At 40.8% G+C, this 144179-nt stretch overlaps 2 long non-coding RNA genes across 2 annotated transcripts in view; one reads left to right on the top strand and one right to left on the bottom strand.

Moving 5' to 3' along the window:
- Window positions 1-55758: 55758 nt before the first annotated feature.
- Window positions 55759-106421, bottom strand: LOC120402314. The gene is made up of 5 exons (XR_005597135.1): window positions 106302-106421; window positions 103775-103848; window positions 68432-68470; window positions 57129-57222; window positions 55759-55889 (listed from the first exon to the last, which is right to left on the bottom strand). It is a non-coding gene; the product is annotated as an uncharacterized LOC120402314 (long non-coding RNA).
- Window positions 106422-139489: 33068 nt separating this feature from the next.
- LOC120400143 overlaps window positions 139490-144179 on the top strand; it is a 12170-nt gene continuing 7480 nt past the window's right edge. Inside the window, exon 1 of the long non-coding RNA XR_005595561.1 lies at window positions 139490-139744. This is a non-coding gene — a long non-coding RNA (uncharacterized LOC120400143). The remainder of the gene's footprint in view (window positions 139745-144179) is intronic.

The raw sequence follows: 144179 nt of genomic DNA, 5'->3' as shown, positions 1-144179 counted from the left end.
CCCACAATAGATAGGCCTACCCTAGAGGACATGAACCCTGCACTCGCTGATAATCCTGATCCAATTACGAGTGATGTGTCCATGACTGACTGTTGGACTCAAGTGGGTGGACCAACACGGAAACCTGCATGGATGGCAGACTGCCTGGATTCCTAGGAGTTACTGTTTATTTAACGAGCAGGGAAAGTTGGAATGTTTAGTGTAGATGGCACTTACAGCAGCAGATGGTATTATATCTTTATTTTAGTATTAAGTTGTTATTGTTTTGACCTGGGGGGTTAGCAGAAGTTCATTCCTGCCTGTGTGTACTGGAGTTGGTACTTGCAGTGTCCAAGAAATCTCTGTGATTCTATAAGTTAATATTACAATATTTTACTTCATGAGAGTGGATACTATTATATAGTCTAGATTTTGTTAGTGATCATTTTTGTGGGTTAGAAAGGTTTGCTTTCTTTTTGAAGATAACTAACTATTAATTTCCCAGCACACACAAGTATGCTGGGCACTTCAGAGAAGGCACTGGAAGACATAGTTCCCATCCAAAGCAGCTTACTGTATACATATTAGACGTGTCACAATTAGAAATGCTGACAAACAATAGAGGGGGAACAGGATGCGGAAGTATGAGTTATAGCAGTGCAATGACATGGATGGTCAGCTTACACAGGTGCATATCTTGGGCTGCATCTGCACTATGAGCTGGGATGTGATTCCCCTACGTGTGTACACATACTCAGGCTAGCTCTCTTAGAGCTAGTGTGAGTATAAATAGCAGTATAGCTGTGGTAGCATGGTTAGGAGAGGAATTGCTGAGCTGCACTGAGTAAATACCCACTGGTTTCAGGCAGCTCAGCTGTGCCTCCACTGCTATTGCCCGTGATATCATGGCTACACTGCTATTTACACTCATGCCAGTTCGATGAGAGCTAGCGCAAGTATGCGTACATTAGAAGGGAATCATACCCCTAGCTTGTAGTGTAGACATTGCCTTAGTAGTTCATCATGATTTTCCTCTCTTCCTTCTTCTAGTGTTAAAAATAAAGATGATAAAGATATTAACAGAAAAACACAATTTTCTTCATAGCAGGTCTTTGCCAAGCAGAGTTTAGAGTTGTACTAAATTTGCATTTGAGATCTGGAAACAAGCTTTAATTTTAAAAGCTGGTACACTAAATGAATCTTTTATTGTGCAGTCTCTTGCCCCTTAAATCACAATATTCACTAATGGCATTTTCAGTCAGATAATGCCAGGAAAAGAAAAACTGAGAGATTAGCAAGTATTCAGTATGTAATGCTGTGCATATTCAGTTAAATGCAACTTGCTAAGAGAGGTTGTGACTAAAATGCATAAGTCTTACAAAGTTTTATTGTACTTTCCCTTTTCTTTCTCTTTTTAAAACAGCTATTGCTTAGAGAGTAGAGCTGTCTAACTCATTTGTGGTGAGTAATATTAAATGGAGCATGTCTTTTGTGTTCATGAACTGTTCCTGATTTCTGAAAAATGTATTCATTATTTGTATCTATTCACAGCATAGATTGCTTAAGCAATTTTGACTTATATATTGCTTGCCAATCATGCAATATGTCTATGTTATTAGTTATTTATGGCATGGAACTGGTTACCTAAGCCTGACACAGTTCTGCTTTCCGGATTGGATAACTGAGATTTTTAAAAGAATTCCAAACAATGAATAGTCTTGTTCATGCACAACTAAAGGCACAAATAGAACAACCAATAGGTCTTTAAAGTTTCAGTGGAAAACTTTAGAAAACCAGAAAAGTTTGAAAAAAATATTTTCACCAAAAATTCCCATGTTTTAAACAAGCTCATTTATGGATGAACAGATTGTTTTGTTCCAAATCATTTTGATTAGCTCCCGTTGGCAACTGTCTGATCCTGTGAGGCACTGAGCACGTTGCAATCCCATGGTAGTCAATGGAGGGGAAGGTACTCAGCAACTCCAGGATCAGGTATTAAAACAATTATGCCTAGTCTGCAACACATTTATAAACAAACTGAACATGAACTGTAGAAGAAGTAAGGGTCAAATCTAGTCTAGAACATCATCTAACCTATTAAAAGTTTCAGAGAGGGAATTACAGTACCCCATAACATGTTCTGTACAATGGGTTATGCCCAGTCAACACTGGACATGTTACTGGGGGGACTTTGCTAGCCAGTGCCCTCTTGTGGCTGTACACAGTGTCACCGCAATTCTGCTTTACTTTCCCCACACAATACTAACAGTTGTTGGGTCCTGTGCCTGACAGCTTCCCCTTATGACTCCAGCCAGGTAATTTATAGTATTTCCCCAGAAGGTGAGAGGAGTCTGATAGACTCTGAGTCCAATGATCTCAGCAAAAGATCAATAATCCCAGGCCCTGCAGAGTCCTGATCCCTTTTGCTTTAAGGGGTTTGACCATCCGCTTTGCTCTCTCTGGGTTCCAGCCAAGGGACCCTGCATTAAGCAGCCGGGACCAGTTCCTCACAATCCTTTCTGCTTCCCTGTGCAGCTTCCCATCTCACCTCCCTTGTAGGCCTTTTCCATACTCACATTCTCTGATTCTTCCTCTATGGAAATCCAGCTTCCTGGATAGTTTCCTACCAGTTGGCTGCTGAAGGAGTCCCCACTCTGTAGTCTCTCTGATGGCCACCCTCTCCTCTGTTCTGCAGTCTTCTTATACCCCAGCCATTAGTTGCAGCTGAGGAGATAGTGAGTCTAATCATTAACCCCTTAGTGGCTGTGGTACGATGGGTGCTATATACCCCATAACGACATGTACACTCTGTTAACAGCAGTTCAACCTACATGTTTTTCTTGTTAGTGTAGACTATTGCCCTCTCCATTCCTCTCCTTTGCACTCTTCCCTTCTTCATCTTCCCTTGTTCATTTTGAAGATACAGTACTCATTAAGAAGCTGATTGTACAAGGTGCCGAGTTCCTCAGGCCTTACTTAAGCCATTGGGAGTTAAGAACAATATTTATTTAAGCCTTAACAAACTGACAAGCATTTCCTAATGGTGGGAGTTCTTAAGTCAGGGAGAGAAAGGGAAACATATCTCAGAAATTACTGTCACGCTATTTCTAAATGCATTCATCCGTTCACCCATTCATCTATAGGTTCTTCTTCTACTGCACTATTATCATGCAGTCTGAGAGCAGTGTTTGTTGTAGTCCCATAACTGTACTAAACTACAGACTCTGGCACTTCTTTCGGAAGTATGAATTCAAAGTTAGAGAGTCATCTTATCTACTGTCAACTTTACCTGTAAGTATGAAATAATTATTTATTTTCAAGGATAATGTAAGGCCCGATCTGAAGTCTAGAAAAGCCTTAAAATCCAATATGTATTTTCCATGAACCTCTGTTTTCTGTTTGGTAGAGTTAAAACATATTAGGAGCCAAATTCTACTTTTAGCTATATTGGTATAAATTCTGAGTAACTCCACTGAAGTCACTGACCTAAGTGTCCTACTGTTGTAACACTAGGATGTACACAGTTCACCATTTGTCCATGCAAATGAATTATTTGTCTCTGCTTGCACACATTTTGTATGTACAAAAACCCACTGAAAACAGAGGCCAGATTGCATATTGCTGTCATTAATGAATTAGGATTAGTGTCACATAAAGGATGAAAGTAGGTTCTGTAATAAAATTTTCCTTTTTCCTTTATGAAAGCCACCTGGGGAAGCTGGCTGAAAAATTGTTCAACCGCATGATCACATTTCTGCTGAGGAAGACAAAAGAGTGGGAGGTTGTTTGTCAGCTTTCCATGGGCAGAATTGTAGCATTCTGGAATATTTCCGCTGATCACAGTGTTTTAATAACAACAAACACAGGTGCATCTGGTTTTTAGCTTTATCTTCTTGTTTTGCCTAAACTAATGCTCAAATTTCAATACAGTTAATCAAATAAGCAGCTCCCCTAATCATAAGAAATCTCATGAAAGTAGCAATCTTACCCAATTGTCATAGAATTTTTTGATTATTAAAAATAGCATTTTTATTTCCCTTTTATCCCCACTCACTTTATGATGCAGTGCTCCTGTTTATGTACTTTACCATCTAAAAATCCCAAAGACTGTGAACATTATTCCTACTACTGTTATTTGTATTACACCAGCTGAGATTGGGGCCCCATTGTGCTAGGGACATTGTAAGAGACAGTCACTGTTCTAAAATCCTTACAATCTAAACAGACAAGACAAACAAAGGATAGCAGGGGAAATACAGCCACAAAGAGGTGACATGACCTGTTCATGGACAATGCAGTTTAGTGGAGCCAGGAATAGAACACAGCTCTGAGTCCCAGCCGAATGTCTTGTCCACAGATCATGTTGCTTCTGAAATTTCATTTGTTATCAGGAAGCAACTAATAGATTGTGTTTTAAGTAGATCTGTACAACTAGAATGAAAAGTTATCCATGAGCACTCAGTGAAATTCAAGGTAAGCATGTCTTGCAATGACAACATGGGTATTCACCATGAAAATGCTCACATGGCCAAATTAGTTTTATCTTTGTAGGTCTGGGAGTAAAAATATTAGTTAGCAGAGATTTACAAGAGGAGGGGGATAGGCTGGGGAAGGGTTTTACATCCAGTGACATTTTTGCTCACTTTGCCGCAAAAGAGTATTGTGTAAGGTGTCTGGATGTAGCAACTTATAGAGGAGAAGGAATCAACAGCTGTTGAGCTGGACAGTTTCCTATATACTTATGGGATTTATACTGTCTCCCATCAACACAGAATCTGAGGGCCTTCCACAAAAAAATCAACACCAACTGCAAAGTCCCTAGTGTATTTCATGGCATCTTTAGCACTTCTCCCTTTTCAGGGTAAAACCTCTCCTTGGGATAGGGTTTTGGAGGTTTTAAATGTTATTAATTTATTTTTTGCTAAGGTTGACTTGTTTCAGGGTTATTCTGTTGTTGGTTTTAGTTGGGGATTTGGGATAGAAGAAGAGGTCATTCTTGTGGTGAAATCTTATGGCTACCCTGCTGCTGTGTCAGATCCTGTTCCTGCTGTTGAGTAGGATGGGGTGGCACTCAGACTAAATATGAACCCAGCAGCAAAACACTGGATACCTATGGTTTAGTGTGTGTGAAATCTGGATCTAGAGTAGAGCTTGTTGGAACATTTTCACTGATTTCACTTTAGTGAAATATGCTGTTTCATCCAAGATAAAATGTTTCACTGAAGGTTTTTTGCACCAGTGGAGACAGAGAGTGAAGCTCTGACTCTATATTATGGTGGTTAGGAGGCTGGGCTGGGAGTGACCCCCAGGCAGCTCCTTGCTCTGCCTCATTTGAAGTGATGCTGGATGCAAATCTCTGCTCTGAATGAGTCTCCCAGGCCAGTGCTGTAACCCCACTCCTCTCTTGACATAATTATGTCCCAACAAAACCCTTAGAAAGAATTTTGTTTTGTTCCAATGTGGAATGAGAAAAAATTCTGAAACCTCAGAAGTTGCTGCAAAATGGAATTGTCATTCTCTGGTCAACTCTAATCAAGACCCCAATTTTTGTGGCTGATGAGAGAGAGAGCTCTGATTTGAAACCAGTTATGTATCCTACCCTGTGTTTTGTAATAATACCATGACAATTGCAGTGATTTTTATCAGGTTATATTGGTGATTTGCTTTTTATAAAAACTATCACCATAAACACATCCTTAGTGCTTCTAACCATTGGATTTTGCATCTTAAAAATCTGACATGGTATATTTAGTTTTCTTGTAACATTTATTTTATAGTATCAGAGGGGTAGCTGTGTTAGTCTGGATCTGTAAAAACAAAGAGTCCTGTGGCACCTGATAGACTAACAGAATTATTGGAGCATGGGCTTTCATGGGTGAATACCCACTTTGTCAGACACATCAACGACGATGAAGTGGGTATTCACCCACGAAAGTTTATGCTCCAATACTTCTGTTAGTCTATAAGGTGCCACAGGACTCTTTGTCATTCATTTTATACATCATCAATACAGTTAATCAAATAAGTAGCTCCCCTTATTGTAAGAAATCTCATGAAAGTAGTTATCTTACCCAATTGTCATAGAATTTTTTGATTATTAAAAATAGCACTCTCCTTTATTTCCAAATTCAGTGCTGGCTTGCCCATCTAAATGGGACTGAACAGTGCAATGACAGAATTTGTCCCATAATTTAATATTCATCCTACTTAGCTGATTGAAAATTCACATTGGAAAATAGGAACTCTAGAATGAAATGTTTAGAGAAAAACTCAGAGTCCACTGAACATGGAAAGATTGAGTGAGGTGACTTTTTTTTAGTTTTAAAGGAATGGATAAAAACTGGAAATATAAAATCATGTTACATTCACCGGAACTTAAAAGACAAAACTGAAATAAGATTCACTAAAGTTTATAGTTCTTAAGCTCTCAGAACCATTGCAACTATTGCAGGCTTACAACCTGACTCCAGCTTTAAATAAATCTTTTTTTAGTGCTAAAATGATGGAAACTTCACATCTTTGCAAGGTCCACATGATACTATGTAAAACTGAATAGTCATGAATGAGGGGCAGATGTGGTTGGAGACAGCAGGAGTTGAGTGGATTAAGCATAGGAATGGGAGGCAGAGGACTGTTTTCTAATTCCAACTTTGTCAATGACCTTGTGGTGTGATTTCAGACAAGTCACTTACTCAATAGTTACCCATCTGTAAAATATAAATTATAATACCTTAGAGAGGCATATTAGAGCTATGGAAGCAAGTGCTAAATATTATAACGAACTGAGTTCACTAGAACCTGAAAATCAAAGCTCAGGAAATGTGAACCCCCAGAGAAGGAATTTAAAAAAAACAACATTTTTGCATCTACGTCAAACCAACAAGTCTTACAGAACTTTACTCCCAAATCATTATCCAGTTTAGCTTGTATATCACATAGGCTGGCTCAGAATGAGTTGCACATGATTTTCCCTTCTCTCCAGTTTTTATTCCACTGCACTGTGTAATGCTTTGAATTAAATTTGCTAGTAGAAGAAGCTATGTACACAGGAACTCACTTCAAAAGTCATTTAAGTTGAAAAAAAAATGATTGCAACCCACTCAATAGCCTAATGATTAGAGAAAGAGATTATATAAATACATAACTCCACCATCCAGAAAAGGCACTTGTAGTTGCTTGATTGCCATCCACTACCCTGGCTGGCTTTCTCTCTCTCTTTCTTTTTAATATTCACTTAAGTTCGGTTGAACCTTTAAAGCACAGCTCTGAGTAAGAGATGCCATGGAGCTGCACCATACCAGAAGGAGTAATGGGAGGCATTTTGCCTCAAGTTTGTCCTGGAGCTTCCCAGCAATAGTAGGAGTAAACACACTACTAGACCCCTTTAGGGGGTGCACGTTTCTTTCTGGTGTTGCTTCAAGTTCCACTCTGCAGGCTGGTGTTTCCATACCTTGTCCTTCTCAGCTCCTTTCCTTGTACAGCCTGTGCCCCTAACATAGCAGTGAAAGATCAGTCCATACTGCCTGTATCTTGAGTGTACCAGGAAAGGGGTGGGGTGTGAAGGCTTCACCTGACCTCCCCCACCCACTATGTCTCTGGACAAGGGCTTCTTAGAATCTAGCCCTTTGTTTTGTTGTTTCAAGTACTAAAAAATGTTGTTTATAGCATTTAAAGAAAAGGTCTCTTGTCTATATTCTATACATGAGCAATCATGCTCAATCAAGTCCTGGAAGTCTTACATGTTTTAATTAGAGAAATGGGTAGAACTGGTTTGGCAAATGTAAGGCAGCTACAAACTTGGGAAGTTTGGGATGCTTTCGTATCTGGCCTTCAAATCCATCTGCAAAGCACAGATCCTGAATGGTATAATTCACCACACTAGAACCATGTATCTACCTGCTGTTCAGTATGGCTCCCAACAATGTAGCATCTGCTTTAGTCAGCTATGTACAATCATGTTTCAGTCTAGTGTTGAGTATTTGAAGAAAATCTGTATTACAGTCCAGATCACTTTTAAATTCATTTTTAAATTAATCAGATCATAAAGTTAACATATTAGTCATCAGATCAGATCTAAATTCCCATCTTAATATCTGCTGATGGATAAACATATAGATTTTCATCTATAAAACATTTTAAAATGCTCCAGGAAAACTATATGAACTGTATTTTCATGCAGAGTCTGTCCCGATTGTTTTCCCATAACTTACCTACTTTTTAGGGGTGTTGGAAGGTTTCATTAATTAATGTTTCTAAAGAGTTTTGAAATTCTCTGATGAAAGGTTGTATAGAAAGCCAATATTATTATAATATAATGTCATTGCTCTCATTAGGGAACACAGATTAGAATGGAAAATATGGCAGTCTCTCTGCTCTTTAATCTAGTGAATATGACAATAATGCATTTTTCTTCATGTTGCACAGTGCTACCCATTTATTAACATATTAGCAACAACTATCTTGGATATATGAATATACTCACTGTATTTTTTTACCTATTTTTCACATGTATGCAAAACAAGGAATATATCATAGGGAAACAAACAGAAGGTGCAATATCTAGGAACAATATCAAGGCACCTACAGAATGGGAGACTATAGCCTATAAAGCAGTGACTCTGAAAAGGATTTAAGAGTCATAAGGGAAAAACCTTTCAACATGAGTTCCATATGCTGTGCTGTGGCAAAAAGGATTAAGGTGATCCTTGGATGTATAAACAGAGAACTTGTAGATAAGAGTAGGAAGGCAATTTTACCTCCATATATGGCATTGGTGAGATTTAAATTGGAATATTGCATCTTGTCCCGGTGTCCTTTAAAAAGGTTGAAATGTTTTGCCTTGATTTCAACTTTTATTTTTTACACTTTTGTACTATAAATTAACTTAAATTTCAAAAAGAAAAACTTTTCTGAACAAAAAAAATTGAACTTTTCATTTAAAAAATTGAACATTTTGACAATTTCTAAAGTTTTGGCCAAAAATTTGGAAATGAGAAATGTATTGAAATGGAACCTTTCCCATGAAAAATTGGGATTTTGATTAATTGAAAAAATCCTGACCCACTGAAATATACAGTGACTAGTAAATTGGAGCCCCAATCCCTAAATAGGGCCCCAAGGAAGAAATGTCCAGTGGTTAAGATGCTAGCCTAGGATTCAGTACATCCAGGTTTAACACTCTTCTTGGCCACAGATTTACTTTGTAACCTTGGACAAGTCACTTAGTTGCCTAATACCTGGCCCTAAAGATGCAAATAGATACCTATTACGATTTACAAGAGTGTTTAGGTTCCTAATTTCCATTGATTTCAACTTTGAAAATCCCACTAGGTGCCTATCTGCATCTTTAGGTGTCTAAATAAGTTTGAAAATCTGGGCTTTAGTTCCTCTGTTCCCATCTGTAGAATAACACTACTACTTCTCTACCTCACAGGAGCATTGTGAGGATAAACATTAAAGATTGTGATGGGCTCAGATTCCACAGTAATGGAGGCCATAAAATTAACTATACCAGGTACTACGTAAATACAAATTGTAACAACAGCAATGGGTTTTTTTTAAAAAAAAGATTCCTGATAGAGATATCAGAAGATTTACAGATTAAAAAATAATCTCATTTTTTTGCCTAAACAAATCTTCCTTCAAAATATGTTGGGCAATAAAGAAACTGGTAAAAGAGAAAAATAAGGATAGTTGCAGAGGTTAAAAGAGGCAGATCACAAGAAGTTGTGTACAGTCTCAGGCTTAATGGCTTTTCATGTTTGCCTGGCATAGCCAGAGCTATGAAGATTATATGACTGTCACTGCAAGGCAGTTGATAGCAGAGTCTGTTTTATGAACACACAGTATGGAAACTGCATGTCATGTGGCAAGAAAAGAAGGTAACATAGCAGAGGAGATGGGCTGACATTGCTTTTTTTTGGCAAAGATGCTTGGTTTTACATCTGTAGTAGGTTGATTTGTGATGGAGAAGTACTAACATTCTGCCACATGTTGTCTTTGATGTGGACATAGAAAGAAGGAGATAGCAACACTGTAATATACTTAAGTGAGAAGTATGCTGTGATAAATGAAGTGGGGGGTAGCTCCTTTTTATGGACATCCAGCCAGCCAGTTATCTATAAAGTCCATCTTGGTGGCTGCTTTCTTTACTTGTAAAGGGTTAAAAAGTCCCCCAGGTAAAGAAAAGAGAGTGGGCACCTGACCAAAAGAGCCATTGGGAAGGCTAGAACTTTTTAAAATGTCCCTTTGTGTTCTGTGTTGCTCTCTGGAGAGAGGGGAACAGAGCAAATTCAGGGCTATGACTATGCTTTAAAAAACTTTTTGCCAGGTATGGAAATCATCGGATTATACCTAGAACTGCCCAAATATGTAAGTAGATTAGGAAATGTCTAGAAAGATGCGATTAGGTTTATTTATTTTATTTTCTGTAAGGCTTGTGGACTCCTCTGGCTAACCCCAGATGCTTTTGTTTTCTTGTAACCTTTAAGGTGAACCCCCAAGAAAGCTATTTTGGGTGCTTAATTTTTGGAATTCCTCTTTTAAAATCTAGCAATAGCCTAAGTTCTAGATGTATTTTCTTTCTTTTTGGTTTTAATAAAATTTACCTTTTTTAACAACAGGATTGGATTTTTGATGTCCTAAGAGGTTTGTGCATATATTGTTAAATTAGCTGGTGGCAAGAGCTAATTTCCTTTGTTTTCTTTCTCAGCTTCCCCAAGGGAGGGGTGGAAAAGCCAAGAGACCTCAGGGAAAACTTCCCAAGTGAGTCTTTCCAGGATTTGCAAGAGGCAGTTTTTCACTTGGGTGGTGGCAGCGTTTACCAAGCCAAGATCAGAGAAAAGCTGCAACCTGCAGAGTTTAATACCAGCCTGGCGCGGCCAGTATTAATTTTTAGAATCCTTGCGGGCCCCACCTTCTGCACTCGAAGTGCCAGAGTGGGGAATCAGCTTTGACATAGGCATGCCGAAATGCCCAGCAGGGTTGTTCCAATGCAGATCTCAATAAGCACTGGTGGCACTAGAATACCCCTTCTACACCCTCAGGCTTGCCAAAGAACCCTGCCTGGAAGTCAGAGTATTGAACTGCTCCCCTCCTCCACACTAGAGATAGGAGAGAGAAAGGATGAGAAGAACCACAAGCTACATGAGACACAGAGTCAAACCCCTCTCCATGTCATATGAGTGCCCAAAACTGTTGCCCAAGCAGCCCACTGCATTACTGGGATCTCAGTTGGACTCTTTCTAATGAATGCACCAACTACACTGGAACCCACCAAAGCTGTGATAATTGTAATTTAAACCATTAGACCAGACCTCCGGTGTTCTGGGTGGAAGCTGAAAAAACCCACAAAGCAGTTTGCAAATTTTGCCTTATGGAAAAAATCCCTTTCAGATCCCCAAACTAGTCATCAGGCAAGTCCCTGGTATTACTAGAGATCCAGCAACTAGAAAAATAGTGTGGAGGGTGGGACTGAAATAGGGAACCCCATTGGCTACCCTGTCTAGCCAACAAACTGCATCAACGCTCCTCATGCTCCACTACCAACAAGTGGGAGCCAATCATCCAGCCCCATCACCACCCTCAGCACACAAAGGCAGCAGTGTTGGGTGATTCAGGCCCCAGAGTCCAGGCCCAGATGCAGAATGTGACCCCGACCTTCTCCTACCCACACCCCTCCCACGCAGCATGAGGAAGGAAGAGGAAAGAGAGAAGAAGGTGGTTCCACTTGCTAAAGGCAAAAGAGGGAGGGAAGGAAAGGAGAGAAGCCAATTAAAACACAGCATCACCTGCTCCCAATGGAGAGCTCTCCCCTCCCCGCTTTGCCCCAGGAGGTGTTTCCACTGTTCCCAGCCCCATCAAAGCTGCATCCTGGTTAGCATCATGAGCATTTGTAAATTCTAAATACATTAGATCACATTTTTTAACTCTCAAACTCCTTAATAATGTCTTCCATCCTAAAAAAAATTGATAAAAATGCAAAATTAAGAACAAATTAAAATATAATAAGAGAAAATCCATTAAAATAACTGACTTGTAGAGAAACATTCTGTTCAAATGTAAAAGGGTTAGGTAAGGATATAATTGGAGGAGTAATTGCTATTTTAATAAGCATTAGAAATACTTTGTATGTACTGCATCACATGGCAGATTGCTATGGTAATTACCAAGCAATTTTCTAGAAGTGAGTATACAGTGGATGTCATTCTTAAATAGCCATGTAATTAGTACAACAACTTCTCATTCATGTATGCTCTGTGCAGCTACACCTAACCATTTTTCTTCACCTCAAATAATAAAATGCAATTTTATTTTTTGGAATGTGTCTTTTCACTCCAATTTGGTGTCATTCTTTTTGGGGTCTGTGATGCATTGAATTCATGATGGAGAAATAACCATTTGCAAGACACATGTAATTGCAATGACTTTAAGTCACATATAGCTTAACTGAAAATTGGGCATGCCCCACTTCCTTTGAATAAAGAGTGCGAAAACCCCATTTAACAAATGTATAATTTTTAACGAAGTGGGCTCAATGCTGTTTCAGGTTAGTTCCCCCAATGAATGGTGTTCGGGCAATCAGTTGAGGCAGAAAATGAATATTTGAATTAATGTGGTTACAAATTTGCAGTGTGGTTTAAATAGGTGACTTTCTCATTAGTTTTTGGCCTAATTTTAGCATAGCTATTTGCAAAGAAATTCAACAGTAAAGTACACTTACATTTTCATTTGTGGTGGTGACAAGCAATGGGTACTGCATATATTGCTTGGTACCTTAATAAATGGATGGAATGACCCTCTGTCTGAAGTTATTTAATATTAATCATTCCGTCTTCTACAGCAATGGATACAGCACCTGGCATTTTCAGACATTTTCTTTTCACTGTCTCAAACTAGTAACTACTGAAATATTAAATATTTACATAAACATATACAGGGAAATTTATTAGACATACTATGTGTGCACATTCATTAATCAGACTGACATGCATGACACTTTTGGGACCTATTCAGGAAAGCACTTAAGCATGTGCTTAACTTTAACTGCATGTCTCAGTCCCACTGGCTTCCTGAATTGAGGCTTGTGTGTGTTCATGTTCTACTCCTGAGAGTCTTTCTGAAGTCAAGCCACTGCAGATCCCAAGTAGGTCTTGCTCCAGTTAAGTTCTGTAAAAGTTCATTTTGCAGAAGATTCAGGCCTGTGCAGAATCTGCTGCAGTTTTTTCTTCACCAGAATTTCTAGTGGTGATGAAGGTACAGTATGTATCATTTTAGCATTTATAACCCCCTTTTCAGTTCCAAGTAATCAGAATGATATATTTTATCCATAAATATATTTTGAAAGCTCTACCTTTCCTTTCAATTCACCCCCACAAGGATTGCTATCTGATTTGGTGATACAGAGAAATCCAAGTTTCTGGATAATACTTATCAGGTGTATTATTTTTCAGTCATACCTCAGGCTGCAAATCAGGGATCAAGACCCCATTGTGCTAGGCACTGTATTAACATTCAACAAAAAGATGATGCCTGCTCCAAAGAATGTATAATCTAAGACTGATGGCTGTTCTTGGTGCAATCTCTCTAGGGGCCCCAACTTTCTCCTAACTGGTCTCCTTCAATTCACCTACAGTTAGACCACATTTCTTAACCTAAATTGAGTCTATCAGCCCTTAAACACAAGACCTTGCAGTCTTCTTTTATCTCCTTGTCAGTTTCTTAGCATTAGCCTAACACAGGTACGTTGCCTCTCTGCTATCTCATGCTTCTCCCTTCTTCCTTATAGCTAGGTTTGTTTAATTTATTGGCCACAGCTGCGGGTGCACACCTCCATGATTGGCACTTCTGACAGCTCTATGGAGAGTGATCAGCCTGATTGCTTGTAATCAAGGAAGACACTCCTCTTTCTTCTGCTCCTATACTCAGTATGGGGTTTGTAAACCCCATTACAGACACACAACCAGTGGCTACAACAAACAAATGAAGCGGGAGCACAGGGTAACAAAGACTAGTATAATATCAAGCACAAGTATAATATCAAGTACTTAACCTCAAAAAGTTTTCTGGAGGTTGGTTAGAGTGCAAGATAAATTCTGTGAAGACATTTTTTCAACAGTCCCATTAATGTTCAGCATGCATTTTATAAGCATATTTTGAATTTGAGTTTTGGATCATGTATGTTCTGATCTACCCCCTCCTAATCAAGGGAAGAAAGTACTGAGCACAGTTAGTTTACACAGTACTGTGCATTTAAAGGAACGCTGCATATAACCACTAGATATATGAATGTTATTGCACCTTACCCTGCAAGTAGTGGCCTTGACTTAAATGGGATCACTCATGTGAGTAAACGTTATAGGACTGGGCTGTAATTACACTGAAAGGTATTTGTTCCATTCATCACCACCATTTTGCATTATCTCAAAAGCTGTCTAAGGAAAACATATAAAAAATAGTCCTGAACTCAGAACCTTCTTCTCAACAGTAGTCTGATAATACCTTTTCCCAGCAAAATGTATTGTAGGGTTTTCCCCACTTACTATACCTTATACTGCACAGAGATTTCCCAGTAACCACCTTCCGTTTGGAAAACATTTTTGATAAGCCAAAGTGAGTAAGACTTCAGTTTAAAGTGTGTCATGTCACAGAAGAGAGCTGCCTAGCCATCTCCATTGCATACACTGAGCGCCGCTATCACTGGCAGCTGTGAGAGGAATTCCCCCACCAAAGAGCTGCAGCACTAGAATTGTTTCCAGCCCTGAACAAATACAGATACTAGCCCTTTTTCTCATCCTGGTGTAAATCCTGCATTTGTCCTTTCAGCTTCACTGCTGGTTAATAAAAAAGTCATTCAATTTCCCATTCTACTTTTTAGTTTTAATTAAATCCTCCTCCGCCAGCTTATCTCGCTCTTTTGCTTCATTTCAAGAGATATGTTCATTATGTGTCTCCAGAAAATAGAGACCATCTTTCTTATTTTAATATCTCTCCTTTCTAGTTTTCCTCCACTTGCATTGCTTGAATAAACATCTCCAACTGGAGAGGATGATAAACATTGATAAAGAAGACAAAAAAGCCAATTGCATCCCACCCAGAACATAATAGCGCTAATGATCTCTACTGCTATCCACCTGATTTATAGGTGCGAAAAAACCTGCAGAAGGGGTTGTTTATGCCTAGAAGCTACTAAATCATGGCTTGCTTTTTTTGTTTGTTTGTTTGTTTGTTTTTCCCTCTGAGCATTTATTATTCAAAAAGCCACAGAGGGAAGGTATTACAATATACAACATGAAAATTGAGTATCCTGATGGGCATAAAGTGAGTGAATATGTTACATGGGAATTGTATGGATTGTACTGTAAAATATATTCAGCATTAGTAAGTGCCTTGCCCAGCTGGAAAGCACATCATGAGCAGGGATACAAAGGAGACAGTGGAATGAATAGGCAACAATGTACAGTGTGTATGACATAAGTGATATCTGTCCTGTTCACAAACAAGACAACCCAGATTGTGTCATCATGGAACAGGCCTTCATTCTGGATGGTGCAGAGTTACCCTGCCTCAGGGAGGCACTGTGCCTCTTGGAGCTCCGTTGCATGCGCCCCTTGGAGGGATGCAGCATAGGCTCACCTCTATGGCTGGGAGCAGCACTATGGGTGAGTAAAATGTGGGGCCATGGTCAAGTCTTTTAGCCACTCTCTTTGAGTGGTGTCTAGCAGGAATATTTCCAGGTTTGAGACTATGGCCTGCTCACTGTGTTTGGGCTCCTTGACCCACACCTCATCATAGATCTGCATAAGGGGCAGGCACATTTCTGCCTTCAGAAAGGTGCATAGTGAAGAAAGAATCTCAGAAGTCTGTCCAGAAAGGTACAAATGTCCCCTCCAAAGCCCTTTCCTCCTCTCACAGCCAGTGTCCAGAGAAGAGCTCTGCCAAACCTTGGCTAAACCACAAGGGGACATTATATTAAAGCTTTTCTAACTGGGGATGGTGGAGCTAAATCCTAAAACTGTATCTGCCTCAGTAGTGAGTTATGGCTAAAATCTGTCATTAGGTCTATCTTTCTTTATGCCTAGTGAGAGATACCCTTTGTGAGTACTACTGGTCATCAGTGGAAGGGATTTTGAAGTTACATATGCCTGGCATGCATTAGAGAAATCAGACTGTGGCACACGCATGATTTCAACCCCCTAATATCTCATCTCATGCCAATTACTGGACATTTCCTGATTGAAACTTGTCCCTGTTTTGCAGTTAGTCTAATGAGTATCAAGTCCTGCAAGTTATTACCAACTGTTTTCCAAATCTTAGTTTACTGAAATAGTCTTCTGTCTAAAATGTTTCCATATTATTAAGGTTTACAGCTAGATTTTTAATTCCCCTTCTTTTTCCAATTAAAGTATCACACAGGCTAAAATCAGCCAGGGATTGAAAAGTAGGCTCTAACTAAATGAAGGCCAAATGGAATAGATTACTAACTGGAGTGCAGTCAGAGCTTCCAGTATAAAACTGACACACTTAGAACCTATGAATAGACTCTATTTAATATCTGAAAGAATGAATAAACTAGGAATCAGAGCTGCAAGCTCATGGTACTGTTTCTCTGGATATGAAGGATTACATCTTCTGATTTGGTCCTGCAAGAATATTAAAACGTTCTGGAATGATGTGCTGAACAGAATGAGTCTAACTTTGCAGTCTAATATCATCTCGTTGAAATCCCTGTGTTTTCTTTGGTTTGGTACAATCTTCTAGAAGTAAGACAAAAAACTGGATTTGAACAGACAAAGAAAATAATGCTTTGCCACCACATGAAGATATGGGGTGGGTGTAGAGTTCTGAATCCTTTAAAGTAAGACTGAAGACTGAAGACTTTAAAATAAGGATGGTATAAAATGCAGGAACAAAAATGAAATACCAAACAAAGACAGCTATAAGAAATGGTTTTCTTTTACAAAGGCTGAAGACCACCACCTCAACAGTCTCACTGAGAACTTCCCACCACACAAGAGTCACCTTAGGATGAACCTCCCTTGACTCAGTAGGTTTGTTTTTTTATAGTATGTGTAGATGTCCACTCCTATCACAAGATTAGATGCACACAGAGGACTACAGGGAACTACTTCCTGGTAATGCCATTCATTTCAACTCATCTATAACATTCTCCACCCTTTTGCAAAACTAAATGTAACAACTGGCTAAAGTGAAATATATTCACCCGAGATGAGGAAGCAAACCCATCTCTATATGAATTTTTCTGACTGCTGAATGTGCAAGAATTGGAAAACAAGAAATAAAACAATAAAAGTTTGATAACCAGCAATTAGAATAAGAGTGCAGTCTATTAAGAGAATAAGGAGCATAATCTTTACATTGACCTGAAAACTCATGTGAAAACTACAAACCGCCTTGTCTTCAGATTTCACTTCAAGTTAGTTCACTTGAGTTAAGAATACACTTTTTTTCATAGTGAAGATAAGGCTTAAGAAATAGAAGATAATGTCATACTGACACAGCAGGCCAGTTTGATATTGCTCTTATAGGAGCTTAAAGAGGTATAAAAAATAAAGGACGCAGATAGACCCACCTTGGAATCGTGGGTACAGAAAGGAAAAAATAAATCTTGCCCCTTTTATAAAGTTAACCCCCTGCTGAACTGATCAGTCACCCAGCCACTATAGTATCTTTATTATGAACAGAATGGTGTCAAAAGAAATTCTGTATTATGAGCAGAACTATGTACAGAATAAAGTTGCAAACTTTCTACTGCTCTGCGTATCTGCAGCCTGTGACTACCCTGTCCTGGGCTTCTTTGTGTCTACCCAGCAGGAAGGGTGTTATAAGAAACGAAAGACTGCAGCTAGAGTATACAGGAAATGTGGTTATTGCTACCTTTCCTTGAGGACTTACTATATAGAACATCTTCCCTTTTTTAGATTCCTTTACTGAACTAAACACTATTAAATTAAACTAAGTAATTATAACAAAAAATATCTGATTTAATAACCCTTGAGGTTGCGTAAACAAAACATTAAGGTGACTTATTAAGTTTTAAGGTTATTAGCTCTCCCAATCTGCAGTATTGTCCTCAATTGTTCCTGATGTTAAGTGTCAGCGCTGCCCCAAACTATTACATCATCAATGTACACTTTCATGTGTGCTGGACCCCTCTAGTGATGGGCTCTCTGTATGGTGAACTAGTTCTGGAGTCACACATATTCTGAAAGGCAGTCTTAGGAAGCAGTTTCTGCCAAAGGGTGTGTTGAAAGATCTTGGAGGTCTCAGTGTCCAAGGGAATCTACCAATATTCCTCCAAAGCATCTAATTTGCTGGAGAATTTGACTCCTGCCATCTCAGACAATAGCTCACTTCTTGTGGGCAAATGAAAATATTCTCTTTTTATGTTTTTGTTCAGCTCATTAGTCTTTATACACAACTGTAGTCCCCCACCCTTTTTTCTCTACAATTAGTAAGGAGTGAACCAGTTCTTAATTTGTGCCAGGCTTGCCAGGGTTGAGCTTGCTAGGCTTGGCAACCTCTGGACTTGCTGCATCAGTTACGAAAGTAAAAACATTGCTTGAGCCCTGGCACCTCTTTTATTACAAATTAAGCACTGGAGCGACTCCAATCTCTTGGTCTTCTATTCTTCAAAAGATACTTTTGCGGTCACATTTTGAAGTTCTTCTTCAAGCCTCTTTCTTAAGTCTTGTGGAACTTTTTGTATAGCATGTACCACAGGTGGGGTTGCCAGGCGTTCAGTTTTCGACTGGAACACCTGGTTCAAGAGGGACCCTGGTGGCTCTGATCAGCACTGCTGACCAGGCTGTTCAAAGTCTGGTTGGCAGCACAGTGGGGGCCCAGGGCTAGGGCAGGTTCCCTGCCTGCCCTAGCACTGAGTGGCTGCTGGAAGTGGCCACCAGGTCCCTAGGTGCATGGGCAGCCAGGGAGGCTCTGCACGCTACCCCTGCCCCAAGTGCTGGCTCTGCAGCTCCCATTGGCCAGCAACTGTGACCAATGGAAGCTGCGGGGGCGGTGCCTGCGGGGGCGAGGGGACCTGGTGGCCATTTCCTGGGAGTTGTGGTAAGCGCTGCCAGGACCCGTACCCCAAAACCTGTCCCACACCCCAACCCCTTGCCCCAGCCTGGAGTCCCCTCCCACACCTAAACTCCCTCCTGCACCACCACCCCACATCCCAGCCTCCTTGGCCCCAGCCCAGAGCCCCCTTCTGCACCCCAACCCCCTCATCCCCACTCCCCCAGAGCCTGCACCCCCCAGCTCAGAGCCATTCCTCCCCCCAATCCCAACCCTCTGCCCCAGCCCAGAGCCCTCTCCACACCCCATACCCCTTATCCCCAGCCCTACCCCAGAGCCTGCATCCCCAGCCAGAGCCCTCACCCCCTTCTGCACCCCAACCCCCTGCCCCAGCCCAGAGAAAGTGAGGGAGGGTGGGGGAGAGCGAGCAATGGAGGGAGGGGGGATGGAGCAAGTGAGTGTGGAGCCTTGGAGAAGGGGTGGGGCTGGAGTGGGGTCTCAGGAAGGGGTGGGGCAGGTGGTGGGACAGGGGTGTTTGGTTTTGTGCGATTAGAAATTTGGCAACCCTAACCACAGGTTCCGTGTCTTCTCTTAACCATATTTTATATGTTACTGGGTAGCTCTTTCCTTCATATGATGCTATTAATACTTTCATATCTGATTCTGTGGTGTCTTTCTGTCTCTATCTCTATGGCATACTCCCTCTTAACAAGAGCAAGAAGCTCATGTAGCTGTAGCACCAAGACTGGTTGCTTGCCTGTGGTACTATCAGAAACACTTGTTTTATCATTTCCCCTTTGTGTTTAGGTGTCAGCGTGCACTCCATCAACACACCAATAGTTCCTTCTAGTCTTTCATCTGACTGTTACACTTGTATGTGCTCCTTACATCTTTCATTTGCAGTTTCTGTTATTACATTTACTTATGCCCCAGTATCAGAAGTGCCATTTGTGCACATTTTAATTAGCCAGTCTTTTGGGTTCTCAGCCTCTCCATTATTGTGCTTAAAAACAGCTCTTCCTCTTCACTTGAGGAATCCCTTTCTACACTTAATACATGTACTTTCTTGCTTTTTTTGCCGATTTTAACATAAAGGTTGTATTTATTACAGTATCTACACATTTGCCGGAATACTGGGCATTTCCTATACTCATGCAAGTTGCCACATCACTGGCATTGTTTCCTGCTTTCTGTGTTTGTGTCCTTGGCTAATTTAATTTCTGTGAACATTTTCTCTGATGGTTTAGCTATGGTTCTCACAGTCATGTGCTGTGTGACTTTCTCTAGGCTTTTTATTTGTGTTTGTTCTGCTGCTTGGTATATACATATTACTCTTTCTAGTGTCAGATCCATCTCCCTTAGTAATAATTAACTTACTGGACAAGCTGGTCTTTTAGTATTTCATAATCATTGGACTGACTTTTAAGTTTTACATCTGCAACAAACCCTTCTATTGTTTCCCCTTCATTCTTTGTTCTCATCCTAAACATATCTCTTTCATAAGTAACATTTTTTTCTATGGGCACAATGATTCTGAAACATTTTCATTTATTTCTGCAAAATTTTCCTCTCCACCCCCCATCCCCATCTATATGGAATACATTGTAGACATCTAGGGCTTATATGCCTGCCATTGTTAAGAACAGAGCAATCTTTTGCTTACCCTCCATTTTATTTGGAGGCAATGGCTTTTCATTTACTGCTCAAATTGCTGTTTGAACCTTTCTCCAGCAATAGACAGCATATCCCCTTATTTTCAGGGCAGCTGGGGAGTTACTTGAAGTTTCAAGGCTCAGTAGCAGCCATTTCAATGTTCTCTCACACTGGGTCTTCCAGCACATTACGACTCCCTCCCCCAACCCCTTCCATGCTCCTGGTAATATGTAGTATCTTACTGATGCACAGACTGCTGTAAATATAAACCTTTATTACAAACAGAGCTATGTACAGAAATGAAGTAACAAAACTGTCTACTGCTACATGTAGCTGCAGCCTGCAACCGCCCTGTCCTGGGTTTCTTGATTTCTTCCCAGCAGGAAGTATGTCATTGTGGAAACCAAAGACTGCATCTAGAGTGTACAAGATGTGTGGCATTTCTACACTTCCTGGAAGACTTACTCTATAGCACAACCACAGCCAGGCTATCACATCCCCATCCAGCAATGAAGAAGAAAGCATGTTCTCTTGTTCAGTAATCCATATTCCAGTCCCAAATATCAAAAGATTATCAGCATTTTTATGTTGGCTCCCAAGCCAGTGCTTCATACTAAACATGAATGCTTGCAGGGTCAGAATCCATTGAGTACATTGAACATTTCTGTCCTTCATTTCGGTTATCTAATTATCTAATCTGATCATTAATAACAACTGTGGAAAATAACAAAGGGTTTTAAATGCTAGCTATTCCTTTTCAATGGTTTCAAATTCATCCCCCCCTGGAAATTGCTCCCTCTTGATTAACAGAACAACCTGCTCTGCACCATGTGAGAACAGGCCTATAACTATCTAAGACTACAGTACAGTAGACATTTTGTTGAAGTTGGGGCTTCACGATAGAAAAACTCACAGTTTAATTTTAAGAGTTCTGGAAGTTTTTAGTCTTCCTAGTGAGATCACAAAGAGAAGCTGGAATCAATCTTATTATATTCAATATAAACTTTTTAATAATCTTCTAGCCTTAAAAATAAAAGATATTATTTTTCGCGGTATGAGCAAGTGACTCCAAAATTGCCTTTAGGTTTCAATTACCAATTCCAGGTTTCATATTTCACTTAGGGTATACCTTGAGAAAAGAGTAGGTCAATGGAAGTTTTGTCATTGACTTTGGGGAGACGAGGCAGAATTTCTTGGTTTGCTGTAGCATGTTTCTTGGAGAGGCTAATGTTGCTGTCAGTCCTAAATTAACTAGAATGGAGCTATGGATTTTATTTTAAGATTAACCTTCCAAAATATTTCAACAGCTGAAACCAAATTTCATAATCAGAGCTGACAGGCTCTGGGGTGAAATCCTGGGCCCACTGGCAAAATTTCCATTAGCTCCAATGAGGCTTTGATTTCACCTCTACTTTCTAAAAGTATCTAATGTAGCAGGCTCCCATCTCACTCAGCCCATTTGCTGATAATCTTGCACCACTGATTAGAAGGCCAGTGACTGAATTTTTAAAGCCAGGAATATGGAATGCCAGCACCCCCTTACTACGCCTTTCTATGGCATGTAAGTATTTCTTGTATTTGTGTAAATACTGTAATCATTAGGGCAGAGCCTGAGAGAATCAGTATGACAGAAAGCGCAACTGAGGAAGGTCATTAGGGAGGCCAAAGTAAGAAATTAATTTTATTTTTAAGCTTATTAGAGAAATTGATACATACATTTGATACATAAAATTATCAACACTTACATAACAGCCAACTCTCCTGAGCATCATGAAAATTAAATATGAAAAACAGAAGGAGTCAAATTCTCTGCTGATATAATTGAGTGAAACCTCACTGAAACCAGTAGCGCAGGACCCATTTATCCCAGCAGAGGATCTGGCCCAAGGTTTTTAACTCACAAACAATTATCGTCATTATATTGTTCAATTGAACTAGTGTATTATTTTCTGCAAAGACTTAATAGCAGCTCCACTTCAATCTTTTTTTTCCCGTAGAACATTTGGATTTATTTGATTGTAAATATCATAGTAGTTGAATTACTACGGGTAGTTTCATATACCTAATTAACATTATTGTCTTTTAAAATATATTACCTATGTGTGTATTATTATATATGAAAAGGCAACTTTTCTTGTATTCATGAGTCCAGATGTAATGTCATATAAGGCCCAAATGTTTAAATGGTATGGCAAATTAGCCTAAAATGTAAATTTCTGTATTTTTAACATCTCTATAATACTATAGAGATATTGAAGAAGCTTCAGGTCTGTTCAGAGACTTATTTATATAAAAGGACTGAAATTATTAATATTTTAATGAAAAGGCTATAATAAGAGCAACTAATAAGGACACATAGAGGCAAGGCAAATAACCACAAGCTAGATACAGGTCAGCTGATGCCAAGTTATCCCGAAAAGGTAAAGAGCATGATATTTATATCTGTGACAGGATATGGCAACTTACTAATCCAATGTTCAAGATGCCTGATGTCCTGTCAGACACACATAGATGTGGTGCACAGAAGGTAACAAATGGGATAAAGAGACTGAGGGTTTGGCTACACTTGCAGCTGTACAGCGCTGGGAGTTAAAGCTGTCTTCGTACAGCTGTATAGGGAAAGCGCTGCAGTGTGGCCACACTGACAGCTACCAGCGCTGCAGCGTGGCCGCATTTGCAGCATTTGCAGCGATGTTGGGAGTGGTGCATTATGGGCAGCTATCCCAGTGTTCAAGTGGCTGCAATGTGCTTTTCAAAAGAGGGGGGTGGGGTGGAGTGTGACAGGGAGTGTGGGGGAGAGAGAGAGTGGATTTTTGGAGCTGACACTGTGTGTCAGCTCCCTGCCTTGCAAATTCCGATCCCTTCCCTCACCCCTCTCTCATTCACTAAATGCAAATAGCCTTTTGTTTTTTTCCTCACAGACCAGATAAGCAGCTGCTCCAAAACGGACCCTGCCCCCGCAAGCCACGCTGATTCTCTCCTCAAGCAAACACTAGCTGTGGACATTAATCCCCCTGCCTGTCTCTGCTCGAGCAAACAGTAGCTGTGCTTGTTTTTTAGATAAGCAGCTCCAGGAGCTCCGAGTTCACAACAAAACAAAGAGTGTTATCTTTACTTAAAAGCATTATGGGAAAATTCCAGAGGTCAGTTAGAGCGTAGTAAGATTAATCACTGTTTACACTGGCACCCCAGCGCTGCAGCACCAGCGCTGTTCTCTTTATTTCCCTTGTCGAGGTGGAGTACAACCAGCGCTGTAGCCAGGGAGATACAGCGCTGTATGTGCCTTGCCAGTGTGGACGGGAAGTAAGTTACAGCGCTGTAAAGCCACCACCAGCGCTGTAACTCTCCAGTGTAGCCAAGCCCAGAGGCGGCTCCAGGCACCAGCACTCCAAGTGCGTGCCTGGGGCGGCAAGCAGTGGGGGCGCGCTCTGCCGGTCGCCGCGAGGGCCGCAGGCAGGCTCCCTTCAGCGGCTTGCCTGCGGAGGGTCCGCTGGTCCCGCGGCTTCGGTGGACCTCCCGCAGGCATGCCTGTGGGAGGTTCACCGAAGCCGCGGGACCAGTGGACCCTCTGTGCTTGGGGCGGCAAAATGTCTAGAGCCGCCCCAGGCCAAGCCCTAAGAGAAATAATGAAAATGACCATGATTCTGACACAAAACTGCTGTCCTGGTTCAAACAGACCAAAACCAAAACCAACAAAATTATGAGTAAGAAAACAAATGCGCAAAGGAAAATCACTGGTTTATGGTGCCACAGGACTCTTTGTTGCTTTTTACAGATCCAGACTAACACGGCAACCCCTCTGATAAAATGATTATATGAGGTCATCTTAAGAAAAATAGTAGTGCATGACCTCATGTAAAACTCTTACAGGAAAAGATAGCAGATGCCAGATATATGTATCACTTGAAGGTAAACTACAACTAAATTGTATGGATTTTATTTATAATGCTGTGGCAGTATATACTGACTCAATAACCTATGTATTAAGCATACAAATCACTGCTCTACAGCCAAAATGCTTCTGAAATAAATGTAGTCTAACTTTACTAATTCTGGGTCACTGAGAACAAAAATGATGCTTAAAATTGTTGATTGGCTCTAGTTTTCAACATATGCTATTTGGTCAGTATATACGACCCTTGACTTGGGAATAGCGGAGGATAAGTGAGTTATAAAGGGAAGGGATCTCAATTTAAACCAGAAATGACTAAAATACATCTTTGAGTGGATCTATGAATAAATCTAAGGGGTTTGGACAGTACTTGCTTTTTAGGCAAAACAATGAATGATGCAATCTGAAGTTGGTATTGCGTCATACATGATATGAATTGCATCATGTTATTCCTAGAAGTCATGGATGATGCAATCATAACGAAGCTTACATCACTCTGCTGAACAAATTGCCCTATATCAGCTCTAGAAATCATACAGTGTTGTGCTCTCTTATTTGTCAGTGTTTGATTTTGCAAAGGGACACATTTCTGTTTAGCCAAAGTGAGCAGAGATGCCTCGTACTTGTGTGAACAGTGCAGATAACTTCTGCTATGTTTGTGGTGAAGTGACTTTTGCATCACAAAAGCGCAGTATAACCACTATGGTTAAGAAAGCCTATCACCTTTATTTTGGCTGCAAAATTGGAGATCAGGACAAGAGGTGGGCCCCACACATATGCTGCAACACTTGTGCAACAAATCTTCGCCAGTGGTTGAACAGGAAAAGGAAATCTATGCCTTTTGCAGTGCCAATGATTTGGAGAGAGCCAACAGATCATACCAGCAATTGTTACTTCTGCATGGTGCCTCCAGTTCGGAAAGGTGTGTCAGAGGGCTTGGCTACACTTGAAAGTTGCAGCGCTGGTGGAGGCTTTCCAGCGCTGCAATTAGTAACCGTCCACACCTGCAAGGCACATCCAGCGCTGCAACTCCCTGGCTGCAGCGCTGGCTGTACACCTGGTCTGGTTGGGGTGTAGCGATTGCAGCGCTGGTGATCCAGCGCTGCTCGTCAAGTGTGGACACACACCAGCGCTGTTATTGGCCTCCAGGGTATTAGCAGATATCCCAGAATGCTTTTATAAATTACTCTCTTTGTTTTGTTATGCAGCCTCTCTTTGTTTTGTTGTGAACTCGGAGCTCCGTAGCTCCGTTGATCCCGGAGCTGCTTATCTAAAAAACAAACACCGCTCCTGTTTGCTGTGATCAATCTGTACCTGGCTGTGAACAATCAAATGAGATAATCCCTGTGAATGAGGCAGGCAGGGAGTGAGTGTTTGCTTGACAGGGAAAGGGAGTCCGTTTGGATGCAGGCTATTTGCAATTAAGAATTAAGACTAAGGGATCGGGAACATTTTCTGATTTTTCAAGGCAGGAAGCTAAACACACAGTGTTGGCTCCAAAAATCCACTCTCTCTCTCTCCCCCCACTCCCTGTCACACTACACCACCCCCCACCCCCCTCTTTTGAAAAGCACGTTGCTGCCACTTGAACGCTGGGATAGCTGCCCATAATGCATCACTCCCAACAGCGCTGCAAATGCTGCAAATGTGGCCACACACCAGCTCTGGTAGCTGTGAGTGTGGCCACACACCAGCGCTGTCCCTACACAGCCGCACGACCAGCGCTGTAAACTCCCAGCGCTGCAACTTTCAAGTGTAGCCAAGCCCAAAGAAGAAAAAGTGGACTGTGCATTATCCAAACATTCCATCAGCTATACGCCCAGTACCCCACGGAGAAGGACTGCCGGTTCCTGATGCACCAGAATCATTCTCACTTGAGTCAGACGAGAAAGAGGAAGAGGATGAAACTTCTGGTCCTGAACCATCAGTGTCACAGGACCCACATTTTCTCCCATCCTCCTCCTCTGAACCACATCTCATAACACAAGGTGAACTGAATGACCTTGTCAGGGATTTGGAACTACCCAAGAGTAAGGCAGAGCTGTTGGGCTCCAGACTACAGCAGTGGAATCTCCTGGCAGGTGATGTTAGGGTTTCCATGTTCCGTGACCGTCAAAAGGATCTTGTCCCATTCTTCTTCATGGAAGGTGATCTTGTAGCCTGCAACAACATCGATGGTGTGATGGCAGCCCTCAACATCGTTCACGATCCAGATGGGTGGAGACTGTTCACTGATTCATCGAAGACGAGTCTTAAAGCTGTTTTACTGCATAATGGCAATGTTTTGCCATCAATTCCAGTTGGTCATGCAGTCCATATGAAGGAAACCTATGACAACATGAAACAACTTTTGAGGTGCATAAACTATGACCAACATCAGTGGCAGCTTTGTGGTGATTTGAAGGTTGTTGCTCTCTTGCTTGGTCTGCAGACTGGATACACAAAGTACTGTTGTTTTCTCTGCGAATGGGATAGTCGTGCAAGAGATTCCCACTACATCAAGAAAGATTGGCCACTCCAACAGTCACTGGAGCCTGGGAGGAAAAGTGTTCAGCATCCACCACTTGTTGAATCAAGGAAGATTTTGTTACCACCCTTACACATCAAGCTGGGTCTGATGAAGAACTTTGTCAAGGCCATTGACAAAACACAAGCAGCTTTCAAGTACCTCCGTGGAAAATTTCCAAGGTTAAGTGAAGCTAAGATAAAGGAAGGTGTCTTTGTTGGTCCTCAGATTCGTGAACTTCTTCGAGATGATGCATTTGACCATGCACTGCGTGGCAAGGAAAAGACGGCATGGAAAGCCTTCCAGTTAGTGGCAATAAATTTTCTCAGAAACAACAAGGCAGACAACTACAGGTTGTTGGTGGAAAACCTCCTCAAGGCATACAAAAGCCTTGGTTGCAACATGTCACTAAAGAGACATTTTTTGCACTCTCATCTAGATTTTTTCCACCGAATCATGGAGCAGTGAGCGACGAGCACGGCGAGCGATTTCACCAGGACATTGCAACAATGGAGAAATGCTATCAGGGCAAATGGAGCCCATCAATGCTTGCAGACTATTGCTGGACAGTGACAAGAGATGCTCCATTTAATGAATATAAGAGACAAGACAAGAAGCGCCGAGTAGACACTGAATAGGACTAAACTATGTACATAATAGTTTTTTGCCTTTTGTTTCATAATAAATTTTAGTTATATAACCCTTTTGCTGATTTTTAAAGTGTTACATAAACAGGACAGGTGAAATATTATCATGTAAAGCAACCATAAACACATGAAAAGACCTAGGTTTACAATTTATGATTAAAACTCTACTATCTACACAATATACATAGACATAAAATGTAAAAACTTAAATACCTTAGAAACAGTAGCCAATCAGTTGTTTTAATTGTCATATTTGAATTCAGCACATCAAAATACATAATAAATAGCACATTTTATCTCTGAAGCAGACAACTTCTCAAAAATTGTAGACCAGTATTAGAAGACACAAGCCTTTTCTTTTTTAATTCCAAGATCTTAGTTCTATATGCACTGTAATGTCCCAACCTGTGTTGTGCTACGTTTTATAACCAGGGCCGGCTCTACAGTTTTCGCCGCCCCAAGCAGTGCGCCGAATTGCCACCGCGGGCGGCGGGGGCAGTCCGTGTGCCCTTAGGGCAGCAGGCACGTTTCCGCGGTGGCGGCAGTTCGGCAGCAGCTTCTATGTAGAGCTGAAGCTGCCGCAGACAGCTAAACACAGAAGCTGCCACCGAATTGCCGCCACCGTGGAAATGCACCTGCCGCCCTAACGGCACATGGACTGCCCCCGCCGCCCATGGCAGCAGTTTGGTGTGCTGCTTGGGGGCAAAACAACAGGGACTGCCGCCCCTTGCACATTGCTGCCCCAAGCACCAGCTTGGAATGCATGTGCCTGGAGCCGGCCCTGTTTATAACAACCCACTAAAGAATGGAAGCAGTCTATAGGAAAGTGTATCAGGAATGATTTACTATGAATAAGGCATGGTTTCCATAGCATCTTGTGATTTTCATAAATAATAATAATACCGAAGTTTTTAAAGCAGGGCCAAATAATAAGCAACACTGCTTCCCTGAAAGAAGGTAGGGCAATTGCAATAGTTATTTAGGGATGAATGGGAACAATTATCCTTGAAAATATAATTGGACAAGACAATAGGTGTGTAGCAGGGTGAACCCCTGCTCCGGCCCTGAAGGGGTTAAAAACAGCCCTGGGAAGGGGCTGAGGCTTGAGAAAACAGCCTTTAGGCTGGGCTGATTAGGGGAGTGGCTGCAGGTGGGCCACACCCAATCAGGCCACAGCTGGCCCCTATAAAAGGCCAGGGAAGCCAGAAGCACAGGGAGTCTCTCTCTGCCTTCAGAGGGAGATGAGCCTGACTGCAGGGAGCTAGAGACCGGATACCTGAGTGAAGCAGGGCTGGGGAAAGGCTGAGGAGCTGGGGAGCTCCAGCCTGGAAAGCCCCAGGCTGCGGCCTAGCATAGGGCTAACAGGTACTGGGGGTTGCAGAGGGCAGCCCAGGGGTAGGCCAAAGCAGCAGGTCCAAACCCTCCTTGCCAGTGATGAGTTGGCTGATACTGCAGTCTGCCCCAGGGCGTGGGGCTAGACAATGACTGGCAGTAGCCTTATACTGAGGCAAGGTAGGGATAGAGGGTGGGGATTCCCTTAGAGGGGAGACCCAGAGAGAAAGGGGTTACTGCCAGGGAGCAGCACCCCCATGTAAAAGGGCACCAGGTCCAGGGAGGGACACGGGGGCCTGAGGACAGGTGGATCACCAGCCTGCAGAGGGTGCTCCAGCGCTGGACAGAGCTAATTCCCGGAGTCACCAGCAGGAGGCGCCGCAGGGGTGAGTCCGACCCGTTTACAAGGTGTAAAATGCAGGAAGTAAAATTGAGATTAGATGGTATTTAGTAGGAACAGACCTCAAGATATGTAGTGAGGGTTCTTATTGCTATTCAGATCCATAAATCTAGATGTGAAATCCTGACCCTGTTGAAGCCAATGGATTTTACCCTAGATGGTCATACAGACTTTGTCTGAACCCCTTATGACTTCAAAACACTCAAGGGAGCACATAGACTGTCGATTCTACCGGGTCTTTGTGCAGGCACAATGGTGTGAGGCTCTTTGCATTGTCCACCTATGCAATAGCTCTCCCTCTTTGTGAGTGCAACGCCATGAACAGTTCTCCTGTCTTGTGCTCTGCTGCACTTGATATGACCCAAACAATTAACTTTATAAACCCACAAGATAAACTAGGGAATATAGAACATGCTTCCGAAAAAAGCAGCAGGCTCACTTTATCTGGAAAGCTCCAAGACAAAGCTTGATAACGAAATATTGGAAGTGGCTTAAACTTAATAAGATTATGCTTCTGTGCAGGAGGGTGAAGATGGTAGAGTAGGTGACCTTCCAAAGGCTCCCTTCTAAAATAAATCATTCCATGGTTCTGAGGAGACAAAATAACCATCTTGTATGGTTGGCAAGAGAAGCAACATGTGTATATAAACCAATACTTCTAACCTTTAAGGGTCTATTGCTTTTGCTAGACCTGCAAATCTTGCTGGAAGTGATTGATGAACTATTTGACTCCAGGGCATCCAGGCAGGAAACAGTTGCATTAGCAGCTCTCCATTAAGTGGACTAGTCTAGTGACCTGCATTAAAATTGTTATATACATGCTTTTATGGACACCTTTTATGATTGCATTTTATAGGTTAAAATATACATAAGTGTTAATGAAATGTACATCCTGTATAGTGAGTCTAATGCAAATGCCATTCACGCGTAGTTCAACATTTTCCATATTTTGTTTGTCTATTATCAAAAGCTGTCACTGGTGGGTGCTGAGCACCCACTATTTTTTTCCTTGGGTGCTCCAGCCCTGGAGCACCCACAGAGTCAGCACCTATGCTGCCAGATGTTTAAGACTTGGGAGAACTTGTGGACCCCAGGTTACACCTGGTGACTTATACACATTTGCAATTTGAAACCCACCACATTGGAATGGGGATTATTGCCCAGACCTGTGCTGCTGTGTCACGTCTTTGCCAGTCACCTGCAGCCAGTGGCATGTATTGTAGTTAATGATTTTCCACATAGCCGACATCATTTGTCATTGATTCAGATGGGAATGCATCTTCAGTTTATAAGGAGGATACCAAAGCCTAGATGGAACTTTCAAAGGCAGATTGGAGCTCCTTTACAGCGTACTTATAATGGAGCTTTGTGACCCTCCCATTAAACATCATCTCCGTGGAAGATGCAAACTGTCATATCTGTTGTGCCATTTTTAAAGCTGCAAGTGAAACAATTTCATTCAGCTTCTGACCAGTGTACATTCCATGTTTGAATGAGGATTGTGCAGACTTGCTGAGACAGTATGAGCAGTCAGATGATCCGGAGATTGTGGACCATCTTATAGACTCATTGAATGCTGCTCATTGGGCTTGATGGGAGGAAGTGGCACTGGTGTTTGACTTTTCGTGGTCATGCTGGAAGAGCTGGAGCTTAATTCCCCAACTAGGTACAGCTCAACGTCCATGTGCACAAAGCAGGCCAGCAGTTACTCCAAATCAGATTGTCAGTCACCTATTGAAAGTCATCAAAGCCCCTGATGACAGAGTTGTCAAAAGACAGGTACATGATGAGTGATGGCGTTTCTTAAGGAACAATTCAGCTGAAAGAAAGATGGAGCCATTAACCAGTGTGGAATTTGATAAAGTTCTGAATGATTTAACAATGGGTACAGCTCCCGGATATGACAGTATTGCACCTGAATTCATTAAACATCTGGATCCTCGTGCATGAGAATGGCTCCTTTGTTTTTTCAACAGAGTTCTGTGGAAATACAGACTGCCTAGAATCTGGTGCCAAATGAAGGTCATTGCCTTGCTGAAACTTGGGAAAGACACACACTTGCCTTCAAGCATCTCTTGCCTTCAAGCAATTTCACTTCTAAGCATCTGTTTTAAGGTGCTTGAGCATCTGATTTTGCAAAGAATTTCATCATCTGTGCAGGCCGTCCGACAGAAATTCTGGGCACCAGGGCCAGGGCCAGGGCACAACAACCTGCTTGGAAAACCAGTCAAAACAACATGGGGCACCATGGTCCAAATGTTAGGCATTTCAGTCTTAGTGCTTTGTTATCCAGCAGCGGAGTATTGCATTCCAGTCTGAGCTTGCTCATGGCACTCAAAGATGATCAACGTACAACTTCCTTCAACCATGCACATTATTTCTGGAACAATTAAATCTATTCCTCTACCATTGTTACCACTTCTCTGCAATATTGTTCTGCCTAGTGTTTGCAGAGAGGAAAGAATAGCAAAGCTCATGACAAAATTGCATGCTATGCCACATCTACGATTAATTAAAGACTTGTTTAATCCACAACATGGTCATCTGTCCTCACATCACCTGTTGTGGGACTTCAACTACCCAGACATCTGTTGGAAAAATAACACAGCAGGGCACAGATTATCCAACAAGTTCTTGGAATGTATTGGAGGCAATTTTTTATTTCAAGAGGTGGAGAAAGCTACTAGAGAGGAGGCTGTTCTAAATTTGATTTTGACAAATAGCGAAGAACTGGCTGAGAATTTGAAAGTGGAAGGCAACTTTGGTGAAAGTGATCATGAAATTGTAGAGTTCACAATTCTAAGGAATGGTAGGAGGGAGAACAGCACAATAAAGACAATGGATTTCAAGAAGGCAGCCTTCAGCAAACTCAGGGAGTTGGTAGGTAAAATCTTATGGGAAGCAAGTCTAAGTCTAACACTTGGCAGTTTTTCAAAGAGACATTATTAAGGGCACAAGAGCAACCTATCCCACTGCATAGGAAAGATAGGAAGTATGCCAAGAGACCACCCTGGCTTAACCAGAAGATCTTCAATGATCTAAAATTCAAAAAGTGAAACTCGGTCAAACTACAAAGGATGAATATAAACAAATAACACAAGTATGTAGGGACAAAATTAGAAAAGCCAAGGGATAAAACAAGATCAAACTAGCTAGGGACATAAAAGGAAACAAGAAAACATTCTACAAATACATTAGAAGCAAGAGGAAGACCAAGGACAGAGTGGGCCCATTACTCAATGAGGGGGGAAAGACAATAACAGAAAATGTGGAAATGGCAAAGGTGCTTAATGACTACTTTGTTCCAGTTTTCACCAAGAAGGTTGGTGGTGATGGGATGTCTAAAATAGTGAACGCCAGTGAAAAGGATCAGAATCTAAGTGAAAAGAATCTAAGTGAAAAGTGCCAGTGAAAAGGATGAGAATCTAAAAATCTCTCTATTTCAGAATCTAAAATAGGGGGAGAACAAGTCAAAAATTACTTAGACAAGTTAGATGTCTTCAAATCACCAGGGCCTGATGAAATGCATCCAAGAATACTCAAGGAGCTGACTGAGGAGATATCTGAGCCATTAGCAATTATCTTTGAAAAGTCATGGAACACAGGAGACATTCCAGAAGATTGGAAAATGGCAACTTGGGGGAGGGATAACTCAGTGGTTTGAGCATTGGCCTGCTAAACCCAGGGTTATGAGTTCAATCCTTGAGAGGGCCACTTAGGGATCTGGGGCAAAAATCAGTCCTTGGTCCTGCTAGTGAAGGCAGGGGGATAGACTTAATGACCTTTCAAGGTCCCTTCCAGTTCCAGGAGATAGGTATATCTCCAATTATTATTTCATCATGGACAGATCTCTGAAGATGTCCACACAGTATGCAGAGGTGGTCAAAAAAGCAAACAGAATGTTAGGAATCATTAAAAAGGGGATAGAGAATAAGACTGAGAATATATTATTGCCCTTATATAAATCCATGGTACACCCACATCTCGAATACTGTGTACAGATGTGGTCTCCTCACCTCAAAAAAGATACACTGGCACTAGAACAGGTTCAGAAAAGGGCAACTAAAATGATTAGGGGTTTGGAGAGAGTCCCATATGAGGAAAGATTAAAGAGGCTAGGACTCTTCAGCTTGGAAAAGAGGAGACTAAGGGGGGATATGATAGAGGCATCTAAAATCATGAGTGATGTGGAGAAAGTGGATAAGGAAAAGTTATTTACTTATTCCCATAATATAAGAACTAGGAGGTCACCAAATGAAATTAATAGGCAGCAGGTTTAAAACAAATAAAAGGAAGTTCTTCTGCACGCAGCGCACCGTCAACTTGTGGAACTCCTTACCTGAGGAGGTTGTGAAGGCTAGGATTATAACAGTGTTTAAAAGAGAACTGGATAAATTCATGGTGGTTAAGTCCATAAATGGCTATTAGCCAGGAAGGGTAAGGAATGGTGTCCCTAGCCTCTGTTTGTCAGAGGATGGAGATGAATGGCAGGAGAGAGATCACTTGATCATTGCCTGTTAGGTTCAATCCCTCTGGGGCACCTGGCATTGGCCACTGTCGGTAGACAGATACTGGGCTAGATGGACCTTTGGTCTGACCCGGTACGGCCGTTCTTATGTTAACTGTAGTGTCCATCTATAAAAAGAGAAATAAGGACAACCCGGGGAATTACAGACCAGTCAGCTTAACTTCTGTACCTGGAAAAATGATGGAGCAAATAATTAAGCAATCAATTTGCAAACACCTAGAAGATAATAAGGTGATAAATAACAATCAGCATGTTTTTTTCAAGAACAAATTGTGTCAAACCAACTTTATAGCTTTCTTTGACAGGGTAACAAACCTTGTGGATGGGGGGAAATGGTAGATGTGGTATAGTTTGATTTAGTAAGGCTTTTGATACTGTCTCGCATGACCTTCTCATAAACAAACTAGGGAAATATAACCTAGATGGAGCTACTATAAGGTGGGTGCATAACTGGTTGGGAAATCATTCCCAGAGAGTAGTTATCAGTGGTTCACAGTCATGCTGGAAGGACATAATGAGTGGAGTCCCGCAGGGATAGGTTCTGGGTCCAGTTCTGTTCAATATATTAATCAGTGATTTAGATAATGGCATAGAGAATACACTTATACAGTTTGTGGATGTTACTGGGGTGGGGGTTGCAAGTGCTTTGGAAGATAGGATTAAAATTCAAAATGATCTGGACAAACTGGAGAAATGGTCTGAAGTAAATAGGATGAAATTCAATAAGGACAAATGCAAAGTACTCCACTTAGGAAGGAACAATAAGTTGCACACATACAAAATGGGAAATGACTTTCTAGGAAGGGGATCACAAGCTAAATATAAGTCAACAGTGTAACACTGTTGCAAAAAAAGCAAACCATTCTGGGATGTAGTGGCAGGAGTGTTGTAAGCAAGACATGAGAAGTAATTCTTCCGCTCTACTCCGTGCTGATTAGGCCTCAACTGGAGTATTGTGTCCAGTTCTGGGCACCACCTTTCAGGAAAGATGTGGACAAATTGGAGAAAGTCCAGAGAAGAGCAACAAAAATGATTAAAGGTCTAGAAAACATGACCTGTGAGGGAAGATTGAAAAAAATGGGTTTGTTTAGTTTGGAAAAGAGAAGACTGAGAGGGGACATGATAACAGTTTTCAAGTACATAAAAGGTTGTTACACGAAGGAGGGAGAAAAATTGTTCCTCTTAACCTCTGAGGATAGGACAAGAAGCTTAAATTGCAGCAAGGGCAGTTTAGGTTGACATTAGGAAAAACTTCCTAACTGTCAGAGTTGTTAAGCACTGGAATAAATTGCCTACAGAGGTGGTGGAATCTCCATCATTGGGGATTTTTAAGGGCAGGTTGGACAAACACCTGTCAGTGATGGTCTAGATTATATTTAGTCCTGCCTTGAGTGCAGGGGACTGGACTAGATGACCTCTTGAGGTCCCTTCCAGTTCTATGGTTCTAGGATTCTGTAAGTTTACCAGTGAGAGATTTACACTAGAGGATGTGTGGTGAGCTTCATGGTCTGCAGAGAAAGTGAAAAATAATTATCTTGTCTCAGACCCCACTCTATGTCAACCCAGGTTTGAATTGTGCAGGCAATGGATTTTTCTGAACCAGTTTCATACCGGACATGGAATTTGTGCTAACAGCAGAATTTCGGTGGTGTTTTAGAGACAGTCCACTATGTCAATGTGGGCAGCCACAAACCATGACACACACTCTTGAGAACCGCAAAATGACTCAACTTCCTGGAGGTCTTCATGCCTCAGACATCATTGATAAGAACACTGTGGCTTGGGTTGACCAGACTGCATACTCCAAATAAATAGGTAGATTGGCTAAGCCCTGGAAATTTTGGAATATTTTGGCTTTGGATTTCTAGTCGGGAGGGCAGGTGATGATTTAGGACAGCTATCCTTTCCTTTCTTCTTCTTTGCTGATGCCAGGACTGATTTCCTTGTGGAAATTGTCCTCTGTGGGGTATTCTGTGTAAGTTATGGATACATATATATTGCAGCCACCTAGCCAAAATTCCAGATATCTGCCTCTATCCTCAAGGGATCCCTGCCATTCACAAACTAAGTTTAGGTTGACATTGAACTGCAGTAAACAAAATGTTACTTATGAAATATGGTGCCCACATTCTGCAGGTCTCATTCTCCCTCATCATACTGATGTGTTTCTAGGTATAATTCTTTATTGCACTTTGCATTAATTGTTGAGTCAATGTTTATGTTCAAACACCAGCTGCAGCTGACCCTTTTCTTCCAGAGCCAGAAATGTATTTCGTACTGAATAATCATCCAATTTCTGGCTTCTGGCCAACCTACCATCTACTGTCTTCTAACATGTAGTTTGTAATCTTTATCCACTGCAGGAGAGAAGCTTTTTCTATAGGAAGGGAAATTTCAGTGCAGTCAGTTCTTGTATCAGGGTCCAGCTGGACAATTTCCTGGATCCCTGTTTTCCCAGCTAAGGTTGTAGACCCAAAGCACCTAGGAAATTCTCCACCAGCCACAAGGCATCTGCAAGACTGATTGCTATCTTGCAACAAACTCAGTCCAGCCATAAGATCAAACAAAATAATTCTAATATGTTTGGCTCTACTTTATTAATGGAGAGAGGTTCTGGCTTCAGCCACAGGTTGCAGCAATCCCTAAGCCACTATTTGAGGCCAGGAACCTGAGACAAACCTTTTTGCTCTGAACCAACAATAAGCCCCAGCCAATCAAAATGGCTGCTTTGAGAAGCTCATAGTCAGTGACAGCTGTTGACTGCACAACACAATAGGCTGTTCTGAGGCTACCCTCTTACAAATGGGAACAATCCTAAAGACCTTCTAGATCACCAGAACACTCCTACCAGATGTTCAAATGTTTCAAGGGCTGTCTTCAAATCCAACTTGGTTAGAATCCTACCCCTTCAAGAAGGTAGAAAGGAGCCACCAAAGCTGTCTATCCTACCTGCAACCTCAGCATCTGATGGTTATGATGTATTGCTACAGCTGATGCTGTTGTAATTAAACTGACTTCTGGGTCTTCCACAAAGTCTTTTTTCACTTGGTCACAGAAGAACTTTATGTTTTGGTGTATCACTACCACCAGGAATCAGAATTTCTGCTCCCTTTACAGGCCTCTAGAAACTGTTTCCCCTGAGTCTGAGGTCCTTCGACCATGAAAGCCTCAGTTTTGGATTTCTTTATTTTATTAACCAGATATGAAGTTTTTTGTATTAAGTTAAAAACCTCTCTGAAGTGCCTGGGTTTAAGTAGATGGTCTAGAAATAATTAGTCCTGCCTCAGTAAAGAGGAGTAGACTAGATGACCAACTGAGATCCCTTCTAGTCCTCAGTTTCCATGATTCTATCTCTAATCTTTTTTGTGATATTTTGTTTTCTGTACAAAGCTTATCATACAGTGTGCATCATTTTCTCCTACTAAATCTAAAACTGTTCTATTATTTAAAGCAATTTCTTCAACCTACCATACTACCTATCAAAGTGAAAGTAAGAGATGTTAATAGGTAACCTAAACAGTAAGTGCTTTTATTCAAAGATGATAAAAGAAAGAGGAAGGAACAAACCACTTTGGGTTCATTCAAGTAGTAAGGAACAACACAGGATTTAAACAACCTCTTTTTCTGTTGACGCAAACCTTTTTTTTCTTTTAAAGAAAAAAAATCTTAAGGGAGAAGAATCTTAAAATGTCAGTGAAAATGTGAAATTGGTTGCATTTACTGATGTAATGTTATACAATAATATATCTGTGCAATGCCTTTCAGTCCATAGGCTCCCACTTTACATACGGTGTAATATGCTGACCAAGAATCATTTCACTCACCAGTGAAATGCAGTGTATTCTGGCTTGGAATCCAGCAGTGATCCAACTCAAATATACAGCAACACTACCCAATTGCTTGTGACAGAAGTGAAGAATATTAGATTGAGTTGAAACTGATGTGACTAGGTACAACAGGACACTGAAATAGTATGGCATCAAGATTTTAGTCCATTAGGTCCTAAGTAAACTTTACATGCAATCAAATTATCTTCAGGAGATCAGGAGAATTGGAAAATGATGTATCTTTCTCACCTAGTTCATTCAAATCACAGTCAGGTTACTAAGGTCCATAAGTCATTATTCCTTTATGTAAATTAAGCTGGTGATTTCAGTCTAGTTCCTGGTGGGCAGGAGTATTTACTGCCTGTGATGGAGCTGTTTGGTGTATAGAGAATTTCACGCTCCACATTGCTTTCAATCAGGCACTGTTCACAAGGACTGAAATCCACTCTATCAATTAAGGTAGAAATATGCTTTCAATGGAGTCTTCCAGTGGCAAGATACATAGAGTATGTCAAAGGGCTATACTAGTGCCATTTAAATGGATTTATTTTGTACATTCTGAACTCTCAGGGCATGGAAGAAAAATATTTTTGTGAAAGCCAGCAAAAATAGAAAAAATAGTAACTAGTAGCAATTAGAGGTTTATTCAAATGTGTGTCAGAATTCTAAAGTCTACTGAGACTGAGCAGCTAACTACTCAGAAAGGGTGAGACTCAATTCAAGAGCTAAATGCAGTTCATCCCTGAAGCTTGCTCTTCATCAGGAGTGTGACAGCCCAAATTATTCCGCACAAACACATTTAGTCAATGCTCTGTGGGAAGTGAGGGGAAGCTTCAGGAAAATGGTGTTCAGATGAAGCAGGGACCTGGCCAGCAGCCTTTGTAAAGTTCTGCTCTGGGCCCCCAACTTCCAGAGCACCATAAATAGGGCTGCCAACATCTTCACGCTGAAGGAACAGTTGGCAAATAGTTGTTATGGTATGAACAAGCTCAGAAGCAAAAGCTAGGATCTGAGTAATTAGTGTATTGGCTTGAAATGAAGAAAACATTGGGACGTTTACACGGCAGCTGGGACTGAGTCTCCCAGTCTGGAGAGACAAATTCATTCTATTTTGGCTCAAGATAGTACACTAAAAATAGCAGTGTGGCTGTTGTGGCTCCAGCTGAGACTTCGGTTAGCCACCTGAGCTCAGACCCAGGGGTTGGACGGACTTGAAAACCTGAGCCTCTACCCAAGCTGTAATGCCCACACGGCTATGCTAACATGCTAGCTTGAGCCAAGCGAGTGCAAGTCTGTCTACCCATGCTAGGAGGCTCACTCCTAGCTTCAGTGCAGACATACCCAAGTGACCCTAGAGAGGATAAGGGAAACCACCATGCAACGCTGAGGTTCTTTAAAACTAATAGTTAATGAGCTGAGCAAAGAACAGAATACGCCCAGTAAGAAGAGAGAGTGCCAGATGAAAAGACTGGGGACAAAAAAAGTGGGCAGAGGCTCCAGATCTAGAGGATCCAATGATAAAGGATGAAAATGGTGTTCAGGTAACTAATATACGTGATATAATCACCCCCAAGCCCCAACAATACCCCCAGAAATCTACTGTTGTGGAAGAAAAAACTATAATAAGGCCAGAAGTAAAAGGTACTTTGATTGGGAAAAGGCTGAGAAATGCAGTCATGAAAATCATTCCTGTAGCGAATAGCTTTCAGTCTTATCAACCAATAAAGCAGCGAGGTCTTTTCAATCAACTAAACTAAGTAAAATGTAGAGAAAGAGGAGGCAGCCCTCCCCACTTCAGCCCTGGGGGAACTCAAGAAGTGGTTGCACTCTCCAAAGATTCTTAAAGAGCAGGGTGACTTTTAACTTTGTTTAAAACCTCCTATGACCTCTGACAATGGAGGCCACATGAGGGATGTGCTGAATCAACACAAACTCCAGTGTCCCAGCCTCACTCCCTGCAAGCTCAGCACCGTCCTTTTTTTAATATAGTGCTGTTTGGCTCCAGTTCCCTGAGTGGAGTGTATTACAGTACTATGACCCCTTCGAGGTAAGCTTTTCTGCTGTCAGCATCTCCTCTGAGACATTGGGGCCAAAGCCATTGCACCAGTGGGCTGTATCAAGCCCATGCGCTCACCCCCCACCCCCTAAAAAAAGTCGGGCCAGTGAAAATATATTGGGAAGAAATTCTCACCTCTGACACTATTGTAAACTAAGGGGAAGGTTTGCTTTGAAGATTATTAAGAAAAGTGTTTTAACCAGGATTCCTGTAGAAGAAAAGGATTGAAATGAAAAGGAATTCTCCATTCCAGGGTTGGCGTAAGGAAGATTATTGCATCAAGTAAAAGATGACCGAGAATTTATTTCTAAACAATCCCAGGAAATTTAGAAGAGAGCAGTTAAATTCCTGCTAAAGACTTTGGTGACAGAATTTAGCCCTGGATAAGAGATCTGACAAGAGGAAAGACAAAATCAATTTTATGGTTTTGTTTTTTTCACCATTCAAGAGCAATGCTCCGTCTGGTCCTATATGGGGAGGACAAAAGGAGCCCCATGCTTACAATACTCCTGCTAATATTTCCCATGCAAGGAGCCCGGCACAACTGTTGACCTTCCTAGATTTTCTTGGGGTGCAAATTGCTCTCCATGCTCCAGAACTGGGCAGTTGCAGTATAGTCAAAGAGGTAAAAGCCATCATAGAGCACCCTTGCAGCATGCCAAACATGTGGGCCTTTTGGATTAAAATCCTGTGCATCTTGGGTTTGTTCTTTGAGAGACTATTGGGGATACATGCTGCAGTTAGATTTAGCTCATCAACCTGAATCAAACTTATTCCTCCAAGGGTTTTCCAGGGATCAGTATAGAACCAAGAAACCAAGAAATATGGACACATAATGGGAGATTGGTAGCAACTACCATCATCCCCACTGAAAGAATCAGACTGATAAAATTAACCACTGCATATTGTGTTCAGTCTCACATAGTCTGCAGCTGAGATCCAAGCCATGGTTTTTTGGTCTTATACAAAATAAAAGGATTCTGTTTACAAAACGAATTAATTTTGGATTATAATTGGTAGTCCAACTACTGGTATAAATGTTACTCTATCACCTTTCCAAGGGATGAAGTTGATTCTCCATCAATTGAAGTCTTTAAATCAAAATTGGATGTCATTCTAACAATATGCCCTAGCACAACCACAAGATACAGGCTTTATGCATAAATTGCTGAGGAAGGTTCTATGGACTGTGTTAGGCTGGAGGTCAGACTTGTTATCTTAATGGCTTCTTCTAGCTTTCACATCTGTGAATCTCAACTATTAGTAGGAAACTGCTTTAATGTGATTTTTAAAATTGGTTGGGTGTTGTTCCACATACTGTTAACACAGTAAATAGAAAAATGTTTTATTTGGTTGCTTTATTTTAAGGAAAAATGTTATTCCAACTTTGCCATGGGGAAAATATAGAAAGTATTTATGAGACATGTACCTAACTGCACTGGTAGTATTTAAATCCTTTCAACAAGGATTTGCATCCATAGTGTAAAACAAAGGTTTCTATAACTTCGCCCAAGGAAAACTTCTTTCATTTGGCTTCACCGAACATACAACTAATCTGGTAGCAGAAAAATGATAAATAATTGGGGAGTCATTTTGAGTGTATCTGCAAATCTGTGATCTGTTTATGCACAGTGGGAAGGGAATGACTACATCAGAAGAGACCATGGAGGTGGGGAGAGGAGGAAGGATGGGGAGGTGGAGGTGGGCTGTGTGTATGGAGGTCCCCAAACAGCAGTGGTTGAGGACTCATACAAAGGAAGTGAGGAAGTGTAGCAGCTATGGAAGGTCTGTTAAGAAGGGGGAAGATGCTATTTCCCATTCATAGGGGTTTCAGTTTACTATGTATTTCCTCTTAATGATTATAGTTAGGTTGGGAAGATCTGGACCAGGAAATCACGATTTATCAGGCATTTGACTTTAAGCAGTGAAAAAAATTCTGTCTATTCACAGCAGAGGTGAAAGGGAATATGAAAGACAGGGATAAAATTGCATCATCCTTAGTTTTGATTTTCTTAGAGGAGTTTTGAACAGATGGCACATTTGAATAGAAAAATGTTATTTTTCTTATAAAATAATACATTATACCACGTGATCGTCACTCACAGTTCTGATTAGCGCCGCACAAGGTGTATTCTAATATTGAGTTTAAATACAATAGACTTGTTTAGTACTGTTAAATTTTAAAAATGTATTTATTAATTTATGGTGTTAAAAGGAAATAAAGGGGTTTATATTTGCACTGTTATTTTAATAGAAAAGGGCCCGTTTACACATTTTATATTTCTGGAACCGTGTTTCAATGTAAGTTTTAGCACTTATTGTACTTTGATAAGTACAGTAAAAATAGATGGCTTTGATTATTAAACCAGGACTTGGCTATGCATACAGGGAATAAATTGGATGAAGTAAAATTCAAAACATGAAAACAAACAAATGAAAAAACCTGATGTTGATTGGACACAGAAGCAAATTGATCTTGAATTTGTTAGTCTCAACACAGGCTTCTTTGATTAACAAAATGGGACCCTGATGGTGATTAGGTTCCCTGGTAATACAAATATTAAATAATGATAAGAAGTATTAAAAATATAAATAACCCAATAGGGTTGTCTGATCATGAAAAAGACATTGGTCCTGCTGCTTTCCTGGGGCTGAGAGATGTCTCTATAATACATATAAATAGATAAGGTACAAAAATATGGTGGTCAAAAATATGTAGCAGAGTTCCCAGATTGTAATAGGATCAATGCAACTTGTTGTGCACAGCAAATGGCTTTTTGTATCCAATTCTTTATGGAAAGCCCGTAACAGGAGCTGGGCAGCCCTCTCCGCTTATTATTGTCTGTACTTTAAAAGTGTGATCTAGCTTGAAATTAGAGTCCAGTTCTGCCACCCTTGCCAAAGAGTGAGGAAAGCATCCCTATGCAGCATAGCGCTTAAGCTTCCTGTCTCGAATCTGGGCCATTGAATAGTACTTTGCCCTCTGTCACACCAAAATAATTGGGATGGCTTTCAGAGAAAGGTACTACTAAAGGAGAATAAAGTTATCAGAATACTGTTATTAGTTTCATTCTCCTTCCAAGTATGAAATTGATGACACCTACTTGGAAGAAGGGGAGTTCTACAGTATGATGTTGTACCATACATTTTGAATCCCTATACTAACATTATGTTCTGTATTATGCAGCCAAATACAAGATTTTATTCTCTAGACAAGTGGAAACTAAAGTGTTCTTCAAAGGGAACAGAGTTGCAGTGCTTCACTGTGGAACTGATCCTTCTCCCATTGAGTTTTACCATTGGCTTCAGCTGTAGTACAATCAGTCTCTGTGTCACTGCTTAACAGTGTAGTAATGACAAGGGTACTTGATCTTTAAATATTTTCTGCAATAACATTTAATCAACCTTTCAATTAATTTCAGAGGAACACATTTTAATTAGTATGTTTATCGTTTAGTCAGATACATAATTTTCAAGCATTTAAACACTTTGGATGCTTTTTATAACTAAATTTTATTCTTTTAAATATCACCAGATCAATGCTGGTTCATTCAAATCTGCTTTCAAAATCTACTTTTATTTGAATTTCTAGTACTCACACAAGGTTGGTGCTATGGGCTGGCTAAGGGATAGTTACCACAGGTGGAATAGTTATGGTTTCCCAGTATGTAGATGATGCTTTACTGTGTTTGTAAAATCTACTTTCTTCTATCCGCTGCTCAGTTCTTTCTCTGGGACAGTTTGTTCCTGGGAATTGGAGACAAGGGGATGGACCACTTGATGATTACTCATTCTGTTCATTCCCCTTGAAACACCTGGCATTGGCCACTGTCAGAAGACAGGATACTGGGCTAGATGGACCTTTGGTCTGACCCAGTATGGCCGTTCTTATGACTTTGGAAGGACACAAAGAGCTCTCTCCCCCCTCTGATCATACTTTCCCTTCAAAAACCTGGGACAATGGCAGCTTCTGTGCTCAGAGTGCAAGGGCTACATTCTTCATATACTCCTCAGGGTGGAATCCACACCTCCAAAGTGGAATCAGCCCACAGAGACTGATAGCCTTGTAGAAGGGATAAAACTGCTTCCCTCCTTGAGCTCTTGAAGAGTCCATGCAAGTCCAAACTGCCCACACTCTACTTAAGGGGCATATCATGACTGGATCATTACTATAGCATCTGAGCGCCTCACAGTCTTTAGTTTCTCTCCCCAATTTGCACAAGGTCAGCTTTGGATCCACTTTTCCCCCAATCTATACATACATGGCCTTCCTGAAATGCAGGCTGAGAAATATGTGTATGCAGATGACATGTATTGCTGACACTGGAAAAGATTTCCATAGAATTGAAGGGAATCCAAGACATGGCTAGTATGACCACTTACTTCCAGTGACAAAGACTAATTCTTAATGAAACCGAGACAATGGCATCTACTTTCCAGCAAAACAATTGTCCTGACATCTCAGTATATGTACAAGGACATTTACTGCCATTCCAACCACTTGTCGTGTACTTGGGAGTAAAACTCAACAGTGGTCTGATACACCAGCCTCACCCGGAACACCTGAAAATGAAGATCTCTTCCCAAACCACCTTAATATGAAAACTATTGGGAACCTTCTGGGGATCATGAGGGGATTGGGAGGAGAAAGGAGAGTCCCAGTGGAGGGGAGAGATCCTAAAGACCTGTGTTCAGTGGTGCCAGGGCCAGGAAGGGGACAGTGGGCCCCACCTGTGCATGGCCATTCATGACACTATGGCAGGCTCCTCTGAATCTGTGAGCAACAAGAGCCAACTGGCTGGATCAGGGAGCCAGGCCCAGCCCTGTGAGACAGGAGCCACCACTGCAGGGAGAGTGTGGGGCAAGCTCGCCTCCCCACACCCTGCAACAATATTTTCACCAGCTGCCCATGCCACATTTGCCACACTCAGCTTGTCAACACAGAACTCAATTTGGCCAGTCATATTATTAATGGCTGCTTGAATTATTCAACCTCTAGTTTGTATGTGTTAGCACACAGAACTCCACTAGACCTTTGAGATACCAGAATTGTTTTCTGCCTGAAAGTTGTGACAGAGAAAACCAATCTATTACATCTCTGTCTGACTGAGGCCCCATTTTCAGATAGGACATAACATGCTGAGCCAACTTGAAGGTTTGGTTGTATTCCACGGAGGAATTCCACTCCTGCAAACTGGGGTAGGCACCACAGCTGAGCTCATGACACCCCATTGCTATGACAGCTTATGTATTCCTGGACAAGAATGCTACTGACCCTTTACCATGCATGGAGGATCAGCACCGTCATGGGACTAAAAACTACATTATTACAGAGCGGAAGCATCAGCAGACAACAGTTGAACATACTAAGTAAATTCAGGAGTCCATCTCTGCACCTGCCTCCTTGTCCATATGGTTGTAGATACTGGACCAGGCTCAACAGGCTAATCTCTGGCTCATCCAGAATTGTAACAATGCACTGGCTTGGGCTGGGTCCTTCTCCATGCCGTGACTGTGGGGCGGAGTTGTAGATAACAACTCACACAATGGAAGAACGCTCAACTCAACCTTTGGAAGGTGGCTTACCACAGCTAGCCTTCATGGTACAGAGGCTGTCCTCAGGTTATGGAACCTGAACATTGAGCTCTGATGACAATCTTCTCAGAACACTTCTGGGAGGTAAAGAAGTGCAGATAGGGAACTGCAGCACAAAGAGGCAAAGTGACTAGCGCCAGGTCACAAAGGAAATTGTGGAGGAGCAAGGAATTTAAGACAAGTATTCCAAGCCCCAGGGCCATGCCCTAAACACAGGACCATCTGTCCTCTCTATGGAAGCCAGTAGCACTTCTCACTGTTTGGAGGAGCTGTTCTTAAAATTTAAATTTCACTGAGATGATTATTTCTTGCCCAAAACATCTGGCAAAGGGAAGATGTAGATTGTTGCAGTTCTCATTTTCTCTGGAATGGGAAACGTTCTAAGGTAAAAATATGCTAGAACCCCTTAACGTTAAAATGGAAAGAGAGTTCATTCTCTCAGACATTTCTTCATATTTATTCCTTTACTCACCTCATGTTACAAAATGACAAATTGCCCATCTCAAAATCTAGGCGCTTTTCTATAATCTCATAATTTAGAGTGCTACTAAAATACAAAATGCATATGATCCATTCAAAATAATATACTAGCCCATCCCTTATAATAAGAAGGCAGTTACTCACTAACAAATGTAATACTGTAATAAAAGCCAATTATCAAACTGCACAAACATATGTAACCATTGAGTGGTTAACCCTAAGGATGAACTAGTATAATATTAGAGCAGGGATTCAATTAAAAGCATTTATTTTTGCATGCATGTTGGTAAATAATGTGAGCAAACAAAAATATTAGCATTTATATTTAAAAGCAGCCATATATAACAAGCACACAGCGTGGTGCTAAATCAGTCAGGGGCAAATGGTCTGTGGGCCTGACTAGTTTTATATCAGTGTAGCTCTATTGACTTCAGTGGATTTAACACTATTTTACACCAGTGCAAGTAGGAGCAGAATAAGACCAATGGCTTTTTAAAATAAATGTCTGGCCAGGATGTAGGGTGCCATTAAAATTTTAGTTTCCAGCTTCTCTCAAATGTAACTACTAATTTCATGTCATTGGGCTTGTCTACACTGGCATGTTTCTATGCAATAAATCAGCTTTTTGTGCCCAAACTGCAGATGTCTGCACACTGCCAAGTCACTTTATGCACAGAAACTCCTCAGTTGCAGGGCTGCAAAAAACCCCACCTTGACTAGATTCGTAAGGCTTTTTGTGCAGAGGCTCCAGTGCTCTATTGCCAGTGTAGACACTTGATTGCTTTTTGCGCTGTAATTGGCCTCTGGAGTTATCCCATAGTGCCTCAAGTGACTGCTCTGCTCATTGTTTTGAACTTGGCTGCCCTGGAGACATGCGCCCCTCCCCTTTCAAAGCACCATTTCTGACAGCCGTTGTGTGCGGTGCTGATCTGCTCCAGGACACAAAGCAAACCATTAAACAAAGTGGAATGCTCGTGCTGTTGAACACAGAGGCAGGAGTGTGTGTGTGTGTGTGTGTGCGCGTGTGTGTGTGTGTGTGACAGAGAGAGAGATTGCTGTGCAGAGAGCCCAAGGAGGGAGGCGGGGGCTGATGTTGGGATTTCCCCCGCCCCCTGCCTCAGGACTGGTTGCTTCCTGCCACTGTCTGAACTTACAAGACATCATGCTGACACACTCTCTGTCCCCCAAAACACACTGTATCTCTCCCCCCCTCTATACACACACACACACAAACACACACACTCCCTGTTACACATTCTGCCCTCCCCCCCACTTCAGTTGAAAAGAAGCTGGTAATATAGTAGGATGCCCATGTGTCAAGGTTCCTTCCCCACTCTGAACTTTAGGGTACAGATGTGGGGGACCTGCATGAGAAGCTCTAATCTTAACTACCAGCTTAGATCTGGTCTTGCTGCCACCATCCAGATTTCTCAGTGTCTGGAACACCCTCTTTCCCCCCAAAACCTTCCCCTCCCTGGGTAGCCTTGAGAGACTTCACCAATTTCCTGGTGGATCCAGATCCAACCCCCTTGGATCTAAAAACAAGGAAAAAAATAAATCAGGTATTAAGAAAAAGGCTTATCCCTTTCTAAAACTTACTACTCTGATAAGAGACTGGTTCCTTGACCTTTTCACTCCGGCTGAAACTGAACTGACTAAACAAAGGAAACTTCTCTCCTTCCTTTTGAAACATCTTGTTCCCCCATTGGTTCCTCTGGTCAGGTGTCAGCTAGGCTAGGTGAATTTCTTAACCCTTTACAGGTAAAAGAGGCAGTAATCCTTAACTATCTGTTTATGACACCATGGAACAATGGGATTGGGAAACCTGCATCATGTGACGCTGTACCTGCCCCATGAGGCATTGCAAACCCTTCCCATTGCCAGTTGCACAGTGGGATAGCTACCACAATGCTCTGCTGTCTTTGCCATTGCAAGGGCTGCTAATGTGGATGCGCTCCAGTGTCACAAGGAGCACAGTGTGGACATGCAACAGTGGTTTAATTCCAGTGTTTTAATAAAAGTGGTATAACTTGTGGCACAGAAACTCGCCAGTGTAGGAAAATTAAGAAGGAGAATAGAAAAGAAGCACAATACAGGTCAATATTTATGTTGTAAGCAATATGATTACTCTTCTGTTTTGGGGGCAGATTCAATCGATCTTGATTGAATTATCTAGTATTAACTGAAGTGGACATGAGCAAAATAAGCAGTGAGAAAACACAATACAAATAAATGCAAATTATTTGGTTCCTGGAGAGCAGATCAAACAACAGAGAGGATCAAATTAACCAGTGAACAAATTAAGTGAAAATCACTGTACTAGTAAGTTAGCTTTATTCCCAGCTAATATAAATGTAGTTTTATAAATATGCACTGTTAAATAGTCAGACAGTGGTCTCCATTTATTTATTTCAGTTGCATCTGAAGCACTTATCACTGGCACAAAGTACCTTTAACAGACATTAAAATATACCAAAGTATAAACTCATAAAATAGATCTGCCTACTGGACTGCTTATGCAAAAAAACCCACAATCGCCATTTGAATAGACAACTCACAGTAGATCATGTTCTACCTCCCTCCCATTAATTCACCCCCTCTCAAAGAGCCCAAGGGAAAATAGTTAACTTTGTAGCATGCCCTGAAATGTAATTCATCTGGGCTCTGTTCCAGCGTGCCTCAATCTCAAATGTAAGGACAGAATGGTTGGTCTGTGACAATCAGGTAATTACCACCTCCACAATGCCATGTCAACTAACGATAAACCATATACCTGTCTGGATACTACTACACAGTGGTCCTGCAGTGCCATCTAATCAAATCTCAGTAGTACATACAGAGTCAGAGGTTTCAATCAAATTGTGAATGGTGCTGATTGTATAGGGCATTTAATAGCATGAAGAGACAAGACAGACACTGACACCTCATGTTCTTGAGATTCAAAATGTGAGACAAATGACATTAAGAGTAAACATCTTGGCCTTGGTTTCTGCACAATACCTACTCTCCTCTGCTTACCTGGAAGAATAGAGGGGCTCATGCCCCCATAATCAAAGTTGTCTGGGTTCCCCATATCCCTAGCACATAGCTGTGTAGCTTAGCGTTTGGCCAACCAAAGGTGTTTAGAGATGTGACAGTCACCAGAGCTGGGAACCTGAATAAATACTTCCAGGGCAAGTTAGAGACAATTAAAAATATCCTAACACAATATATTGAACCTCCAAGCACAACCAAAACAACTCCTCATCAAAATAGATTATCTTCCAAAGCCTCTCTAGCTTCTACCTTTCCAGGTTATAAACCTCTTAAAATCCTTCCTATTGTGACAGTCAGTAGAGTTTCCCCTGACTGTTAGCTAGTTAAGCAGCTTATAATAGCTGGCAACCATTAGGGGAAATTGGACACCTCAGGGACACAGTAGCCTGAACTTTTGAACTGTCTTCCCTTATCAGTCTAGAGGCAGTTGAAGCTAGTTCTGAACTGGTTTTTGCTGAGCAGATTGCAGGAGTGTAGGGTTTGCTAACCACCAATCAAATGCTAACACGACTGAAGCCTGTGTGTGAGTGTGTATAAAATATTTTTGTTTTTTGTATGGAGTTAGAGTTTTTGTATCTTGGTACAAAGCTCTCCTTTCTTCTGCAGAATAAAGCAACCTTTTCTTATCCCTGTCTGGCTGTCATTGGCTCTCAGCTAGGCGGACCCAACATTTCGGTAACACTATAGTGTCATATCCCACTACACATGGGTCTCTCAGCCCCATTACACTGGACTGTCACCACCCCAGCTAAGCTTATCTATATCTGGGCAAGGCTAGTGGACAAATACCAGTAGGGAACAGAGAGAGGTTTCATAAACAATTAATGTGGATCTCTCACTTCCATCCAAAGATCCTATGCAGTCTACAGGTTTCAGAGCAGCAGCCGTGTTAGTCTGTATCAGCAAAAAGAACAGGAGTACTTGTGGCACCTTAGAGACTAACACATTTATTTGAGAATAAGCTTTTGTGGGCTACAGTCCACTTCATCAGATGCATAGAATGGAACATACAGTAAGAAGATATTTATACATACAGAGAACATGAAAAGGTAGAAGTACCCATACCAACTGTAAGAGGCTAATTAATTAAGAGAAGCTATTATCAGCAGGGGAGAAAAACTTTTGAAGTGATAATCAAGATAGCCCATTTCGGACAGTTGACACAAAGGTGTGAGGATATTTTAACATGGGGAAATAGATTCAATTAGTGTAATGACCAAGCCATTCCAGTCTCTGTTCAAACCTAAGTTAATGGTATCTAGTTTGCATATTAATTCAAGTTCAGCAGCTTCTCGTTGGAGTCTGTTTTTGAAGTTTTTCTGTTGCAAAATTGCCACCTTAATGTCTGTCACTGAGTGATTAGAGAGGTTGAAGTGTTCTCCCACTGGTTTTTGAATGTTATGATTCCTGATGTCAGATTTGTGTCCATTTATCCTTTTACGTAGAGACTGTCCAGTTTGGCCAATGTACATGGCAGAGGGGCATTGCTGGCACATGATGGCATTTATCACATTGGTAGATGTGCAGGTGAACGAGCCCCTGATGGTATGGCTTATGTGATTAGGTCCTATGATTGTGTCACTTGAATAGATATGTGGACAGAGTTGGCATCGGGCTTTGTTGCAAGGATAGGTTCCTGGGTTAGTGTTTTTGTTCTGTGGTGTGTGGTTGCTGGTGAGTATTTGCTTCAGGTTGGGGGGCTGTCTGTAAACAAGGACAGGTCTGTCTCCCAAGATCTGTGAGAGTGAGGGATCATCTTTCAGGATAGGTTGTAGATCTTTGATGATGCGCTGGAGAGGTTTTAGTTGGGGGATGAAGGTGACGGCTAGTGGCGTTCTGTTATTTTCTTTGTTGGGCCTGTCCTGTAGTAGGTGACTTCTGGGTACTCTTCTGGCTCTGTCAATCTGTTTTTTCACTTCAGCAGGTGGGTATTGTAGTTTTAAGAATGCTTGATAGAGATCTTGTAAGTGTTTGTCTCTGTCTGAGGGATTGGAACAAATGCGGTTGTATCTTAGAGCTTGGCCGTAGACAATGGATCATGTGGTGTGTCCTGGATGGAAGCTGGAGGCATGTAGGTAAGAATAGCGGTCAGTAGGTTTCCGGTATAGGGTGGTGTTTATGTGACCATCGCTTATTAGCACAGTAGTGTCTAGGAAATGGACCGCTTGTGTGGATTGTTCAAGGCTGAGGTTGATGGTGGGATAGAAATTGTTGAAATCATGGTGGAATTCCTCAAGGGCTCCTTTTCCAGGGGTCCACATGATGAAAATGTCATCAATGTAGCACAAGTAGAGTAGGGGCATTAAGTGGTCACTGATTTCAGGAGAATAAATGTTTCATACATTTTTTCAGATCCGAGTCTGTTTTCTGATTGGGTTAAATGTTATTAGACCTTTTATAAATTATTTTCTGAACAAATAATAAATTATCATCTCTTTTAGCCTTGGAATTTAAAGCCACAAACTAGTGATCCATTCCCAAAAATAGAATTTTGTCCAGTTAGTATTATCAGCATACTTGGAGATACGGAGAAATATATTAAGGACTAACACATACGAATCCAAATGAAAACATACCACGCCATATTGATCTCTGCTGTAACTCTGTTGAAGACAACAGAGTAGTTACAGCAGGGATTAATTTACCCACAGTATTTGAATTTTTTATAAATGTAACTTTCACTAAGAGTTAATACAGAATCTCATAGTATCATAAACATGAAACATTCATTTGCAATCTATTCCTTACATTGCTAGATGATATTGTTTTCCATTTGTTTAATTCGCTTTTTAATAAAAACCAAGGTTACCTTTATTTCAGAGAAGCAGATTTTGAAATATCACTGATGAAAATCTGTCCTATGAGCTGATTTTTTTTTAAATGCAGTTGATCTGTACAAGATGTAAGTGTGGAAGGTGCCAATTAAAATACAGCACATTCTTCTCTAGATACTCTGCTGTTAAACAAGGTTCCACCTAGCAACTTATATAACACTCATCAGTACATGAAGGACATCCAAAGTCTTTATGGATTTATCCTCACAACACCTCTTTGATGTAGGGAAATATTATTATCCCTAGTTTATAGTCAGGGAACAGAGACACAGAGATTAATTGTCTTCTGTGAGGTCAGATAAGAAGTCTGTGACAGAGCCAGGACTTGAGTTTACAGTTCTTGAGTGCCACGCCAGTGCCTTAACCATGAGGCCATCTTTTCTCCTCCCTCTTTCTTGCTTATCTTTAAAAAAGGAAATACATTTCCATGAAAATAGCATGCTGTCATTGTGTCTTTATTCTCCTTACATTGTTGAGAGTTTCTCTGGTTACTTTCCCCAGACCAGAAGAAGAGCTCTGTGAAGCTCAAAAGCTTGTCCCTTCCATTAACAGAAGTTGGCCCAATAAAAGATATTACCTCACCCACCTTGTCTCTCTAATATCCTGGGACCAAGATGGCTACAACAACATTGTAAACTAAAATATTTAGATGTGGGTGTGGCTTTACCACATACCATATGCCATTGGTATAAATCATCACATGCTTATTTACAGAGCTGAGGATCTGGCCCTTAAAAAGAGAATGTGGGGAAATTGGTTTAAATAGTCTACCTATTTGATGCTGCAGCTCTTCGCTGAATTTTTAACAGTCCCCTTAATCACAGGTCCTGGGGCCATGCTTTTCAGAGTAAGACTCAGTGAGTAGGGAGGCAGAGAACCTTGAAGAGGATAAACCTGCCTGATGGATTTTCTTTTTGTTTTCACTGATTAATTCTTTCTGCAGAGTCTGAGTGAAGTGAAAAGGTCTATCCACTTTCTGAGTCCCAGGGGATTAACAGGTTAGGAGCGAGAATCATCTGTGGAGTGTAGACAGACACCTTTCAATTTCTAGCATTTTAAATGATAAACTGAATATTTTACACACACACCACAGCAGGAAACTGAAATTTGTCTATGTTCTAGGGATGGACAGAGTAAAAACTGACCTGAACCTTTACCCCAAATTTTAAATTAGCATTGGGTGAGTGCCACAAAAGCCTTTTTACGAGTATTCACTCAAATGTCAAAATGAATTTGCTTCAGCCGCACTCACATCTTTATAGTGTTTGCTTGCCACGAATATTTAGGTGATGGTGTTTTGCTGGCATGAATCCTCAGAGAAATGGCAGTCTAAACTCACACTGCAGAGTGCTCTGGGATAATGAATTATAATTCACACACACAGGAGTAGGCACACTGATTGACACAGCAGAGGCCGAGTCCCAGCTCCCATCATAAGATCCTTAGCACAGAGAAAATGAAATGAGCCAGACAAGGATTTCACTACATGCTAGGATGGTATGCTCCCATGCATTACTGCTATGAATGGATGTGACCAGGGAAAATACTGAGCCACAGCGTCAATGTAAACTGACTTAGCTTCATTTAAGTCAGTTGCATCAGCTGAGGCTATGGCCCTCAATTAAACTCTGCAGAAAGCCAATAAATTTGATGGTAGGCAACATTTTCTAGGAATAATGCCTCAGGCAAGGTCCATGGGACCCATAAAGGACAAAATACTGGCTCTTCTTCTACCTCTTCCAATAGTGTTACCTCTCCCAGAGAGAGTCATACTATCTCTATGTTTTCTTCCAACCATTCATCAAATCAGGGAACAGAAACAATATCATGTGACACAAAAGACACTGATTTCATCAACAAATTATTTGCTGCTAATCATTTGCTCTGTTCTACTTGAAATAAGCCTTTTTAAATATGTGAAAAATTAGGTTAGTCTCTTTTTGTTTCATTTCTTTGGTTTATTTCAATATGTCTCTCCATTTACTGAGCTTAACTAAGAAAGGATTCTGAACTACCCAAATACAGTGAGATGAGTCATTCTTGAGGTATTACCTAGAAACCAGAAGTGTAAGAAATCTTACAGAAAGTTTCTTTTTATGAGATTTCTGGTCCAATTTCTAGACCCAGGAGGTTGGCAAGGTAAGCTTCAAGTAGATCTCCAGACATTTGAATGTTGATCACAAAATAACAGAACCCCCAAATCTTTCGCTGTTCGTCTCCCACTAACATGGTCCCTAAGTGATGAATGTGTGAAACAAATTTTACTATTATTTCTTCATCCTTACACCATTACTCCTAGTTCTGCATTAAGATGGAGATACTTTGAATAATGTCCAAGATAAATCTCAACCCAGATCAGGGCCCCATTGGTGTTAGGCATTGTATAAACACAAAGTAAGAAAGTCTGCCCAGATGAGCTTATATTCTTAACGGATGAGACATCAAAAGTGTGGTAGAAGAGACTTATCATCATCTCAATGTTACAAATGGGAAACAGAGGCACAGAGCTATTAAGTGACTTGCCCGAGGTCTGACAGAAAGTCAGTGGTAGAGCCAGGAATTGAACCCATCCCTTCTGAATCCCATTCCTGTCCCGTAACCCCAAGATCATCCTTTCTTCAAAGAGGCAAAATGGCTACATTTGTTGAATAAATAGTTTGCTGTAAAATATTCCTCCAGCTATGTTGAGGCCAGTGGTTTCTCTAGCAATGTAAAGAAGCAACAAATGTTTCATAAAACATGTGGAGACCCTTCATCGGGGTGCAAATTGTAGAGCCCTTGACCTGTAGCCCATTATGGTTACAGCATTATTTATCAAATGCATTACAGAACTAGGATTATGGCTACTTTGATTAATGGGATATACCAGTAAATGCATGTCACTAACTCAAAAAGATCTCTCCATTAACAAACCTTTGGTAGAGGGCTATCATGTTTCTCAACTAGAGGGAACACAGTTATTTCCCTCATTATAGGAGAGCTTCATAACATTTCCAGGTTTGATTCCCAAGGATAAAGCTCATACATAAAAAAGGGGCAGAGTGCATTTTATCTGTCTTGGTTTAATTGGAACATTATCTTAGATTTTGCTACTGTAATGTAGTCTGGTGTGGAAATAAATAGAAACCATTATTTGATGTTGATTTTTCAACAATACTTACACTATACTGTATATACTCGTTCATAAGCTGAATTTTTTAGTAAAAAAGGGAAGCACCAGAGAAGGGGGTTGACTTATGAACAGGTATAGAGAGGGAGAGGTGGGACACAGCCCCTCCCCCAACAGAGGGAGCAAGGAGAGGCAGCACAGCCAGAAGGGAAGAGGAGAGGCCAAAGTCTCTCCGCTTCTGGCCACACTGCTCTCCCCCAGCCTCCAAAGAAGCTGCAGCTCCGGGGCTGGCAGATCACGCTGTGGCCATGGCGCCTGGCCCAGCCCACTGGAACATGCTGTGGCCACGCCACCCGGTCTGGCCCGCTGGAGCAGGCTGCGGACACGCTACCCAGCCTGCCGGAGCAGCTCCAGCCAGGCCAGAGACATCCTCCCCTGACCCTCCCCAGATAAGGTGGGAAGGGATGGGATGGGGAGAGTGTGGGGGTCCCGGGCTAAGGGTGGAGTCATGTGAGGGGTGGTCACAGGGGTTACTCCCTTGACCCCCATCTTCTCCTCCCCCCAAAAAAATTCCTCACCAGTTGCTGTCCTGGCCCATCAGGGTAAGCATCTGGCACGCCAGGACACTTTGTTTACAAAGGTTTATTTCCGTGCCTGCGGACACTCGAGGTAAACAAACCATCTCAGCCCACCAGTGGTTTATCCTGATGGCCCGGGAGCCAAAGTTTGCTGACCCCTGAATTATAGGGTTGGCTTATGAATGGGTCATAAAAAAATTCCAATTTTGCTTATCCATCTTGTGGGGATCGGCTTATAAAAAAACCGGCTTATGATCAAATATATACGGTACTTACTTATAGTACAGGACTGTATCAGATTTGCTTTTAGCTGCTCAGCTTTGGAAAACAGACTTGAAATCACTGACTGTGACAATGTTTAAATTCCACTTCAGTGTTTTCTCTGGAGATTTATAATTAGACCTGTGAAAGTAACAGTGCTTTTTCATTATTGGTGTTATGGTGATGGATTCAAAAGTGGAGAAACAGGCATCAGAACATCGATCTGAGTTCATTTAAATTATCATTTAAAAAGAAAAACGTTTTTGATTTATATTCATGCAGACTTCTGTCAATCAACAATTCTTAAGTATTTGTATGGTGAGCATAAGGCAGAATATTTGCAGGAGGAAATAACAGCATTAGTATGGATTTCAGCACCATCGTTCCCCGGGGCATATTTTCTTAGCATTGCTCCCTTCCTCCAGGGTTGTTATTGACAATAAACATTTTGCATGCTATATTGAGGTAGATATTATAAAAGGGAAACACATAAAACTATGCTTCAATTAAATTTGGGACAGGAACCAGATAATATGGCCTTATGTCGGGAATGGCTTTAAAACAGAGAAGGAGCACTATAATGCATTTAAGTAAGAAAAGCAAAAAATATCAGTGATCTCTTCATCTATGTCCAGCCTTGATTCCCATTTGTCCACTTCTCCCAAAACCATCTGTGGACCTTCTTCTATGCTGTCCCCTAGTGCCAGGACCCCACCCTAAACCCTCTACTCCTTCAAATACCTCTTCAAAACCACTTCCTCCATTATGCCTAAAAGAAATTGGCCAGCAAATTATAGCTAGCTTGAGGGGCAGTTGAGTACAACCAGTGGGTATTTACTGAGTAAATAAGTAAATAAAATAAAATAAAAAGAAAGAGTAAGGGCCAGAGACTCAGCTGGTGCAAATTATCCTAGCTGCATCGATTTATACCATATGAGAATATGACTCAACATATATAAAATGTACATAGATTGCATTCCTCTCCATCACCTTTCATATGTGGCTTGTCTTTTTAGATTGTAAGCAATCTGAGCCCAGGACTGTGTGTGTGGATAAATACTCTGGTCACTACTAAAATATGAATTATAGTATAAACCACAATGATTGTGTATCTATATATGTGTACACGCCTACATATATAATGAAAGAAGGAAACAAGGAAGGAAAACCTCATGGATTGCAGCTTTGAATGAACCTTTCCAGACACTAGGTGGCACTCTTGTTCTATACTTCTGATTAGTTATATTTCAGATAGATAGCCAATGGGGACTTGAGCTTCTTCTGCAAAACATGAGCTTTATATCCACTGCGTTTTAGGCCTGAATAATGTATGGTAGTTTATTATATGCACTACTGTCCCCTAGAGATCACATCACTAACCACATTTTCCTTTGTCCTGCAGGTTAGTGTCATACTGAGTGCCAGCGTGATGGAAAGTTGGCTCTTTACATAGCACCGCTGTCTTCACCAATTCCTTAAAAGAAAACAAAACAAAACAAAATAATTAAAAAAAAGCAGCCAGGATTTACCTAGGACATTATAATTATGCTTTGTATTTGAAATGTTTAACATTTGGGGGTACAATCCTTCATCTTCTTTTTAATAGGCTGTTGACGTGTTTCTATACAAACTCTTTAGGCACTTTAATGAAAAAGTTTAAATCAGTATTCCTAGATATTATCGGGTGAGGAAATAGTTATAGCTCATGCTGAGGTTTGTTGTGTTATCACCACAATGCTTGCCTCTTTTAACAGAAGTTTATAAGAACTTTGGCCATTTTATAACCTTTTAGCATCTTGTGCTCTTTTATTCAAACAATTTTAAAGTAATTTGTAGCACTTTGAAGGGTTTCCCATTGCTTTTATTTCTCTGGCATTCCTTGGGAACAGTCACTGGTTTTACATCTAAGCCTTACTAACAATCTTGGTTTAAACCAGGACAGAATATCAAATCAATTTATAAATGGCTGCAGTAGAATAGACAAATTTTAACTGATATTCCAAGGATGACAAAGATGTCCTGGATGTATTTTGATGAAAACCACATACAGGTAGTGCTTAATGTGGATTCTGTCCATATAAATCCAAGTGTTACTGATAAAAAGCCTTGAGAGTTTTCCAGACTCCTTTTATGCATTTCTGACACATCAACAACTTGTCTCTAAGGAAAATCATATTGGTATTTTACCTAGCTGGACTAAACCCTCCAGTTTTATGTGCTCAGTTTACAAAACACTAATAGGATTATTTATAGATTAGTTAAATCTTTTGACTTAAAATAATAAGATATATTACTAAATAAGTACTGTAAACTAAATTAAGCATTATTCAGGAACAAAATATGCAGGAGAAAAGTATTGTTTTTAATAGATCCTGATCATTTTACTCAGTTTTTGTTTATGCCATTCTGTGAATGATAAATTAATAGAAATAGTCACCCCATAATAGCTTTCTGTAAATTTGCTATGTTCTGTACTATTTCAGTGAAGAATGCACAATTACCCCGGTATATCAAGAAGGAAATTCCAGCTTTAGCAGTTGGCACAACAGTGCAAGCCAGCAAACACAGCTCAAAACCTGCTGTGTGGAATTTTACCTCCATTTAGAGTTAATCTAGTTTTCAAAATTACAGTGCTATAAAGCAAGCTGGATAGCAGGGACCTATATTATAGGAAAAGGAAACAGCCGGACCAAAATCCTGTTGGTTCAACTGATAATACTATCCAGATACTCCTTCCAGGTCAGGGTGAGTTCACATTGGCAGGGTCATGCAGGGAAGCGCACATTGTGGTGGCCTGATCTGAACATGTTGTCTTGTTTATTTTATTAATTTTGAATTCAATCTATAAAAATAACAGCTCCCTCCAAAGAATGACCCCTCAAAACTCTGCTCATCCTTGGCATATATTTAAAAACACAAGTCAAGCAAGTTAGCAACAGAAATTGCCCACAACAACAACACTCCTCTTTCACTCATGTCTTACAAATCTATTAGAGTTCTTTGAAGGGGTCAACAAATATGTGGACAAGGGGGATCCAGTGGACACAGTGTACTTAGATTTCCAGGAAGCCTTTGACAAGGTCCCTCACCAAAGGCTCTTACGTAAATTAAGTTGTCATGGGATAAGAGGGAAGATCCTTTCATGGATTGAGAACTGGTTAAAAGACAGGGAACAAAGGGTAGGAATAGTAAATTTTCAGAATGGAGAGGGGTAACTCGTGGTGTTCCCCAAGGGTCAGTCCTAGGACCAATCCTATTCAACTTATTCATAAATGATCTGGAGAAAGGGGTAAAAAGTGAGGTGGAAAAGTTTGCAGATGATACTAAACTGCTCAAGATAGTTAAGACCAAAGCAGACTGTGAAGAACTTCAAAAAGATCTCACAAAACTAAGTGATTGGGCAACAAAATGGCAAATGAAATGTAATGTGGATAAATGTAAAGTAATGCACATTGGTAAAAATAACCCCAACTATACATACAATGTGATGGGGGCTAATTTAGCTACAAATAATCAGGAAAAAGATCTTGGCGTCATCGTGGATAGTTCTCTGAAGACATCCACGCAGTGTGCAGTGGCAGTCAAAAAAGCAAACAGGATGTTAGGAATCATTAAAAAGGGGATAGAGAATAAGATGGAGAATATCTTATTGCCCTTATATAAATCCATGGTACACCCACATCTTGAATACTGCCTACTGATGTGGTCTCCTCATCTCAAAAAAGATATACTGGCATTAGAAAAGGTTCAGAGAAGGGCAACTAAAATGATTAGGGGTTTGGAATGGGTTCCAAGGAGGCTAGGACTTTTCAGCTTGGAAAACAGGAGACTAAGGGGGGATATGATAGAGGTATATAAAATCATGAACAGTGTGGAGAAAGTGAATAAGGAAAAGTTATTTACTTGTTCCCATAATATAAGAACTAGGGGCCACCAAATGAAATTAATGGGCAGCAGGTTTAAAACAAATAAAAGGAAGTTCTTCTTCACACAGCACACAGTCAACTTGTGGAACTCCTTGCCTGAAGAGGTTGTGAAGACTAGGTCTATAACAGTGTTTAAAAGAGAACTGGATAAATTCATGGAGGTTAAGTCCATTAATGGCTATTAGCTAAGATGGGTAAGGAATGGTGTCTCTAGCCTCTCTTTGTCAGAGGGTGGTGATGGACGGCAGCAGAGAGATCACTTGATCATTACCTGTTAGGTTAACTCCCTCTGGGGCACCTGGCATTGGCCACTGTTGGTAGACAGGATACTGTGCTGGATGGACCTTTGGTCTGACCCAGTATGTCTGTTCTTATGTACTCTACAGTGCCACACCTCCTCTAATCAGCAGCTAGCACACCGCAGGACTGACTTGTGGATAGAACACTTCCGTTCCCAGAGCTCTTAACTGGCCTCCTTTTGTGACCACTGAATTTACTTTAAAGACATGACATTCTTGTTATTTTTCTTCAAACATGAAAAGAAGCAATGCAATTCTCTTTACATGATGTTCTTTATGAAGGACGGACAACCAGTTTCAGATAAAATAAGAGCAAAGCCAGAGCCAAGATGCAGCCAGTTGTTCCACAATGCTGTATGTATGCCTGAGTGTCCACATCTGTCTCTTTGTAACCGGTGACTTTCCTTGCCCCTCCCCTCACGTGGAATGCTATACCCTCGCTTCACTGTCATAACTAACATTTACATTGTAAGCTCTTTAGGGCAGAGATCTGTTTCATATGGGTTGGATTGTGCCTGGTCCTTGTGCAAGTGTGTTTTGTCGGAGAGAGAGTAAGGACCTTCTGCCACTTCTCTAATCCACTTAATGGCTGAGCAGAATTTTGGTCTCTGGACTCAGGCGAGTGCAAGAACTGCTCTGTCATTACTCCCCTGTGGATGCAGGATGCCTCAAAGGAAGCAATGAAGGGCAGAGAGGAAGCAGTGTCATGGCTCTGTGCCTACATCCACACACTGGACAGTCTCACAGGGATAAGGGTGAACACAAGACACTGCACAAAGAGGAGTATCAGAATGCTTTCTCAACCACTGCACCTGGGGAACGTTATGGCCCCCTGAGGGAAAATAACTCTAGGTTCTCCCTCTGAGATAGTATTACTCCTCAACCCTCCCAATGAAGATCTCTGCCTAAATGTGTCAGTCTGTGCAAGCTCTAACAATCTGGTGGGCACTATAACCTTATTCATGTATAACATAATGTATATTGTTTCATACTTGTTGATTTTATTAATCAATATTAAGAGAGATGAAGACCCTGGTGTTTGCCCCAGAAGCAGAGAAGATACAATGTGTTGTCTCAACTCCTGGCTGTAGTCAGTGACAGATCCTGGGACTGGAAATTTCTGATGGGAAATTCTGTACAGAATGATGTTTTGTTTAAAGGTATACTGTCAGCTCAAATTTACTCTTGTTAAAGACACATACATTTAGAAGCCCTGTCCCAGAGATATCTATCTAAATTAAGCTCATCTCTGTGGTATTTGAACATCTTCTTAGCATTAAATAATTAAAGCAAATGTTGTGCAGTATTTGGCCAGGCCAAGTACAGTATATTATGGACAGCCGACTGGCTGAAATGTTTGTTTTACATCGTCCAAGATAGTTGATATATAACCTGCTAATAAGTGGAAGGTTGTGAATTTCCTAGTTGCTGTAATATCTTTGATTTAAAAGATGATAAAGTCTGTATTAAACAGTAAAAGGATACAGGTCCACAGTCTATCTTGAACAGTTTAGACAGACCTGGGTATTAACTGACACCTAAAAACTGTATAACACCAGTGAGAATAGCCATTGGTGAACACACTTTTTTTTTGTTGCTGGGATCATTATGGTGTTTGATCTCCACTCCTTATCCTCAAAGCATTAGGTGGAGGGAGAGGGGGTCTTCTGCCAGGAGGGGATTGATCTTGTCTGATTATATCTTTGCTTCATCTCCTAAAAACAGAACCATGCTGGGAATTGGATGACTGTACAGATGAACCCTTATATTAATTTTATTTTGAATTGCATTGTGGGAGAAATCCCTCTGTACTCCATTCACAATTTTGATTATCTTTAGGAAGGATGTATTTTTGTTGGATTGCTGTGAACAAAAAGAAAAGAACATGAAAAATTGAATATGTTTATTTTCCATTATGTTTAGTAGCATTTACTGCTGTCTTGAGAAACTACGATTTCCTTAAGCCAAATACTTGGGAGTTCTTTAATTTTTTACATCTTCGATATGTGGCTTGTTTGTTACGTCCATGTTTTTAGACAATCATTTTATCCTACTTGTTTCTTTATCTGGCTTCAGATCTGAGCTCAGAGATTCATTTTTTTCACTCCTTTTCTTAGCAGACTACAATTTCACTGTCGTATTCTGGTCCCCATCACTAATTCAGAGTGGAGCAGTAATTTGGCTAGAACTACTTATTACAATTCTTGCTAGAATTTCTCAACCTTTGCCCTTACAATGTGGCTTTGCATCAGGTAGTATGTAGTGCTTCAGCGAATGCCATACCACCTCCTCATATTCAATTCCCTGGATCTGCTGCAAAGCAGAAGTAGTTATGGGGAAATGTACACCACTTATAGGAATGTATTTCAATCTGCATATTACTTGCATGGAGCCATAACTGGGAAAGAGAGAGAATATTATCTAGCTCACTTCTTCTCCCTTGAAGAAAGGCAGTGGGCTCAGGGAGACTGTGTGAAGAAATACAATGCAGTGTAAAGAGAAAAGAAAACATACATAGAATTTGGTATTAAATATTGTGCATGCGCTCAAAATTAATAAAATAGTTTTTAATTGACAGATGCTGTACTGCTATGTGCAGTAACCTATAACAACCTGCAACTGTTGACAACTTGTGGTAAATATAAGATCTAGCATTAGCTGAATAATGTGCTCCTGGGAGAAGGCCTGACCTATGATCCATGTTGAAATGAGAGTGATAAATTACTATTAAGTACACACTGAACTATGCCTGAAGCAAGCCCATAAATGCTTAGGTATGGCAAACCAGCAGTATTTCCTACTGCTAGTCTGTGCCATCAAGGCTAGTCTAATCGATGGTATTCGAGACTAATACAGTACCTTGTGAGAAGCTATCCACCCCATGAAGGGGTATTTTAGCTATAGTGTAATACTTCCCTCCATCTCATAGTGCTGCTCATCTCCAAGATAAAACAATTGTGTTTATCAAAATCACATTGTTGAACTAAAACTTCTGCTCCTTGTTGGTATCATGGGTCTTAGACACATCCCACAAAAGAAAGCTCTATCACCACAAACCTAATCATACAGAATTGACAGAGTCCCAATACTGAGAATGATCCTTGACAGGAAGGAATTTGTCGGCAAATACAATCTGCGTGAACTGCTGGAACTATATAGAGTTCTTGACCAATAGGGCAAAAGATAACCCTATTTCAGCTAATGTAGTCCTTGAATGTTTTATTATTTCATGTCAAAGGCAGAAAATTATTTTAATTAGTACCAGTAGGGAAGGAGGAGGGAAAAGAGACATTTGTAAATATATATTCTCATTCATTAAACTGATTCTATAAGTCCCCATGCTTGCGGGTGCTTGCTCTGTATTTTCTTGTTAAGGTGCTTGATAAAAAAGGTGATGCTGTGATCTTTTTAAATTAGAAAGGAATAATTTACTTAGCCCAGGCTTAGAGTAAGCATACTGTCACTGCACAGCATTTATCTGGAGTTTATATTATAAACAGTATAGTGGAGCTATAGATCTTAAAATAAACTGTATTCTAGCCCATGCCTGTGTGTTGAGCCTTGGAACAGAAACAGAAGGTAGTTTGGGTTTAATGCTAAACTTGAACAAATCTCATGAAATATTGATTATTAACTATAGTTTTCTTTTCTGTTTTTTCTTTTATTCTATCATTTCAGTGAACCTTGCTCAAGGATGACTTGAGGGATTGATAATGGGACACAGACATTCCACTCTAGGTTACCTGTCCCAGTATCGCTCGTCTGGGTAAGTGACCAAGCAATACTTCCCTGATGTGAAATGTTGATGTGAAATTTGTGGGTATATCAGTCATCAGGTGCTCAAAGCACCCTTGCTCCCTCATAAAAAGGTCAGTATTTCAATTAATTGGCACCAGGGTCAGCAGAAAGGCAATTATGAAATGGGCATGGAGATTGAACAGCGCTCTCACACTTAAAGACAGCTCCTTAAGGTCAGGGTGTGGTGGTGGTGTTTTCATTGCTACTGGACATGCAGAGTTTGTTCTGTGACTGAATAGACTTTCAGTTATTAATCCACCACCTTTCACCTGCACTAAATTCACAAAAAATAATCCTTGCGATTCCTTTTCAAGCTGACATGGCAAATACAAGAGGCCATGTATCAATACTTGAACATGCAGCAACTAATGATTCACAGGCTATTGGGAATAAAATCCAATACAAAAGAGACCTGTTAGAGAATTAAAAAAGTTTTTTCCATGGAAACTCTTTGGACGTTATTCTGTTTTCACTTACACTGTTTTTGCTCCTGTGTGAATCCATCACATTTAATGGAGATGAGCCAGATTTAGATCTGTGTAAATGAGAAAAGAAACAGGCTCTCTCTTATTTCCTCTACATTGTTTTTGTAGTTTTCCATGTTATGTTGTTATTGTAATCAAGTGAAAGGCTAATAAGACAAAACGTGGTGCAACCCCATTTTTGCAGATAATTTTATGGGTTATCAGGCTATTCTAGCTATATGGTGGCACCTGTTCATTGCTCATTTTATATCAACAGGAGGTGTTTTGAGCCAATAAACTACTCTTTATAAATTCTCATGTGCTTTTTTACAACATTGCTGTATTTTGTTTAATCCTCATTAAGAATTTATGGTTTCATTTTTTTTCATTGAGAACAATTCTTGTATCAATCATCAATCACTGATTAAACAACAAAAGGAAATCTAGTAGTGGGATTTTCACAGGCTTTATAACAATACACAGAATCTTCTCTGAACATTTTCTTGTGAACTAGTGCAAAAGTAATCTCTTTTTTTGCAGAAATTTTCAGTTGGACTTTGAGAACTTTAAAAAATAAGTGCTACTGTACCACTGACTCTTTGATTTTTATATAGGGTGACCAGACGTCCCGATTTTATCGGGACTGTCCCGATATTTGCTTGTTTGTCCCGCGTCCCGACCAATGTTAGGTCGGGACACTGGACAAACAAGCAAAGGCTCCGGAGCCCAGAAGGGCTCGCGCCCTCCCCCGCCCTGACTCTTCCCCCTCCTTCCCCCATTGGCTCCCTCCCCAAATCCCCGCCTCTTGCCAAGCATGCCATGCCCAGGAGACGCAGGGGAGTGTGGGGCCGGGGTGAGTGTGAGTCTGGCCTGGCCCCGAGCAGGCAGGACTCGGTACCTGAAGGGAGAGTAGGGGGGCGGCCCGCGGGGCCAGGCGGTGGCTGTTCTCCCCACCTGGGCAGCAGGACTCGGGAGCAGCCGCTGCTGCAGCTCCCACTGCCGCGGGGGGAGGAAGCGGCCAAGCACGTGGCGCTCAGCGGCTGCGGCTTTGGCGCCCGGGCCAGAACCCCCGAGCGCGGGCCTGCTGCGGGGCAGCGCGCACACTGCGCTCAGCCCCTGGCCAGTCGTGTCTGGGCTGGCTGCCCGGCTGGTGCAATCCTGCAGCGGAGGCATCGGCAGCCCAGCCCCATTTGTTCTCCTGCGGGACCCAAGCGGGATGGGGGGGCTGGGGCCTGCTTCCCCCACTCCGGGGCCGCCCGCGGGATTGCACCACCTGGGCAGCCAGCCCAGACTGGGTGCGCGCTGGGTCCCTGCAGCAGGCCCGGCTCGGGAGGTTAATGGGTGCTAGAGCCGCAGCCGCCAAGCTTGGCCAGCGGCCGCTTCCTCCCCCCGCGGCAGTGGGAGCTGCAGCAGCGGCTGCTCCCAAGTCCCGCTGCCCAGGTGGGGAGAACAACCGCCGCCTGGCCCTGCGGGCCGCCCCCTACTCTCCCTCCAGGTACCGCGCCCGAGTCCTGTCTGCTTGGGGCCAGGCCAGACTCACACTCACCCCAGCCCCGTGCTCCCCTGAGTCTCCCGGGCCTCCCTCCAGTGCTTGCGGAGGGAGGAGGAATCGGGGGTGGGGGATTTTTTTTTTTTTTGCTCTGCCGCCATTTTTTTCCCCTCTGTCCCTGCCCCCCCCATGTCCCGATATTTGACCTGGGTGATCTGGTCACCCTATTTTTATATGCATATATTCTTTTATACAGGATATCTTCACACCATATTTGGGGGCATAAAAACCTACCAGAAGAATAAACAATGACAGCATATTTTATTGATTTTCAAAGGACCCTATGGTAATCTGGGAATAGAAATTGACCTTGCCATTCCAAAGGGCTACCATAAAAATATATATTATTCTCCAAATATACATGGTGTTTTTATCAAACTATGGCCTTATCCCCAGTGGGAGTCTTTTCATTGATTTCAAGAGGCTTTGGATCAGGCCTTAAATTAATAAACTTGCTCTACAGTTTCCTTATATTGAATGAGTGACAATATAAGCTGATGTCTGTTCCCCATGTTTAGTCATATTATGTAGTCTGGCACTATATCCACCTCACAGGTAAATAGACCATATTATTTTATTGACTTTCTTTGTGTCACTGTAGGGATTGTGGTTTGCTTTCATATACTTGTACCAGGCTTTAACCACTGCACACATTTGAATGTAATGTGGTAAGGAAAGTGAAGTTCTTCAGCTTGGACATCCTGAATCAAGCCCTTACAAAGGACCCTGTAGGAGCTGCTGATTTCAATCTTGAAATTCATGGTCTGATATGATTATTTTGAGACAAGACAATAAAAACCCAGGTCCACCAGGTCCAGGCCAGGGCCCTGTATAAAGTATAAGTATAAAGCCAATCTCTTCCAATTCTTTACTGTTTCTCTGGCCTGTGCGTCCTACCATGCTCCTCCTGGAGCCTGTTCATCTGTTCACCCTGGTTCACCTCCTCCTGAGGTTCTAGTTTCATGAATGGCTTCTCATGGTCTGTGACTCCTCAGATTCTCTGAAATGCATTGGGCTTATAGTCTGAACTGTCCTCATGGTCTCCCTTCTCAAGACATGAGTTCCCCCCAGCTCTCCTCCATGGAGCTGGGGACGTGGTTTAGGCTAGCTGCTGGCCTGACCTTTGGTTGGGCTCCTTTGCCCAATTAGCCCTCCAGCTTGGAGTTCAGCTGACCAACCTTCTTCCATTGATGTCTGACTTGCTATGAAGGAGGAGGCATCATATATGCTGGTCCCCTTCCAAAAGCTGAATTCAGTTGGTTTGGAGAAGGGCATCTTGCCCCACCCACTCTGTAAGGCTCCCAGTACTGAACCCTTTAAAGTACTGTAACAGGATTCCTTCCTCTCTCTCCCCATACCTCCCCAGTCTTTGTACATCAGACCACCCCAAACACTTAAAGGACCCATTCCTGGTGACAGGGATGAGCAGAACACCAGGCACTCCTTAAAAGGGCAGGTCACCCTATTACACTCTGTAATTTAAAACTTGCTTGTTATGGTATTTTCTATCATAAATCTGCTAAGTACTGTCAGTCAGTTTGTCACTGGAGGAATTTTGGTAGTATGTATCCATACTGCTGTATCAGCATACCTAATGACTTGACTTAGCAACTGCAGACTCTAGTGGGGGTGAGCCCATAGCCAGAGGCTACAGGGAGTCAGTATCTAAGGGTCAGATCATTAATTTTGTCTGTCAACATGACAAATCTTGAAATCATATGATTATACAGCATTGCAGAAGCTTGTGGTAAAAAGATACAATGTGAGGAAGAAAATGAGGAGAAGAGAAAAATAATGGATGAAAGGAGATTGTGTCCCCAGACAGGCCAGAGCTAGCCAAGCAAATGACTATGTGGATATTCAGCATGGGGAACTCCCCTTATTCCTAAAAATGCCATAATTCAAGCTTGACTGGGATGGGGAATCTGTATGGATGTAAAAAATAGGAAATAAAACCAGAGAGCACCTTCCTTTGGAAAGTGGTGAAATATACCAGGCAATTCCTTTCATTTTAAAAGCTTGTTGAGCTTGGGAAGATTTGATGGAGCATGTCTGTAAAGGTAGCTAGTCTAGATTTGTAACATGCCAGAGGTAAGTTACCTTCTATCAACGTAACAGCAAACATGCACCTAACCCAGAAGGCCCCATCATATAAAAGCAGAGCAGATTTTCCTATCATCTATTGCTAAGCATACTGGACTCCTCTACTTATTGGACTTATGAAAAGAAGCCTCTCACCCGTACCCCTCCAGCAGAGGGTTACCCACTCAGCAGCAGTTTGGCACCAACAGGAGCCACACTGTTGGGTTGGCTCAGGGCTAGAGGGTCATTCCTGAAGGATGGTTTGTGATTTTGCATGGAGGTGGTTGGGTGTGTGTGGCCTATCAAATCACCTCAACAGTATCATGACCTCTCCAATCAAAGAAAGAAAAATTCCAAAATGAAAACTCCACCAGGTTTTTTTCTCCCTTAAATCCTTCCCATGAATTTTTCCACAGAAGGGAATGTTCTGACCCTTCGCCTCTGCATCTCCATTTGTGCAAGGGGATACTACGACCTACCCACCTTACAAGGGTGCTGTGAAAAAGAAACACTGTAAAGCACAATGATGATGTAAAACATTAAGTCAAAGATGATTATTACTTACCATTATCATCTATCCTGGAATGGTTATTGAATTCTGAACCTATGTTTTAAAACAAAATTTTAAAATATGTAAGCACTTTCTATCACATATCTGACATTTACTAGAGTATGTGGTTTCAAATGTGCTTACCCATGGAGTCAGTTATTTTATATGTTTACTCTTTTATTACAAGAGCTTAATTGGAAGTTTGCTCATCAGGCTATGGAGAGTTTAATTAAACTCAGTGAAGAAATCACTGAGAAAAAGCAAGCAAGCACTTAAATGTGCTATTTTTGTTCTGATCTCACAAAGACATTTTTCTCCCTGATTGTCCTATTCTTGTATTAATAAACAAAACAATAAAAAAACACCTCTGGAATCTGCTAATTTAAATATTGGCAGCTTTTACACTTGTTTTGCATTCTCAGCCTGCCCTGAATTTTTCAGCATCTCCAAGTGGGCCTAAAGGGTTTTTTTCATTGGAGTTCCTATCTCAGGCAAACACAAAACAGCTTTTATTTGCTGCAGTTAGTCTGTGATCTTTTAGGGCATCTGTGTGGCCAGAAGACCATTCTCATCACCCCCACTGTAGTTAATGGGAATTATTATGTGTGAATACAGAAGTAGGAGAGAAAACAGTCCACTTTGTTAAGGAGAAGGGGGGGGAAGGAAGAAGATATTTTGGTATGGCACTATAATGGCTGTATTGCCTGAATATAATGACACCGTAGAACAGGAGAATATGGAAATAGTGATGCAGCGCTAGACTTAGTTGCTTGTCAAGTGTGCAGCCACACAGATCATGGCCTTGTGTCTTCATCCCTCACAGTGTATACCCAAGAAAGCCCTGCTCCATCCAGTTACTTGTTGTGACCCTTTCACCTGAAAAGAGGGTAACTGCAGGGTCAAGTCCCACATAGGTTGTAGAGATCCTGCTTGGTCACCTTCTAGCTGATGAAATCATTCTGTTTCTTCCCCCACAACCTCATAGTGACAAGCATGCCAAATCCTCACTCCTGCATCCCCTTAATAACAAGTACCATGGCCCACCCAGCTTCCAGATGCTATCACCCAAGCTGTATTGTACCATTTATGGAAGTATTCATGAGTCCCTGAACATTTTCCACAGGACCTTACAAAACCTATGGCTAACCCTGTAGAACTACCAGGGATGGATACATGAAGCAATGTTCCATTAGATATGGATTGAATAGAAGTTTTTTTCCCCTGTGCCAGGTAATGGATATCTCTGATGGTTGGTTATGGAATGCAGGAGCTTTCTCCTCTTGGTCATTGGTTTAAATCCAGCCCAGTTACCCTTGTACAAAATTGATTATCATAAAGCTGTACCAAAAGAAATAGTGAACTAGATTCTGATCTCACTTATAATAGAAATAACCAAATTTTACACTGTTGTGAAAGCAGAACATGACTCATGGTTTACAAAAATTGACTCTACCCTAAATTTTCTGTTAGCAGAATACAGAGGTAATTCACAGACAGCTGCATCATATAAGACTGCACACTATATTGTTTCTTCTGTTTTGCCTCAGCATGTAAAAACTTAGGCTATGTCTACACTACAGCTTATGTTGGCATAAGTTATGTTGCTTAGAGGTATGAATATACCACCCCATAAGTAACATAAGTTACACCAACATAATCATCTGTGTGGACAGTGCTATGTCAGTGGGAGAGCTTCTCCCACTGACATAGCTTCTGTTGCTCATGGCATGGTTTTTTTATGCCAATGAGAGAGCTCTCTCCCATCAGCATAGAGCATCTTCACCAGAAGAACTGCAGCAGTGCAGCTGCATCAATGCAGCTGTGCCACTGCAGTGCTGTATGTGTAGACATGCCCTAAGAGAGAGAGAGAGAGAAACTAATGATTATTTTAGAAGCTTGAGCTTCAGGGAGAACAGCATGGAACACCAGAGGATAAAGCCATCAAATAACTGCAACACCGTGATTCAATTGAGAAGGTTAAAAAAAAGAATAAGCCATCCTGAGAAATGAAGAAAACAAAGGAGAAAAGACTGGTGAACTGTGAGAAGAAATTGTTTCAGAACACAAAGTTTCAGAGACATGTATCAAAAAAGGGTGTTTGCTGTCCATAAACTTGTGCACTTTCAGTCTCTCCTGAGACCTGGTTCCTGAGACTCAGACAGACACTTCTGTAGAAGACACATTGAAGACAGACTCTGATCTCAGTTATGTTGGTGCAAATTGAGTTCAGTACAGAAATTCAAGATTTGCAATTACAGTATAATCAGTCCTGAATCCAAGAAAAAGTGGACACATTTAACACAGATTCAGAGAAGTAATTCTGAGCCCAAGCAGGAAACAGGGAACTCTTTTCTCCCCAGCTAAGGTGCGAATCCATGAAAGGTATTGCCAGGTGCTTGAGAGTAAAGGGTGTTGGGATCCCCCAAGACATTCTTCCACTCCCTTCCCAAAAACTCAGTATGACTCTGGACTTTGTCACCTAGGTACCTTTATTTGGCATACAGCAACTCTGTGCCCAAGCTGGCCAGGCTCAAATGCAAAGGGTGGGTGCAGGGTACATTAGAACACCAAAGTTATACTGTAAAACTTTTCCTTATATACGTCTTTACTAACACCTGCATTCCTGATTATACATTGCCCCATGCGCTTCATGAATGGCTTGGTTACTTTTCAGGAACCAATCCCTGTACAGCATGCTCTGTCTATGTCCTGTTCATGTATAACTGGATATCTCCATTCCAGGGTTATCTCATCTGCTGTCCCTAGTACCAGTGTGTTCTTTTTTACCTTAGCTAGACTGACCCCAGCATTGGTATGCCTTTATTTACAACTTAATCTTTCATTCACCTTCCCAATCATGCCCACTGAGAAATGATGTCTTACTTGTGTCAAGTTACTCATGTCAAGTTAGGCCTGCACCTGGAAAAAAGGGAAAACTATCCACTACTCCTGGGAAGATACAACTCAGTTATGAGAGTGAAAGACAGAGAAACATCCCACAGGAATGCATGAGTGATGGACTGGGAGACCAAGGTTGCCACATCCTAGAGTAGAGTCTACTCTGCCTACCAGGAGACACTGCATAGCTCTAGCCCATTGCGGGGACCAGATGCCATGATACAGTCAGACAGGCCACAAGGGACATCAACAGAACTCCATTTATACTTCATTTGTTTTCAACCCATCTTCCTAGAAAATTCATGAGCAAGAGGAAATGGAAATGCAGGATATCAGATCAATAAAGACTTTTCTGAGACAGGAAGAAATAATAAAAAGACATTTTAATTTTTGTAACTATAGCTATACTTTAAATCCTTGGGGCTGAGCATTCATAGGCTAAAATGTTTTTATAACTGTGTGAAGGAAAAATTCTTTAGTTTGTATCAGCTGTGAGCATTAATACGTTCTGTAACAGAGACAAAAATCGGGGAACAGTTGCAAATCTTCCTACATATGTATAAGCCATATTTTTCTTTTGGAAGGGAATTCTCACATGTTAATGTTGCATTGGGATTGGGGGAAGGAGACTTCGATATTGCCTAAGGAATCTAGGGGGAAATTCTGCTGTCATTTACACCAGAGTAAATCTGAAGTAGCTTCATTGAAGTTTTGGTGTAGTCAGTGCAGCTATTCCAGATTTACTCTGGTGTAAATGACAGCAGAGGATGACCCACTATCATTGTAGTTAATTAGAAGAGTAGATTTATAATAATTAATTATTTTTTGTTTGTGATAGTGCAGAGAAACCCAGTCATGGACCAGGAGCCCGTTGTGCTTGGTACTGTACATAGAACTAAAAGATGATCCCAGCCACGGAGAGCTTACATTCTAAGTATAAGACAAAGACAACAAGTGGATAGCCAGACAGAGAGATGGACGAGTACAAAGAAACAATGAAATAATACCAGCATTATAGGCTGTGGTCCGACCACATCAGCTGCCTAGCCATTATCAAGTTTAGACAAGAACAGTGACTGTTCTCTTGAGGGATACTGTGTCTTTCTTACTTTTCTTTATTCTTCCCCTTCCATTTAAGAAATTTAGTTTGCAGTTCTGAAAATTGGGAGCTGTAAAAGAAACCTGAGGTTATGTAGTGCTTACTACAGTCCAGGGACCTATGTACTGTATAATGCAATTATACAGATGCACAAATGGACACATAATTGCCCTTTTTAAAATTGCCATATTAATGCATTTTTGTGCTGCATAAATGTACACAAATGCAAAGTAGATCAGCTTAGGGGTACAGAACAATGGCAGAGCACAGGCAGGCACCTAAATTCCATCACAGCAAAGCCTTGGCTCTTGAGAAGTTTGGAGCTCTCAGGGCTGCAACCTCTTCCATTAAGTCTCCACTACACAGTTTCCTCATTGTTGTTTTTGGATCCTCCTGATTCTCTTAGTCTTCTGCCTACTAAGCTCTCTGCCACCTACAATTTTCCTTTCCCATGGCTGACCTTCGAACAACATCTTGGGTCTGATCTCTTGCTACTTCTCAGCCTGTGCCCTGCATACTGCCTTTATGTTTCTTTTGTATCCTGCCTCATCAAATACTTCTTCACTTTCTTATGAGCTGCTCCATATTCCTAGAAGATGTCTACTCATGCACACCTTGGAAAAGAAAGATGTATGTAAAGAATCTAATTCATTATGAAAGCATACTTCAAAAATCTATTGCAAGCTTAATTCTTGAGGCATGTTAAAAATGGAATATCAATCTGGTCCTGTATTTTACCCTAGGTTGTAGAAATAATGGAATTAATTCCATTGTTATGATGTCCACATGTCATATTTGGTATATAGATATAGTATTAAAAAGATACTATTATAATATCCTTTATTCTTTCTTTTATTTTTTTTCCATATTAGGTTTAACTTCTCTTACACTATATTTATGCTCTCAACTTCATCCCACTCCTGCTAGTCCTCATCAGATGTTTTATAACATTGATAAGCCACTTTCTTATCCCCAATTATTTTTAAACTTGCTTGTTCATCCATTCTGACCTTTTTTACTCCAGGAGTATTTATTGCTAGATTACATGCATAACCTTTGGGTATACCTTTATTTAACTTTAAATGCTTTCCATTTCCATTCTCTGTCCTCTCACAACATTATTCTTCCTTCCCACTATCATTTACTTGAATGCATCCCAGAGTCTTTCAATATTTCTGCAGTGGTAATCCATGTTTATTTTCCTCCTTTTCTGTCACACTTTACTTCTAATAAGTTATACTGTAAACCTAATTATGTTATATTCATTACTGCTTAGGTATGCCATACCTTTAGATTATCAGTTTTATATTGTCAGGGTTTCTCTTAACCTACTCAAGGGTTGGTCCATACAGATTTTTAGACTGTAAACTTTGGAGCAAGGATTGTACAATGGATACATACTGGGAGATCACAATCTCAGTTGTGATCCTTAGGAGCTACCGTATTATATTAATATAAGAATAATATTAAGAATACTGGTAAAGAAGCTGCTATTCCATATCCCCACACTTTCTTAACTTATTTCAACTTATGGGCTTCTTTTGCAGACACAGCTTGTTATTTCAAAAATTTACACATGAGCACACATGCATACATTTGTTCATTCTGGGCATAAACATTAGTTGCAACAAAGCATTTAAACTGTGCTTAATATAAGTATATAGTACTTCTTTAGGACTATTCATGTTCCTAAATTTAAGCATAAGAGGAAGACCAGGACAGAGTAGGCCCATTACTCAATGAGAGGGGAAAGACAATAACAGAAAATGTGGAAATGGCAGAGGTGCTTAATGACTTCTTTGTTCCGGTTTTCACCAAGAAGGTTGGTGGTGATTGGATGTCTAACATAGTGACTGCCAGTGAAAATGGGGTAGGATCAGAGTCTAAAATAGGGAAAGAACAAGTCAAAAATTACTCAGACAAGTTAGATGTCTTCAAATCACAAGGGCCCGATGAAATGCATCCTAGAATACTCAAGGAGCTGAGATTTCTGAGAAATTATCTTTGAAAAGTCATGGAGACATTCCAGAAGACTGGAAAAGGACAAATATAGTGTCCATCTGTAAAAAGGGAAATAAGGACAACCCGGGGAATTACAGACCGGTCAGCTTAACTTCTGTACCTGGAAAAATAATGGAGCAAATAATTAAGCAATCAATTTGCAAACACCTAGAAGATGTTATAAAGAAGGTGATAAATAACAGTCAACATGGATTTGTCAAGAACAAATTGTGTCAAACCAACTTCATAGCTTTCTTTGACAGGGTAACAAGCTTTGTGGGTAGGATGGAAGTGGTAGGTGTGGTATATCTTGACTTTAGTAAGGCTTTTGATACTGTCTCGCATGACCTTCTCATAAACAAACTAAGGAAATAGAACCTAGATGGAGCTACTATAAGATGCATGCAAAACTGGTTGGAAAATCGTTCTCAGAGAGTAGTTATCAGTGGTTCACAGTCATGCTGGAAGGGCATAATGAGTGGGGTCCTGCAGGGATTGGTTCTGGATCAGGTTCTGTTCAATATCTTCATCAATGATTTAGATAATGGCATAGAAAGTGCACTTATAAAGTTTATGGACAAGACAAAGCTGGAAGGGTTTGCAAGTGCTTTGGAAGATAGGATTAAAATTCAAAATGATCTGGACAAACTGGTGAAATGGTCTGAAGTAAATAGGACGAAATTCAATAAGGACAAATGCAAAGTACTCCACTTAGGAAGGAACAATAAGTTGCATGCATATAAAATGGGAAATGACTGTCTAGGAAGGGGATCACAAGCTAAATATGAGTCAACAGTGTAACACTGTTGCAAAAAAACCCAAACCATTCTGGGATGTATTAGCAGGAGTATTGTAAGCAAGACATGAGAAGTAATTCTTCCACTCTACTCCATGCTGATTAGGCCTCAACTGGAGTATTGTGTCCAGTTCTGGGCGCCACATTTCAGGAAAGATGTGGAGAAATTGGAGAAAGTCCAGAGAAGAGCAACAAAAATGATTAAAGGTCTAGAAAATATGACCTATGAGGGAAGATTGAAAAAAATGGGTTTGTTTAGTTTGGAGAAGAGAAGACTGAGAGGGGACATGAAAACAGTTTTCAAGTACATAAAAGGTTGTTACAAGGAGGAGGAAGAAAAATTGTTCTTCTTAACCTCTGAGGATAGGACAAGAAGCTTAAATTGCAGCAAGGGCAGTTTAGGTTGGACATTAGGAAAAACTTCCTAACTGTCAGAGTTGTTAAGCACTGGAATAAATTGCCTACAGAGGTGGTGGAATCTCCATCATTGGGGATTTTTAAGGGCAGGTTGGACAAACACCTGTCAGTGATGGTCTAGATAATACTTAGTCCTGCCTTGAGTGCAGGGGACTGGACTAGATGACCTCTCGAGATCCCTTCCAGTTCTATGATTCTATGTATTGAAGTGCTTTAATGGACTGGGGCCTAACTCTTTGCACTGATGAATTTGGTATCAAAACATGCTTTCATGCAGATATACAGAGAGATGATACCTAGAATGTTGTACTCAAAAGTGAGAGAACAATTATTTCCAGGTGCTACACTGTGCCTGTAAAAATGGAGAAGAACTCAGATACTCTATTCCAATTTATGTCCAGAGAGCTAAAAATCTCCCTTTGATACTATGGGCCAGATCCTGGACTGCATTAGGGGGCTTTGTACCTTCTCCACTTGTGCAAAGCTATTCTATAACGTAAGTGGAGAAGGAGGGATCCATGACCAGTGTACAGAAAACATAGTTGATGTCCCAATCCCTGATTACTGTAGTACCCCCTTGGAATTCTTGGCAGCTAGCAAAATCTAGAAGAGGTCTTAGACTGCTCTAAGTGATACCAGGATAGAAGAATTGCATAGAACGACCTATGATTATAACACCAAAAGTGGTTTAAAGCCACCTTTCCCTGCCCCATCCCTGCTTCTAGAACTGAGCTGAGTAATCCTCAATTCTCAGCTCAGGCTCTGGGTTAGTTTGTTCATTTCATATTATTATTCATATTATTATTATTATCAATCCAAAGGATTGATCTTCTGGATCAAATGCCTACAATCAGTTTACTCTTCTTTTTTGTCCTTTGTAAAATCTGGGTTTTATTTGCTTACCACATTTACACACTTTTTAAGAAATCTACCCCTCAAGAACACCATTTACCCAATTTAACATGAAATACAAAATCAGACAAATATCTATTTGCTATAGGTCTTTTAAAATGGAGGAAAAATTAAAAACAAATAGTCATAAAAGAACACTTCTAAAGTTACTCCGTGTTTCCAAATGGCTCCCATCCTCTCTTTCTCTCATGCACCCTCTTTATATGCTATCCATAGCTACTAACTCATTTCACTTTAATTAAATCAATTACGAATCCCCACAGCACCATAATTAGTAAAATATATTTAACAAAATCAATCAATAATTATTTTGAACACCTCATAATATCACAGCTAGAAAAACACTCAAGTGAAAACTCTAATTAATTGCTATCAACAAAATAAAGTGATTCTTACCTCTCAAATACCATCCACCCGTGCATAATTGGCTAATAAATTATAAATGAGCTATTGTCCAATGCAAAAAAGAGGAAAGGAAGATGTTAAAATGTTGTCTCCCTCTGTCAAGATGATTAATTTGTAATCCTGGTAATTTTGATCCAAAATAATTGCATATACCCATAGGTTTCTAAGTCAGGGATGACAAATATTAACCAATACAGCTAAAAAAAATATTGCTTATAAAAGAACTTCTCAGATACCCTTCCCTTATTGTTAAATGGGGTGTGGAAAAGCCTGAGAACTACTCATCTATAGCAACCCAAGGAAGGAATATGAAATTTTGTTATAGTGGAAGTGGGAAGGTTTTTGGCAACTGGATGCGGAGGCACTCATCACTGGAAATGTTTGGAAGAGTTCAACATCTGGGAATGCTTTTCACTTGTGATTTTTGTCCTTGAAGAGATGAGCATTACTTTATGAAAGGAGCTGATACTATCAGAAGATGAGGGCACTAAAGAGTGTCAAGTTGTGTCCCGGTGCTGCTGGAATGAAGGCATTGTAATACAAGTGTTGGCAAGTAGTTGGTCTTTGTTTCCTGGCTCCGTTCATACCACCATATTTGTCAAGGTGGCAAAGCCGATATCCCTGTCACTGGACAGGAATCAGTAGCCACTAGCTCCAATGATTTTATGCTTCCTCTGAAGGAGCCTTAAAGGGTCTCCCCATCTTCCTGGCTACTGCTGTCCAATATTATGCTCTCCTCTCCTTGTCCAGTTCCACAAACTGCGTACCCCTTCACCCTACATAGTGTTGAATCTCATGTTCAAATGTCCTTATTTCCAACTGTTTTAAATGACAGTTAGCTTTCATGAATATATTAGTTCACATTCTGTCCCAAGCAGTAGTGAGCTCTTGAGACACTTTCTCTTAAGTAGCATCAGGTATGTAAGAAACCTCCTAGTTTAACTCACTAACTTATTCCCCTCCCACATGTTTTGCATTTCTAATTTCGCAGTTTGATTTTGCTAATTACCAATCTTCGTCAATCTTAATTCAAGGTTCACCATTTTCTCCACTGCTGCACCTAACCAGATGAATCACTTCCCTGCACACCAATTTAAGACACTTATTTGGGAATTAATTCCATATCCAACTTTTGCAAAAGAACCATTTGATGTGACATTAGTAAGCAAATTTAATAAAAATTGACCATAACTCATTCAGCAGTGGGGTCCTTCGACAGTGGTAACTGTAAAATTAATGAGACTGGCAGATGAAATTGTATGTGAAAACAAAAGGCTCCATTTTAGATTCAGCCATTATTCCAGGTTCCTTTTAATAGCTCAGTTTCTAGTTTGCCAATGATGTTTTCTTTGGGTAGAAATTACATCAAAACTAAATGTAAAGTCAAACTCTATTTACTCATTGTGGTTATAAAATATTTTTTCTTTATAACTTTTCAGGTGTAATTTCAGGCCTGGATGGTCACTAGCTTTTGCACTTGGTAATCTGTATTATCTGGATTGCCTGACTACTTGAAAATGAACATACATCATGGGGGGTGACTCTGTTTTGCACTGATGTAGCTCCATAGATTGTGATAAATATACAGTATAGAATGTGATGTATTCATTATCATTTTGAACACAAAAAGCTATAACCCCTCTCTTGAATCAGGTCATATATATATTGCAAAATCAATATTATAACGGTTACATTAAATAATAATCGTAAGACAAATGTGCAGCCAAACCTAAACATTTCAAATAAATGCCAGTAAAAATAAGAATTTTCTATTAGAACTTTCTTCAAGAGCTGAGAGACTGAACCAAAACTTGAGATGAAATATGAAAGAAAACAGTCCAGCAGAAGGAAGCCAGCTGAAATGAGAAACATCTGATGAAATAAATGTTGATTCATCATGAATTTTTAAAATATGGAAACCATTAAACAATCATGCATGTTTCTGGTCCCTAAAATGCACACAACATGTATCTGAGAGGTTCAGATGTCGTCAGCATACAGCATCTTTCTTTGTTAGAATAGTTCAATTTGTTTGTTTTATTTTAGCAAAACTAGGACTACAGGCTTCTGAGCAAAAACTCTCATATTGTCTGAACAATGCTAAGGGGCTTTCATTTTTCTGCATGGGAAAGAGTTTTTGCTGTTGATTTGGGCAGAGATTTTTGTGTTTCATAGTCAGTTATTTCCCCCTCATTAAATCTGTCTTTTAAACAGTATGCCATAGCTGCATCACAACATCTGAGCCAGTATTTGAGAAACTAAGATCTCCTGACATTCTGTACTGCTGCTCTAAAGCTATCATACACAGAATGGCAAAGAACAATGTAGCCCATATTCCAAAGGCTGAAGTTATGGTCAGGGTGCTCTAAACCCCTGTTATTATGCCATTTAAGAGCCTTAAAATGTCCTAGTGACATCTTGTCTCTCTCAAGACATCATGACATTTTAACTACTAAAATGTCAGTACAGTAAGGTCTATAATGAATTTCTCCTATAGAAACTCTTATATTTAAACTTCTCCTGTGAGAGGGAGTGTGTTATGTCAGAGTCCTAATAATAAATTACTATTTCAAAACATTCTCAATTCAGCACAATACATTTATAGCACAAGTATAAACACAAATAGCCTCTGATGAAATTCTGTAATTAAGAACCACCAGATTTTGAGCGAGAAACAACTACATATGCATGTAACATAATGTTCATATAAGGTTAGGGCTCGGATATGTGCTAGTGGTCTGTAGCTTAATCATGATAAGACTGAGCTAATGTTACTGAGTTGGGAGCAAGAGACCTTAGCATTTTTTGAGTGTCAACAAAATAGTGGATAGAAAAAAACCAGCCAAAATCAGCATTTTTAAAAAGCCTTTGACAATGTCTCTTTTAATAGGTTATTAAGGAAGCTTAGGTTGTCATCAGGGGGTGGGATTAAAAGGAAGCAGAGAGAAAAACAGTAGGAATAAAAGATCAATTTTCAAAAAGGCAAAAGGTTAACAGTGGGTTTCTCCAATGAAGTATGTTAGAAATGGTAGATTTTTTATATTCTTATTAATGATCTGGGAAATTAAGTGATGAATGGACAGTTAAAGTTTGCTAATGACACATTATTTAGGATAGTCAAGACTTGAAGAAATTGTGAGGAACTTCAGAAGGACCTTAAAAAGGTAAGTAGATAAAATGTAAGGTAATGTACATTGAAAGGAATAATTTAAACTACTCAGATACATTATGCAGGAGCTCAGAGTAGATTATCAGAATGGTCCCTTCTGGCTTTAAAATCTATGAAAGTATGTAATGGAAATCCAGAGCATGTGACAAATGCCTACAGAGTTTTAGTCTATAAATCAAGATAGATAAATTATTTTTTGAGTGCAATACCTGTAGCATCCAGTGACTAGTTAAATTAATCTTACATAAGCTTTGTCCTGCAGATAGCTACAAGTGTATTTTAACTATAGTACTAATTTATTATATTGAACAATAATTTTGAATATCATCTGCTTCCCCAATGTATTTGATCTTAATTGGGAGCTAAACTCTTTTCCTCAGAGAGATTTTTTTTTAAAGTGTTGAATTGCCCGTGTCTTATTTTTTAAAACATTTTAGAAGTAAAAGAAAACATTTTTTATCTTAGAATCTGATTAATCACTCAAGATTTGTTTCCTTACATAGCAATATTTTCACTGCAGTTGTCATAGTTAAATGTATGCATTTCAAGTTTTTTAGATATTCTGAAAGATTCATATAGTAGTAAATTGATACCCAGGAGTCTTTTTCTCTCAGTATATCTACAATACATTGAAATGGCTTTTGTAATGCAAGTAGTTAAATCACTGGGACTGTGTATGTGCTGCTTTAAAAGAAATGAGCCTTAGATAGTCTACTTCATGATATTCATAAACGTTCATGCTTTTTCTATAGCATATCCAGTTTATGTATGGACTACATGTTTCCTGCTCTCCCTTAGTCTTGTTAGATGTAAACAATGTTAGATTTAAAAATCTGTTTCCAGCCATATGAAAAGATGTGCTAGCCAGAACCTGTTCATTTTCCTTCAGTTAGGTCTTCTGTAAAGGTCACCTTTTCTTTAAGAAATCAGTGTTTGAGTGTATTTATTTCATTAACATGGCTTTTCAGATTCCATCAGTTGCAACCTACAGAGAATTTTACTCTTGGAAACTGTACAGCTACTGTGTAACTGTAGGAAGAGAGTTAGTAGGGGGTGGGTTTATATAAGTAAGGGGTTAGTTACTATTATATATAATTAAATGTGAACTGATCAGGTTGTTTGCAATAAAAATTGTTCTCAGTTTTTAGGGTCTATTTAATAGACCCAAGATTAGCATACTCAGAAAATACCTGAATTTTATCACAGGCAACAATCCATACATAATATACTAATTTAAATGAACATATTACTTGTGACATCTGTTTTTCAAGAAGATTAAATTGTCCCAACATCCAATTGAAGAAAATCTATACAAAGAGGATAATAGGATCTGTCAAACCCTTTTGGCAACTATGGCTAGCAAGGTCTCTTGGTTTTCCTGTTTTGCTTGAGGAGAAGGATGGTTCAATGGTTGGGGCCTTAGTCTACATCTCAGGAGTCCTACATTCACTTCCTTGCTCTATCACAGTTCGCACTGGGCAAAGTCACATAGTCTTTGTGGTTTAGTTCTCCTTCTGTAAAATGGAGATAATGATACATCCTTACCTCACAGGGGTGTTGTAAAGTACTCGCATAGTATTGTAATAGTGGTCAAATAAATAGGCTATGTGGGCATGGCAAACAAGATTTTTTGGATACTATCCATGACTAGTCATATTTTTTGTTGGTTGGGATGGAAGATTGGATGAAACTTAGTGTTAAATCTGGTTTACAGTATTTTGTGATAACTCTGACATCAGTGTTTAGGTCATAAATAGATTCACAGTTCAAACCATATAGCCTGTCTTTATTCTTTTTGGAGAGAAGAGAAATGAGCCACCACTCATTTCAGAGTACATCCATTAGATCATTTGAAAACTGTGGATACTGTGGTTCTGTAAATGTAAGGGTTGAAATTCACCAGGGAAAGGGAGGGCAGATGGAGGTGAATGGAGAACACTGGTGGAAGAACATATCCCGAGTATTAATGAATAACTCACTTCTTTTGTTTTCACAAGGACCTATAAGATTTGTCCATTTATTGAGTTAAAAAGTGTACAGATTTGGATCACTAGTTCAATATACTGAAAACACAGGTCCTGGTATGTAGATCCTTCTTGCTATTAACATTTTGTTTTTAAAATGTAAGTGTAAGCAAGTGCTTTTCTTAAATTACTCCCAAACACAGCCTACACACTATGTAGAATTCAAACACTCTCCTTTCTTGTGGCTAGGTTTTATTAAGACAGAAAATAACAATAAGAGAATAAAGTCCAGCTCACACCTTCTCCTGAGGACTAGTTGTTCCTACAGCTCTTCCCTCAAACCTGCTCAGCCCACACCTTAGATCCTCTCTCCCTAGAGCCATTCTCATACACCTGTGTGGGTTAATAGGCAACCTGCCTATCTGAATCATCAGAAATCACTTAACATTCCCCAGCCAAATCTACACTACATAACAGTACAGAGTGTTTCAGGTTAATTTTTCCAACCAGTTACAGTAAAATACATAGACAAATACAGTATATGTACATGGAACTATATTTTTAGAAAAGATTAGTAAACTGTAATAAAAGTATACTATTGATTTTCACTAGTTTACAGAATCATAGAGTCTTTCAGAGTCATTTCATGAGTATAATATTTTCCACAATGGATTTATATAAAGGCGTTCATCTGAAAGGGATTGCCTCATCCAACACTTAATTGCAAATATTGATAGGGTATAGACTTTTGAAAGAAAGGCCAACATGCTTGAGTTATAATTTCAAGGATAAGAGAAAATAAATAAATAAATAAAGTAGAATCTCAAAAATTGTCTTTTATTGATTAGAAGTAAATAAAATTGTTAATAGTTATTTTCTCATATATGCAGTAACAGAGGCTTCCAGATATACATGATGAGGAACTACAGCACACTTGAGGCAGCATAAGTTATGGGATACAGAACGTGTATGTAATATTATTGTAAAGAAGTTATATCGGTGATTTAATTTTTGCCAGTTCATGCTACTTGATCTAGCTTCCCTCAGATAGATCAGTTGTTGACTTTATACAGGCATTGGTATTTCAGGGACTGAAACTGTGCCTGGTGCTTATGTGGGCCATATAAAGGAAAGAAGTGAAGGCTTCTTGTATCCTCTTGATTCTTTGCTGTGTACTTGTGTAATGCTGTATGACTGAAATATGATCATGTATATCGCAGTTAAACAATTGCAACAAATCTTGTACAAAATATGTCATTTAAGGTGTCAATGGAAAAGTTATGATTGGCTGAGTATGATTATCTTGTTCATATGCATCTATCATTTTTATATCTGAAGTTATAAATATTGACTATGTACTGGTATCCTACATATGTGCTGTATTCTTGAGTAACACCCACCAGGTAAAATCTACATTGCAGCCAGACAACTTTTTGTTGATGGCCTATCAAAGGGAATTAACTCTCACAATGGGGCATAGAAGAAACTCACTCCACCCAAATGTCTCTTCCTGCAGATGCCTTAGCCTCCAAGTGGCCAGTGGCTTGCCCCTGTGAGTTAGCACCCCATGTAAGGGCATGTGACTTGCTCATGTGATCCTGAACTCTATCTTGTGCCTGTAATTTCCCACAAACTAAATCTGAGAGCTGTGTTTGGGATAGTAAAATCCCATCCCATTTATAACCACATGGGATAGGTTATAAAAGCCCCTGGAAGCATCTCCATTTTGTCTTCATTTCCTGATTGTCTTCATTTCTCTGGATTGGATTTCTGACACGGAAGCCCTAAAGAAGGACTGATGACCCCCAAGCTGTTCGGGTAATTTTCAGAGAAGACTTTTGCAAGCTAGCAGTTTATTCCATCACTGCTTCAAACCTGATACAAGAACTTTGCAATGGTTGTGTATATCTATCTATCTATGATTTCCTGAACCATTTTAACTCTCTTTTCTCTTATAAAGAAACCTTTAGATATTAGATACTAAAAGATTGGCAATAGCATGATTATTGGGTAAGATCTGAGTTATATATTGACCTGGGTATGTGCCTAACCTTTTGAGATCAGAAGAATCTTTTGTTTGATTAAATCTGTTTTCAATAACCACTCACCATAAACTGTAGTGTTTGGGTGATGAAACAAGTGCTGGGACGCTGAAGGAGACTGCAGTTTGGACTTCTTGTTAACCAGTATGGTGGAACAGAAGTTTACTTTTATTTATGGGTTTGTCCTGAAACTGACATCTTGAGCTTTGACTCACTGAGGCATGGTGACATCCTGTGTAAGGGGTCAGGCAAAATATAGCCAAAAGAGTGTGAGCCTGAACCTCTGAATAAGAGCAATGATTTTCTTTCTGGCACATTTCATTGATATCGTTAAATGGAAACATAGAAAGAAAAAGTAAGCTAACTCGTGCTTTTATTAGGCATTACTGAAATGGGAATAGAATTACTAACTTCACATTGGAAAATTCGAATAGTGTCCAAACCAATGAAGAATGCTAGATTTTTAGTACTTATTGGGCAGTCTTAAGAATTCCACACTATAACAGCATCTCTCAACATCTGTTAAACTGAAACTCCCTTCTAACACTATATTGAAGAGACACCTGCTCAATTAATCTTACAGAAGTGATATGGGTTTTATAATTCCTTTAATCTACAGCATTGGTTTTCACCCCAGGCAAATATGCTGTTTAGTCTGCTCTCCTTTCCTTTCTAATTTAGGATTTTAAATAATGCCACACTTGAAGAGATTTTTAAAGCCTTGACAGTCAATGAACTTAAACTAGTAACGGAAACAAAATACAACTGAAATTCAATCAGTTCATCCTCCCAGTAGTGCTAATAAAAGTTAAGAATCTTTACAATAAGAAAAAGGTTAATGCATTGGCTAACCCAGTTTCACGGCTGTTGAGAAGAGAGCAGTAATTTGGGAAGGCAGAGTCCGGAAGGGAAAGGTTTAAGATTCTAGGAATTAATTTATATTTTCCAGAGATAAAAATGTCATCTCCTCTGGGGGATGCACTTTAGACAGGTAGGTGTAGAAGAAATTGTGCATGGTAGTGGGGTGAGCAGAGGAAGACAGAGTGAAATTGAAAATGTTTAACTCAAATGGATATCACCAAAATAAATCCCAAAAGAAATATTACACTTTCCTTGCTTTTGTCCCTTCCTCTCCCTCCAAAAAAAAAAAAAACTACCAAAAAATGGGACAAAGAATAACTATTTAGCATTTCTGTGGGGGTTAAGCTACAGACTGTGACTAAAATTAATTAGAGGTTAATCAAATTTTACATTACAACTGTACTTTGTAGAGGAGAGAACGAATGGGTTTGCAATATATTTAGCCTGTAAATGAGAAAACAATGATCTTGCTATCTTAGTGCCTGTAGCCTCAATTGCCATTGATTTCTACAGGAGCTGGAGATGCTAAGTGCCTTGTTGGATTGGATCCTTTTGGGTCTGTATGTCTGAAATGGAGAAGCTTTGATAAAAACTAATTAAGGCAGAATTGTTTCTGAGCTAAAGAAAAAAGCCTGAAGCAAATTGTAAAGTGATCTTAAAATATTTTCAGTGTTAATTGATAAAACATAAGTTTATACATGCCACTGATATTTTTTTTTTATAATTGAATTAGTCTGTCAAGTATCAGAGGGGTAGCCGTGTTAGTCTGGTTCTGTAGAAGCAGCAAAGAATCCTGTGGCACCTTATAGACTAACAGATGTTTTGTAGCATGAGCTTTCATGGGTGAACACCCACTTCTTCGGATGCAAGCAGTGGAAATTTCCAGGGGCAGGTGTGTATATATAAGCAAGCAAGAAGCAAGCTAGAGATAACGAGGTTAGATCAATCAGGGAGGATGGGGCCCTGTTCCAGCAGCTGAAGTGTGAAAACCAAGGGAGGAGAAACTGGTTCTGTAATTGGCAAGCCATTCACAGTCTTTGTTTAGTCCTAAACTGATGGTGTTAAATTGCAGATGAACTGGAGCTCAGCAGTTTCTCTCTGGAGTCTGGTCCTAAAGTTTTTTTGCTGGAGGATGGCCACCTTAAAATCTGCTATTGTGTGGCCAGGGAGGTTGAAGTGTTCTCCTACAGGTTTTTGTATATTGCCATTCCTAATGTCTGATTTGTGTCCATTTATCCTTTTCCTTAGAGAAATGGACACAAATCAGACATTAGGAATGGCAATATACAAAAACCTGTAGGAGAACACTTCAACCTCCCTGGCCACACAATAGCAGATTTTAAGGTGGCCATCCTCCAGCAAAAAAACTTTAGGACCAGACTCCAGAGAGAAACTGCTGAGCTCCAGTTCATCTGCAAATTTAACACCATCAGTTTAGGACTAAACAAAGACTGTGAATGGCTTGCCAATTACAGAACCAGTTTCTCCTCCCTTGGTTTTCACACCTCAGCTGCTGGAACAGGGCCCCATCCTCCCTGATTGATCTAACCTCATTATCTCTAGCTTGCTTCTTGCTTGCTTATATATACACACCTGCCCCTGGAAATTTCCACTGCTTGCATCCGAAGAAGTGGGTGTTCACCCACGAAAGCTCATGCTACAAAACATCTGTTAGTCTATAAGGTGCCACAGGATTCTTTGCTGAATTAGTCTGGTCTCTCGCTAGACAATAACCTTTGCCAAAAGAGTAGTTTGTAACATTCTGTCTGAAAGTTGTTGCCTTTCAAGGCTGATAGTTGGTTCTAGTTAACTATTGTGATAAACTCAGGACAGACAACTGCAAGGGAGGGGTAGGAATCAGTCCCAGAGGGTTAAAAGGCCCTCCTCCTTATCAACTGGGAGGCAACTACAGGTCAATCAGGTTCAGCTGAGAAAGGGTTACCAAGGTAGCAATTAGAATCAGTTGAGGGGGAGCTACCTGAGGGTAATTAGGATCAGCTGATTCCAACTTAGGGCTGCGTGAGACCTTTTTAAACCCTTCCCTGGGAGGAAGGAGGGGCAGAGCAGAGAGAGAAGGAGCCCTGCTGCCAGGAGTGTTGGAGCAGCAAGACAGTGAGCCTCACCAGGAGGAGAGGCAGTACTCTCTCCCACAAGGGAGTAAAAATACTCTAAAGAGGACTGGTGGAGATACAGGGAGCAGACTTCCCCTGTGTCCCAAGGGGGACCGCATTACCCAAGCCTGTCTCACCAGGGCTAAAAGCAGCAGAGGCTGTGGAGACTGAGAAGGTGCCTTGCCACACTATGTACCCTGAGGTTTATTAATATGGCTAAAAAAAGAGAGAAATCAGAATAATGTTAGGAATTTCCCATTAAGGGAGCTCATCTTTAATGTTAAAAGCAAAAAATAAGAATTATGTAAAGATGTTGCAACTGGGATGATTTTTTTTCTTTTTACAGCTTGTAAGGTAGTTGGCCACTAGGTCTCAAGAAGTGCTACAGTAATACAAATACTACTATGTGTTTTCATGGGTTTTTAATTAAAAGGTTATTTCATATTTTCATACTAAGTATTTGGGTATGCAGGCATGGAAATGTGCACTTGAATACTGGATAAGAGTACATGGGTGTGGAGATGTCATAATTACTCACTGGTCCAAGAGTAGTACTGGAATCCAACTCCCTAAAGCCAATTAACAATTAGACTAGACAAAATGGAGTACTTCAGACTCTAAGTGTAGGGATAAATCCTTCACCAGTAGGAAATGGACAGAGTGATATTCTTTAGGTTCACAAGTGTCAGAGTTCATAGTCTGGCCCATAATTTGTTATGTATTTCATCTTGAAGGCTATCCCTGTAGGAGGAACTCCCTGCTTAGAGATAGACTGTTCCAAATGCTTACACCTTGCCTTGGACAAGAAAGTCCTCCTACATTCTTTGAGGAGGCAGGAATCCATCTAAGAATTGCTTCAGCAGAGATCAATTCAAATGTCTTCATCAGCATGGGTAGAACCATAGTGACATTGAAAGGAACAGTTAGTGCAACTATCGTGAAATCCAAGATGCTTAACAAATTTAACAATTCAATCTGCCTCTTCAGTCTCTGTCCTTTAGCCCCTATTTCCTTTTGAGCAGTGGCCAATTCTTGCATGAAGTTTAGTTTAAGCTCATAGTGACTCAGGCTGCTCCCCAGGCCTGTATCCAAGCCCTGAGCTGAGGTTTTGGGCCTATTGTGTCTGTGCAGCAGCAGCATGTGCCTCTTTCTGGAGACCATATTGTCTGTTCTCCTGTGGCATTCCCATCATCCAATGGGAGAAACACAAGAAGTTGTGGTGGGATTTCCGCAAGCTCTACTGCCAACCAGGGTTTTGGAAGAGAGGGTAGTGGAGTTTTCAGCACCTCCTCTCTATGACCACCTAACCAATCTGAGTTCTGGAGGCAGAACTGGTCTTCATAGCACTGCTGCTGAAATGGGCAGTGATGGTGGAGTTCTACATATCCAGTAAACTTATATATGGCATACAGAACGATCACTCACTGACCACTGAAACACAGCAAGAATACTATGCTTTGTGGAAATGAAGAACATATCTCCACTGAAACTACTAAGGGAATTTCAAGTAGACAGACTGTAATTTATCAAATTGAAATTTGGTTAGGGTATCCAGATTAACTTCTCTACTTTTAAGAAAAGTTCCATAGAATCTCTAGTCATAATAGAGGGTAAATATCTTGATTTTTCTGTCTCACTGGAAAGATAACTTTCCTGTCATCACCTACCTTCTGAAGTCATGCTGGGGCAGTGTCAGTACTGACTCAGAAGGAACATCAGCTGTTGTACCACCAATAATCTTCCCATATAACCTGTTATTCTTGGTGGTTTCCTGTCTAAATACTAACAGATTAGACCCTGCTTAGATCATGATCTAGATGTCTGTAACAAAGCCTGAACTGGTAGGACTCCATGCAAATATGGTGTTGTGTATAAAATGACTATGAAGATACTGAAATATGTACTTAGATATACAAAACAAACACAAGCAACAAAATTAGTAACATAGATATCTTATCAAATATGTGGGTTTTGTTATGACAGTATGGAAAATGCCAAGACTACATTATTACACTGCTACCTCCACTGTCTGTTTCTTATTGTGTTCAACCTTCTAGTAATTTACAACTAAATACACTGGTTTTATTAGGTATCTCAAGTAGGAAAAAGTTGATTGCACATTTCAGAAATGAACTGAATGTGAATTACGAAATGCAGATACCTATAAAGCTACAAACATCTACTTGTAAACCCCTTGACAGTGCACATAATACCCTTCTGGAAAAGTACTATATACAGTAATTTAAAAAAATATATTCCCTCTTTAGAAATAATTTAATAGAGAACGATATCCTGAGTAACATCCTGGTGTAAATCAGCATAGCTCAATTTATTACAATGAACTGTGTTGATTTACACCAGTTGAAGATTTGACTATGAGTTTTCTATGGTTTCATTTCCATTACATTTCAGAGAACTTTTCCACATAGGAGTGCTATGCACTGCCAAGCCGAACTGCATTACTCAAGGAAGAACAGTAATAACAACTCAGAACTTCCTACTTTATGTGTGTGGGTGTGCATGTGTGCGTCTTTCTGTGTAATATCACAAGCACATCAGTCAACTCTGGCTGGGTGACTCTGGATAATGAAACATTACTTTTCAGACGCAACCACACTGCTTAAAGTGATATAATAGGATAGCAGAAGGTTCCTGGATTTCAGCATATCCATGGGTAAACTGAATATCAGGGAGAGATCTATGGGCGACCATATGAGTCTGATGTTTTAATATTGTTCTATCTCTGTAAAAATTGTCATGAATGAAAACAGAAATGCACTAGAAAACCTCATAACATGCCTTGGGGTTCTCTATTTGTCTTTGCTTTACTCTCTTTCTAGTGACAACAATCAGCTTAAAACTAAAACACAAAAGAGCTTAGCTTGACAAAAATAGTAAGGTAACATTTAGCTGACAATGGTTGTTTCACCTACAGAAACACACCAAAAAGTAGAAATAATAAAATATTATAGTAAATGTTGGATTGATAGACCAATGTTCTGTTATAAAAGCATTGAGGTTAGGTATGTTTCCATTTATTATAGTTCATAGAATCAGAATTTAGAGAAGGAAAAGACACTCATCCACCTCTCTGATAATACAGGATTGTTTCCCTTCCATACCATTTTTTTCTATTATGGTTTTTTTAGTATAGTTCATCAAATACCAAGCCACTGGTTTTCCATTACTACCCTTTGGAGATTTCCACAGCTTCATGCATCTCACTATCATAATGTTTTCTTGACAATATAGATTTTCTCTGCCTTAATTTCATCCCATTCCTTTTATGTATACCCAATATAACAGACTACTTAATTCCTCTCTATTCTTTGTGTTTAAATCCATCAAATATTTGCAGATTGTTTCATCTACCTTTTCCCACTCACTGTTGCTTAGCCAAGCTATACATATTTAGCTTTCTTAATCTTTCCTTAAAAGTCAATCCCTCCAGCCCCCTGATAATTTTTGTTGTTTGTCCCTGAACTGCATCTGGTTTCTCAATATATTTCCAGAATGTGTTGCCCAGGACTCATTGCAATACTGTACTCCAGATGTGGTTTCACTTGAGCAGTGCAGAAAAAACTATCATCTCCCTCCTCCTACATACTTTTGCTTATGCAGGTCAGAATTGCTTTGACCTTTTAGGCAGTTACATTATATATGTGCAAGACAAAATACTTTCTAATGTGCTCTCCCTTAGGTTTCTTTCAGTATTCTTAACACATTGTGGCTTATTGTCCCTCTCTAGAGGCTAAATCATTTAAGTGTCTACTGCCACTCCTGAAGAGTCCTTTAGCTGATATGGTAGAAGGATGTTCTTTTAGGTCCAGATGATTTGGGTTCAATCCTCACAATTGATCCAGTTGGTGGTTTTACACTTTCATTACTCTAACCACATTGCGTCTCTGAATGTCACATTACAGGGAGACTTCGGACTTCCGACCAAATTAGTTCCTCAGAATTGCATTGTAAGTCGAAATGTTGTAAGTCGAAACCGCTTTTCCCATAGAAATCAATGGTTTGAAAGGGGGATTGATTCCTGAACCAAGACTTGATACAATAATTTCACCACAATAACCTAGATTTTTGTACTAAATGAATTATTGATGACTAATGTTGCAACAGCAATGTATTTACTGTACACTGTATTTTGTAAAAAGCATTCAAATAAACATATAAACTTACATATGTTGCTCAGAAAGCCAGGGAGAATGGCACACATGCTGAGTCTCAGCCAATCACTGTTCATAGAATCATAGAATCACAGAATCTCAGGGTTGGAAGGGACCTCAGGAGGTCATCTAGTCCAACCCCCTGCTCAAAGCAGGACCAAACCCAACTAAATCATCCCAGCCAGGGCTTTGTCAAGCCTGACCTTAAAAACCTCTAAGGAAGGAGATTCCACCACCTCCCTAGGTAACCCATTCCAGTTCTTCACCACCCTACTAGTGAAAAAGTTTTTCCTAATGTCCAACCTAAACCTCCCCCTCTGCAACTTGAGACCATTACTCCTTGTTCTGTCATCTTCTACCACTGAGAACAGTCTAGATCCATCCTCTTTGGAACCCCTTTTCCGGTAGTTGAAAGCAGCTATCAAATCCCCCCTCATTCTTCTCTTCTGCAGGCTAAACAATCTCAGTTCCCTCAGCCTCTCCTCATAAGTCATGTGCTCTAGCCCCCTAATCATTTTTGTTGCTCTCTGCTGGACTCTCTCCAATTTATCCACATCCTTCTTGTAGTGTGGGGCCCAAAACTAGACACAGTACTCCAAATGAGGCCTCACCAGTGCTGAATAGAGGGGAATGATCACGTCCCTCGATCTGCTGGAAATGCCTCTACTTATACAACCCAAAATGCCATTAGCCTTCTTGGCAACAAGGGCACACTGTTGACTCATATCCAGCTTTTCGTCCACCGTAACCCCTAGGTCCTTTTCTGCAGAACTGCTGCCCAGCCATTCGGTCCCTAGTCTGTAGCAGTGCATAAGATTCTTCTGTCCTAAGTGCAGGACTCTGCACTTGTCCTTGTTGAACCTCATCATCTTTCTTTTGGCCCAATCCTCTAATTTGTCTAGGTCCCTCTGTATCCTATCCCTACCCTCCAGCGTATCAACCACTCCTCCCAGTTTAGTGTCATCTGCAAACTTGCTAAGGGTGCAGTCCACACCATCCTCCAGATCGTTAATGAAGATATTGAACAAAACCGGCCCCAGCACCGACCCTTGGGGCACTCCACTTGATACCGGCTGCCAACTAGACATGGAACCATTGATCACTACCTGTTGAGCCCGACCATCTAGCCAGTTTTCTATCCACCTTACTGTCCATTCATCCAGCCCATACTTCTTTAACTTGCTGGCAAGAATACTGTGGGAGACTGTATCAAAAGCTTTGCTAAAGTCCAGAAATAGCACATCCACTGCTTTCCCCTCATCCACAGAGCCGTTATCTCATCATAGAAGGCAATTAGGTTAGTCAGGCATGACTTGCCCTTGGCCCTGGGCTCAGCCAATCAAAAACAAGCGGCAACCCTACTGTGCAACAAGCTATCCTGCTGCCTCGAAGCCAATCAGAAGTGACCCCTTCTAGCTCCATACCAGTATAACCCAACCAGGAAGTGATTTCAAGCAAACTTTATGCAAATTGAACGTCATCAGGGCAAAACAAGGGTCATAAGGGTGAAACGAGCAGTCAGTTGAAAAGCGTCATAAGTGGCATATGACTTAAGTCGGATGTCGTAAGTCCAAGGACTCCCTGTACTACTATTTAGCTTTTCGAAATGAATCTCCTTTTATGTCACACCTATGTTTCTAACCTTTCTAGGTCCCTTTATATTAATGTACTTCTCTTTTCCAGTTGATGTTCATAGTTCCTCCCAGCTTAGTATCATTTGCACACTGACCGTTTGTTGTCTGTTGATTCCCATTTTTAGTCATTTAAATGACTGATTGCTTTCCTTAGAAGAAAGCACAGTGGGCACACTATAGAAATTTCTTCTGCTTTGAATGATGCTACCACTTTCAGTGACTGAGGAATACTGAGAGCATTAGTAATATCTCTCAAATGGCAAGAAACTTTCTATGTGCAAACACTGTACACTTTATTTAAACTAAGCTAATTGTAAAGCCATTACAAGACAGCAATAATTCGTGTGAAGTGTGTACATGTTCTACTGTAGGACTGAGTAAGTATTGCTACATTTCTCAGAAACCTGGAGCCCTGCACAGATGCAGGGCTCTGTCCAGATGAAGTAGCTTGCTGGATCGAGGTCTGAGTAATGTTTTTTAAACTAGTAATTTAAAAATGTAAATAATATAATATTTAGTAAAAGAGTAACCATAATGTGCTTTTGTTGGTAGTACTTCTGGGGAAAAAGTCTCTTCAGAGATACAGTGTTCTTCAGGGACAGCAGAACCAGCGTGCAATGGAAATATTCAGGGGGCCAATCTACATTTCCACCCTTGCTCGACTCCTCTTCCATTCTAATGCCGCCCCACACCACCCAGATACAGTTACTTCCTCCCCATTGGCTGATTGTTTGAGATTCTAGCCAGTCCTCCCCCCACAGCAGTAGGAAGGGCACACCTCTGTCACATGTGGGGGGAGGGAATGGGGCCAAGAGCAGGACCTGGAGAGGCTGCAGTTGCTGCCACAGCACCTGGGGGCCAACTGGGGAGAAGTTATGAATTAGGGTTAGTGCTTCCCTTTTTTCCCTCTGTCCCTCTATTCAAGGGTGCTTCTGCCACCTCTGACATTCTGATAATATCATCTCAAACAGAAGTTAATTTCAGTAATAAACTGAAAGCTAGTTGTTAGCATGGTGGACATCACAGACTCATAGAAATATAGGGCTGGAAGTGACCTCAAGAAGTCATTAGATTTCATCTTCTGTTATGAGGCAGAACGAAGTATGCCTAGACCACATCTGACAGATATTTGTCTAACCTGTTTTTAAAAACCTCCAATGACAGGGAAATAATACTGAAGACACCCAAAAGGGAATTCCTGGAGAAAATATAATTGTTCCCTGAATAAGCACTACACACACAGGTTATGGCTTGCAGGAGTGGGTCTTTGGTACTTCAATCCATCTCGGATCATGATTCATCCTTCTAAGTGACAGCTTCATTCTCACAAGTGAGAATTTTCCTTCAAGACTTTCAGGTTTTGGATGAATCTCTTCATATTTAGCATTACTGAAGATGGTGCTTTTCATTACTTTCTTTTCCTCTGCCTCCCAGCAACCACTGAAGGGACTCAGAACTGCAGCCTGTGCCTTTTATAAATGCTTGTTTCCAGGATGACGTGGATTCTGACCCTGGAGATCAGTGCTTTAATAGCACTTTATATAGGTTCCTGGGCTCTTTTACATTAGGCAAATAATCCTGATGTGTTAATTTTTGTCAGTGGTACAGAGCAGGAACTGCAGTGTATGTAGCTCCTGCTGAAATCAACAGGAGCTTTTCATTCATCAGATGTGCAGGACTGGATGTAATTAGGGTTTTTAAAGTCAGTTAAAATGACTGTTTTCTGGTCTGTGAAATGCTAATTACATCATTATTCTATTTAATCAATTTACGTAGTTGCAGCAATACAAGGCAAGCCGGTGCTCATGGATCCATGGTGTGGAGGCTCAGGTCTTCCTCTAGGCTCTGGGGTGGGGCCAGAAATGAGGGGTTTGCATGTGCGAGGGGGCTCCGGGCTGGGGCAGAGGGTTGGGGAGTGGGAGGGAGTGAGGGCTCCAGTTGGGAGTGCCAGCTCTGAGGTGGGGCTGAGGATGAGGAGTTTGGGGAGCAGGATCAGGATCAGGATTGGGGCAGGGGGTTGGAGTGCAGGAGGAGATTCGGGGAGGGAGTTAGGGTGCGAGAGGGGGCTCTGACCTGGGGCAGAAGGTTTGGGCTCTGGCTGGGTGGCACTTACCTCAGGCAGCTCCTGGTTGGTGGCGCAGCGGGACTAAGGTAGGCTCCCTGCCTCCCCGGGGTCTGAACTGCTCCTGGAAATGGCCGGCATTGAGGCTTGGGGCTTCCCGCCTTTGGTGTGGAGACTTCCCGCTGGCTGGATGAAACTAAGCAGTGGGCTGGATCCAGCCCGCAGGCCATAGGTTCCCCACCCCTGCCCTATACAATGAATGGGGAGAGATAGATGACTCAGAATGGGATTCACAAAAGCCAGCATACAATGCAGCGCCTCACCTAAGGCAGCCAATGGGAGATGCCAAGCAGAAGCGTGCATGCAAAACTCCATCCCTTTTTCAGAGATGCAAGCTTGGCTGTAGGGAGGTCCCTCCCTCAGGATTCTTAGCTGCAAACCCTGTCTTGGCATTAGGCAGCTACACCATTTTTGCAAGAAGCCAGGGCAGGGGGAGAAGGCTGCCCACCTCCCTCATAACTTTTAGCCCAGTGGTTAGGGTACTCATCTGGGATGTGGAAAATTGCTGGCTCACGTCCTGCCTCTACCAGGAGTGGGAGAAGGGATTTGCTACCTCTTGAATGCTGTAATCTGATTTGGGGCTCTTTCAATCTCCCCTGTTGAAGCTGAAAGATGGTGGATAAATAATGAGAGTCATTAGGCTAGAGAGAGAAAGAGGAAACATGAGACTGACTCTGTAGTCTTGTGGTTCCACCCTAGGATGTGGGAAACCCAGGATCTATTCCCCTGCTCTAATTTTTCTTTCTTTCTTTCTTATCCACAGTGGAGAGCTATCAAGAGGAAAGATGGAGGGCTATCCATCTCCCAATATCCCATAGTCAAAGGATATTCTTTTTGTAATTGTTTAAGGTCCTTCCCTTTCCACCCTTTCCCCCATTCTTCCTCTTCTCCATGTTTACTCCTTCTTTCTTTCTTCTGAGAAATGCTGGTGAGGGTGTGAGAGATTAAGAGAAGTAGCACAAGACTAACTAAGGTCTTCATGCTTCCAGGAAAGGAGGCAAAAAGACACATAGGGAAAAAGGGTACAGCTCAGCAACACATACACCAGGTAATAATAATGGTCCTTCTGCTGCCTTGCTTTCTGTCTGGTGTAGCTGTAATGTTTGCTTTATGGAATTGTATTTTGTGGGAATGAAGAAGAGGGATCTTACAATAGATATATGTTCTGACACTATTTGCTTTAGCTGTTGGCCTAGTTCGTTTTCTGCTGCTAACTATTGCACTTACTTGACAGTTATTTTGTCTCTTTGATTGTTCCTGTGGTGTTGAACTTGGCATTTTTTTCATCTGCTTATACTAGTTTGTGATCAATTCCACCCCCGCCCTCCCACTTTGCCTGGATCATCTGTAATGATCTCATTGGACTCTTGGCTTCCTTCAGGAGCTACTATCATCTAGGCTTTGGCTTCTTTTCCCTTTATACATGTGTTTAGAAGTTTCCTATTATATTCTTTTATTCTTCATTCATCCCATCCTTAAGGCTATTTAACTCATGTCTGAATTCAAAGTTCTTCAAAACATTTCAGATTTTCTTTGTTATGGCATACAAATGTGTTCCCTGCTGTGTTTCCTCTAAGAGCTTTTGACCTTTGAAGCTACCCTTCAGCATAAAATTATCAGGTATCTGGGGTATGGGATGCAGAAGTTTTACTATATCCATATTGATGACATCTAGATTGTCTGCTACTCTATGTCCACTGAATCATTTGCTTCTTTCTATGAATGTTAATAATCCCATTTAGTTCTTTCTTCAAAGTTAATGGCCCAGATATTTTGCTGCATCCACTTTACGTTGGGGACAGCAAAGAGGGGGAGCATCAGGGAGCTGGTTATGTCTCCCTGATTGTCAGTTCAAATGGACTATGGGTTGCTCTAACTTACACTAACTGGCTAGCGTCCTCCAGGGGCCATAGATCAGCTACAGACACACCCACCTCTTCCCATCTCCAGCTCAACCCTTTGCACTAGGAAATGTGAGCAGAGAGGCTGGCTATGTTAGCTCTGCACCTGCTCACCCCCTTATGGGGGTTTCCCCATGTAGGGGTTTAAGGTCAATGTCTACTCCCTTTGCACCACATGAATGCCCCAAAGGGAGTGGAATGAGACAGAGAATCTATCCCAGAGTGTTTGGCACAATTCAGTTGAGATCCCTTCCAACCCTAATAATCTATGATTCTATGATTCTGTGAAAACATATTTGATTGTAAAACACTGAACTAGATTTTCAAGCTCTTTTCCTAAACTGCATGCACAAAAAGTATGTCTGTCGACACAGGTAATTGTCAATATAAAACTCATATTTATGAAAGAAAGATAGAATGAAACTGAATAAATTTACATGATAGGATATATCCAATGGCAAGTACAATTCTGTGGGTGCAATTCAGTATTTAAATTTTCTAAAAACGTTCCTCCATCCTAGAATCTCACCCACCCATGCCTGTAATAAACCCCTAACCTATGTCTGAGCTATTAAAGTCCTCAAATCATGGTTTAAAGACTTCAAGATGCAGAGAAGCCTCCAGCAAGTGACCCGTGCCCCATGCTGCAGAGAAAGACGAAAACCCCCCAGGGCCTATGCTTTCCCGACCCCAAATATGGTGATCAGCTAAATCCTGAGCCTGTGGGCAAGACTTATCAGCCAGACACCTAGGAAAGAATTCTCTGTAGTAACTCAGATCCCACCCCATCTAACATCCAATCACAGGCCATTGGGCATATTTACCGCTAATAGTCAAAGATCAATTAATTGCCAAAATTAGGCTATCCCATGATACCATCCCCTCCATAAACTTATCAACCTTAGTCTTGAAGCCAGATATGTCTTTTGCCCCCACTGCTCCCCTTGGAAGGCTGTTCCAGAACTTCACTCCTCTGATGGCTACAAACCTTCATCTAATTTCAAGTCTAAACTTCCTGATGGTCAATTTATATCCATTTGTTCTTGTGTCCACATTAGTACTTAGGTTAAATAATTCCTCTCCCTCACTAGTATTTATCCCTCTGATATATTTATAGAGAGCAATCATACCTCCCTTCAGCCTTCTTTTGCTTAGGCTAAACAAGCCAAGCTCTTTGAGTCTCCTTTCATAAGACAGGTTTTCCATTCCTCAGATCATCCTAGTAGACCTTCTCTGTACCTGTTCCAGTTTGAATTCATCCTTCTTAAACATGGGAGACCAGAACTGCACACAGTATTCCAGATGAGGCCTCACCAATGCCTTATATAATGGTACTAACACCTTCTTATCTCTACTGGAAATACCTTGCCTGATATATCCCAAGATCGCATTAGCTTTTTTCACAGCCATATCACATTGGCAGCTCATAGTCATCCTGTGATCAACCAATACTCCAAGGTCCTTCTCCTCCTCTCTTACTTCCAACTGATGAGTCCCCACCTTATAACAAAAAATCTTGTTAAATCCCTAAATGCATGACCTTGCACTTTTCACTATTAAATGTCATCCTATTACTATTACTCCAGTTTACAAGGTCATCGAGATATTCCTGTATGATATCCCGGTCCTTCTCTGTATTGGCAATACCTCCCAGCTTTGTGTCATCCGCAAAATTTATTAGCATACTCCCACTTTTTGTGCCAAGGTCAGTAATAAAAAGATTAAATAAGATTGGTCCCAAAACCAACCTTCTTCCAGCCTGACAGTTCACCTTTCAGTATGACCCGTTGTAGTCTCCCCTTTAACCAGTTCCTTATCCACCTTTCAATTTTCATATTGATCCCCATCTTTTCCAATTTAACTAATAATTCCCCATGTGGAATCTTATCAAATGGCTTACTGAAATCGAGGTAAATTAGATCCACTGCATTTCCTTTGTCTAAAAAATCTGTTAGCTTCTCAAAGAAGGAGATCAGCTTGGTTTGGCAGATCTACCTTTTGTAAAACCATGTTGTATTTTGTCCCAATTACCATTGACCTCAATCTCCTTAACTACTTTTTTTCCCAAGACCTTGCATACTACAGATGTCAAACTAACAGGCCTATAGTTACCTGGATTACTTTCCCCCCCCCTTTCTTAAAAATAGGAACTATGTTAGCAATTCTCCAGTCATACGGTACAACCCCTGAGTTTACAGATTCATCAAAAATTCTTGCTAATGGGCTTGCAATTTCATGTGCCAGTTCTTTTAATATTCTTGGATGAAGATTATCTGGGCTCACAGATTTAGTCCCATTAAGCTGTTCAAGTTTGACTTCTACCTCGGATGTGGTAATATCTACCTCCATATCCACATTCCCATTTGTCATCCTGCCATTATCCCTAAGCTCCTCATTTGCCTCATTAAAGACTGAGCCAAAGTATTTGTTTAGATATTGGACCATACCTAGATTATCCTTAACCTCCACTCTATCCTCAGTGTTTAGGGGTCCCATTTCTTCTTTCTTTGTTTTCTTCTTATTTATATGGCTATAAAACCTTTTGCTATTGGTTTTAATTCCCCTTGCAAGGTCCAACTCTACATGGCTTTTGGCCTTTCTCACTTTATTCCTACATGTTCTAACCTCAATAAGGTAGCTTTCCTTGCTGATCGCTCCCATCTTCCACTCCTTGTAGGCTTTCTGCTTTTTCTTAATCACCTCTCTGAGATGCTTGCTCATCCAGCTTGGTCTACAACTCCTGCTTATGAATTTTTTTCCCCTTTGTTGGGATGCAGGCTTTTGATAGTTTCTACAACTTTGACTTAAAGTAATTCCAGGCCTCCTCCACCTTTAGATCCACGATTTCTTCAGTCCAATCCACTTCCCTAACTAATTTCCTGATTTATAACCCCCCTAAAGTCTACCTGAAAAAGGACTTTGTGATCTGCGATATCCCCTCTCTGCTCTCGCCCCTCTGAATTACTATGGATCTGATTTAGACTCTTAAAATATTCAGCTGGGGATTTTGCATACAAATTTTGCACTACTTTTAAACCTTCTTTTCTACAATGCATGTTTCATGACTTTTATTCTCAAACCCTCAAGCCTTCTTCATACAAATTTCTGCACCCAAACTATGAACCACCGTGGTATACTTATCAAACAAAATGTAGTTTCTTTCCAAAAGAACGATCTTCAACCTTAATGAAATAAAGAAAATGTAGAAGAATTTTCAGAAAATACTGGTGTACAATAATAAAGGGATTCTAATAGAAGAGGTCAAAGTTAAAGAATTATGTTAACTACTCCTGTGGCATGTTTTCATATTTTAGCAGGTTCTTAATAAAAACATTTTAATTTCTAATGTGGGTTCAATTTAATTAGTTCAGTAATGGCATGAGTCCAGGGATAAAACTGAGGCAGGGCACATCAATCCAGTTTCAGAGAGGAAGGATGGGCCAACAATTTGGATGCCAAGTTTGGAGTAGTGAGAGCTAGATTAAATTCCCTGCTCCACCCCAAACTTCCGGTCTGGCCTTAAGCAAGTCCCTTATCCTCTATGTGTCTTGGTCCCCATTTGTAAAATGGGGATCATAGCACTTCCCTGTCTCACAGGGGTGTTCTGAGGATGAATACATTAAAGATTGTGAGATGGTCACATACTAAAATGATGGGGGCTGTATAAGTACTTAAATACTGATCCTTTTCCCATGGGAGTAAGTGGAACTTTCACAATTGGTTTTAAAATGAGCAGGATCAGATTCTAACTCCAGAAATTCAGTAAGAACACTCTTTGTCAAATATTAATGGCACAGTGGGTCAGTGCAGGTAGAGACCTGGGTTCAAATTTGATTTGAGTCACAAATGAAAATGAGTTGAAAGGCCTTAGCTTCACATCTTTGTAGATATATCTTGTCTATCTCTTTCCTAAAATTACCACATAGTTTGAGAGTCTTTGCTCAAGAACACCACAAGATAAAAGAACAGCTTGACTTGTCAGCTTGATTTAGGTCAAAGGCAAACTATAGGAACTCTAGTCTTCTCCCCCACACTCTGTCCTACCTCACTATTTCATGACGTTTCATAGATCAGAATGTGTAGTTAGAGAAGATATACTTAGAGTGAGTTGTAAGTCAAGACTTAGAGCACAACTATGTTGAACAATGACACATTATTCATATTCATTGTCACAACAATTTCCATATCAAATTTACTCAGTTTACAAGTGAAATGTGGGTGTTCCAAACCGCCAGTCCTATGAAGTCATTTTAGGATTTGATATCCAAGCTGTGCTTTCTTTCTAATTAGTGAAGTGTCACCAATAATAATATACCGTGAATTGTGCAGGCCAAATGTTGCCTTCTGTTAAGCCAATGCAACCACATTGCCTTCAAGGGGATTGCATAGGTAGCCTGGAGAGTGGAAGCTAGTTAATAATTCTGTTGATGGTACATAAACTAGAAAATAATCCAGTTCATTCTTCCAGAGCATCAAGGCTGAAAATACAAAAAAAAAAAGCTTAACATGTTTCAGTAAAGTTAGCAGATATGATTCTGAGAAGAGACAAGTGGTTGATCTACTGAGTATGAAAATGCCATTTTTGAGGTAGAACTGAAATAACTAGACTTTTGTTTTTCACAGTTGTTAAATATCAGTACTCTTGCTCCTCGCTCTGTCTATAGCAGTAACAACAAACAGGAAATGAGTAGGAAGTCAGAATGAAGAGCCAAGTGTCAATCTGTGTTACCAGGTTTATGAAACAAAGCTAGACAATTATCCCACTACATGGGATGACCGTTCCTGACCAGTCCGAAGAGCAGTAGGCTTCAGCTGTGAATGAACTCTAAGAATCCTTGTGCCATGCAGTAGGGAAGAGCTGGGCTGTCTGCAACCTCCCCTGAAGAGCCCTTATTCTCGAAAGAGGGAACGGAAATCCCTGCTGCTCAGGAGATGATATTAGGCTTTGAGCAGCACCTTTCTGGAAAAAACTGCTGCTCTGGAAAAGAATGGAGCCATCACTGGCCCCTCTTTGAACAAGGTCAAAAGGAAAAAAAGCCTCCCCTGTAAGTTTCACATCTGCCCCATGTCCACTTGATATGATGCATAGCAGTCTGTTTAGTCTATTCGCTCCATAAAAAGTCCAACCATTTTGTCTGTAGATCTGTTTTAAAAGAGGTTGAAAGAATATTTTTTATATAGGAAAAAAATCTTTTTTCACTTTCCTTCAGGATGGAGGAGCACCTGCTTATGTTCAATCTTTCTACCAAAATAAAGTATCTAATAATGATAATAAATTACCTGCAGGAAGAGACTGAGCCTGTAAATTTCCAGTGCAAAATGTGAACAGTTCAGAAAGTTATGAGCAACTGAAAACAATGGGTTAGAATGCTCACATTAGGTGTAGCAGTCACTGCCACTTCCACTGTAATTCTACACCCACTATGTAGCGAAGTCATAAGTACTTTAAGCATCTAGAGAAGACGGTATATTCTTGAATCACAGAGTTTCTGAGGGATATGTAACTAGCAGAGTTGAAGGACATTATGGGATTTCAGAGGAACATACATATATACACACATAAATCATACACATACATGCACAGCAAGGGAGAAGAGAGAATGAAAAAAAAATCTCTTTTGTTTCTTTTAGAATTTTTAAGGTGCTCTGCTTGTATGGTAATAAGCACATAACAAATGCCTGAACAGATACATTAGATGAATAAAGGGTGTACATATGTATAGTCAAGAATGAGAAAGAGAAACTGCCACAATAAGTAACCTCAGATCCTAATGGTGCAAGGATGACAGAAGGTTGTGTGCAGACATTTGGGGGGAAAAATCCTGACAGAAAGCTTCTTCCAAAGTATTAATAATAGAAAATAAAAGTGAAAAAGATGGTTCACTGCAGACACACTGTTGGGTAATCACTACAGACATTCTGAAAATGACTAGGAGGTGGAAGCACATTTTTCAACAATCTCTGCTGCATATGCATTCAAATACCCTGTTTTAAAAGATATATTGTGCTGAAACTGACTGATACTAGAATATATGACCACTGATTCACACGTCTAGTAAAGGTAAAAGCAAGAAACAAACAAGCTTCAAGAATACAGAATTAGACTATCTACCTTTTCAAAGTGAAGTGTAAAATATTACTATGACTTAATGTAGAGCAGGGGTTTCATTCTGACCCTTGACAAATATCAATGATCAAGCCTGAAACACATGGATCTTTGTCTGAGATGCTTCTGGACAGGCAACAATGTTAGTAGACAGTTTTTGCCATGGTGGCTATTTTGGCATCCAATTGTATTTGAGTGTAAAAGGACCCCCAAGTCTGTTGGCCAGCTAAACAGTTTGCAGGCAAATGCCTTTGATAGTGGGGTATGTTATAGAGGAGACAAGTATTTTATTTTGAAATTCTTCCCCCATTCTACCAGCATCACCTTAGTCTTGCCTAGATTAGGCTTCAGGCAGTTTCTTTTCATCCCGGTACTGGTTTTGGCAAGGCACTGAAAAATCTAGGAGATGGTGCTGTTTATGTTTTATATAAAGAATATGTGGAGCTGGCTGCCCCCTGTGTAATGCAGACACTCACTTGCCTTACCACTTATCCCAACAGTTCACACAGCTGTAAAATAAGATGGGAGGGAAGAATGAGGCACGTGGGGTTCCACAGGTGAGAATGTTGGAAGTGGAAGAACAGTCGTCATAGTTCGCTGTTTTGAGTCTGGGAGGAAGGACTCAAGTCATTTCAGGGTGTTTCTGTTCATTCTTGCAGCTTCTTAGAGGTGGCATAGGAGTATATGATCATGAACAGTATGAAATGTTACAGGGAGAACCAGCAGGATGAGAATAATGTTTCTCTACCAGTCTGTGGAAAAGGAAGCATTCATCCAGCAGGGCAGCAAGTGTTGTCTCCGAATGGCGTCCTTGTCTGAAGCCTGCCGGAGATGAATCACAGATGATGGAAGCTAACAAGTGGCACTGAAAACTGTAGGTGGTTTTTTTTAGAGGGGAGGGGGAATGTGCTGACTTCTGAATTAGTGTGCTTAAAAAGTGGGAATTTGACGTTGGGCAGTGTTTTGGAAAATGATTGGCCTAGAGCAGCAGTTCTCAAATGTTAGCAACCTGAGGATCTCCATTTTGATTTAAATTTTTTCATAGACCCTCAAGCCCCCTGCACAGCTGCAGGGCCTGCCCCACTCCACCCCTTCCTCCAAGGCCTTACCCCTGCCCCACTCTTCCTGCCCTCACTCCATCCCTGCCCCCCTCTTCCCTGCCCCCTCCCCCAAGCACACCGCATACCCGCTCCCCCCCCTCCTTCCCGGTGTCTCCTGTACGCCGCTGAACAGCTGTTCTCCGGCATGCAAGAGACGCTAGGAGGGAGAGGGAGGAGTTGAGAGAGGGAGGGGGAGGAGTTGAATAACATGGTCCACGACCCCCTGGAGTACCTTCCCAGACCCCTGTTTGAGAAACGCTGCCCTGGAGCAATGGTTTCTTTAATTTGTTCAGGCTATTGCATATTTGAGGTGGGAAGTGGATTTCCCTTGCCAAAGGAGTTGTTGATGATCTATGTTATCAGAAGTTTCGGATGTTATCTGCTTGTTTTTATCCTCTAGAAAGGGCAAGGGTCAAAGTTCCAGGTGCCTGATGCCATCAATTAGTCCTCTCTTCCAGTTATATTTAAGCACAAGTAAAAGAAAGTATTCTCCTAATCTGCTTTGAAGACTCAGCTGGGATAAAAAGTGCCTCAGAATTATTCATTAATACTTCATAAGTGAAAACATTTCTCCAATAAGCCCTATAACATGGTATTTAATACCTATTTAGTTTGGAAAGCACAAGTATATTATTTCTAATTTTGAAGCTAGATTTGAGTGCAGTGCCTGGTGACTAATCCAGCCAGGCTGCATGGTATTAATAGCTTAAAACTATATTAAATATCAGTCATTTTTACTTGTGAAATCACATATATCCTCAGAATTGTATCCTTTTCAACAGCTTTAGCAGTTTGATGAATCCTGTTACCATTGAACTGATCTGTAGAATTACACATAGTTTGTAGGAATTTTTCAGTATATTAAAATAAAAACTAAAATATCTGAGTGAATATGTGTGTGTTTGGGGGGGGGGGGGGAAGTATAGAACACAGTAGCAAGCCACAGGCAATGCCTCCCAAATAGGAAGGAAATTTTATCTATGGAGTGATACATCTGATACAGCTACACTATTATGCTGCATGAAATCCCAAGCAGATTTATCAAATTATTTTTTCCAATCTAGGATGGGCATCATATATTAACAGAACAATGGAACTTTTAAAATACTTAGCAAAGTAATTATTCAGACCACAGATATAACAAATATATTTGAGATAGCAGGGAGAAAACACGTGCAATTGTTAAAAAATTATGATACATGCTCTTCAGTTGAATGCTATGTGAAATATTTAGTATTGGATTTTTGATGTGTTAAATACAGAAGGGTTTATTTCTTGATTGGGAATGGCACATGCATTTGGTTTTTATGGCATTCAACAGTTTTTATATAGAGTACAAAAATCTGAAATAAATACTACACATTAAATTACAAAATTATAGAAAAATAAGAAAAGCAATATGTTTTCTTTGTATCTTAATAGGGGATCAAATTGCTTATACATAGTTGTTATATCCATTGCAATTTGGAACTAATTTATGTAGATTCCTCAGTTTACCATTAGATGGCACTGTGGGAATAATGATCACTGCTTATAGGATGATTTGTATAAATCCCTCATATTCTATCACACAGAATACGTACGTACGTACGTACGTGTGTGTGTGTGTGTGTCCCACTGGCTTCACCAGTTTAATCCTGTCATACTATGAGTCAGATTTTCAAGGCATGCTTGCCACTGCCAATAATGGATATACTGAAACTGCTGACATCAAGTAGTTGATTTAGTTGATTTTATGGAAATGGTAATCTTTTATATTAAATTACTTGCTAGTGGAATCTACCTTCTTCTAACGAGTTTTCTGTCATAACATTTAACTGCACATAGTAATCTCAAATGGTTGCTTCCTAGATCTTCGGTCTGACAATGACACAATAATTGCTAGGGCTGTGCACAATGTTCACACTGAAACTGGGATTAATTGTGAAATTGAAATTTGGCCCTGGTTTGCATAGCTTTCAGTGGAAATAGGTAGTTTTAGAGGTGGGCCCCTTACACACTACCCAACAATCTCTAGGTTCTTCTTTAACTCAAATTGTTTTGCTCTCTTATGGGACTCTGTTAATATGGCACCATGAGGTTAAATTGTTGTTGTCTTAATGATTTCCATGTCAAATGTGCTCAATTGAAGAGTAAAAGGAGATTTTTTTCAAATTGACAGTCTTGCAAACTCACCCTGGGCTCTGAGAGACAGGCTGGATTCTTTCCATATCAGACGTGAACACCAATTACAATATTTCTGAAGGCCAAATTCTGCCTTAAGTGATACCTGTGCAATTCTTTTGCTTTCAGAGCTTTTGAACATGTTGGAACTTTAGCAAACAATTCAGTAGATGATGCAAAAGATGGAATAGAATCCAGATCTCTCGCTCTCTCTCAGCTGTTTTGGCTCTGCAGGGCTAAGAAGAATAAAAAGCAATGAATATTTATTGTTGTCCACTAAAGCCAGTAGATATGACTTTAAAGGCACACAGAGAGCAGATATGTTGAGGAAGAAAGTGCCAGTTTTGCATGTTAATTTTTTCCAGAGTAGGTCTGTTCTTCAAATGATTTTGTGTGGATGAGGCCCAGTGCCCAGAAATAGGCTGAGATTACAGTGTCTTCTTGGAGTGGCTGATTGGGCTACTCCACCTTCTTGCAGATATTCAGGATGTGCCTGACTTATCTAGAAGGAGGAAGACCTGTGTGAGTTTTAATCACCCACCAATCTAGCATCATGAAAATGCTATGCCCAAGATTTTGTATTTTCCCTTTTTGGTGCATATATGGGAAAATGAGGAGTCTTTCTATTGCACAATCTACCCAGTTCAAACTGCTTCAGGTAAAGCAGTGTCCCCCAGGGCCCAAAGGAGGGAACTTGTGGGTTGAAATATGTCACTTTGAGAGCTACTGAAACAACGGTTTCAGGATAGGGTTAGTAGTCTAAATGGTTTCATTAAAGCCTAATTTGTCCTATTAGAGTTTTTAAATATATCACATATGTCTGGCAGAATGGTTCTTTGTCTAACATAGCTATATAAGAAAACCATATATGAAGCGATGGGTTGTCAGTGGCTCCCACCTTGCTCTGGGTGCAACTGAGATGGGGATGCTGTTTATGACTCCCTTATATGGAAACCAGATTTGCATCAGGCTCCAGCTGGTTTCCATCAACCTGCTGAGAATTGCCAGAGTACAATTCATTGTGACCACACACCCCACCCCACCCTGAAATGTTCCACCTACAACTGGGGATGTAGTAGGAGTTAGTTAGGCTGACCCTGTACCCACTGAGGACTCCCCCCTGACGGGTATTCTGAGCTAGGGAGATGCAGCCAAGCTCTGAGACTTTTGAACCACTGGAGCAGCACAAGCTGAGCAGAGGAGGCCAGAGGAACTAGCACGACTAGATGCTACATTTTACTTTTATTTTATTTTCCTTTATAAAAAAAAAAGCAGGAATGAATCGTTCATTGAAGGAAAGGAGTTTATATAAATACAGTATGAATAGGATTTGACCATGCCTCCCTTGAGATGTTTTATAGACACTTTATCTGCTAGGCTACACAGTATTTTATTAACTTCCACAAGAATTAGTTACAAGAGGGCTCTTTTATTGTTCCCTGAATGCAGTAGAAACATATTGAGAATTTCAAATAAATATATTTTAAAAATTCACAACATCAGAGCTTAGGCATTTAAAAACGTTTTGTTCCCTTTTTCTTGGCAAGATCTATTCCATGTGCTTGCAAATTTCATCTTCATCATCATACTTAATTAACTTGGGTGCTTTTTCAAAACGATCAGAAGATAAAGCACAATGATTTTTTCTTAATGTTAGCTCTACATTTATCCACAAACAGGTCACATTAAAATCTGTTTTGTGTGTGAGATAAAAAAAAATTACCATTCTCTTGCTTCCTGTACACTGGATAGTTGGAATCCAACCATCTTCCTCTTGAAAGTCTACAGGGAAATATTAACTGACTTCTGTAGGAGTGGGATGGACCCATAAATTGCTACTGCTTTGCTGATGTGGCCTTTTTTATGAATATTGCATCTTTATGGCTGACATCTGCCTATACTGTTTTGGATTGTTTATATGTGCAGTGTTTTCAACCAAATGGCTAATATAATGGTAGTGCTCTTTTTCTAACTTGCCTTCAAGTCACTATTGTGACTTTTTTTTGGGGGAGGGGCATAATATTGATCCTCATTTCTACAATTTACAAGGCCAATCCAATTAACACTCAAATGTACTTTATTTCAAGGGACATCAGTCGTTTGAGTCCCCTAATTACCCCCAGTCCACACAAATTTGGCTTCCCCTCATCTTTCATATTTAAAAGCATTTACATCACACATAAAGAATAATGAAACTGAGGGTACAGAATGTGCTATTTATATTAAAGGAAGGAATCCCACATCATTATCCTGATTGGGTAATTTCCAATATCCCTCCTTTTAGGTACTTGTCTCATGGTATGAACATAGGAATTGACAGATTGGCTCGGACCCAAGTTTCATCTAGTTCAGTAGCTTGTCTCTGACAGTGGCCAGTACCAGCTGCTTCAGAGGCAGATGTAAGAACCCTGCAGTTGGCAGATGTGAGGATATCTCTCCCCAACCTGCCCCCATTACATCATACTCTGATCTTCATTTGTTAGAGGTAAATTTAAGCCTTTTAAAGCATGAGATTTAATCTCTTCCAAAATTGTTTGTCATTAATGATAATAACTCTGTACATTCTTAGCATCTATATTAATGTCCTCACCCCTCTTGAACTTTGCTCTTACTCAGCATTAATGACTTCTTGTGCCAATGAATTGCTCAGTTTCATTACACATTGTGTGAAACGGGAGGCAGTGTTTCCTAATGGCTGGAGCATGAAACGGTCACTCAGGAGACCTTGATTCTATGCTTGGCTGTGCCACTGACCTACTGTGTGACCTAGGGCAAGTCACCTCTACTCTCCGTGCTTCAGTTTCCCATCTGTAAAATTGGGATAATGATATTGAACTCCTTTGTAATGCACTTGGAGATCTGCTTATGAAAAAAGCTATATGAGAGCCAGGCATGATTTATTATTATATTATTGGTTGCGATGACTGTCCCTTTGTTCATTTTTTTAAAATACAGGGAGAACAGAAGCTCCTACAATGCTTTCTCTGTACCATCCATTATTTTATACACTTTAATCATATCCCCTTTCTGAGAAAAACAATCTCAGTATTTACAATCTCTCTTCCTATCAGAGTTTTTCCAGGTCCTTGATCTTCTCTAAGCCCCCCCGACCCCCTCTTGTTCTGCACAATCCTTTTTGAGGTGGAGTGACCAGTACTGCAAACAAAATTCCAGTGGAGGCTGTTATATAAAGGCATTATAATATTATTCATATATTCCCCATCCCATTCTTCATGCATGCTAACATCCCTGCTTTTTGAGTGGAGCTGCACATTGAGTAGATGTCTTCAATGGGCCATGTACAATTATGCCTAGATCCCTTTCTTCAATTGATACAGTTAATTTAGAACCCTAATAGGTATACAAGTAATTAACTTTTTTTCTTCCAGTATGCATTACTTTATATTTATTGACATTGACTTTCATTTGTCATTGTGTTGCCCATTCACCTAGATTATTTAGGTTTCCCTGAAGTTCCTCACAGTCCTCTCTGGTCTTGACTAACCTAAATATCTTTGTGTCATCACGGGATCCACTCACCACTAGGGCATCTCTTCCTGGTTGCTCTGAGGATAAGCTCTTCACAGGTCTGAAGCCCCCGTCTGTCTGGTCCTCTCCCTGTGGACTCTCTCTTCCTCTGGAACTCGTGGTGCTCCTTCATGACTCAGCCTTCTGGCAGGTCACAATAGTCCTCCCCTCCGGGATACCAAAGGCCCACTGAACAACCATATTAGGCAGTTTGAGCACTACTGCCTGGTCTGTGCCACTTCCCCAGTGGCTGGTAGGGGAAACTAGGCCCATGCATTACTTCAGGTTCCAGTCCAGGACCCATGTTCCTGGCAACCATGGCCTGTTTTCCCTTGGACTCAGTTGTTCTTTCTTTGGACTTTTTACTACAGCTTCTGGCTCCCCACTTTCTGGGTGTACCAGCTCAGACTCCTCCCTGGGAATAACTGTAGACTACTGAACTCGACAGCCTCCCTTCTCCCAGGAAGAGGCTGAAGACTACTTCCCCTGCAGCCCCCTTTCTGCTGCCAGCTTCCTGGGTTTATTCCTTCCTTTCTGCGCACTCCTTCTCAGGAATCTCCATCTCCAATCAGCCTTTCCATCCTTGGCTCTCCCTCACGTGCAGACTTTCAAGTTAATTGGCCCTCTTCTCAGCCTTATTAACCCTTTCAAAGCTGGTATGGGGTGGACACCGCATCACACATCTGCAAATGTTGCTACCTCTTGCTTCCTCCTCCCCCTTCCATCTAGAGCATTATTCTTCTTTGGTATGGAAATGACAACATTTACAAGTTAATAGAAAGGTATGAAATCCATTAAAGGGCTTTAGGAGATGAAGAGTGCATCTTTGCTATCCCTCCAGGAAATGAAAAGATGGGTTACTTGTTCACAATATGTTTGATGATTTGGAGGTTTCTGCCTTTGCACTGTGGTGAATCATTGACTCTCCATTTTAGCATCAGATGCATGCACCCATCTTTCATGTAATGGCCAAATACAGTTGATAGTTGCCCACTGTCTTCAAAGGAGCAAGAAACCAGGTGGTTTGACACAGGGACCATGTATCCGATTCTTGTTGTTTAAATTAGAGTCTGCCCATTGTATCTACTCAGTATCTTCTTGGTTGAAGTTAAATGACAGAAGATTGGTTGGCAGGACTTAAAGCAGGAGTGAGGTAAGCGGACAAGGATTTCACAGAGCAGGAGCTTTTGCTTAGTGAGAGATTTCTTATACCCTGTGCAATGCAGCCATCTCTCAATGGATGGTTGGAGAAAGTATATTTGTGAGGACTGGAAGCCAATGCAGCGGAGTGGACACCAGGGTGCCAGTTACAAATCTCATAGCTGCATTTAGCTGGATATTGATGAGGTATGTGTGCATGTGTCATCCCCAGACAGTTGTGCAATACTCGGTCATGGAATAAACTAAAGCCACTGTTGCCATTAATAGCATTTGAGCATCACAACCACAGCTAGAACCTGCTAGATGTTGGATGATATTGATGTAGCTCTATGTTTTATGGCTCACCTTCTTTAAATGTTGTTGGTAGGTCAGGCTGCATCAAGAGTGACTCATAGGTAGCAGGGGTTGGGATCTAGAGCATTAATAAGTATATTAAATTAGTATTGAACTCTAAGGTTATTTACCTTTTGCTGGGATGTAAATTAACCATTTCATCCTACACTTTGCTTTCTGTCTCCTAGACAGGGTTATTTTTTGTTTGTTTTTTAATCCACATTATGCATTTGGGCCTTCTGAAGTCAATGGAACTATTCATGTGATTGAAGTTGGGCATGGGCTTAAGTATATTGCTGAACTGAACAGTTTTTAAGATAGAAATGCTGGCTTTTTCACAGAATATAAAAATAAATGTTTTCCTTAGCAAAGTTTCTGAAAATGCTTTGAAAAATATTTGGGTATTTTTAATTTCCAAATGGTGTAACTGCCTGCCAACAAGTATGGCCAGAAACTAACGGCTGCTATTAGACACTAAGGGTAGGTCCATACTTACCGCACGGGTCGACGCGGTGAGTTCGACTTCTCGGAGTTCGAACTATCGCGTCTAATCAAGACGCGATAGTTCGAACTCCCCACGCGCTCTGGTCGACTCCGGAACTCCACCACCGCGAACGGCGGTGGCGGAGTCGACCTTGGAGCTGCGGAGTTCGACCCCGCCGCGTCTGGACAGGTAAGTCAGTCGAACTAAGGTAGTCCGACTTCAGCTACGCTACTCGCGTAGCTGAAGTCGCGTACCTTAGTTCGACCCCCGCCCCCCCCGTAGTCTAGACCAGACCTAAGAGTTGCAGAGCAAGTAAACCAGTAGTCTTATAAGAAAGGAAGATTCACATATCTAAAACTGAGCTAGTTTACTCTTTCCCCCTGGGTGGGGGGGAGGTGGGGGAAGGAGAAAAAATGTACCTAATTTCTGATACTTGCACAAATCCCGAGTAAACAACCTGTGCATAGGGAATCTCACTAGTCACTCCATGGTTGCTGTATAATGTAAAATCTCAATAGCAAGTCTGCTCCAGGTCCTGTGGATGTGGGTATTTGCAGACCCAACAGCTATATCTTCACCCATCTTCTGGACTTTCTCTGCTCCACCCCAACTCATTCCAGAAACTTCCACTCTGTTGCCACAAAAAGTAATATTTTACTTTGGGTAACTAATTTACTATGCAGTCACATTTGTTTTACACTGGGGTGACAAGTGGGTGGTTGTATATAGGACACACTAAGGTGCTTGTAAAAATAAAGAATAAAAACTAAAAAGAGTGACAATGATGTAAAAGCTGATGGTGTCACACAATGTGGTATGTGCAAAAAAATAAATGTGATGCCATGTTAAAATTGGAATATGTCTTCATAGCATCAATGATTGAGTCTAATATTATGGTTCTGTGTCCTGAAATTTATTACAGAAAACAATGAACCACCTATTCAGTTTTCATATGTTGTCTGGGAACTTGCATATGAAGAGCAGATAGGTTGGGATTTTGGGCTCTGCGCTTTTTCTGCTGCCTTAACAAATGTACCTGCAGTATCCTAGCTCTCTCTTCAATGAGTATTCAGTTTGATGGCAAGCTTGTCCATTCATTCCATTGCACTGTTGACAAGCTGGACTGATTGCCAAGTCACGTAGCCTTAACATAGTGGTTCCTAACCTTTTTGTTGGAGCCCACTTATGTTGAATTGGTGGATGCAATCCACTGAGATGCCTGGGCACAATTGCTGCTGTTTCTTCTGTGAGGTTTCCTTACCCAGCATTTTTTATTCTCTTTGTCATATTTTTTATTCTCTTTGTCTCTTTGTTTGTTGTCTGTGTGATTTTATTTGCTTTCTGTTTCTTTTTTGTTTTTTCTCTGTCTGTTAAGTACCTCCTCTTCCTGTGGTGACTTCCCATTTCCCAGCTGGCCAGAAGGGTTCTTCTGGTGGAACGGGGTAGCATTTTGTTGGCTCACTAGTCCTGTGATATGTGTGCTTTCACAGTGAGTCCTCTGAGAGAAACTTAGAATGCTCGGCTTCTGTCTGAGACTGCAGCCATATACATGTGAACTGCTTCCACAGCTGGCTACATTAAGAGCTGATAAAGAATCAGGGAAATCATACTTATGGTTTTCCAAGGACTGACTTACAGTTTTACCTGAAACTGCATATTTGCATTTGGGAATGGATTGGGTCTCCGGTCATTGGCTTTCTCTGCCCCCACTTTTCTCCTTTACCACATTCCTCCCTTCCCCCACTTACTAGAAGGGAAAGGTATGATAAAATATGACAGTAAATTCCTGCAGTAATTGCGTATTAGATCCATATCCCAAAATGTGATATATGTGCTTGACTTCTATGTGCTTGTGATATATGTGCTTGACTAAAAAAGGCCTTGTCTTCTCAAGGAAAAAGGGTGTATTCTTAACTCATGTTAGCTGAAACATGATAGCATACATAAGATAAAATTGTAATGAAAGAGAAGGTAGACGGTAGTTTAACATGAATAAATCCTAGGGTCTCCCATAGTCTTTACCACAACTTACTTAACTATGTGAAAACTACAAGCTGCATTCCTTTACTAGGATTTTACTGAGATGTTACTAACATGAGTTAAGAACACAGCTTTTTCTCTTAATGAAGTCACATCCAAAGGGAACCCCATATACTCAGTTTTCATCACTCTCACCTAAAGGGGAGACTCAACCATCAAGACAATGATTATAATTAGAGCTGGCTGAGAAACAGATTTCCCATCCCTTGAAAAATGTTGAGCTTTCAAAAAATAATTCCCATCCCAAATTGGGATGAAAAGCCAAAATCCTCAATTTTTTTATGAACCAAAAATCCAGAAAAAAAAGCACATGGTCAATCAAAACATTTCATTTCAACAAAATCAAAATGTTTCATTTTTTATTTTAACCTTTTTATTTACTTGAAAAAAATAAAATAACAACTGTCAAACGAAGGTGTTTCAAACTAAAAAGCTGAAACATTTAATTCAGACACATTTTTTCCATATTTTCCCTAAATGAAAAATGCGCTGAAACTGACATGTTTCCACAGGAAGTTCTATTTTTCACAAATTGACATTTTACAGTGAAAAATATTTAATGAAAAAATTTCAGAATTGTACTGGTTGATAACATTAATGACAATTTGTTTCTTTGCTGATGGAGTTTTTTTCTGATGCTAGCTTCACAGAAATGCAGCATCTGGGGATTGATCTTGCAAGGGAGTGAGCACATGTGTGGGTAGGTATGGGTCTTAACTGCTCCCACTGACAGACAAAATCTCCCTCACCTTCTTCTTTGTAAGGTACAGCTTCACACCTCTCTGTATTCAAAGCGGTGGCTTAAATGCTGCTGCAGTCTAGCCCTAACCAAGTAATCCTCGCAACACCTCTGAGAGGTAGACAAATAAACATTGCTTTCTGCATTTTATAGACAGATTAAATGATTTCTCCAAGGCCAAAGATGGAGCCAATGTCAGAGCCAGCATTAAAACACTGAGACCTGGTTCATCCACTTGTGCACAGTCCACCAGGCCACCTCTCTGGCCTGCGGAAGCCCGTGGCACTCACCAGCTCTCAATCCTCTGCTCAATTTCAATAGTGGAGAAGAGGGAGGAGACTTGGAGCTGTGACTCAACTTCATGCCACAAGGTGAGGAAGCTGAGCTAGAGTGTTCTTTGCTTCTTATACAATATTTCCTTTTTTATCCCTTATCAAATCAGGTAGGGCTTCTAAGACTGTCTGGCTCAAGTAATTAACTACATGCTCCTAAAACAAGGAGGATGTTACTAAGAATCCTTACTTTTGTATTTAGAGTGAACTGAATTGGTGTTTCCACTTTGTTTCATAGAGTACAAGTTTTCAGTGAAGTATCTCACAGTATGAGTATGTGCTTTTCATCTGCAGAATAACCTCAGCAATCAAAAATCAATAAATACACAATGTGAAAATCAGATTGTTCCTATCCACAGGTATCTGCAGTATTATACTTGAAACAGCTCAGATTTGCTTTGATTGCGAAGAATGGTTCCCCTATAGAATTGTGTGCATTTATGCACAGAAGCAGTGTCCATTTTTCTATATATAAAATGTGACAGCTTTAAAGTCCATAATCTTATGGACCTGCATAGCTAGAAACAGGGGATTTAAGCAATAAGTAGGGGAGAATCCCAGCTACCAAATGAGACAAAGGCCTCACTTTCAGCCCTGGAAGGCCTTGTGATAGCATATCTTAAAATGGAGATATTTCAGTGTAGGCTGTTCTAGAGGTTTTTAATGGCTCCCTCCAAGTCTTGTACAGTTGACCTCCTGGTAAATAATGCACCTGGATTTACAGGCAGAAGGATATGAAAACCAGTAGCATTTTTTTAAAACTCTTTAAACCAGTCCTAAATTTGTATTTCTCTAACATATAGGGAACACACACATACATGATGGTGTGATGGCATATAAAAGTTATACTGAGCATCATTTGGAATGACCTGCATAACTCACTCATGGGTCTTCCACACAAGTCAAATCATGATCTCAAACTCATTATTATTATTTATTTATTTGTATTACCATAGCACCTATGATCCCTAGTCATGGACTCTTTATACCTCTCCACCCACCACGGATTCTCCTCTGCTCATATTTTAACATTCATTGAAGTGGATAAATGGATTTATGCTTGGTTTGCACCAGAAAAAATCAGTCCGCATGTTTCTATAAAATATATCAGCATCTTACCAGTGTTAAGCGCTTATGTAAATAGCGGCACATATGGAAACCATTTTCAGATCACAGCAACAAGAAGTTTTAGTGGTCTGAAAAAAACAGAAACTATGTATCCTTGAGTGTCATCTACTGGCACTTTATCTATTAACTATTTACACATACACAGACAGACAGACACAGAGACACAGCACTCCTGCAACGATCAGTACATACAACCAATTAACATAGAAGGGTATCATCTAAAGCCATATCATAATACATCTAAAGCCATATCATTATCAAGCAAGCTGCTGGCTCTGATTTTATACAGTTTTACTCAGTTTATATGATGGATTTCGATATCCCAGTGGCAGCACTGATAGTCCCAAAGTGTCAGTATGGGGCCTGTCTTTTATGGAGGACCCTGCTGAGTAACATTTGGTACCGTGAGAATATTTTTTGCACTGGCTGTAGGGTTCCTTTGCAAATAGTGAGAACTGGTAGAAGCCATCATACCAGGTATGGTGTCCAGTTACTAGTACAACTGGCATCAGAAGCAAGTAAAAGGCAAAGACAGATGGTAGTTTATGAGACAAGCTAGATCTACCACCAATTGATAATAGAGGATCAGCAATTGTATCAATGTATATCTAAGACTTAAAAGGGAGAGAAATGAAAAATAACAGTTAAAAACAAATGAGAGACTGAAATCCCAGTCTGTAAAGAAGTGGGGAGTAATATACTGCAATAGAAATCTATTTCAGATCTCCTGTGATAAAGCACAAGAATATCAATGTAGCTAAAGGATGAATTCAGACTCTGCGTATGGTAAAGGACAAAAGTTATAAAGAAAAATCATCTTCTGAACAGGAGTGCTTATCATTGTCTAACTTGGGTTCATGTTTAACCAAACTACTAGGGGCACCAATTTCCCTCTGGAAGGGGCAAAAGCTGAAGAATATAGAGACGATTGCTTTTTGTCTGTCATTTGCTCACAGTTCAAGATAGACTTGATCCTACAAGGAGCTGAGCATTCCTATCAGGTGCTAAATGCACCAAAGTCTTTCATCCTGTCAGTGGGAGCAGTTAAGACCCATACCTACCCACACATGTGCTCACTCCCTTGCAAGATCAATCCCCAGATGCTGCATTTCTGTGAAGCTAGCATCAGAAAAAAACTCCATCAGCAAAGAAACAAATTGTCATTAATGTTATCAACCAGTACAATTCTGTTTTCACCATATACAGTCCTTAATTAAAGGGACATTAACATTCTTCTATCTCTGAAAGACTGGGTCTTTTAATATAAACCTCCACAATGGGGATTATTTGTCGAAAATGATGCATTTACAGCCTCAAGGCAGAAAGCTGCTGCTGTCTTTAGTGGTAAAAGCTAGCAATGATACACCTGATTGTGTGAAGAAGGATGCCTGCCAGATTCAGTGGCCAAGGATTGTGCAGTAGGAGCAGAAGTTCACTGTCCTCCTGGAGCCTCTCATTCACAGCCTGTCAGGGAGTGATGGGTCTGTTTGATCCTGCAGGGTTCTTGAAACTACAGCCCTGTCATGTTTTCCCAACAGAAAAAAACAAGCATATATTTTCTGTCTCAATTTTAGATTAAAGGTAGCAGCCAAACAATAAAGAATGAAAGAACAATCTTCACAAAAGAGCAATTTTTAAAATGTATATAAGTGACCTAGCCCACTTCTGGTGTGATGTGTAAATCATACACAATGAAACATGCTCAAGCAACATACTATAGACTCAGTATAATAAAGTAGTTGGATAGGCACCCTTACTATGCATATGTACATACAAGCATTTAAAATTGAATGACATCATTGACTTTTTAAATAACTCTATCAATAGCCATCTTGCTACATTATATATCTGTCAGTATGTTGGATTTGATAGAATTAAATATATAACATATAAAAAGAATATACATAGTCATAAGAATTCAGAAAAAAAGATCATTTTTCAATTTACTTTAACTTTCCCTGATTTAAAAGCATTCCCTTTGAGATTTTAACAAAATTGCTAAGCTTTGCTCAATTTTTGAACCATCCAACAAGATTTAATAAAAAATTATATCCCAGGAACAGAAGTGAGAGATATTCTAATGTGCAAGAAAAAAATGTCATATTTACATAATAGACTACTATTCTGAGGGCTTAAGTGGGAGTTAAATGATGTATAGGTCTTTTGCTGGCCCTCTGCACAGGAATGATTTTTTGCCTCAGAATATACTTCATTTAATTTGGCAGATCTGTCACTCCAGTAAAAACACTGGCTTGCCATATGGTGTGATATAAGGATTGTGACAAATTCCTGCTCTGTGATAGAACTGATAATAATAAGAGTTTGAATTTATTTATTTAACTCTTTGAGTAGTTGGGCTTTGATTTTGAACCAGCGTCAGTTATGCATATCCATTGTCAACAATCCATGCCTTAACATATTGTTATTCTCACAAGTTTTGACTGGGTATTGGATTTGGACAAGGTGGGAATTACATAATGTTTTCTTGGCTAGTGCACGTGTTCCTGCAGCCTTTAAATTGCTCTGCATAAAGATGTAATTGAACTACACAACTCTGTTTTGGTAAGTGGCTCTGTGTAAGTGGTGATTGTCGGAGAATAAATTATTGATTTCTGAGGATGAAAGATGTAGTACTAGTTCTAAAATAACGTTGTGTGTGGTAGTCCACAACATACCTGCACTGCCACAAAAACAACAAGGAGTCCGGTGGCACCTTAAAGACTAACAGATTTATTTGGGTATAAGCTTTCACAGGGCCGCCCAGAGGATTCTGGGGGCCTGGGGGTCTTCGGCGGCGGGGGGCCCTTCTGTTCCGGGACCCGCCGCTGAAGTGCCCCAAAGACCCACGGCGGGGACCCCCCGCCGCCGAAGTACCGCCGAAGCGGGACCCACCGCCGAAGTGCAGCCCGGTCTTCGGTGGTAATTCGGCGGCAGGGAGTCCCCCGCCGCGGGTCTTCGGGGCACTTCGGCGGCGGGTCCTGGAACGGAAGGGCCCCCCACCGCCGAATTACCGCTGAAGACCGAGCTGAACTTCAGCGGCGGGTCCCACTCCGTCTTCGGCGGTAATTCGGCGGAAGGGTTAGGGTCCTTCGGCTCCAGGGCGGAAGGACCCCCCGCTGGCGAAGACCGGGAGCGAAGAAGCTCCTGCGCCCAGCCCCGCAAGAGTTTTCCGGGCCCCCCGGAGCAAGTGAGGGACCCCACTCCAGGGGCCCCGAAAAACTCTCGTGGGGGCCCCTGTGTGGCTCGGGGCCGGGGCAAATTGCCCCTCTTGCCCCCCCCTCTGGGCGGCCCTGAGCTTTCATGGGTAAAAAAAAGATGCATCTGAAGTGAGGTTTTTTACCCACGAAAGCTTATGCCCAAATAAATCTGTTAGTCTTTAAGGTGCCACGGACTCCTTGTAATGTTATAGTTATGTGATTGTAGCACTGAACAGTTGTTCATGGTTGCCTTGTAGTTCCTGTGCCAAATTATTATGACAAATAGAATTGGAACATTTTCCAGCAAAATTCCACATAACATTTTTTCTCAGCTTGTTTTCCTTAGTTTTCAAAACCCCTAAATTATGTCCCATTGAAATTGCAATGATTCAGTAAGGTGCTTACGCTCATGTCTAATTTTAAGCATGCTAGTAGAGCACAAATTTAAGTGCCTTGAGGTCCTGAAGTATGTGTCAAGTATCAGAGGGGTAGCCGTGTTAGTCTGGTTCTGTAGAAGCAGCAAAGAATCCTGTGGCACCTTATAGACTAACAGAAGTTTTGCAGCATGAGCTTTTGTGGGTGAATACCCACTTCTTCGGATGCAAGCAGTGGAAATTTCCAGGGGCAGGTGTGTATATATAAGCAAGCAAGAAGTAAGCTAGAGATAACGAGGTTAGATCAATCAGGGAGGATGGGGCCCTGTTCCAGCAGCTGAGGTGTGAAAACCAAGGGAGGAGAAACTGGTTCTGTAATTGGCAAGCCATTCACAGTCTTTGTTTAGTCCTAAGCTGATGGTGTTAAATTTGCAGATGAACTGGAGCTCAGCAGTTTCTCTTTGAAGTCTGGTCCTAAAGTTTTTTTGTTGTAGGATGGCCACCTTAAAATCTGCTATTGTGTGGCCAGGGAGGTTGAAGTGTTCTCCTACAGGTTTTTGTATATTGCCATTCCTAATGTCTGATTTGTGTCCATTTATCCTTTTCCTTAGAGACTGTCCAGTTTGGACGATGTACATAGCAGAGGGGCATTGCTGGCATATGATGGCATATATTACATTGCTGGACGTGCAGGTGAATGAACCGGTGATGGTGTGGCTGATCTGGTTAGGTCCTGTGATGGTGTTGCTGGTGTAGATATGTGGGGAGAGTTGGCATCGAGGTTTGTTGCATGGGTTGGTTCCTGAGCTAGAGTTACTATGGTGCGGTGTGCAGTTGTTGGTGAGAATATGCTTCAGGTTGGCAGGTTGTCTGTGGGCGAGGACTGGCCTGCCACCCAAGGCCTGTGAAAGTATGGGATCATTGTCCAGGATGGGTTGTAGATCCCTGATGATGCGTTGGAGGGGTTTGAGCTTTCTTCTACTGACTTACTCTTACTCCTAGGCAGGCATTGCTTGATGGTTGTTCTCAGGAACAGCCTGCTCTCTACTCTGCTCATCAGGTCATATTTTCGTATATATGCAAACCCCACACCTGCTTTGTCCAGTATCAACCCCACTATGTTTTTGTCTTTATTTTGGAATGTTTTCATTACATTCTCCAGGTCTGACATTTGCTGGCAATTAATGATGTTAAATGGCCCAATATAGATCCTTCAACTGAACTTTCCTCCCATGTGTATTACTGCTTTCGTGGCATCTAAGGTATATTTCTCACCATAGTTATGTTCAGGTAGAAACATTTAAATATCTCTAATTCAGAAATTGAATTTTCATCTGTAAACGATGTTATAAAACATTGATATTTAATCACTGTGTGGGATGTACAATGGGCACTTAGGAACTGCAACCTAAATTTTGGACTTTTACATTCCTAGAGTGGCAGTTCCCTCCCTGGCTCTAGCCTTTAAGCCCTATATTGACCATATAATGTTATATTAATTGGCTTTGGTTTTTGGTATCACAAATGGTTTGCATGGACGCTGTATGTTCTCAGAGACCTTTGATACTATACACTGCTGTGCATATCATGAATTGCTTGATTTCTGTATTTTATTCAAACAGTAATCAAAGCAATCTCCAGAAAGACTATTTCTAGTGATGAGTGATGATTTCCTTGTGTGATTATACTTATTTTTATTTGAAACATCTCCTAACCAGATTCTCATCTCACTATACATAAAACAACATATTTTTCTCATCACTACACATTAAACTTCTTTGCTGAATAGCATTTTAAAATATCAATTAGGTCAATGGCTGAATTCAAAGAAGAGGTGGTAATTTGATTGCATCTATCCCTGAATACAGATCTGTAAGTGAAATATAATCTGTTAGCCATACTTTGCCCCTGAAATAATGTTATTGGACTATTTCTGGAAGGAAAAAAATATGTAGAGGGTAAATCGTGGTGGCTGGAGATTTTGACTTGTTCAGTGTTTACACTGCACAGAATATGAGGGAATATGGAGGCAGTGAACTTTGAGAATCTTTTCTTTTTGTTTGTTTTTGGGTTTCCTTTTTCTTACCTATATAATAATTTGGAACTTTGTTAATCAGCATCAGCATAATGTCTCTTTTGTAAGCTGTGGCTGTCTCGTGGGCAGTTAGGAATAGTATGAACTTCTGGAATACATGGATAATTCCCTGGTGGGAAAGATACAAACCCAAGGCATTCATTTCTAGGTTTATTCTACTCTAATTTCTGGGGATATTCTTTTCTTGTATTTATAATGAGAAAAATTCATCCCTGGGCCAGTTCAAGCCCTTTCTTCCTGTGAAGTCCCATTTAAGACTACAGTTCAGTAAAGTACTTAAGCATGTGCCTAACTTCAAGCACATTAGTAGTTCCATTGAATTCAGTGAAACTACTTCTGTGGGTCAAGTCAGGTATATGCATAAGTGCCTGGCTGAATCTGGGCCTATGTTAATAAAATAGGGCATAAGCACCATTCAAGCTTTCACAGAATATCAGGGTTAGAAGGGACCTCAGGAGGTCATCTAGTCTGAGCCTGTGCTCAAAGGAGGATAAATCCCCAAATCCCTAAGTGGCCCCCTCAAGGAGTGAACTCACAACACTCTGTTTAGCAGGCCAATGCTCAAGCCACTGAGCTATCCTTCCCCCTGGACATAGATTTCACCCTACATGGACAGAGAATCTGCAGTGTGTTAAAAGAATGGTTTAAAGCCCCCCTAACACCTTGTGTTATAAAGGCCAAAATCAACAGGATATAGTTTCAAGCTGCGATTTTATTACTAGCCTGAAAAGTAAAAAGATAGTATGTGCTAATACAAATCTAACGATAAAAGGTATGAGCCACATAATATAAAATGTTATAAAATCTTGTGATGAAAGAGATAAAGGAAGAATTGTTTTATTACAAGATCCAGAATAGATAGTGTCTATTTTTTCAATCCCTTGCACAGTACTCCAAGGATTTTCAGTCCCCCCCGTACAGATGGGGAGTTTTCAGAATCTGAGGCAAAGTTAATTCAAATGCCGGTAACAAGCTCCTGTGAGACATTCTAAAAACATGTGCTAAGCAGGTTTTGTTTGTTTGTTTTGGCCTCCTCAGGACCTCCTCCTGCTCAGCCAAAGAGCATGATTTTACACACATAAACACAATGAGCCAGATATGACGTGCAATAGTACCTAGCTTCATGGCTGACAAGGTACTTCTGCTGAAGTCAAAGAGTGTGTAATGTAACTAAGTGATACGTAATTCTCTACTTCCACAATATGCATGTTGAGAGGTACAGTCAGGCCCTTGTCTCCACAGCCTTACCATTTCTCTACCATAGGTACTTTTATGACCCCTTACCATAGTATCTGAGAGCCTCACAAACTTTAATGTATGTATCCTCACATGCCCTTGTGATGTAGGGAAGTTTGCAGATAGGGAACTGAGGCAATTTGATTTGCTCAATGTAAGTCTGTGGCAGACCAAGGAATTGACCCCTTGTCATTCTAAGTCCCAGCCTAACCATCCTGCCATCTTCTTTGTCTGCATTTTTTTATCCTGTGTTCTTTAGGGAGCAGGCAGGCAAAAGGGTTCAGACTTCTAATTTGTATAGGAGACTACACTTGAACAAAATCACTTTCAAATATAGTCTTTGATCACGTTTGTGCAGGAATGCAACAATCTTACACTTCCAGCTGTGCATCATGCAAGGACTTGTAGGAGAACGGTCTCAGCATTTTTAATAGTTCTACTATATTCACTTCATCACAAAATTTTACTTGGAATTTAAGTGGCATTTTTTCCAGTAGATTTAATGAGATTCGTGACAATATCACACTGTGAAAATTCAATTGTCAGCAGCATGAGTACTTTGTATAGCTGAACTAACAATCTATAAACCTTTAGAAAAGTACCTCAAGCCTGATTCTATATGTATTTGTAACGTTTAGGGTGACCAGACGTCCTGATAAAATCGGGACTGTCCTGATATTTAGGCTCTTGTCCCGCGTCCTGACCGATGACTGGTCAGGATACAACTTGTCCCGGTATTTTTTTTTTTTGCTCCGCTGGTGGCACTCCATTTTTTGTTTTTGTTTTTGCTCCACCAGCAACCTCCCCCCCCACCCCGTGTGTCCCTCTATTTTCTTCCTTTCATCTGATCACCCTAGCAATGTTAGACAGGAAGGAATAATTTAGTGATCCAACTCCTGCACAAAACACGAGGATAATAGAGGGATGGAACCCAACCCAAATGCACTAGTGTAAGCCAGGCACTTATGCCTGGTCCATGAGTGGGGCTCCTAGGCACTATGGTAATATAATAACACCAGTGTAGTCACTCCACGGATGCTACTGCAACTGCTTTCCCCTCATTCAGGTTTGATGACTAAAATCTTGTAGAGACTGCAGATTTTTCCATCACTAGGGCTGCATTCTACTATTTACTGTTGAGTTCTTCCTGTTATCCACCAGGCTGTGGTGTTATTGTTATGGCAGAAGTCACCACAGGAGGTGCTTTTTAATAAATTCTCACTCTTACCATGTGAACACTATCCAGTCTTAGAACACGGCTGCTACTCTGAAACCTATCCAGTCTTAGAAGTGATGTTGCATTACTGTTAGTTTTGTGATACAGATTTTTGGGAACAGCTCTGAAAAACAGCAAGGGAATTTGCTCTTTGCCTTAATCTCCATAATCAGAATAAATTCTTGAGGCAGAGTTGCTCCGGGGGTACCAGGCATTGCTGTTTTGTCTGAGAGCTCTGACAGAGAGGATTGCTCCAGTGCTGTTTGACCACCTCTGTTCAAGGACTGATGCAAGTGAAAACAAACAAGCTGCACTAAAAAATAATCAGGTGCTAAGTTACTGATTTCTCCTCCAACTGGAAACTGACCTTCAGGCCACAAAATCTACTCTTGACAGAGGGGCAACATTACTATAAGTACAACAGCATGAAACATGTTGGAAGGAGAGATCACCTTCTACCTTTATCCTTCTTTTGTAATTGGCATCACCTCTTATGCTCTTTTTCTAATCACTAAAATCATCTTTCCCACAACTTCTAGGTCTACACTCCTGATATAACTTTCATGGCGCGCATCCCCTTGAGTACTTCTACTTCACTTCTACTGTGTTCACCTTATACCCCATTCATCTAGCAATCCCATCCCCAACACCTACTGTTCCTGGTCCTGACACAATGGTAACTAAGTGCCATGGTCTTCCACTGTTGTATACAGTAAACCAGTTTGGAAGTTTTAGTGTCTCAAATTTGGTAGTGGGTAAAATTAAAGCATGCATAGTGGTGTTGGTTCAGACTTGGGTACAACTCTGAACCAACAGTGATGAATAAAGTGGTGTAAATGAATGATTTTTTTTGGTTCAGTGGCTGAAATGAAAAGGAAAAAACAAACGTTTCAGGTCAAATGATTTATTTGGTTGTTTTTTTGGTGTGTGTGTGGGGCGGGGGAGAGATTTTGATCAAAATGAACTAAATTTCAAAACAAAAAGTCATTTTGAATCACAGAGTTGAAATGTTTTGGTTCCAAAATGTTGATGCTTTCATTTTTTTTAAGCATTTTTTTCTTCTGCTTTTTTTCCTGATTGAAACAATTTGGTGGAGCTGACACATGGAATGTTTGGTTTGTCTCAAACCTGCATTTTTGGTGCAAAAAGGTCTCAAACAAAAAAAAATTACCCATATCTAATCACGATGAACACACTCGTGGGTGGCGGGTGAAGCTTCCCCTGGGCATGGCTAGCTCCTGCCCTGCCTCTTCTGGCAGAGGCCCCTACTGCCACTCAGTGCTCTCAGACACCCCATCCCCCATGGCCTCGGCCGGGGCTAGGGGGGACTGAGAGCTTGGCCCCCGCCAGGGTTGAGCTCTCAGCCTCAGCTGGGACCACAGTGGAGCTCTCTGCACTGGCTGCAAGTCTGAGCCTGGAGCCCATCCCCTGTTCCGCCCCTTGTGCCCATGGCCCCACCCCATTTCCCCCCTTTCCTTGTGGCCCCACCCCTGTTCCACCCATGGCCCTGTCCCCATTCTGCCTCTTCCCCTCCCTCTCTCCTCCCGGCCCTGCAGCCCTGAGATCAGAAAAAGCTCTGTGCCCCAGGGCTGTGGCGGGGGGAGATTTTTCAGGGGGGCCCAAATCTGCCACCCCCCCAAACCCTGGCAGCGCAAGATTTGGGGAGGCTTAGCCTCCCCAACCTGAATTACGCACTGCCCATGAACACAGTGAGAAAGTGCTCGATAAAACCTTTTTCATGTTACTTTAATAAAGCTACAGCCATGATCTTTAAACCAAAACGACTGTGTACATGGTTCATGACACAACAGCACCAACAATGTACCATCAATGATTTTTTTTCTGAAACTTAAATTGTGGTTCTATACATTAAGTAGTTTATTATCAGGAGCTGCTACCCATAACAGAATCTCTAAACCAATGCTTAGAAATTCTCAATTAAAAAGGGACAATAAGAATATTGTATTATTTTAACTTTTTTCCCCTTTTATGATTTCAATTTGTTATAGACTTGTCTCTGTGTCTTTTGATTTCTATCTACATTGTGCTTCCAACCCAAGCATCATCTGTTATACAGTGGCAAAACTTCATTATTCTTCAAGTGGACAACACAGGTCTTCTCAGGGAAATATTTTGTCTTATAATAGGAGTCATGGCACTCAACAGAAAAGAGCTATTATATACACTGGAAAATATTCCCACAGGTTAGCAACTACATGTCTTCTGTTGTGTGACCCTTTTCTTTCTTATACTTTATTAGATTTTTTATATATATATTGTCTATCATACCACAGAAAAAGGGCTTTATGACAGCTGGGAGATTTTGACCATTATAAAAGCAGTACAATTATTTTTTCCAATCCAGCCATTATTCTTCATTTTGAGGGTGGTGGAAGGTGACCTCTTAGATCAGAACTTTTAGCACATTATTATTCAAGCAGGGATGCAAATAACAAACAAAAGGTCTAGACCAAAGCTCTGTTCATTATCATCTTGTTCTGTATTGTAAATTACAGCAATTCAGTTTGTCAAAATCACATTACACATTGTTCTCAAAATGTTAACTCTGTATGGTGTTTGCAGGAGAGTTTTAAAAGTTATCATTGTAAGAGGAAAGAGAAATGTGGATTAATCACTATTCATTATAGTTAATATTAGGTATTTATACTGAGCTATTGTGCAAATGGTCCATTCAGACAACTGGTGTCCCTATTGTGCTAGGAGCAATACACACTTAAAACAAAATTAGAGTCTGTTCCAAAGATCTTATCTGCACACATGATGAAAAACAACAGGTGAATGGATACACAAACAAATTGGAGAATACAAGGTAAGAATGAGACACATACAATTAGTATAATAAGCAACAGGCCCAGCATAGCAGCTGCCATAGCCAAAATATGTCCAGCCTACATTAAATTCCTTTCTAAAATTTCCAAAAAAAGTCAAAAGTTGGACTTGAATTCCAACAGCTTCCACAGAGGCTGTACACATATAAAGAATCTGTTTCCTTAACAGGAAGTAGTGTTTGCTCTTGGAGACATGATGTTGCTAGTCTGCCTGTTCCTTCTATAAGCCAACATCTTTAACCTCTTATTTCCAAAACAAATCTAGCCTCAGCAATACAAGGAAAGATAAAACAGTTGTCATTGAAGCTTCCAGTAAAGTGGAACTTAATTTAGGGCTATTTTCTCTTGATTTGTGCCATCTGTCTTTAAATCAAGAAAAAATATCAAATTTATGGTTAGTATGATTTAAGTCCTTTTTAGACATAACTTCATCCAATAAAGCAAGAAAAATAGTATCCCTCATGGCAAAATAGAATAGAAAATGATGACTTTCCAATAGGCTTTTTAAAGAAAATTATATCCTTTCCTTTAGATTTTTTTTAAACTACAGAAAGGACAATATGCTCTATTAAATTGAATAGTTTTTTAGAGTTAGTTTGATAGAACCTTTTTATATTTCTGTAGAACCTAATTGGTTTAATTCCTATTAAATTCAATAGCATGTTTTTTATAATTAATGACATTTCCATTTTTCATGCAAGATCAATTTTTTTAATATTATTAGTCATGATTATAGGTACCATTTGTTTTTTCTATTCATAATAAAATTTGAGGTGAATTTTCTCATGTTTTTTTCCTTCTTCCTTTTGCTCAGCATCTGCCTGAAATTTCCATTAGGAAGAGGCAGTAAATATTACAGTACCCCATGATAAACCATTCTTATAGGAGGTCCAGATCTCCTAAATTCTGAGACTTAGAGGAATGCAGCATTTTCCAGCCTTCTCCTTAAAAGAACATTTCCTACAACACTTTAAGTGCCATTTTATTTGAGCTTTATGAACTTCAGTAACAACTGTACTAATTTAATCTATGTTCACCCTAGAGCCATATGTGGAGTCATAACTTTAAATATAATTTATGTTTCATCTCTTCTTGTGAACTGATTCACTATTCACTTTCTTCTTTCAAACACTCTTCTTTTCACTGACCTTGTCTTTGTATTATCCTGGGATCAACAAGGCTATAACAACCCTGCAAACAGGAGTCAGAGAAGGACAGAGGGAGGTGACAAAGGGATTCAGAGGCATGATCCATATATGCATATTGGGATCCCAACCTGTGGCCCTTATATATTGTTCCCCACAGCTCACTAAACTTGGGAATTCTGTTATTTTACCCCTCTGCTCCCTTCTGCAGAGTTTGAAGGGAAGCCAATATGTATTAAAATAATGTGGTTCAGGAGAATCCATGAGAGAAAGATAGCTATGAGGGATATTTCTTTCACCTCCCTTCATAGCTGTGTGACAGAGTGCAGGGGATGAACACCTATTGAGTTCTGGGAGTGGGAGGGCGCAAGCCCACCCCTGTTTGAAGGTCCCTTCCCCAGCCTAAGGGGTGGAGTGACTAAGCCTGGGGCTCAAATGATTTCGGGGGACAACTGATAAGAAAACAGGGACAGGAGTGAGGTCATAGGGCCATAAGCAGGGAACCAGAGGGCGACACCAAACAGAGAACCCCGGACAGTGCTCAATGCTCCTCAAAGGTGTCTAGGGAGCCAGCTGACACAGCCTAGAGTAACTCTGCCTGGATGCATGAACCAATAGGCCCCACAGTTGCAGAGTACCTCCCAATCCAGTGTCCTTCTCGTGTTTTATAGATGGCCACTTTCGCCAGTGCCAGAAGGAGGTTGACAAAGAGGTCTAGAGATTTTGTGGGGTGCAGACAGGGTGTGCGTTCATAAGGCTGTGCAGGGGAAAGTGCTGCCAGAAACTAAGGAGAAGGTTCTAGAGAAGCTGGCAAGGGGGCTGCTAACTGGCACACTCCAGATTGACATGCACCAGAGTCTCCCTGATACTGCAAAAGGGCCAGTGTCAGGGAAGAGAGGGGAGTGAGCTGTGCCAAGTACACACCCATGCACACGGCTCCAGGAAGGAACCACCAGCTGATATCCCCAGTTGGTCATGGGATCAAGGTGGAATATACGCTGGCCCACTGGAGTTTCTCACCCTCCACAGGTAACAAAAGGTTCTGCCACTTGGTGTCAGGGTGGGACATGAGGGCGAGGAAATGAAAAGTATGGCGCACGGATGTGTACAGATGTTTCCTTGGCACAGTTCAGAAATAAGGGAAGAGGGTCGGGTGGGGGAGGGGAGTGCTCACAGGGCAGGGACCTGATAACAAAGTCCAGAGGGTTGGGGGGAAGGGGGGAGCACCTCCCACAGGACCTACTTAAGGAAAGCCTGAAAGGTGGGCGGTAAGGCTGCCATCACCTCCTGGAGTATGTGCCGGGGGCATAAGGGGTGGAGAGTCCTTTGTGCCAACTGAGCACAAGGGGACCCACCCAGTCTCCCTGGTCGTAGTTCAGGAGGAGCCAGATTCTGGTGGCTCCTGCCAGGACCAACCTCTGGCTCACCGAGGGGGACTCCTCTGCCTGCACACCAAGCTGGGGGTTGCGTAGCAGGAGCTTTGCATCATGTATCCAGTACTGGGCTTCCTGATGGGACACCAGAAAGGACCCCTCGAGTGCCTCTCCTTCACGAGCTGCTGGCAGCAGCTGGATTTGCACCTGCCAGCAGAATGAGAGGACGAGGCATAGGATGGGGGACTTGAGGCCTAATAGGAGAGGGCTGATGATGAATAAAGATTTCCCCAGGATGGAGAAGAAGGATAATAGGGCAGCACTGGGGAGAAAGGGCAGGATGGAGTTGAAAACCACCCATACTCCCTGGTCCTCCAGGGGCTCAAGGGGGACATAGATAACTCCCACCACAAGGCCCTTCTCCCCTGCAGAGGCAGCCTACGATGCCAGGAAGAAGACAACTTTCCCATACTTCTTGGAGGCTGCCATGATGGCATATGCTCTGGGGGGCTGAGACATGGGCTCCTCCAGTAGTGGTGGAGAGAACATCGGGGGAGGGGGAGCCGCCGCTGATGGCAGGGCCATGGCAGAGGGGACAGGGGGTGGTGGTTCCTGCCACTGAAGGTTTTGCTTTCTGGGCAGGACTCATGCCCTTCTTTTTCCCCTGGCCCTTTCTGCCCGTTAAGGGGGCTCCCTGGAGGATGGTAGTGGTGGAAGCCATGGCAGTGGTGGAATCCCTACCCGTGCTCGCCGCTGGTGTTTCCCCTGTGGGGGTGAGGGTGAAGGACTCAGCATCAGCAGTTGACGTGGTAGCCACAAGGGTGGATGGTGGAGCAGGCTGGAGGGGGAGGGCAACAGGATCAACCAGGGGGCCCCCTCCTGCAGTCTCCTCCGTCATTCAGGGAAAGGGGACAGGAGCAAGAGCAAGCAATGCAGGGAGGGGCAAGGTGGAGAGGGCACAGCTAACTGCTCCTCCCTGCTAGGCTACAGGCAGGGGGAGGAGGGCACCAACAGGGAGGGGTCACAAGGGCCTATAGCAACATTAGGTGTTGCAGAGAATGGGGGGGCAACAAAAATGGAGGGGGTCACAAGCCCAGAGAAGGACAGACATGGGCACACAGAACAAGCGGGATGGGGTGGGGCAGTGGAAATGGGCTGAGAACAGGCCAGAGGTGGAGCAGGAAAAGCACACAAACAGACTCCCAGGGACCAGGGTGGGACAGGCAACCAAACAGACTCCCAGGGACCAGGGTGGGACAGGCAACCAAACAGACTCCCAAGGACCAGGGTGGGACAGGCAAACTAACAAAACTTGCAAGGGAAATGTGTGTGTGTGTGTGTAATGACAAACAAGGAGAGAGGGACTAACTTCTGCAGATGGGCTGATGGGCAAACAAAGGGAGGGAGGGGCCCACCAGCCTTGCACAGCTCGGAGAAAGGCAAGTCCAGGGAGGAAGGGGGGCACATGCACCCATGTACACTTGCAAACAATAGTTCCAGCTTGCTGCTGCAATCAGAATCCCATATGGTAACAGGGCAAGGCAAGTGGCTGAGCCAAGGAGGGGAAACAGTCCCAGCCCAGCGTGGTGTTCAGGGTGGTGGAGCAGGTGGTGATGGATGGAATAAGGGGAGGGCTCCATGCCACCTCCCCTCACCCCCACAACAAGAACAGCCACCACACAGGCAGAGATGATACAGTCACTCAGTGGTCTGGATGGGGGGGAGGGGAAGGGGAGAGGCTGCTGGAAGCTAACAGGTGGACCATCACTCTAATGTTAATTAGTTCCCCTTGAGAAAGCTGGCAGTGATCATTAGTCAGGCTGGTCAGCTGGATGGGATAAGGAGTCAATTAGCTCATTGGCCCAAGAGTGATAAAGAAGAAGGAAGCGCCAAAGGGTGAGTGAGGGAAAGGCTGACTGAAGCAGGTTAGGTGAACCCAGTTACATTGAGGCCTCAAGGGAGTGTGGCCTCTGTTTTCCTCAGGTCAAGAGGCCCAAAAAGCACAGGGGTACTGTAAATAAACTGGTGCATGGAGATTGTTGTGGAAATAGTGGAGGGAACTTAAAATAAAAGAATATGCTGAAGGCACAACACTTCAAGCCATGCAGTTTCTGCAGGGCTGAAGGCAGGAGAGAAGCCATGCCCCATTAAAAGCTGCCAATAGACATTGAAAGGGGTGTCATTTGAGGGTTGGCTGGTTAGTACAGGGACAGAGTTAGGGATCAGTCATTTTGACTGCTCCACTCAGAGAGTATCAAGCAAAATGCTTCAGAGCCATCTAAAGTAATGCTTTAGTCTAAGTGTGTACTCCTGAACCACTGGAGTCAGTGGGATCTTTGTTGGTGACCTGGATGGAAGCAGAATCAGTACACAGACTTATGCAGGTAACAATGATTCTAACAGTGCCCCTTGCATTCAGCTTCCAGGAACTAATGTGACAACTCAAGACTCCTCAGGGGTCCTTTCTGCCAGCAGAGGCAGGGCAGGAAGGTACCGCAACATAGTGCCATAGTACACACAAGTTGGTGTTCTTTCTGCCCTTCTCCTCCTCCTTTGCAGATCCAAGGGGCCCCAGTGTCAGTTTCCTGCTTGTAACCTGTATTTCACCCTGAAAGAGGGCATGGAATTTGGAGTTGCTCACTCTAATGATACAATTTATGTGATTCTCAGAGGGGAGCATATCTCTGTGAAGAGGTTGGACACCTTAACACATAACTGACAATTGATTGCTAATTGATTGACAATTGATTGCTAATGCACAAGGCAGACTATTACAGACATTTATTAGCCAAGATCAGGTAAAATAGTTTGTCAGTAACAGATATGAATTAAAGAGACCTATCACAGGAAGCAGATACCTGGCCCTGACATAACTTAAAGTTGCAAAGGAGCAGCTCTAACTTGTCAGTAAACAGGCTTTGTGGTGCTCATGTCTACCATGACCACCACCACCTCCCTCTCCTCACACTGGGGTTGGGAGATGCAACTTAGCACAGCAGGTAGAAGACGCACCTCTAGCAGATTCTTGCTATCTGAGAATTACGTTAAATGGGGTGAATTCTCCATCAGCTTTCTCTGGCCCCCTTAAGGCAATTTTGTACCACATAAGTCCATGAATCCCCGTAAATTGATAAAAACGTGCCTTCATTTGTACATAATCCCTTTATTGACTATGGCCTTGATTCAACAAGGTATTATGTATGTTGAAGTCAACAGAACTACTTATGTGCCTGCAGCAAAGCTTCAGATCATACCATAATATATAAAAACCCCTAACTTGTCTTCTTTCCCTGCATCTCTCTCCTTCATGCTATCAATCACATTCTATGAACATCATATTATGCTTCTAATTCCATAAATAATGTATTTGGAAGAAATATTAAAATGAGTTATGACTTCATATATATTTATAAAACTACAGTTTTCTTGATAAGACTGCTAACTAATCAACAGATTTTAAGACCCTCATTAATATGATGGAACATCCTATGTCCAAGGTAAACTTGCATTTCCTGGAAGTATTTGAAAAAGCTCCACTTAAAGGTTAATATTTAGGATATAGGGTTACAGAATAAGTGGTAAATTGGCTTGTTCTTCTAAAAATTGACAAAAGGGCTTCAAATAATGAATAGGTGTATGGAAAAAAGGAGTCTTTTCCGAGCTAGATATAATGTTTTGAACTCCCTCAGTCATCAGTCCTGTAAAGGTATGTAAAAAGTGTGTCTATAATTAAATGCTATTGATGAAAGATTGCATCATAAAATGACCTTGGTTTTGTCAAGCAGTGAAACAATTAAATTATGCAAACAAGTTAAGAATGCTTTTTGGCAGGAGTAAAACAGAAAGTCTTAAAATATTAAGGCCTCGATATTGGAGTTACCACATGCACTGAGTAAAGGGTAGCGTGTAGTTGTACTGTCCCAGGAGCAGGGCGGAAAATGAGTTATGACACACAGAATTCCAAATCTTCCCTTGCTCTGGAGGAGGAGTTTTACCTTACCTTCTTTTTGGGGAACACCCCTTTGAACAACTCTACCTAAGTAGGAGGGGGAGATCTAGAGCTCCAACCACTTCTTGCCCACCCTCTACTCCCACTTGCTTGCAGTGGAGGGTAGCAATTGAGTAGCTCCTGCTCTAATCTCTATTTCTTGAATCACAGTCTGAATAGGGATGTGCAGAGTGGGGACTATGACAATATAGTCCCAAAGGAGGCAGATGATTTCTTTCTGGAATCCTTAACTTATTTTGGAATCCCTTTATTGCTAGCACTATTGCAGATTCTTCTTCTGTTAGCCTGTTAGCTCTCCGAGGAGCACTCTGACCAGGGACCATTCAGGATTTTATAGAGAGCCAACTGCTGTTCCTCACTGTATATTCTGTCTAAATCCTTTTGATTCTACCAGACATAACAGACTCTTAGAAATCTTTCCCAGTATTTTAGAACAGATTTCTCTGCAGATAAACATGCATGCAGGATTCTGGCAAACAGGGAGGTTGACCCAAGAAAGTTGAATAGTTGGGATAAATTTCCAAAGTGCTCGGTACATTAACTAAACAAAACCACTGCACCTTTTGAGATTTGCCCTGCACTGGCTGGGGAGAGGAATTAGTGAGAGGGGTTATTTACCAAGCAATCTAGCTATTCTGAGACCTTGAGTCTGTGTTTTTTTATTGTGTATCTGTAAATAAACAGTCTTAATTAGAAAAGCATACAGTCGAGTAGACTTACATCATCAAGCCAACTTGATTTTTCTGTCCTCAATCTGTCTGTATCCTGGGGGTAGATAAATGTAATCAGGCTTATTCATTCTACTGCCTCATGATTCCCAGCTCCTGCTGCTGTACCCAATTCTCTTGTCTTCTCCATTGTTGTTCTTCAGGTATTACCTCTGCGCCAGACAATGCGACTTTTATCTGCAAAGGGAAAACATGTCTGTATTTCAGGAAATGAAAATTAATTTTGTGGAATTAAAGATATTCTTATTAAAGCAATGTGCTATTTTACATATATACTATATGCAGCTCTATCCCTCTCCCAAACAATTGGCATGACATTTCATATTGCCCTGATATTACCGTAGATAGCTATTTCAGGTTTCACTCATGCAATGTGCATAAGAAAGATTGGTAGTTTCACACTGTTTCTGGGAAGGCAAGCAACAAAATTCTTAAGCAGGAAATGGATAATTGGTATCTATTGCACAAAAGAACTGCACTCAGCATGCCAAGGATTAGTCTCGGATACCATGTATTTTAAAATACTTTCATAAAATGATGTGAAAGCTAAAAATCTGACTATTATGGATTTATAAACCAGTTATTTCAGTTTGATATGGATTAAGGATCATTGGAGTACAGTGACCTTTAAATGTAACAAAGAAAAACTAGACAACACTTAAGCGAATAATCTGTATTTATAGCGACTCTATTGATTTTCATTAGTATAGTACTTCTGGTAGAGCTGGATTAATTACTGCTACCTCTTAAGAGACAAATCTTATGACTGAAATACTGATTTTTTTTTCTTTTGGGAATTTATATCCTATAAGAAATTACTTTGAAAACTGCAGACACTAAGACACTAATGGCAATGCCTTCTCCTCACATTAATGTGAAGTTTGTTTGTTGCTGTTGTCTTGTCCCACAGTAATTATATGAGGCCATGAAGTTCGAAAATGAATTCAGCAACTCCTACAGCATCCTTTGCAAGGGCTTGATTCAGGGTGCCCGGTTGGAAAAGCTTCACTTTTCTTAACATATTCTATTCAAAAGTGTGTTAACACCTGCTCCCAACACAACTGGCAAAATGGATATAGCTTGCTTACATCTCTGTTGATTTGCATTGCTGCAGTGTGGCCTGTTTGCAATTGCACAACAGTGGATGTTATTTTCTGAGAAGCTTTGATATTGATCAGAGGATATTTTAAATCTTTCAACCATTGAGTTTCCCACATGGCTGGTGAGTGTCCTAACCACCTGGTAACATCTGCACTCCCTCTCTTTGATCCAATGACTAGCCATTATCATTTATAGTGGCAATTTGTAGTCATTCATTGGTGCACGGAAAGTGTGTCTTCCCTCTCCCATCTGAGTACTCTAACCACCAGGCTATAGTTTTAATTGCACTCTCCCCCTCACTCTTTCTCCGGCTCAATTACTATTCGAGTATTTTAAGACAAAGTGGAACTACTTCAACAGAAGAGCTTAAGAGCCCTCCCTAGAATAGTTTCTCACCTGGAACATAAGACACTCACATAGACAGAGAAGAGACTTGGGTTCAAATCCTTGCTCTAAAGCAGGGATTTAGATCTGCATCTCCCATATCCTAGGTGAGTGCACAACCAACAGCCAAAGATTATAAAGGGGGTGGGGGAGATTCCTCCTCTACCGTCTCTATTTTGTGAATCTAGCCCTGTAAAAATGCTCAGGAACAAAACACTGCAGGTGGAACAAAATGTGGTTCATCCAGAAAATGACTTGTGATTCGTCAAATTACAAAATAATTCAAATTCGGTTTGACCTGGAACATTCTCTCCCCCCTCCCCCTTTTATTTCAGAACTGCCACTGAACTGAAAAATCAGTTTTGCTCTAAAGTGGTCTGCTCTAAAGTGCCCAGATAGGATGTTTTGTATGACAGCAACCAATGGTTTCCTTCATTTGTCAAATGTGAACTAGCAGGGAAAATTAGAGAAGCATAGGGCATATTAAATATTATGAAATGGATCACTTGCTTGAGAAACCACCTTTTGTGTACATGCTTGCTAGCTGGAGGCAGCTGTTTTAGATCAGGGACCTAATCCATGGTTACAGAGTGTATGTGTTTGTGGGGAAAAACACAGCCATCTAATTTTTCAAAAAAGATGACCTGTTTAGGGAAGTTATGTTGGTCTTAGGTTAGCTCTCTCTGTTTTAAGTATCTGATGTGATTGTATTCTGGGATATCTCCACTGAAGCAGGACGTGACAGAGGACTTGAGAGAGAAGGAAAATGTATTTTAAAAATGAAGTTACAGTTTTATTTCTCTACTAAGTATCCTCTCACACCACCATGCTTGTCTCTCTCATCAACAGCAGTTGGTCCAATAAAAGATATTACCTCACCCACCTTGTCTCTCTCATATTCTGGGACCAACACAGCTACAACAACACTGAGTACCACCACACAGGCATTCAGATAACACAACAATGGGTTCCATATAGGATAGATAAGAAACAGCCAGCTTTATGGGCCCCTTCAGTAGATAACCATAGGGTTAACATTTCATTTTAGCATTGTGACTCATTTTTAAGGCATATTTATCATGAAAAGAGACTTTCACCCCCTGTGAAGTCCTGTTGAGCTGGGGCAGCCTAAAGAGAGGAGACATATCATAGCCGCTGCTACTTTTACATTTGCAGTACAGCATTTTCTTATTATTTACTGCTCAGAGTGTGTACAGTGCAACATAAAGCATAGAAAATTGCACCATGTGACAGTACATCCTTGAGGTGGTGAAGACTTCTTGTATAGTCATCACTGAAAGTATTAATGGAAAAAGTGTTTTAAGGAGGATTTTATAGGAGGTGAAGGATCTAGTACGATACATGAACCTAGTCATCCGTACTTAGCAGCCAACAAGATGCTTTGAACTTTTACTTTCATACTTAAATGAATAAATTCATGAGCATTTGAAATGTTGCAGGGTTTGGTATTAAGATAAGCAAATGAGTATCATCTCAAAGGTTGAGTTCAAATTTGAACCAAATATTTTTGATGTAAAAAAAGTGAGGACTTTCTCTAAAAAATACTCGTCAATTACACATTCCATCCAATATAGGATATTGACAGGCCAGAATATCATAAAAGAAGCTTTTCTCACTTATTTCTGACTTGACTGGAAGCAGAAAGTACCTGAAATCTCACAAAATAACTTATTATCATGAACTTTCCAGCCCAGCTTTACAGAACATAGAAGTTCAGGATAGTTTGGATGAAGTTTAGTTAAACTTCAAGGTACTTATCTGAACAAGACTGAACTTACAAACTTACAAATGGAAAAATCTGTTATTTGCACAGCTCTACCTCTTAGTTCCAAGGATGTCTTCTGGTTTTGGTTTTGCTGAGTGTGTCTTATGATCATTTAAAAAAAAATCTTAGTGAAAAGTTGCAATGTCTTCTTAATGAAGGAAGGATGATACAGTTCCCATCTCCAAAATGGGGACATCAGCATTTCTCTACCGTACAGGGTATGTCTACAAAGTAGCTAGAAGGTAAAGTTCCTGACTGGGGTAGACATACATTCATTAGTTCTGCTTGAGCTAGCACACTAAAAATAGCAATGTGATGCAGCAGCTTGGGCTAGTTGCCTGAGATGTTACCAGTGTAATTGGGTGACTAGCCCAAATCACCACAAATGCCTCTTCAACCACAAGGCTATTTTTAGCATGCTAAACTTCCCAGCGGCTGGGTAGATATATCCATAGACATGTTGTCAAATTAATGACTATGAAGTGCTCCAATACTGTGGTAACAGGAGCCATATAAGGATATTACATAGATAGACAGTGATGTATAAATATCTGCATGGAAGTCCATTATGGAAAGATGACAACAATCTACTGATCCTGACTCCCACCTCTGCATGGAGAAAGGAAGGGCAAAGCATATACAGTACTACCTACTTAGTGAGAATTATGCAGACATTCATTAAAAATTGTAGTACTGTAGTTACAATTAGTTTACCACATTCTTGTATCACATGAAATGAATAAGTCAATCAGCAAGCCATGATTCGGGTATTGGATTCTGTCTCAGCATATGAGTGCCAGCTTGCTACATATATCAGCCTTATGATAATTTACAGAATCTCTCTCAGGAGTATTTTATGGCCAAAGACTAGTCCAATCAGACTTTGATTTAATGACAGAGTAGCCACACAAACAGTAATTTAAAAAATGGCATCTTGTATTATTAGAAAAGTACCAACCTAACATAAACCCATTCTCATCACAGCTAATCAAGCTCAAAACTAGAGCTGGATTATACTGAAAACAATTTCCCACTAATATTCATTCATTAAAAAAAAACAACCCTAATTTGCTTTGACTATGTTCATGTCCCCGCTGTGTTCAGTTTCTGTAACTATTCTAGCAAGTGAGTTTACTGGCATGAATACACATCAGTGTAGTACATATTTCAAGTAAAAAACTGCATTAAAATAGAATTAAGGTAGAGACTATATCATTTTTAAGGACAAAAAGCATCACAGGGATATTGTAACTATCCCGAAATCAAACACTAGCAATTCAGGAAATTCAAAGAAAGGTTACACTAAGGGCTTGTCTACATGGCAAGTTAGTGCATGGCAAGCCAGTGTGTGAATCTACAGTATACTAGCCTGCAGCACAGTAATGTCTTGTGGAGAGTGCTATAGCACACTAAAAATTCAGTAGTGTACTTTGACTAGCTGCTGAAATGTGAGTATGTCAAAGTGCACTCTGCATATTATAGTGTGCTGTTGCAATGTTCACATGGAGCATTACACCCTGGTTTACAGTACTACATTCTCTGTAACAAGGCCTTAAAGGAAATCCCAACAGGTTTAAAATATGGAAATGTACACTTTAGGCAACCACATAACCTTATCTCTACCTGGCAGTGACACCATAAAATAAGGCTACATTTTGATTATGGTATTTTAATTGTTGTGGCCCCAATGAGATTAAATTGATATTTAAAGACACTTTGATTTTTATTCTCATATTTTCCCCATGATGAAGTCATAGAGGAAAGCAACACTTGAGCCAATCTACCAATGGGAACTCTTGATACATGAGTCTAGTTTTCCTGATACCATTGAATTAGAACATCTAATAGAATTGTTACATTAAAATCAGCTGCAGAAAGAGAGTGGTGATTGGATGAGATACTTCTGATGTTACAATGGCCTTCTTTAAAGTTATTGGATCTGTTGCGTTCATATTGTTTGTACCATACATAATCTTAACAACTAGATACAACAATAATTAATAATAACTAGAGCCATCCAACAGTCTGGGGAGCTGGCTGGCTGGCTGAAGTGCCTGGTAACCAGAGAGTGTGGTAGCCCAGGGAGCTGAGGAGCCAGCTACTTAGGGAGTCTGGAGCTGGATGGCCCAGCCGCTTGCCTGCCTTCCAGGATGGCAGCTTGGGAACTGATCATCTGGGTATTTGAACAGCCAGGAACTCAGACATGTGACTCCCCAGGTAGGAGGGAACCAGAAATGGGAAGCTGTGGACCAATTAGATTCTGTGGAGTCTGCACTTTCTGATTGGAAATTATTCAGTTGGAAAATTTGTGACCAGCTCTACTAAGAACTTGGTTGAATTACAGATTAAATTCGTCAAATATAGCCTGTGGATAAAATAACTACATGGGAACGTAGAAGAGTCTGTATTCTGTTATTAAAATAATTCAAGAGAAAGAAAAGATTGACAAAGATAAAGACAATGGACCTATGACAATTTACATTGGCTAAGAATTTGCCTCCTGCAATTTTTATTAATTTTTACTCAAACTAATTAGCAGATTTACTTCTAAATTTTCAGAAAATTAATTCTGTGACCAAAGAGTCAGTGCTGTAATTTTGGGGGAGGATACTCTGCATTTTTTGGAATCCCTTCTTTAACTACAAAATGGAAAACAACCTCTATTATGGAGTTCGGACTGGCATCTTTATAATGCATGACTATAGAATGTAGTACATATGTATTACACATGCAGAAACAATGTAAAAAGAATAGTAAGGTTGCAATGTCAAGCAACCAAAAGTTAGGAGATTCCAGAGTTCAGGCTGCACATGCAAGTTTAATTTGACTCGTTTGTACCCTTGGACACATGCATTATAATACAGTCCTTAATATTAAAATATTGTATTTTCAAGACATGATCACTTACTACATGACCACGCTGCTTGAATGTTGTAGCCATTTCCCCTTTCCTACATTTCTTTGACTGTTTGTTTTGCTTTTTTAAAGTGTAAGTTATAGGAATTGTTCCTTAATATAACAACATAAGAACAGCAGAATGACCATACTGGGTCAGACCAATGGTCCATGTAGCCCAGTGTGCAGTTTTCCAACAATGGCCAGTGTCAGATACTTCAGAGGAAATGAACAGAACAGGGAAATTATTGAGTGATCCATCGTCTGTTGTCCAGACCCAGCTTCTGGCAGTCAGAGTCCTAGGGACACCCAGAGCATGGCAATGAATCTCTGACCATCTTGGCTAATAGCCATTAATGGACCTATCCTCCATGACATATCTAATCCTTTTTTAAACCCAATTATATTTTTGGCCTTCACAACCCCTGGCAGTGAGTTTCACAGATTGAATGTGGATGGTGTGAAGAAATACTTTCTAATGTTTGTTTAAAATCTTCTGCCTATTAATTTCATTGGATGACCGCTTGTTCTTGTGTTATGTGAAGGTGAAAATAATGCTTTCTTATTCACTTCCTCTGCACCATTCATGATTTTATAAACCGCTGTCATATCCCCTCTTAGTTGTCACTTTTCTAAGCTGAACAGTCCCAGTCTTTTTATTCTCTTCTCATATTCCCTAATCATTTTTGTTGCCCTTCTCTCATTTTGTTGCCAGTTCTAATATATCTTTTCTTGTGATGGGACGACCAGACCTGCACCCACTATACCAGATGTGGACTTATCATGGATTTATATACTGGCATTATGACATTTTCTGTTTTATTATCTAACCTGTTTCTAGTGGTTCCTAATATTCTGTTAGCTTTTTTTTTAACTTCTGCAGTTGCACATTTAGCAGATGTTTTCAGAGAATGATTCAATGATCCACAATGATTCAAAGATCAACAATTAATTTAGACCCCATCATTTTGTATGGAAAACATAATCTCAACTATACAATGTGCATGTCTTTGCATTTATCAACATTGAATGTCATCTGCCATTTTGTTGCCCAGTCACTCAATTTATTGAGGCTCCTTTTTAACTCTTAGCAGTCAACTTTAGACTTAACTATCTTGAGAAATTTTGTATTATCACAAACTTTTTTATCTCATTGTTTAACCCTTTTCCCTGATCATTTATTAATATGTTGAACAGCACTGGTCCCAATACAGATTCTTGGAGGATCACTACTATTTACCTCACTCCAATGTGAAAACTGACCTTTTATTCCTCCCTTTGTTTCCTGTCTTTTAACTAGTTACTGAACCATGAGAGGATCTTCCCTCTTATCCCATGACTGCTTATTTTACTTAAGAGCCTTTGGCGTGGGACCTTGTGAAAGGCTTGCTGCAAGTCCAACTATACTATATCAACTGGATCAACCTTGTCCACATGCTTGTTGACACCCTAAAGGAATTCTAATAGATTGGTTTGGCATGATTTCCCTTTACAAAAACCATGTTGAATTTTCTCAACATATTGTATTCATCTGTGTGTCTGATAATTCTGTTCTTTGCAAGGGGGTAGCCATGTTAGTCTGTAGCCACAAAAAGAATGAGGAGCCAGAGGCTCATTCACTTGCACATCTACTAATGTGATATATGCCATCATGTGCCAGCAATACCCCTCTGCCATGTACATTGGCCAAACCGGACAGTCTCTACATAAAAGGATAAATGGACACAAATCAGATATCAGTAATGGTAACATACAAAAGCCAGTAGGAGAACACTTCAATCTCCCTGGACACTCAATAACAGTAGTCATACTTCAACAAAAAAACTTCAAAAACAGACTTCAAAGAGAAACTGCAGAGCTTCAATTCATTTGCAAACTTAACACCATCAGCGTGGGCTTGAATAGGGACTGGGAGTGGCTGACTCACAGAAAAGCAATTTTCTCTTTCTTGGTATTGACATCTCCTCATCAACTATTGGGAGTGGACTACATCCACCCTGACTGAATTGGCCTTTAACACCGGTTCTCCACTTGTAAGGTAACTCCCTTCTCTTCATGTGCCAATATATACTTATGCCTATATCTGTAATTTTCATTCCATGCATCTGAAGAAGTTTTTGGTTTTTTTACCCACAAAAGCTTATGCCAAAATAAATCTGTTAGTCTTTAAGGTGCCACCTGATTCCTCATTGTTTTTGTTCTTTGCTATAGTTTCAACCATTCTGCCTGGTACTGCAGTTAGGCTTATATTACTCTAATTGCCAGGATTACATCTGGATGCTTTTTTTTTTTTTAAAGTGGATGTTACATTAACTATCCTCCACTCATCTGGCACAAAGGCTTATTTAAATGTTAGGTTATATAGCACAAAGTTATTAGTTCTGCAATTTCATATCTGAATTCCTTCAGAACTGTTGGGTGAATACTTTCTCATCCTGGTGCAGGGCCGGCGCTTCCATTAGGCGACCCTAGGCGGTTGCCTACGGCGCCAGGATTCGGGGGGCGGCATTTTGTGTGCTCCCCACGGGGCGCACGGGAGCTTCTGGTTCCACTCCCGTCGCACCGCTGAAGAAGGACCTTCTGCCGACATGCCGTGGAAAACAGCAGCAGGCAATTGAGCAGCTCAATGACTGCCGCTGTCGCCTGCGGCATTTCGGCGGAGGGTCCTTCTTCGGCGGCACAATGGGAGTGGAACCGGAAGCTCCCGCGCGCCCCATGGGGAGCGCACAAAATGCCGCCCCCCGAATTCTGCCTAGGGCGCCAGAAACTCTGGCGCCGCTCCTGTCCTGGTGACTTATTACTGTTCAATTTATCAATTTGTTCCCAAACTTCCTCTACCGACACTTCAATTTGGGACGGCTCCTCAGATTTGTCACCTAAAAAGGATGGCCCAGGCGTGGGCATCTTCCTCATTTCCCCTTCAGTGAAGACCAACGAAAAGAATTCATTCAGCCTCTTTACAACTGCTTTGTCTTCCTTGAGTGTTCCTTGACAGTCCAGTGGCCCTACTGATTGTTTTGCAAGCTTCCTACTTCTGATGTACTTAAAAACATTGTTGTTAATTTTTGTGTCCTTTGCCTATTGCTCTTCAAATTATCTTTTTAGCTTGCCTAATTATACTTGTACGCGTGACTTGCCAAAGTTTATGCTCCTTTTTATTTTCCTCAGTAGGATTTGACTTCCAATTTTTAAAGGATCATTTTGCCTCTAAATGCCTATTTTAGTTTGAGTATCTGTTATGGTATTTTTAAATAGTTCCCATGCAGCTTGCAGGCATTTCACTCTTGTGACTCTTCCTTTTAATTTCTGTTTAACTAGCTTCCTCATTTTTGTGTGGTTCTCCTTTTTGAAGTTAAATTTTGAAGTTGTTTGCTATTTCTCTCATACAAGGATATTAAATTTAATTACATTATGGTTCCTATTTTAGAGTAGTTCAGCTATATTCACTTCTTGGATTAGATCTTGTGCTCTATTTAGGATTAAATTAAGAATTGCCCCTCCCTTTATGGGTTCTAAGCAGTACTCATTAAGGGTGTCTATAAATTTTATCTCTGCATCCTATTCTTAGGTGACATGTCCCCAGTCAGCATGGGGATAGTTGAAATCTCCCCCTTATTTGTAGCCTCTCTAATCTCCCTGAGCATTTCATAATCACCATTACCATCCTGTTCAGGTGGTCGGTAGTATATTTATACTGCTATACTCTTATTATTCAAGCATGGAATTTCTATCCATAGAGATTCTGTGTTACAGTTTG

Source organism: Mauremys reevesii, linkage group 3 (assembly GCF_016161935.1).
Source record: "Mauremys reevesii isolate NIE-2019 linkage group 3, ASM1616193v1, whole genome shotgun sequence".
NCBI classification, from domain to species: domain Eukaryota; kingdom Metazoa; phylum Chordata; order Testudines; family Geoemydidae; genus Mauremys; species Mauremys reevesii.
The sequence above is the reverse complement of the archived record's forward strand: the minus strand, read 5'-3'. Positions and strand labels throughout refer to the sequence as shown.